The 140,863-nt window shown below is 55.1% G+C and overlaps 1 protein-coding gene across 3 annotated transcripts; it reads left to right on the top strand.

Moving 5' to 3' along the window:
• The first annotated feature begins 39,541 nt into the window (after window positions 1-39,541).
• PHF21B (PHD finger protein 21B) lies at window positions 39,542-126,841 on the top strand. Of its 3 annotated transcripts, XM_028115715.2 has the most exons (14): window positions 39,542-39,595; window positions 40,503-40,568; window positions 105,622-105,714; window positions 108,196-108,550; window positions 109,345-109,362; window positions 110,647-110,879; window positions 118,430-118,481; window positions 119,680-119,756; window positions 120,220-120,274; window positions 120,995-121,017; window positions 123,112-123,270; window positions 124,715-124,790; window positions 125,129-125,232; window positions 126,623-126,841. In XM_028115715.2, exons 1-14 carry the CDS (start codon window positions 39,542-39,544, stop codon window positions 126,839-126,841), a joined length of 1,584 nt encoding a protein of 527 aa, XP_027971516.1. The 3 variants fall into 3 exon arrangements, with proteins under 3 accessions (XP_027971516.1, XP_027971517.1, XP_027971518.1); XM_028115716.2 differs by lacking the exon at window positions 109,345-109,362 and having other exon boundaries at window positions 108,196-108,546; window positions 110,739-110,879; XM_028115717.1 differs by lacking the exons at window positions 39,542-39,595; window positions 109,345-109,362 and adding an exon at window positions 40,300-40,317 and having other exon boundaries at window positions 108,196-108,546; window positions 110,739-110,879.
• Window positions 126,842-140,863: the final 14,022 nt, after the last annotated feature.

Here is a 140,863-nt window from a genome sequence, read left to right as displayed (position 1 = left end):
AATGGATACACACAGAACGGGAGTTAAGGACACTGGTGATGCTCTCTGGTCAGAGTGAGGACCCTGAGGCTGATGATTGCTAGTATTTACTTAGCTCTTACAGTGTGTCAGGCATGCTCCAGGTGCCTTCCGGGGTTCACTCAGTTAGTCTGATTAATGACGACCCCATGATCTCCGTATCTGCTCCTATCCCCCTTCTGTTGACCAGGAAGCTGAAGGTCAGGGATCATTTCTGCTAGTAAGTGGCTGAGTCGTATTAGAATGTGTGTGTGTGTGTGTGTGTGTGTGTGTGTGCATGACAGAGAGCCTTCACCATTTCTTGATTTCCATCATTTCTTGATTTCCGTTTCTTGATTTCCTTCCCCTCTAAAGCTGCAGTCTCCACAATGTAATTGATGGAAAAATGAATTTATTTCTTTTGGATTTACGGGTTTGATCAATAAAGGACTCCGGATCTTCTTAGGTTCTTTTGACTTTCATATTGCTGTACTTTGCTTCAGAGTTATTGGATTCATAACAAAACAAAACAAAACAAAAAACACCCCACCAAATCCAGCCATAGAGATTCAAGATCTGATTTGGCAGAGACTTGGGAGAGCATCTTGCCCAGTGCCTCCCTCACTTGCAGCTTGGGGAACCTGGGGAGGCCAACGGGAAGGAGGGGAGGTGGCAAGGCCACCCCGTGGCCCAGCCAGAGCCAGAACCCCCCCGGCAGCTCTTCTGTGACCTCCCCGGGGGATCCCCCACTGTCCCTCTTGCACCCCTCACCACTGACCCACCCCGCCTGTGTAGAAACTGCTGTCTGGTCCATTGCTGATGACGCCTAAATTTATCCTAAATCCATCCCTGTCACTCAGACCTCTCCATGCATTCATGCGAGAGACCCTCATGAGGGCTCCAGCCCCCCACAACAGTGATTCCCCACCCAAAAGTGCCCCCTCATCCTGTGGCCCCCATGTGACCTGATTGCCCTTGATGGACACCCCAGCATCACACTCCACACTTCTCTCTCCCCCCTTCTTCCCCTCCTCTGCCCTCCCCACCACGTCCTCCATCCAGCAGCATCTGCTTCTCCCTGGTTCTCTTGAGTCCATCCACCTCTCTAAGCTGGGAGAGTTCCTCAAGCCTCACTATATACAGGTCCCCACCTTTGTGAGGCGCTCCCCAGCCCACCCTCTCCACTAGGCTGGGGTTTCAGGCCCATCCTCCGGGCTGTCTCTGTCCCTGCGCCTGGCCGGGGTCCTGGGGATGACATGAGATACAGAGAGAGATTTTTAGAACCCTTGACTCCCCCCCCGCCGCCCCTGCCACGCCCCCCCCGGGACTTGGCACCCACGTGGATGGGGGAGAAGAGGAGGCGGGGCCACTCGGGTGCGGGTCTCTGACTCTGAGAACCAGGTGGGCGGGTGGCACCGCCATTCTTGGGTGCAGGACTCTTTTACAAGGACAAATTCCATCTGGACACCTGGATTTTGAAGGTCTGGGAGCACTCCAGTGTGAAATTTTCTGTTGACCGTTGGCATAGCATTCGGGTCCTTTCAAATCTTAGATTCAAAAGTCTCTGGTGGTGTTAGACTTAAAGAACCAGGAGATGATAGAACTTTATATGCAGTCGATGATAAAATCTTCATGTAATTCCAAAGAACTCTAAATATACTCAAAACAACATGGATGAATCTCCCAGAAATTATGTCAAGTGAAAAAACCAGGCGCAAACGAGTCTGGACTGTATTATGTCATTGATGTAAAGTTCCCAGAACAGGCAAAGTAATCTTTTTTTTTTTTTTCTTAAGTAAGCTCCACGCCCAGCGTGGAACCCAACACAGGGCTTGATCTCATGACCCCGAGATCATGACCTGAGCCAAGATCAAGAGCGGGAGGCTTAACCGCCTGAGCCACCCAGGTGCCCCCAGCAAACTAATCTTTAGGGATAGAAATCAGAGCAGTGGTTGCCTCTGCAGGAGTGGTGGGGTGAGGGGATTGAAGAGGCAGCAGGGAAAATTTTCTGGAGTGCCAGGAATGTTCTAGATCTTTATTGATCACGTGGGTACACACACCTGTCAAAACTCAGAGACCTGTTCTCTTACGGTCTGTGTCTTTCACTGCATGTTGATAACTTGTATTTAAAAGATAAAGAAGAACAGCTCCAAGGACACCCCCTTCCCTCTGTGTAAACATGTCCCATGAAGGGGAACCCAGTGCCTGCTTCGTAAGACACAGCCTGGGGACAGCAGGAGGACCCCTCTGGTATGTTCCCAAGGGGGCCTGGCCGGCTTCTCCTTTGCTGCCACCACCCATCCAGTCTTCCAGGGGCTGGTGACCCAGGGCTGCGGGGTGGCCGAGGGACTAACACTGTGATGGACAGGTGACCGGGCCTCGGGGTGGGGGGAGTGAAGCTCTCATGTAGGACTCTCGCTGTCAACAGCTTGCACTATTTATAGGTTGCTGATGTCTTCCGTGCGGTGATTCATCCCTTCTACTTAAATCTGTCAGTATCTTTAGAACACAAAGCAGGGCATTAAAAAACGCTCTGCAAATGGGGAGAGAAGGTGGGCTGACAGGCCTGGTGTTTACAACCCAGACCAGGAACCAGCAGTTCAGAGTCCTGGAGTTTCTAAGTTGGAAGTTCAGGGACTGCTGAGCTTCCCCCGCAAAACACACACACAACTGTGCACACACACACACACACACACACACACATACACACACACACGCTGACCTGTATTCTTGCTCTGGAAGGACCACGCACAGGAAGGCATATTTGGTGGCTCTCTTCAGCAATCACAGGCTTTTTCTTTGGAGGGTAGGTGTGGTTTGGGGAACAACCAAAAACATGTAGAGGAGAAAAGCCTCGGCATGTAAAGCAGTGTCCACAGTGTGACAACAGATGGACACACCCGAGATGACCCCCCCCCCCGCGGGCTCGTCTGTGTAATTCCCTCTCCTTGGGTGTTGCAGGCCCTGTGTCTTGCTTCTCACCAACAGAACGTGGCAGTGGTGACAGGAGTCAGTCCTGTGATCGGGTGACGTCATTTGGCGTTTACATCTGTTTACAGCAGACTCCGTTTTAACAGATGGCAGCAAGAGACCCCGACTTTGAGGGATAGCGATGTGCAGGGGGCCTGTGTTCAGAACTGCAGGGGCCTCTGGGAGCTCAGAGCGGCCCCCCAGCTGACACCCAGCAAGGAGGCCGATCCCTAGTCCTGTAAGTACAAGGCACAAAACAAGCCTGGAAGAGGACCACGGCCTCCCATGAGACCCCAGCCCAGTGGATAGGCTGATGGAGGCCGGTGAGGCCTGAGCAGAGGGCAGCTGGGCCTTGGGAGCCGTGAGACTAAGTCGGGTGTTATTCCTGCTGAGTTTGTGGGGCTTCGCTACACAGCAAGAGAAAGCTGGTGTGAGTGCGTTGCCGCGTTATACCAGGGGGAACTGATACTCCTCTCCAAGTCTCTATGCATGGAGACTCCTGGAGGACACACAGGGAGCTAGTAAGAGTGTCCTGCCCTGAGCGTGGACTGGCGACAGCCGGGGCTGTCCCTATACCTCTCCTCGATCTGCGGTTTCAAAACATATAAATGTTGAACCCTACTCAGAAGGTGAGTAGCTGGTGACAGTGGCGGCTAGCAGTTACTGAGGACTATTTCAGGCACCATGTACGAAATACTCAGTTAACCCTTACCACCACCCCCCCAGGAGGTAGGGGCTGCTATCCCTTGCATTGGACAGACAAGGAAACTGAGGCCCATACACTTCCATACTCAGTGTGCTTGGGCTCACGGAAACACCCCCCCCCCCCCGCCTTCTGCCAGAGCTGGGATGCGGGCGAGCATGCTGGGCTCCTGACCTGAGCCCTTCCCTGCTTGGCCCCCATCGGCCGGGTCTCACGGGGCAGCGAAGCTGGAGGTGCCCAGAAAGCCGCTCTTGCTCCCGGGAGGGCAGGAGTCGCTCCGGACACTGGGGACATGTGGTGGCGGGAGCCTCACCTGCCACGCCGTGGGTGCTGGCTAACCCCCCATCAGAGCTCTACAGACTCCAAACATTATAACCTGCAGTTAACGCCCAGCAGTCACACCGGGAGGAGGCTCCTTTACGTTCTGGACACTTCCTTGCTTTGACCTTTGTAACTGACATTCTATGCCTTAGCACCTACTCCTGTCCGCTTCTCTCATTCCCGAGTCTCCTTTGTTGAAAATTCCAATGGAAACACCTCCTTTGATTTAAAAAAAATGTTCTTTAAAAGGACTTTACGCATCCCATGAAGATGGAGACATTTCTAACCTTGTTATTTTACACATAGGAGTTGGGTTTCTTCAGCAGGTTCTTGAGTTTCTATATGTCATCATATTATTTTTGGAAGGCCATATGCAAGGATTGTCTCATAGGAACCATTTCTGATCTCAGGGTGTTTTTCTTTGCTTAATAAAAACCACGGTTTATAAATCAGGCATATGAAGATGGCATTTCCCTCAGCTTCCAGGGTGATGCCATGATAAAATCCCCAGCTTAGGTCTTTATGCTTTTTCTTTTCTTTTTTTTTGGTCTGATTTTCCTGAGGAGACAGCTCTCCAAACAACATCTTTAGGAGATAGGAGACCTGTGTTCCTGCTAGTAGTACTCTTGTGCCCAGATGCCCTTGCAGAAATTTCCATTGTTTTATGTGTCTCCCAACAGCGAAGTATCCTTCTTACATCGTCCCTGCCCCCACCTATGTGGTTTTCATTTTATTCCTCTCTCTCTCCCTTCCCCTTTCTCTGGTGGGGTGTCTCGAATAATGTTTACAAGGGCGGCAGAGCAGAGGGGTCCACACCAAAATTTCACTCCTGTGTTTGCCACTCTCTCGTTAACTGTGTGTCCTTGGGTAGTTACTAAACCTCTCTGATGCTTAGGTTCCTCACTATCAATGGGATCACCTCTACATCTGCATAGCATTGCTGGGATAGATGAAATCTTTTTTTTTATAAAGATTTTATTTATTGGGGCGCCTGGGTGGCTCAGTCGTTAAGCGTCTGCCTTTGGCTCAGGTCATAATCCCAGGGTGCTGGGATCGAGCCCTGCATCGGGCTCCCCGCTTGGCGGGAAGCCTGCTTCTCCCTCTCCCACTGCCCCTGCTTGTGTTCCCTGTCTCGTTGTGTCTCTTTGTTAAATAAATAAATAAATAAATAAATAAATAAAACCTTTTAATTAAAGATTTTATTTATTTATTTGAGGAGATTTTATTTATTTATTTGAGAGAGAGACAGTGAGTATGCAAGCAGGTGGAGGGGAGGGAGAGGCAGAGGAGAGAGAGACTCTGCTCTGAACACGGAGCCTGAAGCAGGGCTCGATCCCTGACATCATGACCTGAGCCAAAATCAAGAGTCAGATGCTTAACTGACTGAGCCACCCAGGTGCCCCTGGAATAAAGTCTTTACACAAGACGGCCACTATGACGATTGTTGTGAATAGTCCTGAACCAGCCCTTGGCACAGTGAGACTAGACTTCAGGTGAGCCTCCTCCATTGGATTGTCAGTGTGGCCAGTATGTTACCACGAGTCATTCTATGTGACCTGAACAGGTGGGTCTGGCCAGGTGCACACCAGCCCTGAGGTTGAACCCTTGTAGGCTTGGATAGCCCAGAATCCTTCCTTCTGTGTTGATACCTGTGCATCTACCAATGGCTAGGGTCTGCTGAAGAAAATCCCAGGTGTTCAAACCGTTTCAAGTTTCCCGTGACTAGCTGCAAAGGTGCAGGCTGAAAGGGTTTGCAGAGAAAATATCGCTGGTCCTTTCCCATCTTGCTTATGTGTTTAAGGTACGGTGGAAAATTGAGGACGAGCTGGGAAATGTGTAAGTGCACACGCAGATCCCCCCGCGTGCTCCACATGTAACTCTGAGTGACTTCGGGCAAAGAGGTCGGGAACGAGTCAATATGGGTGCGACTCCAGGCTCCTGGCTGGGTGATGGCTTCCCCGTGCGTGTGTGGGTAGACTACGTGGCTTTCCTGGCTCACAGGGACGGCCTTCTTGCCATAGCCCTGACACCCAGGGATGGTCCCTGGGCCTGGAAGTGTGTTCTGTGACCTGCCTCCCTGACCATGGTGGGCTGGTCCACAGGGTGACTGCTCACCCCAGTTACCTGCCTTCTCTCCAGGGTTAGGAGGATTACGTGGTCACCACTGTCCCTCCCTTCCCAGTCCCCCGTGGATACAGGAAGGTGGGGGCCCCCCACCGAGCTGTGATGTCTGACCTGGGCCTTAAAGGCAGGTAGGGGGGTTGTCTGGGCAGAAGAAGGGGAGGGTAAAGAATGAGCACCATGGAACACTGGGGAGAAAGTGCAGAGACCTGGCAAATTAGGGGCAGCTGGGGAAAGCCAGGAGGCATATTCGGGGGCCAAGAGGTTGGAGAAGGCCCAAAAGCCAGACTCAACTCAGGGCCCTTGCTGGTGGGCTCAGCATAGGGTGGGGTCTGACATCCCCCGAGACCAGCAGCCTCTCATCCAGCCACTGACCGACGCCCTTTGCACCCTGAGCAACGGAGCAGCTCGAGTGGACCACAGGTCTGGATTCAGGAGGCCCCCCGCCCCCCACCGCACACCTGCCTCTCCAGCGTCCAGAAAGTTGCAGTCAGCTCTATGTCTCCCTGCATTTTACACTGAATGTGCGTCCTTTGCTCTCCCTTTGTATGTCTCTCTTGGGGAGCCGGCAAAGCAGAGGCCCCTGGGGTGTTTTTATTTCCTGGAAGCCGAGAAAACTAATGTGTGCTATGTACTTTAGTGAGTGATCGTCAGAAAACCCATAAGTGTGTTATTTAAAAACCAATTTCATTCCTTTTAAACATGGCAAAGTCACTGGTCTGAATTCATGGACTCTAGCATCTGAGGTTTGGTGTGGCAGATAGGTCATAGGGAAAGAAAGGAAAGGAAAGGCAAAATGCCATTTGGCTATCGAGACCTACAGGGAGACACCTGGTGGGTAGGGGGGAGCTCTGAGGGATTCCAGGGTTAGCTTCAAGTTAAGGAACCATTTCCGATTTTACCCTTTGAGCACAGCCTCCCACTGGACCAGAGCCGTGTGGTGGGGCGTACGGGCTCCAGAGTTCCCTGGGAATTACTGCAGGAGCCCCGTCTACACATTCCCAACCCAGTAAATGCTCCCCGGGCCTCCTCTAATGCTTACTCCATGGTGGGGAGGGGGCCAGGATGGAGTCTGGGTCACAGCCAGGCGCAGAAAGTGATCTGGACTTGCAGGATCTTTGAATCCTGGACTCAGAAGTCAGAGCCTGTCCTGTCTCACGCCCACTTGCAAGCCAGCCCCCTGCAGGGCCTTAGGTGCCTGCAAGACTTGGAGCCAGCCTTATCCCTCCCCAGGGACACTCTGAGCACACTTCTCCCCTGGTACGCCTGGCGGTCCACCACCCTGACCGCGAGAGTCTAGGATCTCCCTCTCCTGGGATCCCAGAGCCTCCCCCTGCATACCCCACAGCCTCAATGTCTTCTGTGCTGAGCTCCCAAACCCCAAACTTCATTCTCAATTGCCTATGGGCCTTTTCTGCCTTTTGCTCAGAACTACTCTCCCCATCTTCTCATATTTCAAATCACAATTTAAATGACACTTCCATGGGGAGCCCCTCCGTGATCCCTGGACGATAGTGAGCCCCCGCCCCACCTCTGGCCAGGGTTACAGAGCCTGGCCTCCAGCGGTCCACACTGGCCACAGTTGGTGTGGCCAACTGAGCCACAGGTGGGTGATGACAAGGAGGCACAGGCCATACCCGAGTGCTGAGAAGGATGGGCAGCCCCTTCCCGGAGGCCTCAAAGGTGGCCCGAGGAGGTGGCTATGGGAGCTGGTGCCTGAAGAGTGACTCTGAGTCAAGCAAATAGGAGAGAAAGAGAATGTTAGAGGCAGAGGGCATGGGGCGAGCAGACAGTAGGCAAGGGGTCTCTCGATTTAGGGGCTGACTTCAGGGTGCCTGGTGGGGAGCAGAGGGAGATGACAGAGGGCTGGGTGGGCCTGATGGGACCAGGGTTCATTCAATAAGCCGTCATGGAGAGCCTTTGACACACCAGGCTCCTGCCCGGGTTAGCCTCGACTGCCGAGGGTGTGGGTGGGGGCAGAGGGCAGACAGCATCCCTGCAGAGTGATGCGCATCGGGGGAGGGGAGACAGGCCGGCTGGCACAGGGTGCTGGGGACACCTCCCCCCGGAGGCTGGAGGATGAGCTGGCGCCCAGAAACCTGGAGACAGTCCTGCTAGAGACAGGATGGGCTGCATGTGGGGGCTGGGGAGGAGTCAGGGCCCTGGCCATCTGGGGCTTTGCCTTAAGAAACCAGGCCAGGACGGCCTGGGGAGGGGCAGTTTGGAGGGAGTGCACTGGGACTGGGACGCGAGCCCGAGGTGCCTGCTGGGGAGGGCTGGCCAGAGGAGGTGGTCGATGGCCGTGCATGGAGCTTAGGGACAGTTCGGGGCTGCTGGGTGTCAGAGCCATGGTGAAGCCACAGGCTGGCCCGGCTGGCAGAGAGGAGAGGCTCAGGCCGGGCCGGCAGAGGGAGCCCCAGCCGTGGGGCCAAGCAGGGGGGCCAGGGAGGCTGGGGCCCCAAAGCCGGGAGAGCAATGGGGACCAGGGCCTCAGCGGCCCTGAAAACACCCTCTTTGTCTTCCACAATGTCACGGTTCCTGGATCTTCCCCAACTTTCCCTCAATACATTCCTGGACAGGAAGGGATTTTTGTAGGGTGGCTGGAGACCCATACATACGAGGGGACGGCAGTAATAACTAATTATGTCTGCTCCTGGCACTGTCCTAGCTGCTTTCCCCCCGACAGCCTCCCAGAGGCAGGCAGTGCAAATGTGCTCGTTGGACCATTCTACAGATGACGAAACCGAGTCATCGAGAAGCTGGGGGGCTGTCCCGAAGCCACATAGCAGGCCTTGGTGGAGGCAGGGCCGGAACACAGAGGCAAGGTCTCCTGAGCCCACACAGTGCCGAGGTCCGGAATGAACAAGCCCCTCCTGAGAAGAGGCCGGGGTGGGGGTGCAGGCGGGGCCGCACCAGCTCGTGCTGGGAGCGCACCGCCAGAGCTCCAAGCCTGTCATCTCAGGGTGCCAGGCCACAGGCGACATGTGGGCTTGCCACCTGTGCACCTTGTGGACAGAGGGTTTCACGGCGCCTGAGACCCACGGCTGTGCTGCAGGGAGGAGACTCCGAACACGGGAGCCTTGGGAGGAAGGCGCTGGCTCAGCCTGTACGTTCACACCTCGGGGGAGAGCAGTATCTTCGAATGGGGTCTCTTCCCACTTACAGTTCCCCCGCGATCCTAACCTGCAGGAAGCCTCTGGGCTGTTTTCCCCTCGCACTGGACCCCGCCCCTGCAAACCCAGAAACTCGTTCCTTCCGCGTGAAGAAAAATGGCACCTAATTAAGATTAGATGTGCTTTTGCCATTCTTTGAAACTTATTTCCCTCTGCAAGTTAATAATCTTGATCAATCACCCCTTTCAGGGCAAATAATTCGCTCTGGGAGACAGTGGCAGTTTGAATTGTACCTGATTTACCTTAAATGGCTTTGAACTTTTAAAATGTCCCCCCTTAACTGTGGAGTTGAAATAGCTCAGAATCCTTATAATGATTGTAATTCCAGCTGTTGTTTGGTTAGTGCCAGTGACGTTCTGGACTTTTCACATCCATCCTGTCGGCTTCCCAGAAAACCTCTGTAAGCCAGGAATTATGAGAGAGAGAGAGAGAGATCTTCATTAGGGAAGTATATCTCAGAGAGGTTAAATAACTTACTCAAGTTCACCCAGCCGGCCAGATCTGACCTAAGATTTGAATCAGGCCTGTCTGCCCACGCTTCCTTCACTGCCCACGGAGGCCCTGATTCAAGGATATGGGAGCCAGGGAAGACTTTAATCTTGTCCCCCCACCCCTCTGGCTTTGTGGGTGAGCACACCCACCCTCCGAAGGGAGATGGGGACTGTTGCAGAGTTCTAGGAAGGGAAGTGAGGGTTCATTTCCCTCCCAAGCTGTGCAGGATGACTGAGGGGATGGGAATATCTGTGCTTGGAGGGTGGAGGCAGAGAGGAGGGAGGCTGGGGTCAGGCTAGACCCAGATGGACCAGAGACCCATGTGCAGGGGGTGGCAAGGAAAAGGAGCGTGCCTGGAAGGGGTCAGGTTGCTGCCAGGCTCAGAGCAGCAGAAAGAGCAGGCTGGCGGGGGCCACCAGGTACTGTCCCAACTCTTCTGCCCCTGTACCGCTCCCCTTCCAGGTTCCTGCTGGTTTCACTTGCCTTGATGTTACAGGTGCTTGTAGCCCGAGGGTGAGCGTGAGCCTGGGGACTTTGAGGGACTGCTAGTGTCCGGTGTGGCTGGAGTGACTGGTGAGGCCAGCAGGGGAGGGCGTGAGCTCACAGAAGTTCTCCATCCTGGGGCTGATGAGTCTGAGCTGGGGAGGCATTATGTGCAAATCTGTGGCCTCGCGCTGAATGAGCTGGAGGAGGCAAAGGCTGGGGGGCAGCAGGGCCAAAGGAGTTCCTGAGGTGAGAGAAGTATTGCAGGTAGCAACCGACACCTGAAGAGCCATTTTGGAGTGGGACCTGGGGACAGATTGTCCGTGGGGGTGAGAGCCAGCTCAGGGATGGTCCCAGACTTCTGACCAACATGGGTGCTAGGCCATTCACCCAGGTCCAGATGCAAGAGGAGGAGGGGGCTTGGGGAGAAGCAGGGAATTCCGTTTGCTTCACTCGGGGGTGGTCCCCGCAGACTGATACCTAGAGAGTTCAGGAGAGAGAGTTCTCTGCCTTAAAGATATGGTAGCAAATGGTCATTTCCCTCCCCCAATTCAGGCAAAATCCTAACAGCCAAGCATCATAACACTGAGAGCAGTATTAAAAAGATTAAATAAATAGGGGCGCCTGGGTGACTCAGTCCGTTGAGCATCTGACTCCTGCTTTTGGCTCAGGTCATGATCTCAGGGTCGTGAGGTCGAGCCCTCCGTCCAGCTCCGCACTCAGCTTGGAGTCTACTTCAGATTCTCTCTCTCTCTCCCTCTGCCCCTCCCCTCCACTCGCACAGTCTGTCTTCCAAATAAATAAATAAATAAATAAATAAATAAATAAACAAATAAATAATACAATCTTAAAAAATAAATAAATAAAAGATTAAATATATCAATGTATTTAAAACATTTATAGGTTAAAATATTTATTTAGAAGTATTTATATTTAACATATCATACGTTTTATCTTAATACATATTATAAGTATGTAAATATTAATATTAAAAATTAAAAATTAAAATAAGATATTAAAAAACAAAAACTATATTTTTTATCGTTTTATTTTTATTTTTTAAAGATTTTATTTATTTATATGAGAGAGAGAGAATGAGAGACAGAGAGCACGAGAGGGAAGAGGGTCAGTCAGAGGGAGAAGCAGACTCCCCGCTGAGCAGGGAGCCCGATGTGGGACTCGATCCCGGGACTCCAGCATCATGACCTGAGCCGAAGGCAGTCGCTCAACCAACAGAGCCACCCGGGTGCCCAAAAAAACAATATATTTTTGTAAAGATTTTATTTATTTATTTGAGAGAGAGAGAGCACACAAGTGGGGAGGAGGGGCAGAAGCGGAGGGGAGACAAAGTGGGGGTGAAGGGGGGAGGAGGTGTGGTGCCAGAGGCAGAGGTTGAGCACTGGCAGCCACTGGAGGCGGGAAGAGACAAGGAAGGACCCTCCCCCACCCCCCAGAGCCTTCAGAGGGAGCGCCACCCTGGGGTGCCCCGGCCAGACGGCACAGCTGGCAGGGTCAGTCCCAGGCATTAGGGGATGTGGAGGGGAATGCTAAGAAATGCAGGGCCTCCCGAGGCAGGGTCCCCATTTGCCGGAAGGCTCTAAGGGCGGTACTGACTCTGGGCCTCCATTCCCTCACCTGTCAGCTGGGACTAATAATACCCACCAGGCTGTGTCGCTGCGCAGGGCAGCTAAGGTTCTGAAAGCCAAAGAAGCCCACCAGTGCTCAGGAACGCTCTCAACAGGAGGTGTTCTTACAGAATTTGAAACACCGTACTCAAGCAGTACTCAAATAAAAAAAATAATAACAAGTAATAAATCAGGCCTAGGATTAAACAAATAGCGTCAGATTAGGCAGAGTAGTGCCAATACAAGACTCCGTCAGAACACCTCCTGTTGAGAGGTGTTTTGTTTTGTCTCTCTTCTGTGTCCCTTCTAAGGGCTCTGTGTCATTGCATCTAGGGCCCCCTCAGCTAATCTCATCTTGAGATCATTAACTTAGTTACATCTGCAAAGACCCTTTGCAAATAAGGTCACATTCACAGGCTCTGAGGGTTAAGATGTGGGCCTACCTTTTGGGGGGCCACCATTCAACCCCCTGCAGGTGGCCAGGCTGCGGAGGGAAGAGCCAAGGGTAAAGCACAGCCCTTGCTGGGTGTCAATTGCGGTGTAGTGGCGGGGGGTGCGGGGGGGACCTGGTCCAGGGCAACCTGGAATGCAAGTCCAAAGGTGGCAGGAGAAGAGCTGGGAGCTCACCACCAGGAGCTCGCCTACTTTCCAAAGATACAAAGTATCTTGCATCAATTAGCAAGGGGGAAACTCCGGGGCGGAGTTTCAGTTTGTACACACAAAGGGATGTGAACATCGATTCTGGAAAATCACTGGGACCACACAGAGTAAAAAAAAAAAAAAAAGCAAGCCAAGTCAACGGCTCTTCTGATACGCACGGACACGTAGCAGAAAGTGGAAAAATAACAATCTCTTTCCTAGAATCCTAAAATTGTCTTTCTTTAGTTTTGCTGGGGATTGCACCAAATTTCCTCGAAGCTCTTTCCTGGAGTTTTCATGGCAGGATGGGGGTGGCTTTGTTCACTGCTGGAAGAAAGTGATGGGGGACAGCGTGAGCCCTCTGGAGTCCGGAGCCCTGGACAGAGCCAGCAAGGAGGCTGTCAGCACCGTCTCTGCAAGTGGTGGTCTCTCAGCCCTCCTGGGGGACTTGGGACCACCTGATTGCCACTGTCTGTGGTGGCAAGTGCCATAGGAGAGCAGGATCACTGAAGCACATGAGGGACACCCTGGGGCTCAGCCCAGCTGGTGTGGACAAAGGGGCAGCACCCCCTCGCTGAGTAAGTCCCTCACCCACCCTAGGCAGCCCCCCCAGGCCTGTCCTTCTGATAGGAATCGAGTGGGCCCCTCGGAAGCAGGCTTCGGGGGTGCTGCCAGGGGCCTGTTTCCTGGGCTCACCCGCCTTCTCCATGCCTGGGCTCGCCCACCCGCTCACTAGCTGGAAAAGATCTAGATGCTTGGAGCATGCAGGCTGCATGGGAACCTGGCAGGGAGTTTCCAATTGCCCTGACCTCTTGGGACAGGACACCCCACTCCCACCCAAGCCCCTTTGAGCCCACGTCTGGGGTCAACCAGTTGTCTGGGCAGAGGGGGCTTCTTTTGGAAGAAGCAGAACAGAGTGGCCCTGGGCCCTATGTCCCTTTAGATCCCAGCCCCAGAGTCCATCCCGGCCCTAGGCTGGCAAAAGGTCTAGGGATTCTGGGAGGGAATGGTCAAGCCATTCTCCCTCAAGGGGAGCGTGGGCCATAGAGTCACAAATCTCCCAGGGCAGGGTGCTCTGTCCCCCCCTGAACTTCCGTGGAGTCTTAGAGCAGACCCCGCCCCCCGTCCCCCTGCAGCTGCTCTCTGTGCTTCCAAGGCTTCCATCCTTCCTCCATTCCTGTCCCGTGGGGGCAGACAGGGCAGGTTCCATGCTGAAGTCCCCCGTCCTTGCTGAGGGCATCAGCTCTGGGACCCTGGCTGGAAAATCTCATCAACCTTTAGCGGGAGCTCCGGTGCTGGGGCACACCCCGTCAGCACCTTGGATGGTCCCAGAGAGGGCTCCCCCGCCCCTTGTTTGCCCTGGTCTGTGAAGGAAGGCACAAGCCAGAATGAGCAGGGAAGGAGGACCCTGTTGTCCCTGTGACATGCTGCCCCACCAGTAACAGCCCCCTAACTCTGTGCTTTATCGGGAGCCATCACCTCCATCATCTCCAACCCCTCCACCACCTGCGGTCAGGGGAGCTGGATGCGAAGAGAGTTGGGGGCCCCGAGACACTGGACCCACTGCAAGCCATCCAGACCAAGTCCAGCTCAGAGGAGCAAGGGGACACCAGCGGAAGGGACCAGAGCCCCCAGTGACGTGGGGAGGAGTCCAAACAGGCTCAGAGTTGTGCAGGAAGGAAGGTGGGGTGAGGAGGGTGAGAAAGAGAGTCCCCCGAGTCCGCGCGTGCTCACACTTACATGCTCTGTCCGCTCCTTCGTTTGCTCCTTCACCCTTGTGCTCAAGGACCACCGAGCCCCTCTGCGGCGCCAGGCCCTGTGTCAAGGACGCTGCCCCGTGCAGGAGCCCTCTGGATGGTGGGGGTACCGGTGATGGTGTGAGTGCATGTCTCTGAGGTGGGCCATGGAGGGGGTGACCAATGCCATACCCGGAGCAGTGACATTCCAGCCGTGTTTTGGAGGATGGACTGAGAGCCATCACCAATCTCCCCCCAAGTGCTTGGGTCCCCTCGGAGCTCTCTCTCACCCCAATGCCAATGACATTCACCATCTGCTTCACAATCCAGCACCGAGAGCCACAGCATCCTGCCATGGGCCGCCTCCCAGCCAAGCCAGGACTCCCCTCTGCGGGGCCCTGCGGCATTGCTTGCTACGAGTCCCCGGGCCCCAGTGGATGGCTAGCTCGGTGAATGTGTCCCCTGAGGAATTGGCTCCTCATCTGGGACTCGGAACGGCCTGCACTTGGCTTAACGCTCTGCTGTCACTGCCTTGACATCCTTCATCGTTTTTGAACAAGGGGCCTGCATTTTCATTTTTCCCTGAGCCCTGCAACTTACGTATCCCGTTCTGGCCCAGCCGTTACCCCTTACCTCCAACAAAGACACCCACAGATGCACTTCAGAGTTCCTCAGACATAATTTTAGTTAATATTTCATTGTATTTTCTGGCCTAGCCACTCACTGGCATTATGACTGCCCCTGGGAATAGAGTTTCTGGCAACAAAGAATGTCCTTGTAAGATGTTCTTTTTATTAAGAGAGGCGATATTGTCAATGAAGAGTCAAACATGGGCACCGGATGAATTTGGGAGTGATTATTCCCATTAAGAAGAAGCTCTCATTTTTAGGAAATGATTCCTTATGGCATTCCTTTAAATAGCCTGCTTCCCCGATGCATTTTTAATGTGCTTCAACATATTAGAAATTATTTACATGCTGTCTTCTCGCATCTGTCCCCTCAGCCCCTGTGTGCCGAGCCCCCACCTGGAGGGATCGCATTCTGGAAATGTGGGCCTTCCCGGAGGAGTGTCACCTGGGGAGGGGTCACCCGCCTTGCCGTGAGCAAGAGGGGCAGTGGGGCTGGAGCCCAGGGTAGTGCCCCACTGCCCAGGGAGTGGGGCATGTTTTCCCCTAGCAGGCCGATGGAGCCTGCCCAGCAGGAAGCCGTACGAGTGGGAGCGCCAGGGATGGATGTGGACCCTGGGAGGAGGTCATGTGGTGTGGCCTGGGTTGCCAGAGGGATGTGTCAGGAGAGGTTCTGTTGGTGGCGGGGAGCAAGGGCCTTTGTGCTCATCTGAGGGGCAAGGCCATCCGGGCTGTGGGGGACAGGGGAGTGTCACCCCCAGAGCCAGGGTCCAGGGAGATCATTGGCTGCAGCCTGAAGACAGATCAGGGCCCCCCCAGCCTGGGGTTGCTGGCCGGCGGTGATGACCTGGAGAGCAGTGTGTGACCCGTATGGGGCGGAGGAGCTGGGCGTCAGGGATGCGGACCACTCTGAGAATCACCTCCGAGGAGGCCCCACACAGGCGACCGAGGCCCGGAACTCGGGGGCGAGGCAGGTGGAGTTGAGGACGATCAAGCATTGCCTTACTCGGGCCAAAGCTGGAGCAAAGGCATGAGCGTGGGTGTGACTGCATGACACATCGACCCCGTGGGGACACGAGGGCCTGGCACAGGGTGACGACTCAGGGCTTATTCTGCTGGGAGTTCCTGGTGTGGGGGAGGGAGAGAAGGGAAGTCCGGAGAGGAGGGAAACCGGCCAAGGGACTCGGGCCGACCCTGGTCCAGTGTGACCTCATCTGGACTTGCTTGCAGCTGCAAAGCCTGCTTTTAAATAAGTGCCAGTCTCAGGCTCTGGGTGCCCGGGCAGGTTTGAGGGACACTAGTCCACCCAGTGTGGGGGTTAAACCCCGGAGGCAGGGGCCTCGATCTGTCCTTCTTTGAAACTGCTCTGCAAGAAAGACCTGCTGATGACCAAACCCCCAGAGGGTCCTGGGGACAAGACCTGTGGAACCGAAGGGAGACCACACGTGCTGCCCCTTGCATTCATATCCCAGGACTGGGGCAAGAGGGAGAGGCATCACAGACCCAAATGGGCCTCGGCCAGAGACCGCTCTTGGGGAGAAACCGTGTCCCCAGTGTCACAGAGAACCTCACTTCAGGGCCACAAGCCAGGAGGAACACTTCAGTGGGTCAGGACAGTGTACATTTTATTTCTGGTTGGGTGATGCTCTTTCCTCCAGCCAGAGTTCTGTGCGACCAGAGCTGCCCAGATGCCGGGGGACAAGAGAAGTCGCTACTTCTCTTCACCTGGGTCAGCAGAACCGTGTCTGGGTCATCAGGGACTCTGAAGGGCCAGAGCATCACTACTCTCCATAGTCGTGGGGAACACTTAGGGTGGGTGCTGTTTCTTCTCTTTTCCACTCAAAAATGCTGACTCTGTGTCTACACTGGGCCAGCTGAGTGTGTCCCTCCCTTGTCTGCTCCCAAGCTCCATTTCCCCATTTAGCCAGATGTGGAGAGAAATCAGCATTGGCCTGTGGGGGTGGGGTGGGGACAGCACGTGGGTTTGGGGGAAATAAGGTCCGGTCTCGGAAAGCAAGGGAGGTGTGGCCGTGGCCAAAGGGAGGGGTGATGCTGCCTCTCTGCCGGGGGCCAGGACCCCCCTCATTTTACAGGTGAGGAGCCTGAGCTGGGTCCAAGGCAAGGAGGGTCTCTAATGTCACTCAGCAAGGTGGGTGCAGGCACCGGAGAGAGCCTCTATGTCCCCAGCCACATCCCAGGGTGGACAGTGTGTGCGGCCTTGAGGCGGCAGAAGCCAGACGTGGTTCCACCCTGCACCTCTTCCCTGCCGGGGCCTTGGTAAATGCACAGCATTCTGACCTGGAAAGTGGGAGGGGGGGCAGGTTCCCCTCATGTCACTCCACGTGAGAACCAAGCCACGAGGCTCCTGGGCAGTATTGCGCGTTCCAGACCCACACCCGCACGGGCCTCCCGCAGGGGCCGGCTCGCGGCCTGGCCCACCTGGATGGAACACGGGGACCCGCCGCTTCGCCCGCTAGAAGCCACCGAACTAGAGAGGACAGGAAGAGCAGATGCAGACGTCTGTTCCCAAGGGAGACGTGTCTCCCTGGCAGACTGGAGCGTTCTCTTCTGCTTTCATTCCGTGCCAGGTCACAGAGACCCAGGCAGAGCCGCCAGTGAGTGGCTGATATGACGAGGCCCCCACGGCCAACAAGGAAAATAGCATCTAAGTGCTGCCCAAGATCAAGCCTATGTTGGAGGGCCTGGAGCAGGGGCTGGTGTGCACCTGTTCGAAGTGTTCTTTGGGGCAACCTCAGACCCGACTTGGGTACACTGAGACCACGGAAGGACCTGGTGGCTTGATGTGTCAGGACTGTTTGGGAAATTTGCAGACTGTGGGCAGGAGAGCCAGCTTTCCAGAGCAAATGCCTTTCCTTCTGTGGGCCGAGAAAGAACACTGGGAGGCGCCCGTCCCTGTTCCCGTGTGATCCTGGGCAGGTGGGGGACCCCGCTCCCCAGGCGCCAAGTGAGAACCACCAAGCCTGCTCAGGAGAGAGGGTTGGTAAGGATAAAGGCCTTCCTAACGCCAGGGAACACAGAGCGTTTTCAGGTCGGGGATTCGGGAACGCCCGGCCCACTGCTGCTCATTGCTGTCCTCCTGCCTATAGCCCCAGCCCCTCCCTCAGCTCACCTGCAGAGAGCGCCAGCATCCCGGGGTCTCAACGCCCTTAGCAGGAAGAGGGGAAAGAAAATTCCTGATCCCCCCACCTCACAGAGGTACGGAGCCCTTCTAGAGAAGGGAAGCTGCTGCTGTCCCAGGGCCTCTTGCATCCAGGCACTTATTGCAACCCCCACTACGGTTTATGGGTGGGAGGGGCAGGAACGGTCATCCTCTTCGGAGGTGGAGGTGGTCAGCTGGCCAGGTCCGGGGAACAGTCCAGTCTCAGGGCAACCCAGAGGATGTCTGCCACCTTATGCGTGCCCTCCCCGCCCTCGCTCCCCCCACCCCTGCCTCCTTGCCCTGCTGCCCTCCCTCCTCGGCCTCTTTCCTTCCCCCTTCCACGCGTGTATTTGGAATTATACTGTGCCGACCTATGAAAGGAGTCAAGGTGGCCTTTAACAAAACAAATATAACGTAACTGCTAAACCGGAAGGAAGAAGTCAGGTGTCTCCGGGAGAGGGCAGGTGAGCGATGCTGCCTTCTCTTGTGAAGGACCTCGAGAGGCATGGCTAGTGGTCTCTGGGCACGGGCTGTGTCTACACCCGGGAAGCCAGGTCCCAGGGCGGATCTGCCGAAGGGGCTGCACGGGGTCGAGTTCCAGGGCTGGGAGACTCTCAGGCACCCGGTCCACCCTTCTATTTCCACATGGGGAAGCTGAGTCCCGCGGGCAGGCGGCGACACTGAGAGAGCATGATTTCTTGGGGTGGGGGGTGGCGTCCACGGGGGTCTGCTCTGGTGCCAACTACAGTGTTACGTCTAGAGAACACAGTGTCAAGTCACGGTTAGGGGGTGTGGGTGTATGCACGGCTGTTCACGGGGATGAGCTCTCTCGGCCCCTCTCCGGGCTGGAGTTCCGATCTCATCCATGCTCCGCTTCCCACCAGCATCCAGGTAGCCTCAGGTTTGCCGTCGGCAAACCACACCTAACTCATATCTCAGTGGGGAGTCGGGGTTTTCCTGTAAAACACAAGTAATGCTTCCTCTGTCTCTTCCTTGGGCTTGTTTTGTGAACTAAATGAGAAGGGAGCAGGTCTTAAAGTGTGGAGGTGCCCCCGGGGGAGAAGGCACCACCAGGAGCACCTGCCTTGAGGTCCGGCTGCCCTTTCCCTGTGGATCAGGTACGGGTGGGAACACCTTGGTGATTCGGTGCTGCTTTGCAGACCTTCAACCCCGGGATTCATCTTGCGCTTCTCCCTCTTCATACGGGCCTCTCCGCGGGAGCCCATGAGCGCAAGCACCACCTGCCGCCTCCCGGCGCTGGCGCTCCCCTCGGCTAAGCGTGGAACACACGGACTTCCACGTCGCGGGTCTCTTCTCTTGTCTGGATGCGCGTGGTCACGTGTCCAGTATCATACGGAGAGTCTTAAGCACAAGAAAGGACTTTATTTTTTTTAAAGATTTTATTTATTTATTTGAGAGAGAGAGAATGAGAGACAGAGAGCACGAGAGGGAAGAGGGTCAGAGGGAGAAGCAGACTCCCCGCTGAGCGGGGAGCCCGACGCGGGACTCGATCCCCGGACTCCAGGATCATGACCTGAGCCGAAGGCAGTCGCTTAACCAGCTGAGCCACGCAGGCGCCCAAGAAAGGACTTTAAATAACTTAAGAACGACCAAACATCTTTGCTCTCATTTCTTTTAACAAACAAAAGTTCCTCCCTCTCTGCTAAATATAGTGCAGCCTATATCCACTCCTGTTCATCTTGAGTCAGGCCCAAAAAAACAATCCTGTAATATGATGAAATGTGGCATCTTGTACTCTGGGCTACTCCTCAGATTTTGAGCACAAACCTCAGAGTTTGGCTCCACTGTGGATAAACGCCCGCGAGGTAGGACCCAAGCATCAGGAGAGCCCCTCCTCCTGAAAAAGACCTGCCTCACCCCCGCCTGTGGTGGGGACCCAGGTGTCCTCAAAGTCCTCGGAACCATTTTTTCTTTATCTGAGATGAACTTGGAAGTCTCTTTTAGCTTTGAGAGCTCATTGGACTAAATTGGCAGGATCTGTCTCCATGTGTAGAGTCAGGAGGTTGTGTGTGTGTGTGCGTGTGTGTGTGTGTGTGTGCGTGTGCGTGCGTGTGCGTGTGCATGTGCACACACATGCTCTACCAGGGGACCGGGAGTGGAGTCCCTGTTGCTCCGGACACAGTGGATGGTTCCCTTGGGCTTGGAGGCAGGAAGCTTCAGGCAGGGGACTCAGAGAGCAGGGAGCCGACAGAGAGGGCAGGCTCCACACCCCCCGCTGTGCTTCTTCTCAGAGAGCTCCCTGCACTCAACACCGGACCAGCATTTACTGAATGCCTACTGTATACCTGGGATACTTGCTTAGTACCCCTGCCCGAAGGACTTGACGAGCCCCCGTGGAAGACCACGGAGCAGAGAAGATCTGGCATGGGCGCAGTGTGGCTGGGCCCCGGGGTAGATTGCTCCGGCAGAATGTGGCTCACACGTCCAGGTGGCCTGGTGACGCAGTTCGGGTCCATCACCCTTGGTCACCCCAACAAGGGAAAATAAACTGCTTATATCCCATGGGCCTCATGCTCTTCTCAGGTGTATTTTTACCCCTCAGCCTCTATTTATAACTGCCAGGTGCTAGTTCTGCGCCCAGAGCTGCAAACACGCCCACACCTAGTGCCCCTCCACTCTCCACTCACCCATCCCCCTCCTACAGGGTTGAGAGGGTCCTCAGCGGCAGGGACCTGGGCTGAGCTCCTGACAGATGCGGGCGGGATGCCGTCCTTGAGGCCCGGGAGCTTTCTGTACTGGGACAGACAAACAGACACGCAGCCAGATGTTGGGGGCACAAGGCAGGGAAAGCAAACCCAACCGCCCCGGCTTGGGGGGGGGGCGGGGCCCAGGAAGCCGCCCTGGGGTGAGGGGGCTTAGGAGGGCTTTTCTCATATTGGAGAAGTCGGAATACCCTTGGAGGAGTCCTCTGACCGCCTGTGCTCTGTGCCTCAGTTTCCCTATCCAAAATTGGGTGGAGCCATCAGCTTGGGCTGCCCCAAACAACAGCACTTTATCTTCTCTCAGTTCTAGAGGCCAGAGGTCCCCTCAGTGTGGATTTCTGGCGAGACCTCTCTTCCTGGCTGTAGACAACACCTTCTCACTGTGACCTTCCCTCTGTGTGTGCAGGGAGATAGAGGGGGGAGAGAGGGAGGGAGGGAGGGGAAAGGGAAAGAGAGAGGGAAGGAGGGAGGAAGGGAGCGAATGAGCGCTCTCTGGTGTCTCCCTCTCTCTCCTTATGAGGGCACCCGTCCTGTGGTATCAGGGCCCCAGCCTCATGACCTCATTTAGCCTTAATGACCTCCTTAAAGGCCCCCTCCAGTTACTGCCACATCAGGGGTCAGGGCTTCTACCCGTGAACGGGGTGGGGGGACACAAACATGCAGCCCACAGCACGGGGTCAGGCAGTCTTTTGCTCACAGTATCACCGGGATGATGACGTGACTCACTTCAGCAAATGCTTGTCCCAACACAGGGACACAGATAATAAATAATCAATAATCCTTCCAATTGTTATTACAAAAAAATTCAACATTGCAGAAACTGAAATATCCAGAGACAGGACTATGGAGACCTCAGGTTAGTGAAAGGGTTTTGTAAATTGTAAAACAGCATACAAACAAGGCCTGGCCCACAGGAAGGAGAGGAGTATATTTAAATAGGCGTTTGTGCAGAGAATCAAAGGTTTGGGTGGATGGGAGCAGGAAGCAGGTATCCACCAGGCTGCACTTGAGAACCACCCGCAGACCCCAGGGCCCAGGCCAGATGCCCAGGGCCTCTGCTCTCACTGCGGTAGGAGCTGTCCCAGCAGCCCCCCACCACCTCCCCACTCTACCCTGGATCTGGGTCTCACCACCTCCTGCCCCAGCCAAGACCGGTCCTCTCTTTCTTAGACCGTGTGGCCACCCATCTGGGCCCCCTGCTTCCACCCCACCCTCTCTGCCTAGCCTGAGGACCGTGTCCCTGGCACAGCCTCTGTCACTTGCAGAATCAAACCCAGGCTTGATGAATTTTAGCCTTGGTGACCTCTCTGACCTGATCCCCTACCTCCCTCCTATCCTACTCATTCACCTCCTGGGACCCTGGCCTCCCTGCGGTCCCTGCCCCAGGGCCTTTGCACAGGCTGTCCCTCCAACTGTACTGCCCTGCCCCCATTCTTTACCTGGCTGCTTTCCTCCCATCAGCTAGGCCTCTGCTCCGATGTCAGCTCTTCAAAGAGCCTCTGACCTGCAAAGCAGAAATGGCCGCTTCTGTCATCTCCTCCCGCCCCCCCCACCTTCCTAGCTGTGTTCTCCTGCATAGAGTTGGCTGTGGACTGAAATGCATTCCCCCCCAAATTTGTATGTCAAAACCGTACTGCCCGGTGTGACTGTATCTGGAGATGGGGTTTTTAGGAGGTGAGTAAGTCTAAGTGCAGTCATGAGTGTGGGCTCCTAATCGCAGAGGATTGGTGGCCTTCTAAGAGGAAGAAGGAGAGTCTCTCTCTGTGCACACACACTCAGGAATGTGAGGACCCAGTGGGAAGGTGGCTCTGCAAGCCTGGGAAACGGCTCTCACGTGAACCAAATTTTCTGGCACCTTGATCTCGAGCTGCCCAGCCTCCACTGGGAACTGAGAGAAATGAATGTCCGTGTGTATGTGCCCCGGTCTGTGGCGTTCTGTTATGGCAGCCTGAGCTCAGCACTCTCTCCACCTACTCAGGGCACCTGCTTCCACGTCCATTGTCTCTCACCCCAGACATAAGTTCTTACAGAGGGAGACTTGCTTCCCCTGGCTCACCTCATGGGAGGCACTGAACATATATATATATATATTTGGATCAAAAAATCAATTGATCAGTCAGTCAGTCAAGTATGTAGATATCACACCTGTCCATCAAGGCTAGGAGGAACGGGGGAGCAATGACCTGCAGCTTCATAGAAGGGGGCTTTGAGCCAGACCATGAACCCTGCAAACAGCCCCTCCCCCAGGTCCCCCCCAACAATGATCTGGAGTGGAGAGTGGGGCTGAGCATTCCCAGGGGGGAAAGAGCCCATCCCGCGATGGCTAGGAGGCCCGCACTGGGGTGGAGGGGCCGGGCCTGTGCCCAGGGGCTGGTGGGGACCAACCGGGGAGGGTCTGGACAGAGTAGCCCGGGGCAGCAAGGAGCTACTGGGAGCTCCAGGCAGGACTGAGGGCCCAGTGGCCGGGCTGGGTCTCTGCCGGCTCTTCTCTACGGGTGGAGGTCATGGACGCCAGCATGACAAGCCCCCCCAGGGGACTTCATCAACCTACCTGGGACCTCACAACAGGAAACCTCACCCAGCGGCTTTTCATTCCAACTTCTTGCTAAATTGGTTGATTATGAGACATTGTTCATTTTGCAACTCAAATGGTGAAGCCTCTGGCCTCGACTGATGCCCTCAGCAACCCTGGATGTGAACGCTCAGTGCATATAGCAGAGCTCCCATTGCGCTCTTGTTTACTATGAAACTCTTTTTAGGAGGAAGGTGCGGGGGACACCATGGGTTCCTGGAACAGAGGCACCAGCTAAACTGAGCCCCCTGCCCTGCCCACGGGATCTGAGATAAAGGTCGGCGGGGCTGGTTCCTTCCGGAACCCCCGAGGGAGAACCCATCCATCCCATGCCTCTAGCCTAGCGTCTGGTGTTGCTGGCAATCCCTGGCGTGCCCGCCAAACTCCACCTTGTCTCTACACGACCTTCCCGCCACGTGTGTCTATATTCCCCTCTCTCCTAAAGCCTCCAGACCCTAATCCAAGCCCCCCTCACTTCACTTGGTCACACCTGCAAAGACCCTACTTTCAAATAAGATCACATGCACAGGACCTGGGGGTTAGGACATGAGGGTATCTGGGGGACACAGCTCTACCCACCAAGTGCCAGGGGCATGGGTTTAAAGACTTCATTCTCCCAACAGCCCCCTGAGGTAAGTACTGTTATTCCCTCCCCCCCCCCACTGTGAAGTGAGGGAGACTGAGGCCCCTCAGGTGGGGGCTCTGAAGTCTGTGCTCCGACTGCTCCAGGCAAACCTGAGGTCATGCGTGGAAGCGCTTGCCTTACAGACCCCTTCCTTCTGCATCACGTTTCCTATGACCTGACATCAGGAAGGCTCAGTTGGCCAGAACTGAATTAATTCGGACGTATGGGCTCTTCTCCTTTTGGTACGAATATTTTGCTCACTTGAACTAGCCTCTGATTTTGAAAGCTGGGGATGATTGCGTTTTAAAATATTCTCTCTGAAAACTCCGTCTTTGTTTTCAGCCAGAGATACCCTGATGAAGGCTCATGGTCTTGCCTCATCACGTCTCCCTTACAAGAGAAATCGGTGCAGGAACGTCTGGCGGCCCTTCCCAGCGGTGCGTGTTGACTTCTGGGCAGACACGGCTGGTTCAGGCAGAGGCGTCAGGACACGCTGGACGTTCAGAACCACAGAGGGCCCTTCTCTGGGGCTGGTTCTCATGCGCGCAGGACCCTTTCCCGGTGAAGTGCAAGGGAGATTGGGATCCAGGGCTCCATCCTACACAGGCCCAGGTTTGTTGCTTCTTGAGCTGGTCGGGGTCAATCCCGCAGCCCCTAGGGTTCGGCGGACATGGGGGAAGTTGGATTAAGGATGCTGAGGTGAGGAGCTATTTGGCACATTTCCGCATTCTTCCCGTCTCTGGTTCTGGGTCCACCTTCCTAGCTTTGCGAGCCGGGGTGGGCAGGGGCCACAACCTTCACATCCACAAACAACAAAGCATCCACAAGATTTTGCAACATGAATCTTTTCTAGTGCGTGGTTTCCAATGGGAAATTTAACGACAAACCACAAGCTTACACAGATTTCCAATTTTCAACATATTTATTTAGCACTGAGTTGGATCCACTGGGACACAGGCACACGAATAAATACACACACAGGCACACTCACACCTGCAAGTGTACAAACTGCACCTTGCACTGGCCTTACCTAAGATGAGTGGGGCCAAGCCAGTGGTTAGCTGGATGGAACGCCCCTGACTTGATGCCAGTTCGTGACGGCATGACTCACAGAAATCACAGTCACCACGACGTCGGTGACCGCCCGCGCCGATGTGGGCACTGGGGCTGGTACTGGCGGTAGTCAGAGGGGGTGATGCACAACGCCCCTGACCCTCCGCGCGCCCCATATGCTCCACGGTTCAGCTGCCACCTTAGCGTGGATAGAACGATCCTAGAGTTCAAGGTAACCATCCATTTTTCTTTTTTTCTTTCTTTTTGCACTTTTAGGAGATGTGATATTTCAGCAGCTATCCCTGGGGGGGGAATATCCTCAGATAAGCAAAGGTTTTGAGAGTCTCTGACCGCTGTCAGGCAGATCTCCAGAACTTTCAAGTTCACACGTTTTCGCGAATCGTTACCTTTCTCATTCCTCCCTGATTTACAAACCTCGACTCACCTTCTAATTCCCCAATAAATGAGTAATGATTGCAATTAACACTAGTTCAGGGCACCTCTCATGGTTTTAATAATTGTCTTCATTTCATTGTTATAAATGTTACTAATAACTCATAACTCCTTAGCTACCATTCTTGCCGGTGACTGCCACATGGCCGTTGAAAGATTTTTACCTATGTCCTCCCCAGAGGGTGCTAAACTGGAGCTAGAAGCCTGTATTTCAGCCTCCCGGGCTGTGTTGTCCACCGGTCGCAGCAGTCAGCGCGCTGCGCCGGGTTTGCCGCGCATCCTTCGCAAGCCCAGCATGGCTGCAATGTAGCGGGTAGCTCACCGGCTTGGACCGGGGCAGTTTCGGTCAGAAACAAGGACTTACCAGCCATGCGTCCTTAGATAAGTCACTCGATGTGTGTTGGCCTCAAGTTTCTACATCTGTACAATGGGGCTAATAATACCTCCCTCATAGCGTCTTGGCGAAGGATCAAGATGATTAAAATAAGAACACATGAAAGCCCTCAGCGTAATGCCTGGCATTTAAATACGCACGCTTTCAATAAACTTGCCTATTATTATTATTACAGCTTACAGCGTCTACTGTGGTACCTGACACATGATGGGTGCCTCCTAAGTGCTCTTTCATTTGGAATCTGCACGCTCAGATGGGAAGCAGGGAGCTGGTGGTGGCGGACAGGAAGCAGGATGCTGTTCTGTTCTGCTGTTTTGGCATCCGGCTAACTAAAATGGGGAGAGAATAAAAGAGTTTTGTTTTGTTTTTTTTTCAAAGTCCTTGAAAGTTTTCCATGAACTATGGGGAAAAAATATGCTGACTATGTGCATGAATAATTGAACTCGACTTTCTATGGCTGCAAACACGGGCCACGGAAGCAAGAACTGGCAGGGTCTGAGAACAATGGAGCCCCAAGGTTGTGGCTGGCCGGCGGGCGGCTTAAACAACCGCGAGTCTGGAGTCCGAACCCCAGGTGTTAGCCGCGCTGTGCTTTCTCTACAGGATCCAGGGTGGAATCTGCTCAGCCTCTCTTAGCTTCTGGGGCTGCTGGCCATCCTAAGTGTCCCCTGCCCCTGTCACCACGTGGTGGTGGGTCCCTGTCCCATTTGCTCCACTGTGGAACCCCAACCCACCCAGGTGACAGGCTGAAGGCAGAGCTCAAACAGGGCGGGTCGCGGGAGGCCGTGGGTGGGGCCCCCAACCTTTGCATTCAGGGACTCTTCCGCTCTTGGACTCGAACTTCACTGGGTTGCAATTTTTTTTTTTTTTTTTTTTAAGAAAACAAAGCTGTGTAGAGGATTTACTACCATGTCATCGGGTGGGTCTGCTGTGTTCTGTGACTCTTGAGAGAGCAGTGGCACCCACCCCCAGTTGCTGTCACCTGCCCCACTGTCGGGGGGTGCCCACTCGGGGCGCAGCCAGGCACGTGAGCTGGGCTTTGCTGAGGTGAAGGAGCTCCCAGGCTGGCCTCGCCATGTCTCTCCAGGGCCGCATCTGAGCTGTGGCTGAAGAGCTGTAGGACACCTTTTAATAATTATTTTTAAAATAATAGCAATAGTAAAGACACCAGACATTGGACTCGGGGCCCCACCCTCCTCCAGAATGACCTCATCTTAGGTTGGGCACATCTTCAAAGACCCTATTTCCAAATCAAGCCCACATCCTGGGGTTCTGGGAAGGATGTGAATTTTGTGAGGACCTATCCAACCCCCTACAGGGAGGAAAAGGACCACAAACCTCACTTCCCCCTGCCTGCCTACCCCTGCACTGGAACTTGGCCCTTTATGGGTCACAGCGCATCCCCTAGACAAGCCTGGGGGGTGCAGGGCCTTAACACCCCAGCTTCATCATCTCCCCAACCTCCCCTCCCCCACACCCTCAACCCCACTCCACCGTCGAGTCACCCAGGCCGGAAACCGGACGCTGCCCTGGACACCCTTCTCTCCCTGTTCTCCCACCCCACCCGCCTGCCTGTGTCACCCTTACCCATCCTACCCCATGGGTTGCACTGCTTCCTTCTGTCTTGGACACCGTCCTGTTCCAGCTACCGGGGGCGGGGACCACCCCTTCATCGAGACAGCCCAGGACTGGCAGGTCCTGGCCTCAAACCTTCAAGGCCCGTCTTCTTGGCCTCTGATGCCAGGTGCTCTGCCAGGTGGCTGACTCCCAGGTGAGCCATCTGCACTTTGGGGGCCGGCTGAGCCCCGTACAAGCAGTCTCGTGTCACCAAGAACCAGGCACTCCGTTGACTCATTTTATGTCCGCACTGGCACGTAGTGCACACTTTGCAACTGTCTCCGGGACGGGTGGCCCCCCCACCGTATCGGGGGAGAAATGGACACTCAGGGCAAACAGCTGCCTGCATGCCATTCAGCCAGGGTGACAGCCAGGCTTCAGAAACCACCCCCCACCGGAGCCCACTGGCTGTCTCGCTCCCTTTACCTCTCAGAAAAGAGAGGTGTCCCCAAGGGACATCACGGGAGCACCATCATCAGCCCCTGGAGAGGCCAAAGTCCGGGGCAGATTCACGGCAGCATGGCAGGGACAGCTGAGAGCCACTGAGCTCATCCCTTGGCACTCTGGACCGAGCTTGCAGCTGTCTGATGGCCCTAGCCATCAGCATCTGCCGGGGCCACAGCCCCTCCCAGACCGGCCTCAGCCTGCCCACCCAGTTGGTGTGGGGCAACCTCATTACCCACTTGGTTTCACAGGCCCGACAGACAGAAACATTTCGGAGCCTCTTGTCTCAGTGCTCATGTCTACTCGGCTTCACCGCGCAGCCCCTCACCCCACCTGCCTCTCCTCCTGTACCACCAGAGCAAGGCCAGGTCTACACCGCCGCCCGCCCCACCCCAAGTCTGAATCCCACAGACAACAGCACAGTTGGAGCCTTTCCCCACTTCCCCGTGCCTGCCGACTGTCCTAACTGCATTTGGCTTCTGTCTCCTCACACTCTCCTGCCTTCCTTCTGTGCACTCCGAAGCTTCTACTGTGATCATCTGCAACTCTGCAGCCTCGGGAGCAGGTGTGAGGAGAACGTCCCCCAGGAGCAGTCCCTGATCAGTGATGGGCAGGGAGTTGGGGGAGAATTACTCCAGCTCTCTCCCGTTGAGTCGGACAAGTCAGAGGTGAGGTCCATATGCTTTCCCAGTTAGAGTCCTGTGGCCCACCCTGGTGACCGGCTCCCTAACTCGTTTTGTTTGGGCTTCCTTCCTTTCCTTGGGCCACTTCCCATACTTGCAGGTGCTTCCTGGGATCACCTCCCTGGATCACTGCCCAGCTAAACTCTTCCATTCAAATCCTACTCGGGGCCAGCTTCTGGCTTAGATTCAAGCTAAGCCACCACCTCTCTCCTCTCTCGGCACGCCCGTGCCCAAGCCCACCTGTGCTTTCACGCCTCTGCATCTAAATCCTCACTGACATCCACCAACTAGGTGACTTGCGAGTAACCTGCCTTGAGCCTCAGTTTCAACCAGGAAAAGTGGAGGTGACAGCAGTACCCCACCTCCTCCCCTGAGTGTCACAGGGGCCAGGAGAACGATGGCACGTGAAGCCTGCCAGCAAGAATGGGGACTCCGTCCTGCGTGCTTTCCAGTCCCTGGTTGTACCTCTCACCAGCGTGTGCCCTGAGCCCACCTGCGAGGTGGTGGGCAGGAACCTGTTACCCTCATCAGACTGGGAGCCCCTAGCAGGATCCCATGTCCCCATAGCCTGCAGCACGATGGCCAAAACGTCGTAAGACCCACACATGATGCCTAGGAGGGAAATCCCTTTTTCCCTCACTCTCTTCCCCAATTATTACGCCCCGGGATGCACTTTGGCTTCGTCCGTGGAGAGAAGAACCAGGCTCGGGGACAGATAATGAAACATAACTTTCGCGATGACTGCACAGAGAGGTCCCAGGGTCAGAGTCACTGCTTGGCCAGAAGCCTGGAAGTAAAAACATCACCAAATGTGAGAAAGAAAATCAGAGAAGCAATTCCACTCTTGCGACTCCTTGAGCCTTCCAGGCGTAAAGGTGAGAGAGAAATAAGGCTTAGCCCACAGCGTGTTCTGGAGGAATTTTACTTCTCCTTCTAAAGGGCATCCTACACATATGTGCAACACATTGACTCATTCTCAGAAGAGAATTGGACCTCTGGCTTAGAGTCTATGATGTGGGTGTAAAAGTACTAATTAGGGTGGTTCTGCTAATAATAGAAGATTTGGGACAGAAACATTTCTGGTGGTGCCGGGGCTTGGCTCCTGGGGGGGACTACCTTTGTCTCTGCGGCTCCTGCCGTGGGGGGCCAGGTGGTCCGGCTGCACCTGGGAACCCCCTGTCCTTCCCTGGCTGTTTTCTCACTTGATGTCCACATCAACCACTTTCACCAGGAGGAACCCAAACTCCGGGGGTGAAGCCAGGGGCCCACGGGCACCTGCCAAGCCTCGAGCCCACAGTTTCTGACTCCAAGGATGATCAGGTACCTATGGCCCCGCTCCCTCCTTCCCCCCAGAGAAGCTCCTACTAGGAGGGGGTGAGGGTGGTTCCCCGAGGCTGTCAGCATGGTGGCCACATCTCCCAGAAGAAAAGCTGAAGATTTCAAATGCTGGGCTCCCCCATTCCCCTGATCTGCCGCTGCCACTCCCGACCCTGGGACCCAGAGAGCCTTCCTTTGGCAGGTGTTCCTCTGGAATCGAGAGCTGCCATTTTGGGATCCGGCAGACCCGGCTTCAAATGTAGGGCTCCCCCTTGACTTACAGGCTTGGTGACTCTGGGTTGTTGATTCCCATGGTTGCACCTCGGTTCTCTCCTCTGTAAACGGGGCCGGATGTTAACACTTCCCGGGGGCTATTATGGAATCATCAATCAAAGAGCGTGTGTGGATATGCTTAGTGCTGCCCCTTGACAGTTCTCTGCAAGGGCTAATTCTCGTCTCCTCCCCTGTCCAGCAGCCACCTCGCCAGTTCGGACCCTCTCTCAGCCCAGTCCGCATCTCTGTTCCCCGTTTTAGGGCTGATCGCATGGAGGAGTGGAGACGTTCTTGGGGGCTGAGGCAGAGGATCGGAGCTGGAGGTCCGTGTGCACCGTAGGCCTAGCTAGCAGGGCCGGGCAGTGTACTCAGACATGCTGCCAAGATACTAGATCTTATGTTAGAAGAAAAAAAGGAAACATTTAAAAAGTCTTAAATAAAAAGGGCAGCAGGAAAGGTTTAGAGATGATGGAGCAGTTCATGGCCTTGACTGTGATGATGGTCTCATCCCTTACCTCCCGGCTCACCAGGTCGTGTACCTTGAGGATATACAGCTTTCTGGGGATCAGCCATCCCTCCGTAACGTGGTTTCTCTGGGTTTTGAATTCTGCCTTTGAAAACTGTACTGTTGTTCGCAGGGGAGGTAAGAAAATGTGTCGGGGAATAGAAAAACAACCCCCCAAATGGCTTTTAGACCCCGAACTTGTAATGGCATCAGGATGGAGACCCAGCTAGCAGGGGAGGTGGCCAGAGCGGTAGAACCGTCCTGGGTTTGGAATCAGACAGCCCCGAGTTTGAATCCTCACCCCAGCCCACAATGGCCAAGATCTGCGACGACTTTTTAGCTTCCCTGGGCTTCCCTTTCAAACATCGAGCAATTACATCTGCCATGCAGGGGGGCAGGCCACAAGATTGACATAAATGATGATGTGGCGAAACAGTCCAGTTAAGCCTGGGGTAGGCGCATACAGTGACGGGTGACCCATCCATGCTGGCTCCTTCTTCATCCTCTACATTTCCAAATACCCAAGGAGCCTCAGCCTTGGACCAGACCCACAGAACCTTCCCCAGCCTGGAAAGGGGCACCACCCTGCCCTGGGGGCATTCACTCAGCCTCCAGAAGTCCTGTTTGTGTTGGAAGGGATTCTGGATGGCAGAAACAAGCTGGTCTTCAGTTCATTGTCAACATATAATCCATTAACATGGAGGACTTGTCTTTCAGCTCTAGCTGACTTAGCAATAGGTATATAGCTTAGAAATGCCCTGTAAAGCAATGTAACCTTTGAGACTTCTGGGAATAACTGTATTCGAAAAAAAAAAGTCAAACTGTAGGGGTGCCTGGCTGGCTCAGTTGGTAGAGCATGTGACTCTTGATCTTGGGGTCATGGGTTCCAGCCTCGCGTTGGGAGTAGAGATTACTTTAAAATAAAATCTTTTTTAAAAAAGATTTATTCATTTGAGAGAGTGAGAGTGAGCGGGGGGAGGGGGCAGAGGGAGGAGGAGAGGAGAATCTCAAGCAGAACCTGATGACGTAGGGTTCAATCTGAGGACTCTGAGATCATGACCTGAGCCGAAACCAAGAGTCGGACGCTTAACCAACTGAGCCACCCAGGCGCCCCATGTAAAATCTTTTTTAAAAGATGCCAAACTATAGTCAACTGACGTGTGGCTGATATAAATGAAGAGAGCCAGGAGCCTAGAGCTCCAGTTCCAGCTGCCTCCTGAGCTCAAGCAAAAGCTTTCACTGAGTACAGGAAGGACTCTCATGGGTCAGAGATGGCAAGTGCCACCCAGGGACCTCGGGAGCGGGTGGCCAAAGGAGGGCCAGCCAAGGCCCTCCCCTCCGTGGCCTCAGTTCCGCCTCTCCTTCTCTGGCTGGCAGAGGTTTCCCAGAGCACATGGATGGGCATCCTGTCTCTTCCGTTTATAAATCAGGTGAAATGCATGGCTCCTGAAGAGAGGACAGGGAGGTGGGGGGGGGGGGGCGGGTAAAGGAACAGAGTCCATCCCAAATTAGCAAAACGTCCAAGCTAAACACAGCCATAGTCCCTGTGCATGCCTGCTACGTGGGACCAGATATGCAAATCGGCAGCAAGGACTAAGAACTCATAGGAGCGCAGGGACGGGCACAGGGTCCATGCTTAATAAATGCATAGGGAGTGAATGGAAACTCAGTGTTCCCCAGACCTCCATATGCGGTTGGCCATCTCAGAAAGAAATCTCCTGATAAACTGTTGTGTTGGACTGTGTTCCCAATATTCCTATGTTGGAGTCCTAACCCCAGTACCTCAGCATGGGACTTTATTTGGAAATAGGCTTTTTAGAGAAGTCACCAAGTTAAAATGATATCATGAGGGTGGCCCCTAATCCAACATGACTGGTGCTCTTATAAACGGGGGAACTTTGGACACAGGGGCACGTCCACAGGGAGCCTGTCATTTGGAAATGGAGGCAGAGATTGGGGTGATGCTAAAGATGCCAGCAGACCCCCAGAAGCTGAGAGAGGCCTGGAACGGAGTGTCCCCCACAGCCTCCGAAGGAGCCCACCCTGCCGCCCCCCTGCTCTTGGTTTCCAGCCTCCCGTCTTGAGAGAACAGATCTCTGTGGATTGAGCCCCCCAGGACGCGGTGCTTTGTAACAGCCCCGGAATGAATACACAGGGGCCCTGCAGGTGAGCGGATGCTGTCTGGTACCTGCAGGGGGTGAGAGCATCGGCGGGGGTCCAAGGTATGGAGTCTGTGCTGTGATGGGCACACACCCTGGGCTCCGGGTGACTCTGAGTGTGTCCCGTGAGTGTGTCCTTGCCTCAGTTTACCCCCTGGTAGCAGGACAGCAATAATTCCTGTCCTCCCAGGCCTGGGAACTGCTGTGTAGATGGAATCAGTTAGAGACGCAGTGGGGCCAGGGCCAGGGTGGTGATGAAGGGAAATCAATGAGTTCTCACTGACCGCCTGCACGCACCATCCCTTATGTGCAGTTCTGAAGTCCAAAACATGCTTGGTGTTACGCTGATAAGTTTGGCGCTCACCCCTGCTTGGCAGCAAACCCTGATGTGAGCTGACAGGAGGTCATTCAGTGGTTCTTGTTTCCCTTCTGGTGGGTATTTGCACATTTGGCAGTGGAAATATGGAGGTGTGTGATTACTGGGTGATGCGGTGGTCCACTGCAGATGTCCGAAGACACTTGGCACACACATCTTATGACTTCTAAAACCTGAGGGGTTCTGGGTCACTGTGGATCGGAATACACCCGGCCCTGTGCTCCCCTCTTTTCCCCAGGAGATGCAGGACTGAGGGTCTGGGAAAGGCCCGTGTGCCTGCAGGACTGTGGGGCAAGTGGAACCGGGGACCTGAGCCTGTCTGCTCATCGGAAGGGAGTCTTGGCTGGGTGTGGGTTTCCTGGGCTGCTGTAATGAGGTATCACACACTGGGGGCTTAAAGGAACAGAAGTGTATCCTTTCACAGCCCAGAAGCCAGAAGTCCTAAATCCAGATGTCAGTAGGGCTGGTCCTTCCGAAGGAGAATCCTTCCCAGGCCTCCTCTCCCCCAACTTCTGGTGGCTCTGACAATCCTTGGCGTTTCTCAACTTAGGGACTCCAATCTCTGTCTCTGTCATCACATAGCATTGTCCCCATGTGTTTCTGGGTCCCTCCTCTCCTCTTCTGAGAAGGACATCAGTCATATTGGAGTTAGACCCCACCCTGATCCAGTATGATCTCAACTTAATTGCCTAAAGTGTGTGTGATATGGGACGTCAGAGGAGAGGGTGACTCCAGGATCAGTGGAGGGTGCTGCTGTCCATGGGGCCAGTGAGCTTAGAGCGGGGCTTGGCCAGTGGAGGTGCCCAATGACATCCCAGGGGGAGATGCTCAGGGACAGCAGGCTCCAGGCTTGAGCCTGTCCGTGTTTGGCAGGTGTCTCCCAGATACACTGCGCAGGCTCTGAGCTGGTGCGCAAGCCACTGGACAGGGCCTGGCCACCCATTTGCAGGAAGCAGAGTAATAGTCTGTGACGCTGAGGTGGTCCTGTGGCTCAGCCCCACTGGAACCTGAGTGCCCTGCACCAGTGCCTCAGGCTTCGCCCCTGACCTCCGGCCACTGCTCTAGATAATGGGGCACCATGCCGGGTGAGACAGAGTGGAGTATTGGGAAGACAGCAGGCTCTGGAGCCATGAGAACTGCGGGGGAGGGAGAGGGGGGTGGTGGTGAATTCCGCCCCCATCCCTATAGCGGGCCGACCATACAGGTAGTCATCCGCGCTGGGACACACTGGAGACACACTGGAGAGTAAAAAGGACACGGTTCAATATTACCCAGGACAGTGATCATGAACGGAGCTGTCACAGGCCTCTGATGTGCGTGGATACCGCCTCCAAAACTAGGCAGCTTGCGAAGGTTCCGGAACCACTTTGAGTGTCAGTGTGCTCGTCTGGAAAGTGGGGATAGTTGTACTCCCCTCCACAGGATCACATGAAATAAAGGGTGCCTTCTGCAGAGGGCAGGGGGAAAGCTCTCAGTAAGTGGTGCCTACAGCAGGACCACTAATGAAAAGTCAAATTTGTACCCTCCCCGAGAACTCACTCACATGGGTGTGCCCTGCACCAGACATTCGAGTCCCTACCTGCTACTCCCCACGCTTCATCTCCGCGGAGGGCCGTGGTGGCCCTGCCTCCTTGTCTTCTCCTTCAGGTCAGGTATGGGCACCTCTGTCCTGGATCTTGGCCTCCGCCTCCCAGCTGCCCCCCACCTTGTCCTGCGTCCTTGGCATCACCATGCAGTAATGTCAGCGCACGGAGCTGACCGGAACTGTGCAGAAACCTAGGGCGGGTCCCCCTGCCGGCGTGCCACGTTGAAACCCATGTGGTCTGGTCCCACGATCTTTTCTGTGCTACTTCTCTCCACTGTTACAGCAGTAACTGTAAGGGTAAGAAAGGGTAAGAATTTTACCCTTGAAAGGGTAAGAATTTTAGAGGCCTCTGCCTCAGGACCTTGGCTTATGCTGCTTCCTCTGCTACAGTACCCTTCCCTGTCATTGCAGACCAATCTGTCCTCAGCCAACTTGCCCAAGATCACGCAGCCCCTAAGTGGAAGAGCCCGGGTCTCCTCTGCCTCAGTCTGTGCATCCCTCCCAGTGAAGCCAGGGCCCTCCGCATTGGTCCTTCAACCTTCAAAATTGGGGGTACCCAACCCACATCCTGGAACTCCTCTGAGGGCAATGAGATCGCAGATATGGAGAATGCTTCATGAATGGTAAAACCCAGAACAGATGCTATTTTTACCCTTTCAAAGCACTGCTCAAATGACTTCTTGACAAGCCCCTTTCCGACCACCCTTCCCAGAATTAACCCTTCCCTCCCCCACTCCCCCATTCCCCTCATTCTGTGCTATTTTTAATGCAGGGCCCCTGGGATTATCATCTCTTATGTCTGTGTTTTCTCTCTTGGACCCTCACCACACCATAGTCCCCCCAAGAGCCAGAGACCCATCTAATTGGATGTCTATCACATAGCGCCTGGTGTAGGGCCCTGTACAATGTGGATGCATATTAAATGCTTATTGAGCTACTTTTGAGGTCCTCTTTCAAGATTCACCTTGGCTTTTCATAGGAACCTTTCATGCAGGGGAGAAACTGAAGACAAGTTCTTTAGTCTAAGAACTATCACCAACATTTTCTGTTCTTTCCAGTGTACTAAGGGCTTTCTTAGATGTGATCTCATTAATCCTCACCAGAACCCTGTAGCTCTCCCCCTTCTTAGCGGGGGGTCCTTTGAAAACAGAGGCAAAACAAACCTTAAAGTCTATTTTTGGGGTGCAATCCTAGGGCAGCAAGATGAGGGGAAAGCGAGGGAAAGAAGGAAAGCAAAGTCAAGGTGATGGATTCTTGCAAAGCCTGCCACTTCACACAAAGCAGATCCAACCCAGAGCATCCAACCAGCCAAGGAAGGGAGCGATATTGATTTGCTGGCTCCTTCCTGAATCCTGTTTCTGGTTGCTTTAAGCTCATTTGATGAGGTACTAGCCAGCTCCCCTGGACTTCCAAGTTTGTGTTACTCCATCCTTTGTCGGTCATCATGGGGGCCAGAGCCACGTCCAAGGTGCAGAGCTTCACTCCAAAACCAGCAGGGGAGGCAGGGAGCAGCCAGGCCCCCATGGGTTCACAGGGTTGGACGAGGTGCCAGAGCTGCTCAGCCCCCACTGTGGCAGCCGTGTGGGAGAGACCATGCTGCAGGCTGGCCCTCACCCCTGACTGGTTAAGCCGGTGATGGACTGTGACTGGGGCTCCCCACGGAGCAAGTAGCCAAGGTCTAAGGCTACGAGGAGCTGAGTGGATCTGGGGGTACCTATGGTTGGTTGGATAATTCCCCTTCCCCTTTGACATCTGAAGAAACGGAGGCTAGGAGATATGGAGTGACTTGCCCAAGGTCATGAGGCTATTAAGGGGTGGGCTCCAGTCTCAAACTCAGGTACTCAAGCTCCAATCCAGGCCCCCTGTCCACTTGATCACAATGCAGGTGAAGGGAAATATGAACGCCGGGATGGGTTGTAGACACTGCTCACTTCTATGGCCATTATTAATAGCCCACCTTTCCAGAAACGGATTGTATTTCTCTTGGCCTCCATCCGTCCATTCATCCACCCACCCCTCATTCACCTACGCCTCTATTAAGCACCTACTTTGTTCCAGGCACACGGGACCATCCATCAACATACTGACACCGGGCTCTGCTCCCAGAGCAGACTCAGAGTTGGCTAGGGCGCCCATGGGGAAGAAAACAATCACCTTTATTATGGGACAGAATGTGCCCCATGCTAAGGGGCTCTGCATGGTGGGTCTCCCGAGGGAGGAGTGAAGAACTCATGTGTAGAAACTAGAGGAAGTTTCCCAGAAGAGGGGCTATTTGAGGTGAACACGGGAAGATGAAGAGGATTTTTAAAAAGCTAGGTTGTGACGGAAAGGGCACTCCACATGGAGGGCGCAGCATGGGCAAAGGGAGGGCAGCCAGGAGAGCAGGGCGGAGTCAGAGAACAGTGTGTCCGCAGCGACAACCCCAGACTCTGCAAGTCTGCTCGTGAGAACTTCAGCTTCAACTCCCTCACTGTCAGAGAGCGCCCCAGCCCTGGGCCTTTGTTGCTTTGCTCAGGAATTAGGTAGCTATAAAAACAACAGAGGGCCAAGCAGAAGATCATCACTGTGCCCTGAATTAATTAACAGAAACTTGCAGACAGCACTTCGAAGTCTCCACAGCAGAAAGCAGTCTCCTCCAGCCGGCATTTGCCCGAGCGCACACAGATCACGGTCGCGGACGACCCGAGAGTCCTCTCTGTTGATTTAACTACATACCTGGCCAATGAGATTATTATGAATTTTTACCAAAAAGCCAGGGACATTTCCAGAGATGACAGTAGGAGGGCTCTCACATGCCGGCTCTCCCTGGCTCTTGGACCACTGTTCCCTGCAGGGCGGTCCATTTTATCAGGCTGGTGTCCAGGCCAGCGAAAGCACTGAGGAGGGAGGATGCCATCCTGAGTTGGGCTGAACCCAGAGCGGAAGGAGCCAGAGCCTCTTCAGGATGCCCAGTGTCAGCCCTTTTGTTTTCTGTTCAGTGAACCATGCTTGTCCCTGTTTGGTGCTAGACCAAATGGATCATGACCACTTAGAACATGTGTTAGTTTTGCGTGGGGTAACAAAGCTCACAAATTAACCAGGGATCCATTACTGAGTTTTTTCTAAAGGCTGGGGCTGGGGTCAGAGATGAAAGGCCCCTGGTATCTGGGTGCCCAAGGGACAAACACGTTGAGTCACTTGTGGCAAAAGCCCAAACGGAGGCCAGAGCCACACTGGGGTCCTGACCTGAAAAAACATTCCAACAACTTCTGACAGAAGTCCCGTGTGGCGGGTGGGCACATGTCGGAATGGGGCGTCTGTGGATTGTGTGCGCCTGCGTTGTTTCTTGTGCTGTGCAGGAATATGAAGTTACAATGATTTATTGGTTTAAACGTTTCCTTTGAAAGACGACTGCACCGTCGTCCCCCGCCCCCGGCCCCCCAACGTCTTCCAAACATACCAGGATGCTATGGAGAGGGCACAAAGCATTCGGCCGATAATTGTTGAGGATGGTAACTCCACCATGGTAATATCGACTCGGAGACATTAACCTCCTGGCTGTGGGCTGGGAGTTTTGGAATACGACCTCAGCAGCTGTACTTATAACTGTTTTATGTCACATTGACCGGGCGTGTTTACGATTTTTAACAACAGCGTTAAAAAGTCCGGTGACATCTGTTGAGAGTTTAATTGTGAGTGTAAAAAAAAAAAAAAATTATTAAAGGAAGAGTCAAGAGATCAATTTTCATACTGTTTAAACAACACGGTGGCCATCAGGCGGTGGGGGAATCTTGCGACAGGACTAACGCAATCTCCCAAGGAGCCGCGCTGGTGTGCAGGGCGGCGGGAGGGGATGGCAGACAATTTAAATAAAGTAGGAGCGGGAGGCTGCCCGAGGCAGGGAAGAGCGAGTAGAGGAAGAGAGGGAGCACCGAGAGCCAGAGCAGAAAAGAAATGAAAAAAAATGAAAAATTTTTTTCCTCCCACCGGAAAGTATCTCCAACCCCGGCCTTGGGCAGCGCGGCCCATTTTCCTCGCGTCTGGCTGGGCGCGGGGGCGGAGAGGTGGAGGGGCGTCCGGCCGGAACGGTCCCGGGGCCGGCAGCCCCAAGCCGCGGGCCGGCGAGTTTGCGCCCCTCCGCACCGCCACTTTTGTTCTCGGGTCGGGGTACCGGGCCGCGGCGGGGCTGCAGTGCGCACGCGCGGGCGGGGCGGGGGCGGGGCGGGCGGCAGGCTCCGGCACCGCCCCCCGCCGCCCCGGCCCGCTCCATCCGGGCACTGCCGAATTAGCATCGTGCCGAGGCACAACTTTGCCGAGGCCCAACGAGATCCAGGCGCGCGCCGGAGAAAATATAGTCCCTGCCGGCCGGCGGCTCACGCGGGCGGCGGTGGCGGCGGGGCGGACGCGCGCGGGCTGCGCGGGGCTGCGCGGGGCTCCCGGCGCCTGGGGGCCATGCGCCGGCCAGCGCGGGCGGCCCGGGGACCCGGCGCAACTTGCCGGGCAGCCTGAGGAGTTGGAGCGGCCGCGGGCTTGGCGCCGCGGCGCCCAGCCGCCTTTCTTCCCCCTCGCCAGACGCCCCCTCCCTCTCTCCCGTTTGTCCTTGGGGGAGGGGGCTCCCGTGCCCCCTCCCTCCCCGGAGGCCCGGTCCGCCCCCGCCCGCTCCCGCCCCCGTGGAGTCGCGCAACTTCCCGGGAGCCGGGGCCAAAGTGAGCGCAAAGTGCTGCCCAAGTTGCCGGGATGGAGCTGCAGAGCCGGCCCGAGGCGCTCGCCGTGGAACTCGCGCGCCACCAGGTAGGCGACCCGGGGCCCCGGGCCAGGAGTGGGGGGGTTGGGGGGGGGCTTCAGGGACCCGAGCCCAGCGTCCCGTTCCTCGTCGTGGCAGGGTCTGCACGGCTGAAGGTGCCCGAAAAGGGCTCCTCCTCGAGCCTGCCCCGGGGCTGGGGGGAGTTTTTACGTGCCCGGCCCCCCGCCCCCGGGCTCCTCCGCCGCCCTCCTCTCTTGCAGTCTTGCACAGTTTGGGGGGGTGGGGTCCGGAGCCCGCGGGACCTGAGCCCCGCATCTTCTTTTTCTCCACGCAGGGTCTGCAGGACTGAGGGTGCCAGGAGGGGGCCCCTTCGTGATTCTGCCCCGGGGTGTTTGTGTGAGAGTGTGGAACGACCCCCACCCGGCCCCCACCCGCGTGCAACCCTGCACAGTTTGCAAAAGTAGTTTTGGCGATTGTTGCTCGGGCTAGCAGCGGCGTGGCGGCCGGAGCCCGAGCGGAATTGCGGCGTGCGCGTGTGTGTGTTGGGGAGATTAGGACGCGACTTGAATATTTATGAGCTTTGCTCGACACGGACTCGCCGTGTTTACTTGGCTCTTTGTTCCTCCCCCCTCCCCCGGCACACAGTCACACTCACACTCACTCGCACACTCACCCCTGCCTGCAAACTTGCACGGCTCGGGGCGCGCCGCCGGGTGGCCGCGGCCCCCGCCCCGCCCCGCGAGCTGCCCCGATGAGGCGGCAGCCACAGGTAAGCGGCCCCGCGCGGCACTGCCCGGCCGCCGCGCGTGCGGGACGCAGCCCGGGGAACTTGGGGCGCGCTGCGGACAGCCCGGCCCGCGGGCTGCCGGGTGGGGGGGTGCGGCCCGCGGGGCCCCGGGCGCACTCGACCCCCCGGGGCGGCCGGCCTGAGCCTGCTCCTCCGTGTTTCCGCAGAACGGCGACCTCAAGAAGCAGCTCCACGAAAGGCAGCCGCGGATCGCCGCGCTCAACGACAAACAAGTAAGCGAGCTGGAGCCTGCGCCCCCCAACTCCGCCCGCGGTGGGGAGGAGGGGTCGCCCGGCACTTTGGCAGCACCCTAAAAAGTGCCGGCCTCGGCGCCGCACGCTCAGACTCCCAAAGGAGTCTGTCTGCAGCCCTCAAAGTTACCCGCCCCCCCTTTTTCTGGAAAGAAAGAGCCGGGTTCTTGGAGGCCGAGGGGGGAGAGCAAGGCTCCCGCAGTGGCCGAAAGAGAGAAGCTGCGCTCAAAAGGCGGCGAGCAGCCCGGCGTCCATTTTGAGTTGGTGGACATGTTTTTGGAATGTGGCAATTTCTACCGGCTCGGTGTCCCCCACTTCACGGCGGTGTGAGGGTAGGGGTGGCGGGGGGCGGTATTTCGGGCCTGGACACCAAACTCCTTGGAAGCGATTTCTGGATTCCATTGCAAATCTGATTTAAAGAATCGTTCCTCTGGGCTCCCCCCTCCCCTCCACTTCTCCAGCATCACTTTTTATTCTCGGAACCTGACGCCAGCTCCCGGGGAACAAAAGAAAGGCGCCCCCAGGACCCCCCAGTTCTGCCCCAACTTTGGTCTCTGGCCTGCAGGCGTGGATTGGGACACCCGACGAGCGCCTCGCGGTGGGGGGCACGGCCACCGACCCCCCTCCCGACCCCTCCGGGGAGGAAAAGTTGTCCATTGTGACTTAGTTGCGCTGAGCTCAGCGATCGGGGTTTCAGCACCACGAACAGATGCCGCCGCCAGAGCGCGGCCGGCTGCGCGCCCCCGCCCCCTCCCTCCCCGCCGCTCGCGCCCCTCCCCCTCCGCTCCTCCCCCTGCGCGCCCCGCTCCCCGCACACGCGCTCCCGCCCCTTCCCCGCGCCGCCCGGAGCCGAGAACTTTGAGCGGCGCAGCCAATGGCGCTCCCGGGGCTCCGAGGCTGGCGGGGGCGGGGGCGCCGGCGCCCCTCCCCGCGGCCCCTCCCCTCCGCGGGCCCGCCCCCGCCCCGCCGCGCCCCCTGGCCATCGATCGCGCTTCCTTCGGAATGCCGGCCGCCGCCGTCAGCACCAAACTTGGACAGCACCGCCCCCACCCCCGCCCCCGCCGCGGCCGCCGCGGTGGCCCCCTCCGTCCTCCCCCAACTCCGGGCCGCGGATCCGATGCCCCCTCCCCGGAGGGGTTTTCGGTGGAGGGAGAGACAGGGACGAGATCGGCGGGGGTGGCGGCGACAGCGGAGCGGGAGAACTCGGAGGCCGGGTGTAAATTTCGAGTCTTTAAAGTTGAAAAGTGGTGGGAGGGGGCGTGCGGAAGAGGAGGGGGCCGGGGACTGCGGAAAGAAAGATGGCTGTCCCCGCGGGTCCGCGCCTGGTCGGGGGCGCCCGGCTGGACGGGAGGGTTGGGACGAATGCATTAACCCCTTTCTGTCGGTGCCGCGGCCCCCCCACCCCGGCCGCGCGCGCCCGCCCGGCCCGCGCCCCCGTCCAGGCGTGGAAGCTTCCATTCCCGCCGGAGGGGGGTCCGGCGCGCGGCCCCGGCGAAGTCGGGGAGTTCGCGGGGGGAGGGGACCCAGGCCCGGCATTACCATTTTGATTGCTTTGATGCCATTTTTGGAGGGGGAGGGGTTGGAAGACCCTTCGCTGAGCACAAAGATGTTTAATCGCTGTGTAGAATCAAACCAGATACTTTATTATTATTATTATTTTTTTTTTTAGAAAAAAAACCCCATCACCAAATCCGGTACAGTGTGATAGCTAAGAGGGATGCTAAGCCCTTTTTCACTGGGTAGAACGACAAGTTGTTGACTCTTATGCTCTGAGTGGAAGATTTAAGAGAGGGAGGGAGGGAGGGAGAGGGAGAGAATCCAGTAATCCGCAGCTTTTATTGCAACAATGTCTTTATGTGTGCTTCTACATGGCAATAGTTTTACTATTTGGAGTGGCTTTTCAGAGCTTGGGTTTGATCATTTCTTCTGTGTTGTAGCAACTGTTTCAAGGCTGTTTAAAATTTTATGATGATAGTAAATGAGTAGCTATTTATTATCTGTCATGCCGGAATTTCGATGAGGCTGAGAGAAACATTTGAAATTGTGTTTGGAGGCTCCCGTGCAGCTTCGGGGAAGGAGCTTTCCTACTCCAGGCTGTCTTTGCCTTTAAATTTGAACTAGGGGAAGGAAAGATGCTTGCGAATGGAATGTACCTCCATCTTTTTGTGTGTGTTGAGTGTGTGTTCAGAAAGAAAGGAAACAAGGAAAACTTTTGTTCTCTGGCCTTTTAAAAATGTTTCTCTTTTAAATGACTAAATATAACATATGGTAAGCAGCCAGCCTTGGGCCTGGCCATCGGAACTTGTGTTTGGAACTGTCTGTTGTTTTTCTTTTTCCCTTTGTGGCATTTTATATAACAAGGGCTCATAAAAGAGGGAGGGGAGGGGGCCGAGCCGTGGTGCAGCATGCTAATAAAGCTGCCTTGTCTCTCCCGAGCTCCGCGGTGAAATCTTTCAGAGGTCACCTATGAAATGAGTTGGGTAGACTTAACATTTACTCCTCTCTCCCTCCTTGGGAGAGTTTGGTGGTGATTGGCAGCTCGGCGGGGGAAAGGTCCATGAACAGGCTCTTTGGAGGTGATTCTGGGCTGCACCCAGGGTCTGGAAGAGGAGCAGCAGGGGCTCTGCTTGGTCACCTCGGAACCTGCCCGGGAGTAGCAGAAATGTGGGAGCAGGTATGAGAAGGCCAGTATTTTAGAGTTTGTTTTTGACTTAACATAAAATTAAAGGTAGTGCTCATTTATAGATTTGCTCGGGAAGAAATTCATACCATTTACACTTCCGGAGATGTGTTTTTGTGCTGCTCCTGCCTGGAATGTGGGATGTAAAGGTTAAGTTTCAATTAAAAGTGCATACGTGGATGATGAACTAGATAGTAAAGCGAACGGATGACCCCATTATCCACATCTGTTAGAAATACAATAGCAGCTGAGTAATATCTTTTGGTGCCCAGCCATCAATTTCCCATTCACACCCTTGACACTGGAATTTTTTCAGTGATTTCTAGAAACATGGACAGGTGTTTAAAGATGTTTATCAAGGACTCACAGAAGTAAATAGGTTGGTTGTCGGTCAGAAGTAGAGAGATACAAATCCTGTATAACTCTCCGGTGTGTCTCCCACCTTTGGTGGACTAGGGGATAAACAGGAAACCAGCTACCATAGGACCTCGCTGTTTGAAAACGGAGTTCATGTTTTTTCCTTTAAAAAAAAAAAAAGGAGGTGGGGGGAGTTGGTCAGAGCTGAATTTTGGCCAGGCTGCATTCCCAGGTGTGGCCGCGCCTGGCTGCCAGGTTTTGAATTCCAGTGGAGGACGGACCCCTCGTCTTTAATGACATATGATGTGTGAAGACTCCATTAGTTGCTCCAATGGTTTTACGCCATGAATTTGCAGCACATGCAGAGAGGCAGTAACATTTTTATCTGAATTGTCAAGCAACAAGCACTTCCGTGTAAATAACAGACCCATCATAAATACTGGTTTTTTGTTGTTGTTGTTTTTTACCTTCCCGCTTTGGAGTTCTCAGCACAACATTTAGGTGTCACGTGTAGTGGGCATTTCCAGACCTGAACTTCATGAAGTTCAGCTTCACCACAGAGGGAGAAGAGCCTTCTGTGGTAACTGCAGCCCGGGCTGGTGTGGCCTTGTGAGAGAGAGACCCCCCGGAGGTGAACTTGGGGACTTTTGTGCCGCTCAATCCATCGATTTGATGGACTCTGGATTCCGAGGGGCTGTCCTTAAGTGCAGCAATAAAAATATGTCTTCTTGAAAGGTATTATGTATGTGGCACGCACCCGGGCGCTGAATCATGTCTTCACTGTGATTCACTAGCCGTGGTGGACACCAGAGGGACTTCGCCTTGTAAGTATCCACCAAACGAAATTGCAGGCTGGGTTTTATTCCGAAAGCTCCCGATTGTTTGCAGTCCTTTGGTAAAAGGACATGCCATTTTCCGAGCTTTCCTTCAAGTCTGTCCCTATCCAGGAGGGTAAATTTTCACCTTCCTGGCTTTGAGTGGAAGTTGTCATGCTTCTAATAGCATCATTATGTGCTAAAGAGAAAAGTGTCCCAAAGTTCCACGTTCCATCCCCAAAGTTCCACGTTCCATCCACTAGGACAGCAACCCCCAGGCCTGGCTTGGCCCACCACCACCCTTACCCCCCAGCAGCCCATGTCCCTCCCACACTCACCTGAACCCTGTTCCTGGAGTCCCTCTTCCTCTTCCCAACCCCCTCCACCAGGAGGGCCCCTCCTCCATCACCTCTTAGTTAGAAGATTGCAGTAGCCTCCTCACTGCACCCCCTGTAAAAACAAACAAACAAAAAAACCCCACCACCAACAAAACCCAAAACAGCTTTGTTGAAGTACGATTCACCTATCCTATCATTCATCTGTTTCGAATGCACAATTAAATGGGTTTTTTGTGTATATTCACAGAGATTTGCAACTGTCACCACCGTCAATTTTAGAACATTTTCAGCCCTCAAAAAGAACGCCCCTGGCTCTCACTCGCTGCCCACCCCCGTCCAGCCCTAAGCAACCACTGATCTGCCCTCTGTCCCTAGCGAGTTGCCTATTTTGGCTTTCCTGTGAATGGAATTACACGATGTGCGCTGTTTATGACCAGCTTCTTTCACGGAGCATAACGTTTTCGAGGCTCATCCCAGTGGTAACCGGTGGTGGCCCTTCATTCCTTTTTGTGTCTGAATAATACTCCGTTGTACGGGTGGACCACAGTTTGCTTGGCTCTTCACCAGTTGATGGGCATTTGGGTTGTTTCCGTCTCTTGGCCACACGAATAACATACTGCATCTCCTCTTGCCCCTTCTGGTATGTTCTGCTTGCCCTGCTTGGTCTCCGCTTCAGGGCACTCTCTGCTTGGTTCTGCTTGGTCTCCACTCAGGGCACTCTCCATCTCCCTCCTGCACATGGCAGCGCTGTCTCTCTGGTTGCTTCCAGCAGCTTCTCTGAGGCACCCCGAGCATTTCCTTGCATCTAGAGAGTGCTGGCTATTGTCTCTCTTGGATCTTTTCCTGTCTGCTTTGTGCTAGACTGTAAGCTCTGTGAAGGGTGGTGGCTCCGTCTACTTTACCTCTGCCCCTGTATTCTCAAGGCAGTGCTTTGTAGGGACTGAATGCACATTTGTTGAGCGAGTGGATGACCTTGTCGCAAGATGGGCATGAGGATTAGCAGTGATTTACCGAACGGTCCTCGCCAAATCCCTAGCCTACAGTAGGCATGTGGTAAATGGCAGGTTCTCGTATGTTCGAAATGAGCAGACATAGAAATGAGTAAGACCCACAGCTCCCTGCCCTTGGAAACCTCACCAAAGATCAAGGCATAGATAACCATGTTTCCAGAAAATCCCAGAAAAGTGCTGGGAAAATCACACTGTGGGAACACCAGCATTGTTCCTGGCCCGGAGACTGAGGATAGCTTCCTGGAGGGCGTTGGGGTAGGGGTCCTCGAGGACACCTGGGGTTGTGGACGGGAGAAGCTGGTGGCCAAGCCCGCTAAGGGACAATGGCCTGAAGAAACCTGCAGGTGCTGTGAGCTTTGTGGCAGAAAGACCATGGGAGAGAGCAGAAGAGGGACATCAGAGAAGGCGAGCTGGGGCCAGAGCAAGGAAGGCATCACTCGCCTGGATCAAGGGCCTGGATTTTACACCATAGGCTTGGAAAGTGCTCACAGATCAAGAAGGGGCAGGAATGGTGCCGGGAGCAAGGTGGGAAGGGAGGAGAGGAAAGGAGGCCTGAACTCCCTCCCTGCTTGGCCCAGCCAGGCCAGATGAGCTCTTTAGACGTTTGTCCCCTGCCTAGGGAGGCTCTCGTACAGACAATGGGACCTGTGCATGACATGGGGGAGGAGGCTGGGAGGCTGCTGGCCCCGTAGCCCTGGGTGACCAGAACTAACAGGCTGTGAGGACAGGGGCACCACTTGGTGATCTTCTTCCTCCTACCTTCACCAGAGCTTAGAGCTGAGGGGTGGCGCTTCTAGAAACCTAGTTAGCAACTCTGGTCAGTTGGTTTAAAAAAATATAGGTGTGTGTACGTACGTATACATATACACGTATTTATCAGTTATGTCTGTATTTGCTTTTATTTTGGCTATAAAGTATATGATAAATGAAATAAGTAACACGTGTCAATATGGACCAATAAATATATATATGAAGTGCATGTAATACGTACGTAATATAAGTCAGTTAATAACTTTTCAGGATTATGTACTGAAAATGAGAGGATTTGTTTTTGAACTAAGAAAATAATTACCATTCTTCTGAAGTAAAATCTTAACTAAGGAAGACGGTGATCAATGTTCTTTTTATTATTTCTATTAACAATGAGGAGATAAAGAAGAATTCTGCTTCCAAAAGAAGTTTTTATTGTAAAAGCAACACATGCTTGCTCGGAAAAAAACTCACAGTACGAATCTGAAGGTCCGAAAACACAAGCCCCCTTCTTTCCGCCCCATCCTTGCTTGGGGATGAGAGCAGGGCATGTTCTGTGCACACACAAACACCTGTAACACGGATAAACATGCGCAGTGCAGGCACTAAGCATACCAGGTCTCAGCTTGCTTTTTACACTTGACATCCTGTTGTGCACATCTGTCTTGGGGAGAACTTGGTTGAATTCCACAAGCATTGAATGAGCATCCACCGAATACAAGTACTGAGGATATGGAGGTGATGGCGGGTGGTGTGCTGTTAGCAACAGTGACGTCTCATTTTATAAGGCTTTTTACACTTACAAAATGCTTTCACCAGTCTCTGCAAACATTTTCACATATAGCTGGGGAGACAGGTGTATCCACCGTTTCCTATCCCTTGAAGCTCAGTGAGGCGTCTGCATGAGATGTTCAACCACTGGGCTCACTTGGGCAGCAGGTGGGAGGGTGTGATCTGATGGGGTGCTTGGGGGATTGCTCCAAGGAGGTGACGCTTCCAGCTGTAGAGGAGCAGAGAGACAAATTGCACAGAGACGCATGCCTCGGCTGTCTACAGCACCATACTCTTCGACGGGTCTGTCTGTTCCATCACCTCTTTGATGCTGTCTTTTTATTTGATTGTCAGGATAATCCCATGACTTGGGGGCAGGCTGGGCAGGGGAATCTTTCCTGCTGGACAGATCAGAGAAGGGCAGCTTCCCAAGGTCAGACAGCTTGGGACCACTGAGACGGTGCCTTCTGTTGTAGCCACTGCCTCATCTCTGATGGGCCCCCCCGCATTGTAGAGTCAAACATGATGTAGCCTCAAGAGCAGAGACCCTAAAGTCACACACTGCAGTTCATATCCTAGCTCCCCACGTCTGGCTGGGTAGCCTTGGACAAGTCATTTTGCTGCCTTGAGCTTCCTATCCGTAAAGCGGGTTGTTGTAATAAGACCTATCTCAACCAGGAAGCGAAGGGGTTGATTGAAGGGAATTGTGGTCCCTGCATCTGTGACCACAGAAGACACCTGCTGAGCCCCGCCCTGCGCCTGGGGTGCCACCACCTTTGTTTGCATTGCTGCTCAGGACTCTTCCCCACGTTCTTTTCCAAGTGAGGGCGTCCTGTTGCCCCGTGGCTCGTGGTACAACCTTCTTCTCCAGCCAGTCCAAGGTTCGCTTTGATATTTAGCGTCTTAAAACAGCTGCTGACAGAGCTGTACGATTGATTTCAATTAGCTTCGAATTTTTTCAATGAGATGACTCTGATAATAACTTTGGTAATCCCACGATGCCTCATTAGAGCTGCTGGCTATGATGATTAGCCCTGTGATTTAGCAAGTTTTTCCTCCGACACCTTTGTCTGTCCTGGAAGCGAGTCACGGGCGTGCTGCCGTTTTCACATCACTTGGATGAGCCCACACTAAACACGCCGCTGCCTGGTCGCCCGCTGGAGCTGGCTGCTGGGCCCGAGCAAGCGCCTACCTTCCCTGGCCGCATGGACTCTTGCCGCCGAGCAGCGTTTTGGCACAGTGACACACAGGGGACTCGAGGAGGCCCTTACCCCAGACATGGGGGCCCTTCGGGGGGGAAGAGGCAGGTTTCCGGAGGAGGGTGCAGCATGGCTCCGCTGTTTGGAAGGTACACTGTTTAAGGAAGTAGGACTCTGGATTTGATTTCCCTACCAGAAGAGGGCCGCCAAGAAGGCTTTAACTTCTGTCTCCGAGAGGCACGTAACAAAGAGGTTAAGCGCAGGCTTTATGCCTGGAGGAGTTGGAGACCCAGTGCCATCCTGTGTCTGTCCCACGTTCAGTGGCTGAAAATGGGAATCACAGCCCCTTGCAAATCAAGTAGCAGAGGGTGGCACGCGGTAAGTGCTCAAGAAATGACATGAGAGAGGCGTTCGGAGGGTTCAACAGGACGATGCATTAAGCCCCGGGTCCTCAGCAGGTGGGACCTGGTGGTCATCTTCTGATTCTCCGTCCTCAGCCCCAGCTTTCTTGTTCGAGGCGAGCCTGAGTCAAGCCCCTCCTCGGGCTCCCTTGGACCAACCCATTCACTGTTCACATAGCCCTTTGGAGAAGGCCTGCTCCTAATTTTTATTTTATTGAGGACGGGCTGAAGCCCAGCGAGATCAAAGGGCTTGTTGACAGGACACAAGCAGTGAGTGGAGGGGCTCTGATCCAGTTCCAGGCCTCATGGTCCTCGCCCCTCCGCTGGAGTATGTGTGGGGGCAGGGGGGCGGGGGGGCGGGGACGATAGCACTTCATGCCACGAGTTAGAAAAGGGTCCAGGACATGCATTAAGATCGAAGTTAAGTGGAGTTAGCGTGTCAGAGACAAGCCCTGGTGAGTTCGAGGTAGCTGGTCCGTGATGATGAGTTGGGACCTTTACTTTGGAGTACGAGGTCATAGAACTTTGGCGGAGACCCTGGGTCTGCATCCAGTCTCTGCATAGGGCACCAAGGTGGGGAGTGGGCGGCAGGCTGGGTGCAGGGAGGGGTCTCTGCAGCATGGAAGCTGAGATTCGGACTGTCCCCAAAGCACACTCTCCTCCCCACCCGCAGGTGAAGAGCCCCTGGGTCCGTGCCCTCCACCCTCTGCTTTGCTGGCCCTACCTTGGCCCCCTCTGGCTCTGCTACTGGGATTCTTCTTGTTTTCAGTGTTTTTTCACACTGCAGTGTGGAGGCATCTTCTCATTTTGAAATGGCCTCTGTTTTCCAAAGGAACAAACATGCTTCCTTAAGATTTTTTTTTTTTTTTTTTGGTGGTTACTTATTGTTCTGTGGTAGCAGTTTCCAGAGCGCGGTGAGAAATTGCTGATCCAGCTCCGTTCTGGTTTCAGCCTCCAACTGCCAACAGCGGGCATCCTGTGCGGTCTCAGCTGGGCCGCGCTTTACTTTTTTTTCCTTTTTGCTTGGCACCTGTGTTGGTCGTGTTAAAACACAGCAGAAAGAAGTGCTTCCTCGGGGGATTTTCGGGGTTGTTTTTTGTCCAAGGCTGAATGGCTCCTCAGCCTCCAAGTACTTACAATAGGAGGGGCAGGTGGCTGGATCCTTATCTCAAAGTGGGGATAATGCTGTTTCCCAGGCCAGGTTGCCCTGAGGATTAGTGAGGATGCGCGTCCCAAGTACCTGGCGTCATTCTCAGCATGCAGCAGGGCAGTGGGGTTAGAGGGAGCAGTTCACAGAATCACTTTATCAGCCATAGTGGGCGACGCAGAAAGCTGGCAGCACCCAAAGATGTTACTGCCATGGAGAAGTGGATGGCTTTCAGTTGGGACAGAAACCCCTGCGTTGCTGTTGTGTCCACGGATTGGTGTGGCCCCTGCTGGGACTGAGTCATGAATTTGAGATTTGGTGGAAATTGAGGGTGGGTGTCCCCCCAGACTTGGCCTCACGGCTCAAAGCACAAGATGGGAGAGCCACGGGGTGGGGGAGTGTTGTGGGGCACCTCTGCCAAGCCCCCATGTCTCCCCATGAAACTGAGGCCCTGCGTGGGGGATGGGGATGGCACCCAGGGACCAGAATGGAGCCCTGGGGGACACCAGTCTTCCTGATCACACACCGCAGTTGTGCAAGAACTGCCTGTCGTTTTTGTTCAAATAGTTAAATTTCGTTCATCGGAGGGTTTTTTTGGGAAGCATCCTGGTGGGGGTTCGCTGTGTTATGTGCTGGGGTCTTGCACAGGATGTCCTCTGTGACAACAGGACCGCCAAGAATAGACCCCGGGCAACACCTGGTCGGGGGGTGGGTTTCAGAGCCATCCTTAGACTTTAAGAGCAGTTGACCCCCTGATCGGCACAAATAGGGGACCGGCAACATTGGCAGGACCCAGCACATTCCGGAATTTCCCATTTTATGAGACTTGCTGAACCAGATTGCAGCTCTCTAGGTGCAGGTAAGTTTCAAAAAGCTGTTTCAGAAAGAGTCCCTGCAGCGGTGTTTGTGACCCAGCCTGCCCGCGTGCACTCCTGCCTTCAGAGACTGACTGTGGGCTTGTGTGGGGAGAGTCACCCTCCTAAAAGGAAAGGGTGCTAAGAGATTGTAATATGAGGGGAGCAGTCATCTTTAGGGGAAATCGTGACTGCCTTTTCATCTCTTGCGTGGAAGCAGCAAAAAGTTACTTGAAACACCGGTTGGGAGTGGTCCATTGGGGTCTCCCTGGGGGGGGTGCCAGCAGGCTGCCCCTGGGTGATGCTGTAATCCAAGTGGGGAGAGGCTTTTTGCCCCACAAAAGAGAAACAGGCAGGGATGGGGCAGAGGAGAGAGAGAGAGAGGGAGATGTGTTTCTCTTTGATGTCATTCAGGCGGAAAGCCAATCTGCACATGTAAATGAACTTGAAAATGCAATTAAAATATATATACATATTAGAGACTGTGATCCAGAATTTAACGTGAGATGCAGGTTACAAAGTGACAAGCAGCATTTCCTACAATCAGTGATACCAACTCTTCTCTGTGATTAATGCGTCTCGTCTCAGTGGTAATAAACGCACCCCAGATAAATGCCAGAATTATTTCTTAAACTACCGTTTGACAGCCCCACTGAATGCAGAGTTTTCTTTGCCCACGTCGCCAGCCTCCTCCCAGCTGCCACCGCCAAGGGGACACGTGCTCAAGAAGGCCCCTCCAGGGGCTCGTCCTGGCTTGACGGGAGAGGTGACACAACCGTTGCGGGCATCATCGTGGGCAGAGATCGGAGGGGTCCTGAACGCGGCCACGGCTGCAGCACCAGCTGGTGGGCACGTCACAGGGAGGTTGCGAGGAACCACCTATGGCCTGCATCTAAAGCAGGAGCCGGGGCCTGGGGGACCTGGGGTGTTAAGCGTGGGGAGGCGGCTGGAAGGGAACGGGGTGACAGAGCTGTCTGTGACGTAAGCCCTTCCTTGAGAAGGCAGTTGTGGAGCAAAGGCCTGCGGAAGCTGGAGGAGTGAGCCTTGTGGCTCTCTGCAGGAAGAGTGTTCCATCCAGAGGTAACAGCCTGTGCAAAGACCCTGAGATGGGGTGCGCCTGGCATTTCCAGTGGAGGCCAGTGTGGTTGGGAGAGAGTGACAAGTGAATGTGAGGGAGGTCGGGGAGCTGATGGGACAGGGTGGGGTGTGGGGGCTGTCCTCTCCAGCATGTCTGACCCCTGCCCTTAAATCGTCAACTGGCTATAATGTATAAGAGGGAGCAGCCCTTCCATGGGCCAGAATTTTGAATAGAGGCTGGAAGCTACTGGATGGACAATTTTAACTCCCAAGTCTGGAGAAATTCCCTGATGAGCTGTCCCGGGATAGAACTGGTTGTTCTGAGTCCTTTGTCCACCAAACCAGCATCTAAGCAGCCAAGGGGAAGCAGCAACCAACGGCAATTGGATGGGAGGCCAGGCTCGTTCTCCCTACACTGAGATCCTGTTCAGAAATGCTAAGGCTCATCAAGGATTGTGTAACTGCCTAATTACAATCTGAGATGCGCTCACTAATGCAGAATCACAGACTTTGACCCCGTGGGCCAGTGCGTGGTCCTGCTGAGGGCCGGGCCCTCTGGAGAGACCATGCCCCGCAGTGGGGTGGGGGCAGCATGGTCTGGCGTCACCCGTCACCCGTCACCCCGTGGCCTGGGCCCCATGCAGCCTGCTCCTTTGATACTTCAGGAGAAACCAGAAAGTGCTGCATCTGTGAGATCTCGTGAGGTGTGGATGTGGGTAGTGCATGCATTAAGGCCTTTTCTAAGTGCTGCTGGCCCAGGGGGACGCCGCTGCAGCCAGATCCAAGCTGTGTCCTCCGCGGTGCGTCCTCTGATCGCCTTTCCAAGTTTCCTCCCCGAGTCCCGCTTCCTTCCTCTTCATCATCCAGGCCTAGCTGAGGCGGGCTGGTGTCCCTCCTCTGGGCCAGTGCCCCTACACAGCTCCGTTGCACTGGGTCCGTGATCTAGTAATATCCTCCATCGCCCCCAGTCACCGTCTTGCGTGGCATCCGCGGACTGAGTGCTCAGCTTCTATAACCTTCAGGTGCTAAGACACGAGCATCTGAGAGCGAGCCCTGAGAGTTGGTGGTTCTGGGCTCTAGAGACAACCCCCTCCCTGCAGCCCCTGTCAGGGGAAAGCGGTCGATCACCTGGCTGGAGGGCCGTTGAGGTTCTTCAGGAGCACTCAGCTCTCATTTAGGTAAGTAAGTGGAGCTCAAAGATATTTCTGTAAATAAAATGGGCCTGCAGCCACCCTGGCCGAAGTCGGCGCCTTGTTGAAGTTATGTTATTAACAAGTTCTGCTGAGTGGGCTCGAATGGGGACCACCGCTCTCATATTGTTGATCTAATTCTAAACACGACGGATAGGACCAAATAAGTAGCCTTTAAAGGGAGAAGAGTCTGGCAGCTTGGTTTAAAGTGTCCTTTAATGAACTTCTTTGGTACTTGTATCTTAGCAACACATTTTATTACATCCTGATGCAGCTGGACGCGCGCACAGTAACTTGTCCCCTCCCCCGCTGCCCCCGCGCCGGGCGCTCTTGGGCAACGGCGGGAAGAATGTACCGACCCGCTTTCCCAAGGCTCTGTGTGCATCTCTCCTGCTTTGTTTGGTTGGTGAAAAAGGCAGACACGGCGCCAGGAGTGGGGACCTTGCAGGCTGGCTGGAGCTGGCACAGAGGGGACCCTGGCCCAGGCCGGGAAGGTGGGCGGCCCTCCCACAGCTGGGCTGCCCGTGAGTCCAGATGCTGGCGCTGTGGGCTGCTCGTGGATGTGCTGATTCTCTCCCGGGCGCTCCCTGGGTTTGGGTATTTTTATCTGGATTTCTTTCCTGTAATGACTAATTTGGATGTGGTGGAAGTGGGGACGTTTGCAAATCTTTCATGGTAATCAGCAGCCTGTAAGCGGGGATGGAGGAGGGTTCTGGATAAAGTGGACATGGTGGGGAGGGCATTGCAGGAGCGGAAGGACGACTGGGGCGCTGGGCCTGGCTCCGCTGCTCGGAAGCCCCGGGAGCTCAGCCGGGCACTGACCTTCTCCGAGCTTAACTTTGGTGGCGGTTGCATGAGTGCCTTGGGGCAGATGACCGCAAACCGGGGGGCTCACAACGACATAAAGTCACTCTCTCCCGGTCTGGAGCCAGCAGTCTGAAATCAGGGTGTGGGCAAGGCCATGCTCCCTCCTGAGGCTCTAGAGGAGGATCCTTCCTGCCTCTTCCAGCTCCTGGGGACTCCTGGTGCTCCTGGGTTTGTGGCTGCCTCTCTCCAGTCTCTGCCTCTGGCTCCACATGGCCATTGCCCCCGTGTCTCTGTCCTCTCCTCTTCCCATGAGGACCCCAGTTGTTGGATTTAGGGCCTGCCCTAACCCGGTGTGACCTCAGCTTAACTGATCACATCTGCAAACCTCCTAGTTCCACATAAGGTCACACTCCGAGATGTTGGGTGGACGTGAGTTTGGGGGAGACCATTCAACCCAGTGCACCTGCCAGTTGAAGGTAATCACACTGAGGGTTGGGGGATCAGAATTGATGGTGGCCTCTTGATGCTATAGCCCAATGCCAGGAATGCCTTGGGCCCCCTCTGCGTTTGCCCTGAGAGAGGAGCTGCCGAAACCATGCTCCATCATGAGCAAGAGGGTGGCCGTATTTTCTCGATGTGTTACCCAGCAGTTGGTGTGAATACTGGACATCAGGACCATCCCCAGAAAACCTGGGGTGTGTCATTTATTATAGCTGGTGGCTCACCAGAAGTGAAGGGTTTGACATGAAAACCAGCCAGCTGGTGGTTTTGCCCTGATTGGTTCTCATTCAGTAGCAGGGAGAGGTGCTCTAGAACACGGTAGACAGTGAGCAGGAACGCGCGCCTGCTGGGCGGCACGGAAGCTCCCACTTGTCTTGTAGGAAGGCGGAGGGCGCTGGCTGGAGTCCAAGGCTCTCCTCCTCTGGGCTCCTACCTCCCAGGAGCTTTAGGGATTTTGTTCCAGGCACATGTCTCCACGGGCCTCAACTTTCACATCTGTGTAATGGCTGTGAGGAAGGACGCTGCCTCCAAGGCCCATGGTGGGGATGAAGTTCACTATGTGGAAGCCCATCTGTAAACTGCAAATTGCCGTGTGTTGGTTTGGGCTTGCTGTCCCGTGGCTGTGGTCGGCTCTCCTGGATGACCGGGAGGCCATATCCTCTCTGGTCTGCTCTAGAGCTGTAGTCACAGGCCGGAGGGTGGAGCCATATTGCCCTGTGACAGGCCCCCTGCTACCCGGACCGCTTCCAACGACCTTGACTCCTGCTCTCGCTCCCATCTGCCAGGCGAGGAAACCGAGGCTTGGAGGGGCAGTTACTCATCCACGGGCTTAGCTCTGGAGCTGCAGCGTGAACTCAGTTGGTCCCCGGGTGCGAGCTCAAGCACCTGCATGTCTGTGTGTCACGCTGCCTGCCAGCCATCCCAGGGGCTGGGGACGCTGCACCTGTGTGTGGCATTTGGGGTTCACACGGGTCTCCCCTGGACCTGATGCCCCGTGCTCCTCGGCATCTCAGGGAGTGGCGGGCGGAAGGGGGTTCCCGTGGGACTGAGTGAGGAACTGGAGTCCCCGCTGTGTCCCCAGGGCCCTGCTGGGTCAGGCTTTGATCTTTCTGCGTCATTCTCTGCATCTGTAAAGTGGAGATGAGAGGTCACTGTGCACTTCGCAGGGTCATTGCAAGAGCGAAATGGAAGCACGAGGGGAAATCGGGGGACTCGGAGGGCTGCGCATGGGGCTGCTGGGGCCACGTGGGTGGGCTGGAGTGTCCACTGTCTTCCCCATCCCCACCACCACCACTTATTTTGCGCCTACTGTATGCCAGCCGTCTTCCACGCCGTAGTGCCGTGTCACTCCTTGGAACAAAGCTGTGATCCCTGTTTACAGGAACAGGAAGTGACACAGGAGCCCTTCAGTAGGAGGTGTGGTGAGCGGCCCAGGGTCGGGCTCAGACGGAGCTGGGGGAGAACCCTGGAACCCTGCCATGCCTCCCTATGCAGAGGCTTCATTCCTCGTGTGCAGGTTCCACTCGACAACGATCCCTGTGCCTTCCGAGGCTTCTGGGGCTCAGCGGGGGACACGGTCAATCATCACCCTTGCTCTGCTGCTGCCCACGGTGGAGCAGGACTCGAAGGCATGGCTGGTGCGAGAGGCCGTGGGGTGGCCGTCTCCCCGGCTCCCGTGCGCCAGCTGGGGGGCTCAGGTCTGGCGGCCCCTAAGACCATGCCGAGGGGCTCCCTCCCCGGGTCAGTCCCCCAGGCCAGGGTTCGGCAGGGAGCCCTGTCGTGCTCCAGCTCCTGCCGCCTGAAGGCACAAAGAAGCGAAGAGAGAGGCCGCCATGGACCACCATTCTGCTCCTTTTATTTCACCGCCTGTTGTTACTGTACACTGCCTCGGAAGATTCTGCAGGGCTGGCGTGTGTCAGTGGCTAGTTGGTAGGTAAACAGAATCCGGAATTGTCCCCTCACAAAGCGGGTCCAGAAGGGGCTGCTCTTTCATGCTGCAATGGAAAGACCCACTGCGTTCCCCACACAGTTCCGCCTGCCCTGAGCGGCATGGGCTGTGCCCCGGGGAGGCTTGGAGCTTGTGAGGCTCTGTTGGTCAGGCCCCAGGTCTCTGCTCTTGCTCAGCACTTACCTTTTGGGGCCTCCAGCCCTTGGGCTGTGTCCCGTGTCACTCTTGCCGCCGTTCCATTGGCCAGAGCATGCCACGTGACCCCCCTTTGCCAGTGGAGAAACCCTGAGGGTACAGCACAGGGGACAGGGGTGTTGTCCCGGCCAGTTGGGCAGCTGGCCGCCAGACAGGCTCCTGCTCACGTGGCCCCTCTGCACACCTGCTTCCCAGTACCCCTGTGAGCTGCAGGGCCTAGGATAAGAGGCAGTGGGAGGGGCTGCAAGAGAGCGGCCTCTGGAGCCCGCAGACCTGGGTCCATGTCTTGCCCCTATGGAAGCCTTCCCCAGCTTGCGTCCTGTGCCCGTGCATACGTGTGCTCTCCCAGCTCCCAAATCCGGCTCGCCCGTCAGGCCAGGTGTAACCCGTGTGTCCTTCAGGCAGTGGCTCCGTGACACCCCACTGCCCTGGGCCCTGTTTTGTGCGGGCGGCTCTGGGATTACTAGGGGGCTGCTGTGGGAGGCAGGGTGGTGCACAGTGACCAGGCTAGGCTGGCCTGGCCGGCAGGGGACGCAGCTCTCTGCAGTTTGTAAAGGAATCCTTCTGCAACCCAGGGGCTGCGAGCATTTTAAGGTCTTCTTTAATTAAGTTTTTCATCTGGGGCCTACAGTAAACATCTGCCATTCCGTTGGTATTCACCTGTTCCTTCGTGTGCTCTGGCTGGGCCGTGTGACCGGCCTGTGGAGGAGGAGGTGGCTGGGGGTTGGTGTCATGGTCATCGTCCCTAAAAGTCTTCTTCCCCCCTGTAGGTGCTTGTATGGCCTTTGACACCCCTTCCTCCCCCCAATCCATCCCTCCCAGTTCTCTGGGTACTGACCACGTGGCAGAGGGCGGCCTGTGGCTGTAAACAAGACACAGCCTCCGAGGGGGAGACAGACAGCAAGAGGATGTGCTCCGTCAGCGTCTGCGTCCGCTTGTCACAGGCACTGTGCTTCAGCCTCCCGCTTACCGTGGCAGCTCCAGGAACGGAGCGCTCAGTTCTCTTTGGGAAGCATCACGATGTGATTCTCCCCATTTTGCAGATGAGGAAACTAAGGGCTAGAGAGATAAGTGACCTGCCTGAGGCCCATGGTGAGTGAGGGGCAGCGCCAGGATTCCAGAAGCATCTACTTGCCCCAGCAGGCACTCGTATCCCCATTTTACAGATGAAGAAACTGAGCCCCGAGAGGTCAGTGACTTTCCCCAGTCACCCACCTTCTAGATGGCGGTGCTCAGATTTGCACCCAGGTCTCCCCTTTCCCCAGGCTGTGTGGCTCCCAGAGACCTGGGGGTAGAAGGACGTGGCATGCAGCCCCGGACTCGAGATCACTTGGCTGGCGGGCACTCTCGCTGCCCTGTCCCCACTAGGTACACCAAGTCCCCCAGTGGCTGAGCCAAAAGGCACTTGTAGAGGGCTGACCCCTCCCACGACAACCCCTGGCTCAGTATTGTCATGCATATGCTGTTGGAGGAGGAAAGGAGGGATTTGACACGGAGGGTTTGGTTTTTCGTTCGGATCTGGGGCCCCCTGAATCGGTTCCAGTGCCTCCTGATCCCGTTCTTCCATCCCTCCATCCACCCCCTGGGGGAGACCTTTGTGACCCGTGGACCGATGGGCGATGTGGTGCTGGGGGTGGTGCTCCGTGGAATTATGAGCTAACTGCCCTCCAGGAGCTCCGTGTCACCCCAATAACAGCGGTGGAGCAGCCTGGGGCTTGGTGTGGCAGCCAGAGACGGCAGCCGTTGGTGCTCTGGGCGATCGGAGGACGGGGACACTTCTGGCTCTGGACCCTGACCCTGAACAACTCTCCATGGGTTCAACCCTCAGATCCCATCTCTGACCTGTGTAAGTCTTGTGACCTTGAGCAAGGCATTGGCCATCCTGAAGCCTCCATTCACGGCCCACGACAGAGCTCCAGAGCTCACATGGGTGCGAGTCCCTGGAGGGGCTGCTCTGCCCGGAGCGGGGCTGGGGCTGGACTGCCCTCTGCCCCTGCCGCAGGGCTGCTGGCCCGTGGGGGCCACCTGGGACTCCAGGGAACACAGTGTGGAGGCCAATGACTTGAGGAAGAAGATTCAGAAATTCTTTGATGACAAGCCTGTCGTTGTCTGACCTCAGATCACATCTTCAGCCTCATCTGCCCACACGGAGCTGTTGACCATGTCTCAGACACACAAAATATCTGTGGATTGCCCTTTTCTCTGTAGCAAGATCCTGCTCATCCCCCAAGGTCAAGATCATCTCCCCACCCTCGAGGAAGGCACCTCTGGATTCATTCATTTGGATCAGATCACAGGGGTGGTACTGAGGGTCACGGTGGTGGTGGGGGTGGTGGTGAGGATGGTGATGGCCATGCTGATACCAGGGATGGTGAGGATGGTGGTACAGGGTCCCTGGGGATGCCGAGGGTGACGTCAGGCATGATGGAGCTACTACCGCACGGGTGGGAGTGTTTTCTGAGCTACCCGACCTGTCATCACCACAAGCCCCAGTGGAGAAATCTTGTCCCCACCACACACTGCGGGAAATACTGCTGGCATCGGGGCCGGTGCGGCCTGTCTTGGCTTTGCTTCTCTGGGGCCGATCAGACTCCTCAGTAAAATCAAGACCGTGAGGGGCGTTATCTGTGTCTGACACGTTGGTGCACAACAGTGAAATTTTAATCAGTGTGTAGTGGATGCAGATGTGCCTTATAGACTGTAAACGGGATAGAAATGTTTTTGCTGTTACAGTGCGTCCCTACAGACATCATGCTGTGTGTGTGGAAAGTGGAAACAAAAAGCTTTGGAAATAGTTCCAACATGACTGAAGTCAACAGCCAAGCAACAAAGTCCCTCATGCGCCTTGTAGGCCCTCCCGGGGAACCCCCCCCCCAGAGTCAAGAACAAGATGACATAAAACATGAAACGTTGCCGTATTATTTTTAAAGACTGAGGCTCAGATAGCATTTTCCAGGGCAAGTCTATTCTGTGGTTTTGCAGTTACTTTCGGGACACCTGGTGTCACTTAGTAGGTCTCCAGGTGAGCTATCTGTCCCTCTTCTTCTTTTTTTTTTTTGAAGATTTTATTTATTTATTCATGAGAGACAGAGAGCGAGAGGCAGAGGGAGAAGCAGGCTCCCAAGGAACAGGGAGCCCAATGCAGGACTCGATCCCAGGACCCTGGGATCATGACCTGAGCTGAAGGCAGATGCTCAACCATCTGAGCCACCCAGGCGCCCTGTCTTTCCCTCTTCTGATCAAGCCTGTGGTTCTGTTGGCTGCCAGTGGGTAACGCTGAGGCTCTGGAAGGAAGTCCCAAGAATAGAAAATAATATGTGATCTTTCTTGAAAGCTACAACTTTTTAAAAAAAGATTTAGTTATTAAGTCTTCTCTACACCCAACGTGGGGCCCGAACCCACAACCCCGAGATCAAGAGTTGCACATTCCACCGACTGAGCCAGCCAGGCACCCCTTGAGAATTAAAACTTTAAATGAAAAACAACAAGATAAGCAATCCTACCACCTTACAAATTTCATTGATGGATTATGGAGAGAGATTTAAATAAAAATAAGCATACATGTCATTCACTGACATAATTGCTACTTCTCATACTTAATATAGGGTTTTTTAACTCTCGGATGACCCTTTCCTCTCCACTACAGTATTTTCAAACTTTGCAAAAACTCAGGCCCTGATTGGACCTTTGTTCAGGGTCCCCTAAATCCTGGCCCCTTGACCGTCTGTCTGCATCTGAATCTCCTGGGAACTCCATCTGCCAGCAGGTCCTCGGTGCTCCTCCATACTTGTGGAACCAGAAGGTCCACCACTAAGCCCAGAAGTGTGTGTGTGACATGCCCCTCTACAAGATTCTGGAGCCCCTGAAGTGTGAGAACCAGGCCTCTGAGTGAGGATAACCCTTCCCCTGGCCACCTGACAAATGGAAAGGTGTGGACAGCATGCTTCTTCAGTCCTTTTCCTCTTTTGTGATGCTGGTGGTGATGCTGGTGGTGGTAATGGTGATGGTGGTGATGATAGTGATGGTGGTGGTGGTGATGATGAGGATGAGGATAGTGGTGGTAGTGATGATGATGGTGGTGATGCTCGTGATGCTGGTGGTCGTGGTGATGGTGATGATAGTGATGATATAATAATGGTGGTGATGATGATGATAATTATGATCATGGTGATGACAGTGATGGTGATGATGATGGTGGTAGTGGTGGTGATGGTGGTGGAGATGACTGTGATCATGGTGATGGTGGTGCTGATGATGAAATTGATGGTGGTGATGAAGGTGGTGATGGTGGTGGTGGTAACGAAGGTGATGGTGTTGAAGGTGGTGGTGGTGATGGTGGTGATCATGGTGATGTGGTGATAGTATAGTAATTTTGCTGGTGATTCTGTAATGTGGTGGTGACAACCTGGTGATGAGAATGATGAAGATGATGATGGTGACTGTTGTGATAATGGTGATGGTGATGGTGGTGGTGGTGATGGTGGTGATAGTGATCATGGTGGTGGTGGTGATGATCATGGTGATGGTAGTGGTGGTGGTGATGGTGATGATGGTGATAATGGTGGTGATGGTGGTGGTGGTGTTGGTGGTGATGGTGATGATGGTGATGGTGGTGATGATCATAGCGATGGTAGTGGTGGTGGTGATGGTGATGACGATGGTGGTGGTAGTGAGCATGGTGGTGGTGGTGATGATCATGGTGATGGTAGCGGTGGTGATGGTGATGATGGTGATGATGGTGGTGGTGGTGATGGTGATGGTGGTGGTCGTGATCATGATGGTGGTGACGGTACAGTAACGATGAAGGTGATGGTGGTGATGGTACGGTAATGATGATGGTGATTTCTGTAATAGCGGTGATGTGGTGGTGATGAAAATGATGAAGACGATGGTGGTGACTATTCTGATAATGTTGATGAGAGTGGTGATGGGGGGTGATGGGGATTTTTGTCAAGATGATAGTGGTGATGGGTGTCCTGCCTTGCTACCGCCAGGGAAAGGTTGAGGAGATTGGGGCATGGAAGTGGGGCCCAGCCCTGGCTCCCCAGAGTACTCACCTTGCAGTCTTGAATAAGGTATGGAAACTTCCTGAACCTCAGTTTCCCTGCTTATAAAATGGAAGTAGCCATATCTTTATAAGCTATCGAAGCCTGTGCAACTATTCATGGTTTTATTATAACTAGAGGATTGCACTCAATTTTACGTAAAGGGGTAGAGGAGGAAAGAGGACTGTCGGTGAGAATGGTTTGCGATGTTAGACTGTTTTCCCTTATATTTTATGTCATTGGTATTTAGACACTTCCGCTTGCACTCACCTTTCTTAGGATGGATTTAAAACCTCTTTCCTTAAAAATTTACTTAAAAAACAAACACAGAAAGTGCAAAGGATCAATGACGCAGCCTCCGTTACCTGGCCCTTGGCGTGGTGTTGGGGAGAGGCTGGGGTCCCACATCACACACCCCAGCTCTTGTAGCTTTGTCTGCTGGCGGCCGCTCCCTTCAGTCTTCACTCCAGTCTCCCCGCGGGGCCCCTCTGCCGTGTCCTGTGCTGCCGCCGCAGGCTCTGCCCCAGTCGGGGAGCTGCCTATGCCAAGTGACTTGGACAGCTGGACTTCCTGAGAGCCACCGGCTGAGGCTGAGAGGCTCTCTTTTCCCATTTTAGGTGCCTTTGCCTTTGCTCAATCCAAATCAGATTTTGTTTTATCTACTAGAGCTTCATTTCATAATTCTGCTGGCTTTGATCTCGTCATCACAGGTTAGAAGTCTTCCCTTGCTGACTTTTCCTCTTAGCCCCAGGTGCCTCCTTCCTGACACGGGGCCTGATGCTGCTATAATACATACTCAGCCCTAATGAGCTACTTAAAAAATAAGCATTGATTTCTAGATAAAAATCACAATTAATTTTAAATGCCCTCTGTAAACCTTGTTACAAATAATTGCCAGAAACACACAAAGTCTGAAATTAATTAAAATCGACAGCCTCATTTGATGCGGAATGTGCTTCTCATTTTTTAGTTATGTCTGTGAGCCACGTGGATAGTGCTCAGGCAGAAGCAGTGGCCACGAGGTGCCGGGTGGGGGGGGGATTTGCCGGAGGAGCACCTCAGCTGCCTATCCCCAGGTCTGGGTTCACCCAGTCCCGGCTGGCGGCCCTGCCTCGTCTTTATAGTAGTTGGCTGACTTTCCATGCCTCCAGTTCCACATCTGTGAAATGGGCTTACTAATGTTGGCCTCACAGATGGCTGGTGGAAGGTGACAGCGAGCAGGTGCCTGCTCAGAGGCTATGGTCAGTGCTTAGTCTCAGCCTTCTGTCCTCCCCGCTCTCCCTGCCCCTGACCAGCCCTGGAAATTTTAACCCACACAGCAGTTGTTGGGGTCATATTGTTGGTTCATTCACTCGCTTACTTGTGCCATGAGATAAACGGAAGCTGATAAAAACACATGGCCAGGGGGCCAGCCAGGCAGAGATCCCCTCCTCTGGACGAAAACTCTGGTGCTGAGGGTGGGGAAGCGACTTGATCGAGGCCAGGCGTGAACCTTCCACGCTAGCACACTGCTGGCCTTGGGAGGCTGGCGGGGTCATTGGGCGTCGGCCATGGCCAAGGCAGAAGGAGCCACCGGGGGCCCCAGCTCTGTGATTCTCTTGCCCACCCTGCCCCCAGGGTAACATAAGCCCCTTTCTCAGCAGCGGAGGGGATGTGTAGGGGTGGGTATAGCAGCATTGCTATAGTAACAGGTGCATTTATGTTAGCTTGCGTTCACCGTCAACCTTTTGTCGGTTTCCATTCCAGAGTTCTCAGAATCACTCCAGTGTGTCCTTGAGCACAGAGCCCTGTAGCCCTTCACAGTTCCTTATTGATCCCTGGGTGGCTATTGTTTAGGGCCACAGAGGATCCAGTGCCACCTCCCCTGTCCCACTTCCTGAAGGAGCACAGGTGCAGGGCCAGGCCTACCCAGGACTGGTTCTTAGGTACTACTCTGCTGATTATAGATGCTGGGCATCTTACTTAGTGTCTCTTACCTTCTTGGTTTCCTCATCTGCAGACAGGAGAGTAACACTAACCTAGCTGTTGTTGTTTGTTCAAGTGTTTACTGGGGAGGCGGGTGGAGTTTCCCGAGCACCTGCTGTGTGCCTGACCTTGGGCAAGCGCTGGGAAAACAGACCAAGTGCATGGGGCCCCTGCCCTCTACAACAAGCTCATAGCCAGGTCTGGAGACACGTCAGGACACCCTGTCTTGGTGGGTTAAAGGGGGAACTCAGAGGTCTGAGGGGGTCCCAGCCAGGGGCCACAGGAGACAGCATCCCTTAGAGGGTAGAGGTGACAGAGGAAAGGGGCTTCACAGATCGTGCAGGCTGTTAGGACAGTGTCTTACCTCCCTTGCTCCCTCTGCTCCTGCTCACTTCCTCCCCTCCTTCTCTCCCAGCCCCTGGGTATCTCTTAGCCCTCTCTCTCCCTGCCTCTTTGGAAGCTTTGGGTCATAAGGGCCAGTTCCTCATCAGATTTCCTCTATGCCTTGGGTCCCAGAGACAAATAAATGGACCCCCCCATCCCACCCCATGTCGCTGCAGACAGCGGCTGCAGAGAAGAGAGAACAAAGCTTGGGAGTTATTTATTTATTTCTCGCTTTGCAGAAATGTTTATTTGGAAGCAGCACGGCAAGGTGGAATGGTTTGATTTGATTAGCAAGTCTAAATGTATTAGCAGCAAGACAGAAACGATATTACAATTAGTGGTAATTAGCTGTGCTGATGACTCTGGGTGACAGTGCAGGGTGACAGTTGTTGCTTCCTGGTCCCGGGTTAGACTGGGAGGGCGCTTTACCCTTGTGAAGGGACTCGGCTCCCTGGAGACACGGGACCTCGGCCCCATCGTCCGTACGTCTTGAGTCGCAGCTAATTAGTCACTTCAAAGAGCCATGTGTGCCAGGCCCACTTGCGTTGTGTAAAGTGTTTGTGGGGGGCAGTGGGCCTGACTTTTGGGGAACCGGAACCTTCCAGGCTGCTTTGCTTTGGCACCATCGGTAACAAGAGCAGCGGACTCCTTCATACCCTACTCCTCTCTCTACACGATTTTATCGTGGCCCAACCCCGTGTGCCCCATTCCCTTGGGGTTCACTGTGGGCTCTCTCCCTGAGAGCAGGGCCTGTGCAGTGTCCCAGGCTGGACCCGGGTTGCAGAAGATGCCCGTGGTTACATTTGCCAACGCGTGGTGGCGTGTGGGAACACTGGGAAGGTGCTGGGTGTAGACTTCGGAGACGCCAGGACCGTGTGCCCACATCTTGACAAGTTTACCCTCCACACCATGTTGTCAGTGACTTTGACCTTGGATGTGGGGTGAGGCAGGAGTTCCCTGACTTCCGGTGGGGGCCCCAGACCTGACAGCATCCTGCAGAAAAAAGCCAAGTGCTTCTTGTGGGGAGAGGAGAATGTTTTGGAGCTAGATGGGTGTGGGGGTTGCCCGACTTTGTGAGCGTATTGAATGCCGATGAATTGTTCACTTTAAAATAGTTATTTTTATGTTATGTGAATTTCACCTGAAGTTTCTAAAACTGCAAATTGCTAAGAGGTATATTTTGAAAACTCAAACCCTGTAAACAGAGCACATCTTAGAGGCTTTAGGGAGATAAAATTTCTGAAAACACAGAGCTGGTATTGGAGATGGTCATGGATACTGAGTTGCCTCTGGGATGGAGGGAGTGCAGGGGTGAGGAGGGGAGAGGGGCACCCCTCCCCGCCCCGCTGAGGCCCTGGGGGCCTGACGAAGACCCAGTGAGGAGGTATAATCTTTTGGGGAAGAGTGAGGAAGAGGTGAAAGAAAAGTGAGCCCATGTGCGACCATATCAAGTTTCTGCCTCTGGCTACCCTCCAGGGGCTGCAGGAAGGGGCAGGTGTGCCTCTGTCATGCGGGAGGAGGCAGCCCCATCTGCCTTGGTTGCCACCAGTGGCTCTTGTGCCCGTTAGAGACCACAGCAGCCTCCCTGGCCTCAAGGTGGACTTGGCCTCAGCAGTGGCGTCTGCCAGGCCTGCTTGGAGAGGTGGCCCCAGACGGCAACTCCTTCCCATCCCCCCTAGCCCCTACCATCAGGATGATCCTCTGGGTTGCGGATCTGTGCCAGGCCTAGAGCAGGCATGGCAGGTGCAGCAGGGTGACACAGGCATGGTCTGCCCACGGGGGCTGTTGGCCTAGAGCCGCCCAAGCCTGGGTGTTGCGGTGTCCAGGGGAGCTGGAAAGGCATACAGCTCGAGAAAATGCTTTCTGAACTTGAAGTGTGATTAGAATTTAGGGACTATTATTATCGGCGGGGGGCAGGCAGCAAGAAAGCATTGAGCTGGGGAGTGGGAACATGGGCTCTCTTATGAGGTGAGGACCCTGGGCCTGCCTCACTCGGGGGCCTCACTCAGGGGCTCTGGGCAGACCCCGCACAGCACATCAGCCTGTCCAGTCCCCTAAAGGACATGTATCTGGTCCCTCGAAATGCACCCATGGTCCAGAGCCTTTTGACAGAAGCTGGAACCCAGCACCCAGGGGTGCCGAAAAGATGCTCAGCCCTGCCCATGTCCAGGAAATAATGCCCATGAAAACCATAGAGATTGATTCTTCCTTGAGGATGCTGACGGTGCCCAGGGCCGGTGAGCACACAGACCAGCCCAACCTCCTACGCAGTCCTTGAGGGCCAGAAATTGGGGGATTTGGAAGACAATTTGAGTCGTCCAGTAAAGCTAAAGATAGATACACACATCCTATAACCAGAAGTCCTACTTCTGGATGTGTGCCTCGCGGAAAGTCTGATGCAGGTGAACCAGGACTTCAGCACATTCCTAGCAGCCCAAATGAAACAAACAGACGTGTGCTGACCCTGAATGGGTCAGTAAGTACACACATGCGCCATGGGGCAGTGAAGAGGAGGACCAGCCGGGCCACATGCAACAGCAGCGAGTCTTCGGAATGTGGAGTTGAGTCCAGAATGGATGTTGCAGAGCACTTTGGTATGAATCCCTCTATATAAAGTTCAAAAACGTGCAAAACAAAACTATCTTTTGATACATCTATTTTAATACAAAAACTGAAAATTCAGGGAGTGGTAAGTACAAAATCATTGTTACCTGTACATGGCGGGAGTGGGGAGGGCACTAGGGGTGTTTCAAAGCTAGTATTCGTTTTACTTTGTTAAGCTGGGTACTGGGTACACAGATGGTTTGTTATTCTTTTTTTTTTTTTAAAGATTTTATTTATTTGACAGAGAGAGAGACAGTGAGAGAGGGAACACAAGCACGGGGAGTGGGAGAGGGAGAAGCAGGCTTCCCGCGGAGCAGGGAGCCCGATGCGGGGCTCGATCCCAGGACCCTGGGATCATGACCTGAGCTGAAGGCAGATGCTTATCCAGGCGCCCCAGTGGTTTGTTATTCTTTAAACGATACACGTTTTATCATTTCTGGTGTGTCTTCAGCACCTAGTAATAACGCGTGTACATTTAAAAAGTGAACCTGCAGGTGTGGAGGGTCCTGCCTCATGCATGGTGAGACTATGTGCTTTAGAGCAGGCAGACAGTGGGCAGGGCTGTCCTTGGCCATACAGCCTCCAGGGACAGGGCATTTCTAGCTTCCCAGGAGCAAAGTTGTGTAACTTTTGGAAGACCGAATGGTCAAAATGGCAAAATGCCAGTTGTGTAAATTGTGAAATGTAAGTCCTAAATCAGCTTTTTTTTCTCCCCCTAAGGTGGCGTAAAGGCCACATTTTAAAAGTTTTGTTTTTAACCCAGATAAATCCTGGAAAGGCAGCGAAACCACTTAGCGCCCTCTCCTGGGCAAGGCCAGGTGGAACCCTGGTGTCCTGGGTGGTAGGACCGCGGGGCCCCTGTTGGTTCAGCACCACGGACAGCGCCAGCAGCTTTCCAGCCCGTGGGGCGTGATGAGGAACGCCTGGAGATAAGGGATTGGAATCCTGCTTCTTGCAGTTGTTAAGTTGTGTGGCCTTGGGCAAGTCTCTTAGGAGCCTGGAGGGGCTCCCTTCATCAGGGAGCATCAAGTGAGGGAAGCTACTGCCACGGCACCCAGCATGGGCTCTGTGCTCCAGAAGTGGCCATCCTGGTTAGAAAACCCTTTGTGCTGTTGAATGGGAAGGGACTGAAGGGTGGTCAAGGGGCTGGGATGGGCAGGCCAGGGCAGGAGGCGCCAGATCAGTCCTGCTGGTCGGAACCACGTGACTTGTGAGGGACTTCCCAGTCACCACCATGAGTGGTGACTCGTGTAACCAGGCTCTGCCCATGCTTCTAGGCTAGCTGGTAGGGGGTGGGGAGTGGACAGGAGCTCCACTGTGGCTCCGTGGGCACCTGCCCATCCACGACCTGCACTTCTGCTCAGGACCAGCCTCCAGGCGGCCAGAGGAGCAGTGAGGCCGGGCGGGTGCAGGCGTTACCGTGGCTTTGTCTTAGTGGTGAAGCAGGTGGAGGGAGCAGAGGGATCTCGGCCAGGAGCTTGGGCCCTTGGCGCTCAGGCCCTGGAGAGAGGGTGGCTTGGTGCATTTGGGGAGGGTAGTGAGATGGAGGTGGTGGCTTCTGGGAAGTCCTTTGCTCTGTTCTCTTTTCTCAGTGAAACGAGAAGCAAGGCCCTTAGCTGAGTGTAGGGATACAGGGTGGATGGGGGAGCAAGTGGAGGAGCGGTGTGAGCAGAGAAGAAAAGGCTCTGTGCTGGAGGAAAGGCAAAGACTGAGGGAAGATACCAGGATTCTCTCAACTTTAAATTCCAGGCCATTTGTTTCCAGCACAACAACACTCGTTTGTTAAATCACATTTCTTTTTGATTTATTTATTCAGTGATTGGGCACTGAGCAGTACTATAGGATCTAAACTTTCGGTAACAGCAAGAACGTTACACCATTAATTGGAACGAATCGGTTGGCATCTGTATCTCCATATACTACCCTGATCTTATTAAATCTAAATCACGTTCGCACTCGGCAGCTCCGACTTGAACTGTAAACCCAGCGTGGTAGAAGGATACCTGCTGTTTGAAGAGTGATCTTTCTTTCTCCTCTGATTTCTGGCTTGATTCAGCATACGCTGTACAGCATCAGGCCATGCCTGTGAGAGCCCGTGAGGCGGTGGCAGGGTCCCAGAAGCGATCTGCTGTTGGCACAGTGCATTTGTGTGGTGTGAAAACTCGCCGTAAGCTGCATGGACGTAGGACTTGGTGCTGTGGAGCACCAGCTCATTCGAATATGTGGGTTGTGTATGTGAATGTGTAAGCGTGTATCACACGTCGGGGCATGTTTATGCAGACCGTTCTGTCCTCAAGCCCGTTACGACCTCACACACCAACACTCCAGGGCCGAGAGTGGCACTGGTGTTTCACTCCTGTCTGTTGTCATAACTGCTGTGGCCCCAGCCCAAAGTTGTTAGTGGTGCCAAGCAAGGAGGAGGGTTTAGCCTAGTCCAGGGGTCTCGGGACACAGTCCCACCCCCCAGGCTGTAGACTTGGATGGCTCACCGGTGCCCAAAACATATGGAGTTAGTATTGTTTCTGTTAATTCCATGTTGTCTTTTCTTGCCTCTGCTCCTGGTTTATTCCTGCCAATCCTTTAAGAACTGACTTGGCACCTCCTCCTCCAAGAAGTTTTCCCTGACTTCACAGTGCTGGGCTCAGTCTTCCTCAGCTGGTTGCACAGTTCTTGGTGCCTCGCCAAAGCTGGGAAAACAGTAGGTGATTAATATATGTTCATTATATTTCACAATGGTCACTTTCCCCCTCTTCTCAGTCAAGCATAAGGGGATTTTTCTGTGGTATTTACTGCAAGAACTTGATAGGGTTCCTGGAGGTAAACCCACAAGAATCTGAGGGGCCGCCTTAGACTAGACTGAGCCCTTAGGAGATTTCAACTTTCGAGCTTGTCCACATTCAGTCTCCAGCGGTTCTTTGAAGTTACCTTCTAAGTGTTCTACCAGTTCCTGGCTGGTGGCTTCGGCTCACAGGTGGCTGTGATTGTGTATAGCTGCTTGTCTCCAGGCAGCCTCCTGCCTCCCTTGCTTAGCTTACCAGGTACCAGGCCTATGCCAGGGCTGAGCCTGGCAGCAAAGACCTGTCTGGGGGCAGACACGCACAGCTCTGGTGCACACTTCTCTGGGGAGAGAAAGGGCTGGAATCGAACTGGTCCCAGGACAAGGTCAGCTCCACTAGGCCCAGGCACGGAGGAGTGCTCCTTCAGTGTTTGTTGACTGACTGAGGGTCTGTGGGTGCTGGCCCTGTGCCTCGCTCTGCCAGGAGCACCCCTGAGCTGACCCTCACAGAGGAGTCTGGACTCAGCAGTTTGTGCCAAGAGAGCACCCACCAGCTTCCTCCGCGCACCCCATCCACTCGGGAAGCTGTCTCAGCCACGACTTCTGGGCTTCTTTGCCCCCACCCCCTTACCACAATGATGAAAATACACAGTCGGCCGAAATGCCCAAATCCATAACGCATTGTACATTCTCCCAAAGTTAAAAAAAAAAAAGAAAAAAGAAAAAGAGTCCCCCTTAATCATATTTTCATTAACAACATCAAAGAGATTAGCTCTGGAAAAACCAGTCTGAAATCATAGTCATCTAGGAAGAAGTGGATGAAGAACGTGAAGGAATTTGAATTTCAAAGCCAAGGCTTTATCTCTCATTAATGCTTTCTGCTGTGAGGGCTCCCCCAAGACCCAGCCGTGTCATCCATTAGGGGAGCTGGTGAATCTGTGCAAACGTGGAATCTTTGCTCACTTTAAAGGGTTCTGTGCTGGCGGTGTGGGTAGCCCACGTGACCACCCCCACTTCCACCCCAAGCCAGGGACTCGGGTGCAGAGCTCCGTGGCCTCCCTACAGGGCTCCCTTATTCTCACTTGTTTGTCCGAAGCCGTGGGCACATGTCGCCTGCCCCACTGTGCACTGAGCCGGGTGGGGTGCCAGGTCTGTGAGATGCCGCATGCCCTCAGGGGGCTCTCCACAGAGGACGGTGTCCACTGGGAGCATCTGGGCTGCGGGGTTGGGGATCCTGCCATGGAGGTCCTAGCAGGTCTCCATTCTCCAGGGGATGGAACAGCAGCGGTAGGGTAGAGCCACCGCAGGGCCAGGCCCTGTCCGGGCTGCCTGAAGTCACTGCACGTCCTGGAGTCCATCAGAGCTGTGCGGGGGCCTCCAGATGTCTGCAGGGACCCGGGGACATGGTGGGTGGATGCACGCAACTGCTTCACTTCCACCAAAGTCTACCAGGCGCAGAGTGGAAAAGTGAAGCCCGTTCCGCCCATCCTCCTGACTCTGGAGCGTCAGCCCCGGGCACACCGCCTCTGCTGCCGGCCCTGGCAGGCTCCTGAAAGGGCCTGACAGCCTGCCGAGCGGGGCTGCTTACCAGGCACGAGAGCCTTCTGTCATCGTCTGAAATGTGGCGGAAAACTCAAGGGGGCCAGAGCGATCTCGCCAGGCAAGAGGTACAGGTGGGGACATCGGGGGCCTCCCCACTGAACAGGCTTTGTCGTCACCTAGTGGTGGCGGTGGCGGGGGGGGTTGGTCACTGATGGTGACTTGCTGCGTCCAGCCATGAATGAGGAGGTGCCCTGATGTGTCTTAGAAACTCCTCTGTGTCCAGTCAGGCCCTGGGGGCAGGAAGGGGTTTCAGGACCCAGATTCAGGGGCCTCAAGTTCCAGAATGCTATTTGGATGTGTGCCAAGGCCATCATTCCTCAGAGCTGGTCTGAGGATGGGTTGCATCAGAGTGGCCAAGGGAGCTTTGGCTACACAGGTGCCCTGGCCCAGCTTTGCTCACTGAGCTCACAGCTCTGGGGGGAGTTAGAGAGTCAGGCCCGGAAGCTGCTGCTGTGGCAGGTGCAGCGAGAGATGGCTTGGCCTGCCCTGCCCTGCCCTGCCCCGGGGCGGAGGGGTAAGCCTGCAGGTGTGGCTGGGGACACGCCAGCCTTGGTGACACAATGAGTTGGCCCGAGGGGTGATTGTGCAGCCGCAGATCTGCAGGGAGCAGCGTGGGTGATGCACTAGCTGTGTGCAGAGGGGATGAGCAGCGTCTCCCCCACCCCCCGCCCAGCCCCACCCTCACCTGACACAGGTGTGCCTTTGGCATTACGGCTCTGGTTGATCAGCATCAGCCCTGTGGCTTTGTAGGATGGATCTGGAATTGCTGGAGTCTATCCTACAAAAACGGGATTCCCCTGGCCTTCCCAGCAGAGCAGGTTGCGTGGTCAGCCCAGCTAGAAGGTCTGGGGCAACACCACGGAGTCACATTGCCCATGGGCTTGGACAGGGGAGGGTCAGGACTTGCCAGCACATTTGCCACCTCAGGATGTTGTAATCTTTCTGGAAGTAGGCATACTGGGCTAGGAGGCAGGGATGTCTTCCCAGCTCTCTGATGAGCTAGCTGTGTGGCCTTGGGCTGGCCTCACAGCCTCTCCGGTGTCCCCACGTAGCAAACACTGGGGTGGGGCTGTGGTCTCTGGGCCTTTCCAGAGCTCACCGCCTGCTGTTTCATGAGAGGGTGGTGCTGTCCGAGGGCGTGAGGACAACAGAGTAGTGGCCCTGAAGGCTTTGAGAGTTTCAGTCTCTGCTCCAGCACTTAGTAGCTGGGTGTACTTGGGCCGGTTACTTAACCTCTCTGTGCCTCCCATTTCCTCCTATGTAAAATGGGGATAGTAAAACTCCTGTGGGACTATGGCAAGGACTGAGTGAGATAGTAGAAATTCTGCACTTGTGGCCATGCCTAAAATAGCAAGTCTTCAACAAAGGTTAGGCTTTGTTCTTATTAAGCACGAGCAGGGTTTTCAGCCTCTCACACCTAATCTATTATCCTCAAGCAGCTCCATTTTTCTGTTGAGCCCCAGATCCTCCTGACTCCTCAGCTCCTGCGCCTTGCCTGGCCTCTGACCAGGAGCAGGCACTGCAGGCAGTGGGGGAATGTGAGGGGCAGGGACCCCTGGTGGTTAGTAGTTGCTGGTTGCAGGGTGTCATTTGTGATGGAAACACCCTTTGTCTGGGGGATCTCCTGCTAACTGATATGAGCAGGGGCCCTGCAGCCTTGGCACCACATGGAGACCACATCACTGCCCCTGTGTCAGCGCCACGACGCGAGGGGTGGCTCTGGCCATCGAGGGTGTGTGTCCTCCGCCGCAATGGGTGAAGGGTCTCCAGGAGCTGAGCATCTTGTCGTGCTGGAAAGAAACAACAAAATCACAACAATGGGACTATGACAGAGGCCAACTCAGAGCACCCCGTGGCCACAGCTGGGACAGTTGGAGCCCCAAAACATAGTATTGGGTTAAAATCCTAAGTATAAAGTGAGCATCAACTAGTCCATACTGATAGAAATAGACAATTAAACAAAGAAGAGACAAGACTCCCACGCAGAAGAATTCCAAATAAAGTAGGAAGAAACTCCGCCCTGGAGGAGCCGGGGCAGGACACCCCCTTGGTGTGGGGCGTGCACAGGGACTCCCCTCAGAGGGCAGCGTGGACGGGGAGAGGGGGGCTTCGCGGTGGAGAAGCCTGACCGACGGGTCGCAGCCCCACGACCGCGGCCGACACCGTGCGGGTCAGTGAGGCTGAGAGCAGGTGCCCCGACGCGGCGGACTGAGGGGGTGCTGCCCCTGTGGGCTTCCTCCCAACCCCGCAACCCCGGTCCAACCCCGGAGAATGTAACTCAGCTGGGACTCCGTACTGTCTAGGCAACTTTCCTGTATATTGGAAACTATTCTGCAATTAAAAGGTTATTTTTTTTTTAATTAGAATTAAAAAGAGTATTCAGGAGCTGGCCCTTTTGCTGCTCGGGTGGTGGCCCCAGCCCCTGTCCTGCTGGTTCTTGTGCACGGCGTGTCGATGGCTGGTCCCCCCCAGCAAGGGGACGCTCCCATTGCAGGGGACTCGGTGGCCAGAAAAAGTTCCTGATTCAGCCGCACACGGCCCTCCACGGGGAATCGCATGTTCTCAGGAGGGCGCTGGGACGTGCTCGCCTCTGGGCTGAGGCTTTTCTCCTATGCGCACAAGGAACTGTCTGAATGTGCTCGGGGGAGGCAAGGGCACTGGGGCCCGGGGAGTCCGTTGAGGAGATTCTGGCGTCCCTCCCCGGCCCTTGCAGCCTGCGCCTCGCTGATTCCGAGTGGCGTCCGTCATTCGGTCGGCCTTTACCACCTTGCTGTGGTTACAGGGGGTACGTACCACCGCTCCAATGCTACAGCCTCGACGCTCACACAGAGCCTGGCAGAGCCAGCTCCTTCCTGCTGACCTCACTCAGCCTGGGCCTCCGGGACGGAATGGCCTTGGACCCCCACCTGCCTGGGGACTCCCTGCGGACAGTGGCCGGGCCCGCCCCCCGCCCCCCAATGTCTTCAGTGCCGCGTGACCCAGAGCTTCCCGCGAGGTTGGCCTCCGAGCCGGGCGTGGGGCCAGGTGGGCCTGCTGCTGCTTCTGCCCGGCCAGTCAGGTTGCGAGGCCATGGGCGAGTGAGTGCCTCTCCCTGAGGCTCGGGCTTCTCTGGGAAAGGGGCTGAAATACCAGGCTTCTGAGGTTTCTCTGAGGCCACGTGAGGGCTCCCCCTGGGAGCCAGCGGGCAGGGTCTCAGACCCGGCAAGGCCAGCAAAGGGTGACAGGGAACACTTTGGAGCCACTGCCCATGCTCAGCAGAGATGCAGCAGGGCGTGCTCGGGGCTCTGGGCCCGCTCTTCACTCACATCTCTGCGTGTGCTGGAAAGCCGGTGGCCCGGGTACACCAGCAGAGAGCGCAGGTCGGACACACGGGCTTGGACGTTTTTGCCCCTCGTTTTTCCAGAAGAGTGCTTCCTGGGCGGGCAGGTTTCCAGCACTGAGCCCTGTCCTGGCAGCTCCTGACCCCGCAGGAGGAGACAGGCACTTGTACCCTCGGTGGTGGAGGGGCACAGGGAAGCCTGGGGTGACTGGCAGGCTTTGGATGGGGTGGGGTTCGGAGGAGTTGGGTCTTTGATGCAGCTAGTGAGAGGAGAGGGCTGTCCAGGCTGAAGGGACAGGGGGACGGTTAGGAGTGGCTGTCTCTAGAATCATCGCAAGCCAACTCTTTGCCTTCCTGCATCGCTTCGTTCCACATGGAGGCACAGCCCTGCCTTCGTGATGGGTGGGTGAGCAGGCACGAGGAAGTGAGGCCTTTGGCCTTTGGAGTTTTGGATGGGGCCGCCTCCTGTGCGCGGGGGGCGGGTCGCCGTGGGGTAGATGGTCCGAGTGAAGGAAGGCCTTGGTATTCTGCTCAGGGCGCCTGTGGGTAAATGGTTGGTGCTTGTGCCCAGGCTCCTGGGATGGCTCATCTACCCACTGCCGCTGTCGGGCGGGGTGGCCCTCAGCTCCCACGGGACCGAGTTGGAGCTGAGCAGGGCTGTGGTGGAGGGGCTGCCTCCAGGAGGCTGGCTAGGGCCACATTGCTCCGGGGCCCAGCAGCCCCCTCGCCGCCCTGCTGCATCTCTGCTGAGCATGGGCAGTGGCTCCAAAGTGTTCCCTGCCACCCTTTGCTGGCCTTGCCGGGTCTGAGACCCTGCCCGCTGACTCCCAGGGCAGGCAGGGCCACTGGGCTCTTGTCTGGAGGGGGAAGGAGCCAGACATGCTGCCGGCAGCATGGCTCTGAGATGGAGAGGAGCCCCAGAGTTGGGCATGGACCGGGCCCAGGGTGCCAGGAAGGGAGTTGGGGAGGAGACTCTGTACTGCATCTTTAAGTATAGATGGGGACTTGTCAGGCCAAGACCAAGCAGGACCACAGAGAGTGGAAAAAGCCAGAAGCAGGACCTGTGGGGTGAAGAGGAGGCGGGGGGTGGCCCTGAGGTCCTGGCTGGAACAGGTGCTGAGCTCCACTGAGCCTCCTGTTTGCCTCCCCCACCCCCAGAAGGGCAGGGACACTGGCACTGGAGACCCCGGACAGAGGTGGCTACCGTGGTGAGGGTGGGGGCATGGGAGGAAGTGTGCTGTCCAGGGCTGTGGTGCCAGGCCACAGGATCCCAACGGGAGGGGATCTCGAGGGAGGAGGAGAGTGGCCAGCCTTGTGCAGATAGCTGTGAGCCTGAGGCTGGGCAGGGCCGTTGGACTGAGAGCAGCTGCTCCGGACAGTGGTGGCCCAGGTGGGGACAGACAGCAAAGCCCATCCCCAGGCTGGTGGTTCAGGTCGATGGAGTCCAAGGCTGAGACTCAGAGTGGCTGGGTCACCCACACCACAGGCAGGCAGCCCAACTGGGAGACCACAGGGCGTTAAGCTTCCCACTCACCTCCTCTCTAGCACGTGGACAGGAAGCTAAGGATCAGAGAGGTTAGGGTGCCTGCCCAGGCTCACACAGCCAAAAGCAGTGAGAGCAGGTTTGGGCCACACCCTCCACTCCGAGCACCCTCCAGCGGGGCAACTTCAAGCCTAGTGCTTGGCGCAAGTCTCCAGGAGGCCCAGGAAGCAGGTCTTTCCCGTTCAGGCTGTTGGTGACTCAGGCCTTTATTGGCTCACCCAGATAAATAAATGGAGGAGAACTGTTTCTTATCTAAAGTCACATTAGAACATTTACTGCAGGCAAGAACTTTCCCCCAAAGACCTCACCCTGGGAGGTATCTCCCTTTAAAATGTAGTTATTAATCACTGTAGCTGAAATTAGCATAATCTGTTGGTTTAAATGCAGAGCGCAGTGAGTGAGACTCTCCTCCTGTGGAGTGGGGGGCATCGTCTTACTGCTGGAGGTCGGGATGCAGAGGAACTGCCCAGGGGTCAGGCCTGAGCTCCCAAGTGGGAGGGGTCGGGTCCAGGGGTGCGGGAGCCCAGTGGGGCCTGGGGGTGAGGTAGGCCGGGAATGGGGGACCCCAAGGTAAACCGCACGAGCTCCTGCCCTCTCTCAGAGCTGGGTCAGAAGAGTGACCGGTCTGTCTAGTGTGCTCCGGGCTCTGTGTTTTGAGGACTAACAGTAAACCCCTGTCCAGGCAGAAAAGAGGCCGGGACCCAGATCGGCAGTAATAGTAACGAGCGTGTTGGTCCATTCTCATGGGTCCTCTTGTGTGGAAGGGAAGCTGGGGCTTGTGAGACCCTTTCCCCCACCACTCACAGCTGGACAGGTCCAGGGTGCCATCTGGCTCTGGAGCCGAAGCCCTTCCAAGGGTAACTTCTGAGTGCTGTCTGTCCTCCGGGCATTTCTCCAACACGAGGGATTCAGTGGTCTGTGTCCACAAAATTGGTATTTAAAAATGCCTCGTGGCCCCCTTCTCTGAAGCCTGGTGGTGTTTGCCTCATTTTCTGGCTCTGCCCCGGGGGCCAGGCCTGCAGGGGCATCAGCAGGCACCCCCCACCGGGTTTAGGTCAGGGAAAGATTCTCGGAGGTTCTTGGAGTTAAAATGAAGTCTTCGGTTCGAGTCTGAATGCTTCCTTGTGGCCTAGAAAGCACCTCCATTCTCTTCATTCTGTAGCTGAGCAGTACTTTCTACTCAGGATGATGGTGGCAATGACTGTGACAAGGGTATCGAGGGCCAGCGGAGGCTTGGCGACACCGTGTGGGTCGGGCCATCTTGGATCCTCAGGACCCAGCTCTCTGGAGAATTCCCCATAGCAGCAGCTTTCTGGGAAAAAGCAAAACAGATCTGTTGGCCCTGGAGCAGCGAGAGCCAGCTCCGTCCTCGGCGCGAGCGTGTCCTGCAGGACGGGCCAGTGTGATGCACCCACCCTCTGCTTGCCAGCCTGTGGTCTCGCTCCCTCCCCCACTGGCAGGTAGCCTGAAAACAGCCCCTGTGCCTAGGCTCCCGGGAGAGTTCCCTTCTCGATCACTCAGGACGAGGGGGCTGGCAGGCCACGGCTCACTGGCGGAGTGCCCCCTGAGGGGCACACTCAGCTGGGAGCCAAGACCTTATTCTGTTGCGAGGTGAGAGCCGGGGTGAACCCCCGTGCCCCCAGACAGCTCAGGGTTTTCCTCTTGTGAAGCGTCTGCTTCAGGGTTGCCGAGAACCAAATGAGAATGGACGAGCTGATGTTTGTGGCCGTCAGACACATCACAGCCCTGGGGGGTCATGAGTAGTTTTATAGTCCTCACCTAGGTGCTTGGAACAAAGGAGCAGTGCTAGTGAGGTGTTCCTGGGAGGCCGGTGTCCTCCGGCCACATGGAGAGTAGGGGAGGGCTTCCTCTGTCCCCCACTCCCACCACTGTTCTGGGAGGAACAGACGGCCCTTCGCCCATTCATGTTCCATCAACATCAGGTGTCCCCTGCGAGTAAGACACAGAGCCCGTGATCCAGCTTGAACTGGGTTCCCCAGAGAAGCAGAACCAATAGGATGGAGGTTTTAATGTATGCATGTATATATATTGTATGTTTATGTTATGTATTTACATGTATTGAGTACACATATGTATATAAACATGTATATGCATCCATACACACAAGTGTGTGTGTACAAGAGATTTGTATTGGCTCATGCACTTCAGGAGGCTGAGAAGTCCCAAGATCTGCAGTTTGCAGAGTGGAGGCCCGGGAGAGCCAATGGTACAAGTTCTAGCCCCAAAGCCAGCAGGCACGGGACCCTAGAAAGGCCACCGTTTCATCCTGAGTTGGAAGGCAGGGTAAGACCATTGTCTCAGCTTCCGGTCAGGCAAGGAGCAATTGCTTCTTATCAGCCTTCTCGTTGTATTCAGGCCTTCAGTAGATTGGATGAGGCCCACCCTCATCAGAGAGGGCCGTCTGCCTGACTGAGTCTGCCGACCCGAAGGTTCAAGTCACCCAGAAACACCCTCCCAGCCACACCCAGAATAATGCCAGGTCGAATGTCTGGGCACCCTGCGTGCCCATCTAGCTGACACAGAAGATGAACCACCACCTGGCTCCCCTGGAGACCAGACCTGCAGGGGAATCAGCAGCTCCATGCAGCGTGGGCACATTTCCTAATCCGGGGCCAGGAAGCATGGAGGAGCCAGAAGTGATGCCCACTGGCCGAGGAAGGATGGGGGCAGACATGGGAAGGCCTTGGGCCTGGAGACACAGGAGGGCCGACCGTCTGCATGTTGCAGAGCTGCATTGTGCCAGTGAATGTCTAATTTTGGGGGCAGTGAGGATAAAAAAAGATGTCTCGACGTTATCTTTTAAAGCCAACAATTGACAGCGAACTTAGGTAGCCGCGGTCTCTGCAGGACCAGGTTAACTCTAAATAAACAGCAGGAAATGGAAAAATACATCCGGGAAGGGGGTCCCTTGGCTCTTCTGTGAAGATTCGGGCTCTCCCTGCCCTGGGGAGGCACTGGCTTCCCTGCATCGATGCCCACACAGCGTCCCCCCAACAGACCTCCTCCAGCCCTGGGCCACCGCCCTGCACGCCTCTCATTACCCGCCCACCGCCCTCTTGGCCAGAGCCTGCTGCAACCAGGTGTTCCAGATGCTGCTGAGTGAGCGAGCACTTTGCCGGAGGACTTGGGGGGCTTGCACTCCCCTAGACCAGAGTCAGAGGGGGAGAGAGGGCTCGGGCGGGAGTAAAGGCGCAGAGGCGCCAGGGGGCCCAGGAATTGGGAGAAGTGCAGTAGATGAAGCAGGAAGCCCAAGGTAGGAGCACGAAAAGATGGATCAGGACAAAATGCCGTCATTCGTAGAAGACTTCAGTGACCCAGCACAGACCCTCGAGAGACTTTTGGTGCCTTGTCCTAAAGTGGGAGCATATAGTCAGGGATCATAGCACATTCAAAGCTATGATGGGATCAGAACAGGCATTAAAAAGGGGAACTGCCACAGACCCAGCAAGAACCACTGGAAATCAAGTATATGACAGTGCGATTCAATAATCAACAGGAGGGAGGAGCGATCCCTCAAAAAGTGGAATAAAATGATAAATGGATGGGAATGGATAAGAGAAATTAAGGAAACCGGAGGACTTCTATCTGACCACAGTGCATTCCAGATAAAATGGGAGTTTGACAGAAGAAGGTCAAAGAAATACAAACATTCTCCATCATTAAAGGGCACCTTTCCAGCTCTCAGAGTTCTTAGCACAAAGTAGGGATCCTCACGGTAGCACAACACCACAAGATTCCAGAACATACGGTTTGAACCCAGGGAGCCGGACTGCGGGGTCACAGAGAGGATCAGAGTGGCCCCTGGGGCCAGAAGCAGCCGGGCAGCTTGCTCAAATGCCGAGGGGCCATGATCTCCAAGCTAGAACTCTGCGAAAGATAGGTCAGGGCCTGGCATGTTGCCTTTTTCAGTAAACTCCCGAGGTGCGGTGCTCCACCAAAATCAAGGAATTAAACCCAGAAAAATGGGATCTAAGTACAGGAGAGGGGCCCAGTAGCCTCGAGAGAAACCCATTTACGTTGGAGCAGGAGATGGAAGCTTCCAGAAAAAGAAAAAAAAAAAGAATTAACACCTGGTTGGTTGTACAGAAAAAGGACTTATAATTCAATCAGGGAATTCTGGAAAAATGAGCAAGAGGATCATAGGAAGCCAAACGAATGAAGCATCGGAGCAGAGAGAAGCAGCAGTTCTGTGGGAAGGCTGACTATTGATTAGGGAAGTGCATTATTTAAATACAAATAAAATGAATTTGGAAACCGTCCTGGAGGAGCGGCCTAAAACATGGGACCTCTTGCACCAGCCCTTCCCGGACTAACCGCCGACTGGGTGAACCTGTTCTTGTACCTTCATAAAGTTTTTCGTGCACAGAATCAGGGAGAAGAAACTTTCCAAAGACAGTTAATCCCTGTAAGGTACACAGTCCAGTGCTTGACCCATGAAAGGGCTGTGTTCTCAACCTGGCATGGGGAAATGTCCCTCTGCAGAAGGTCAAGGGCCAGGCCAGGTGGTGGCCATGGCCAATAGGAAGCATCCTCAGTGGTGGGCATGTAGGGTTGCAGGGAGCAAGGGCGGAAGGTCATGTGGACGGGGTGGTGGTGATCTCAGAGAGGAGGGGCGTGCTCAGGAAGCCGTGGCTGTGGGACCACCGTGGGAGCAATGGCGGAAGGAGGGTACGGGCTGACACTCTAGAATGCCCCAAAGCGTGTGGGATGCTGCTCTCCCAGAGCCCTTCTCCTGCCCCAGCTTTTAGTGATGCCGGGTGAGGGAGATCAGGGGACCTGGAGGGACCACTTATCCCTTCCCTCTGCCTGTTTCCAGTTTTCAGGGGGGCCAGTGGATTCCAGCAATGGGAACCCCTGCCCCAGGTGGGCACAGCCGTGGTCCTGGGGGGAAAGCTCCCCATGGGCCTCTGTGTTCCCGGACCAGTGCTGGGAGGTCCCCTGAGGTCTCCACCCCCCCTCATTCTCGGGGGCAGTGGCTGCCTCGTGGAGAAAGCCCAGCAATTCTGAGTGCCATAATGTGTGATAAATCCCAATATTTCTGCCATTAAACAATAGCGTCACGAGGGCTGAATTGCCACCTGCAATGAGTAAATTAAATATTGACGATTTCATTGACTGTTAGATTTAATTTGGAGCCATCTTGCTGCGGCCGTAATGGGGCTGGAGATGACTTACTATTTAATCCCGGCTGTCATCCCCATTAAGAGCTGAGTGATGAGGAAAGGATATACTCGTCCGGGTGAGCAAGTCCGGGCACTCAGACCTCTGCCCGGTAAATCTGGAGCCTGAGTGGCGGGGGCCCAACCCCAGCAGCCGTACCTCCTCCCCCAGGTAGGATTGAGAAACCCTGTCTTCTTCCCTGGAGACCTGCCTTCACTTTGTTTCCCGGGATCTCCCACTGGAGGCCGGTCTGTGGGGACTGGGAGCCTTGGCTTCGTGCCCTGAGGGCTGAGATGCTCAGCACCCTTCCTTGCGGGCTGATGGCTGGGCTCCGTGGGGTCGGAGGGGATGCCGAGCCCCAAGCAGCACGATGCCTGTCCGGCACGGGCAGGGCTGATCACATAGTTACCATGTGACTGCGCGAACTTTGGTCACTCTCCTTGGCTGCGATGTTAACAAGTAGAGCTGAGTGCTGACCGCAGGGGCCACGCTCCGTTCTGAGCACCGTTCCTGGATCAGCCCACTTAATGGTCACAAGCAGTGACCTGTGAGTATCGTTGTGATCACTCAGATGCAGAACTGAAGCCCACAGAGGTTTAGGGACCTCCCTGAGGTCAAGGTCACACAGGAGTGGTGACCGGGATTCTGAGCCCATGGCCAGTGCTCCTGACCTGGGACTGTCACCTTTGCCCACTCGGGCCTGCCCCCCGCTGGATCGCTGGGCGGTGACCGCACCGTGGTCGCTCTGGGCTTGGCTTGCCTGTGGCTGCTGGGCTGGTAGCTCCATCATGCCCGCCCCACAGCACTGCTGTCCCCATTTGCCCCCCGTCTCACACCTCCTTGCCTTGGGACTTCCCTTCTTCTCCCTGCAGGGAGAGCCCTGTGCCATCTGTCAAGATCTGCCCCATTCTTCAGAGCCAAATTGCACGATGTGGATACTTCCTTCTCAGTTACTCTGTAGACCTGCGTTACTCAAGGGAGGCCAGATGGATGTTCGCAGAGAAGCAGGGGGGCATGGGGTGGAAGATGGTAAAGTCGAGGCAGGTCTTCACACAGAAATCCGTCCCCTGTGGCTCAGGTTGGCTGCGTTGGCACAAGGCGGTCCTGGCCACAGAAGCTGGGCTGGGGGAGGGGCAGATGGCCGCCCTGTGCCTTCCCGATGCGGGCACCGCGACGAGAGAGAATTCAGGAAGGGGCTCAGACAAAAGTCGCCTAGTGTGTCTGAGATAAAGATGTGTGGGCCCAGAGGAGGGAGGGAGCCATGTGTCCTGGTGGCCATGGATTCCTCCAGGGTGCTGGAAAGTATTGGACAAGCACTGGGTGCTTGCAAAAGTATTTTCTGAGTGGATTTGAAAAAAAAAAAAAAAGGAACTGTAGCTGCTCAATGCACTCGGGGGGCCTCCCCCAGCTCAGGACCCCGCTGCAGTGGGCTGTGACCCATACACATGGACCTCTTCATGGGCCGAGGAGTGCTGGGGGTCACACCCCACGGCAGTGGGGTCCTGAGCTGGAGGAGGTTCCCTGACAGCTGGAGGACTCAGCCTGACCCCCGTGAGGGCGTGCAGGATGCAGAGAGGGAGGCTTCAGGGGGCCGCCCCAGCTGATGGGAGAGGGGGAACCTTCACACACAGCCTTGGTTCCAAATCAAACAGGGCTCACAGCTGCGGGCCCCAAACCCACACACCTGAAAGCTGCAGGTCTCAGGAGGAGGGATGGGGCCCTCCTGGTGGGAGGGGTCTCCATGTTAACAGGGAGCCCCCTCTTGGCTCCCTACCATAAGCGGTAGAAGAGGAAACACTCAGAGACGTTGGCTGTGTTAAAAGATCCATGCCGGGGCTGGGATGATGTCACGAACAGAGAGACTAATTAATGAATTAGAACAGGAAAAATAAAATGAAAGAGTACATGGGGGATGAGAAGTGATCACAGCAGGAAAGCCCTATGGAGCCTGTGACCTGTTGGGTTCGTGCGAGACTGAGGGATAATGGGGGGATGTGCTCACGGGAGCTGCAAAGACCTTTGGGATGGTTGCAGGTTACGTTTCCAGTTTGACGTTCCGAATGGGTTGAACTGCTTCAAACGTAACAAGCGGGGAAGCCACACTCAGACTGGCAAGTGCCTTCTGTCCCAGGTGCAGGATCAGGTCCTCTAGAGCGTCTCTGCCCTGGCCGGGGTCTTCCGTGTCCGCATGGAAGGTGCAGTGGAGAACTTCTCCTCTGGCTCCAGTGTGCTGGGAGCAGGGAAGAGGCAGCTCAGGGCTGAGCCAGGCCCACCCACCCCCTGCTCTCCCTGGGCTGCAGTAGAAGAAACCCCAGGAGCTCTGGAATGGGAGGAGCTACGTCAGTAGGGTTGAGCACCCACTGCTCAACTTTTATGTGGGCTGACTAAGGAGGGCCCCTCGTGGAATGAACAAATGAGTGACTTGGGCCGAGGGAGGCAGAGAGGGATCCCAGCAGAGGGCACAGCACAGGTGACTCTGAGTCCACCCTCCAGAGAGGTGGCCGCATCTTCCCCATCTTGTTGCTGAGACCTGGAGGGCTCTGCTCCCCCTGGGACCATCAGCCCTCCATGGAGCCCTAAGATCCGGGTGTGTCCAGGCCACCCCACCTGGTGCATGCCCACGGCTGCCTGCTGAGGTTGAGATAGCAGGGACTGGTTACCCTCCATCCTGCCGTCTGTATTTGGGGGGAGCCTCCTCAGGAGCTAGGAGATGAGGGGATCCCAGGACCCCCCATTGCTGCCTGTCTCCCCAACTCAAGCCCGCCCAGAGGCCCAGGGGCAGGGGCAGGAAGGCAAGCCCCAGGCCGCTGGCTGCTGGCCTGGGGACTGCCATATTCACTCACGGAGCCATAGAACTCTGTCTCCCTACTCAGGGGCGGAAGGAGCTCAGATTCAAGGCTTGTGTCTGCCTGGGAAGCCCCCAGACCTCATGTCATTCGGCCAGAGTTAAGTTGCCCCATTTCACAGAGGACCTGGAGGGACCCGAGTCAGAAACAGCGTAAAATAGGGAGGAGCCTGGCTGGCTCAGTCAGTAGAACATGTGACTCTTGATCTCTGGGTCATGAGTTCAGACCCCATGTTGGGGGTGGAGAGTGCTTAAAAATTGTAAAATAATTTCCACGTGAACCAGAGCTTAATAAAACCCAGTGTTTCTACAGCACCCCAGGGCCGGAGGGCTTTCCCTCCTTATGTTATGTAAGCGTCATCACCAGCAATTTACAAGAAATTAAAGCAGGAGAGGGGAGGGGAGTGGGCTGATATTAACCACCACCTAGACCTGCAGTGGGCCCCTCATGCATGAGTCTCCTGTGATCCTGCGAGGTGATGGTCTCTCACCCCAGGCGACGGAGGAGACTGAGGCTCAGGCGGACCTCTGACCAAGTGAGTGCCACGCCAGAGCCCTGCTCTCTGCCTGACTGCGGAGCCTCGACACCCCCTTTTCCCCACGTCCCTCCTCCCATGTCCATGGCTCTATTTTTTCATTTTAGAGCACGCCTGTGGGGTGGGCTGTACAAGGCATTTGTCGTTTCCGGCGTCGTTCGCTCACTCATCAGGAGCTCAGTCTTTCTCCTGGGCGGGCTCTAAGGGCGCTCTCCGCAAGCACACGTGCCCATTCAAGGTCCTACTGTTCTGTGTCCCCCGGCTCTGGATGGCGGAACCAGCGTGTGCCAGCTGAGCCCAGCCCAGAGCCCGGTGTCCCGGTGTCCCGTCAGCTTGCTGGTTGGTGGGCGGGGTTTGGCAGGGCGTCTGTCTGATGTGACGGTCAGTGCACTTCCCGGCTCTGCTGTTGACTGCCTTTGAGTCCCCAGCTTGTCCCTGTCCAAGTGTGCTATTGGTGGCCCAGCTTTGGTCAGGGCCTTTAAGTGACGGGGGAGGAAGAACAGGAGGAAGTGGACGTGAGAGGCACATGGCAGGTGGGCTGGAGTTGCGGCCCTCCCAGCATGAGCGTCCAGCCCCGAGGAGCCCGAGCCTCACGCCACCAAGCCTGGAAATGAGATGCGTACGGGAGTGAAGCTTGTTTCCTCCCTCACCTTCTCTTGAAGGGATGTGGTCTTCAGTTTCTGCGCAGAGTACATTTAACTGCCTGGGGACGCCTGGGGGGCTCAGCCTGTTGAGCGTCCGACTCTTGGTTTCAGCTCAGGTCATGATCTCAGGGTCCTGAAATCGAGCCCCACATTGGGCTCTGTGCTCAGCAGAGAATCTGCTGGAGACTCTCCCTCTCCCTCTCCCTCTGCACCTCCCCCCTCCCAGCTTGTGTGTGTTCTCTCTCTCTCTCAAATAAATACATCTTAAAAAAAATTTTTTTTTTAAGTCTTAACAGCCTAATTATGCAAGGGGTAGGTGAGAGCTGCCCGATGCCGCAGAAGGACAACCGTCCCTCCACAGTGTACAAGCCATCCCCCAACCCGTGGGTCCCACTTGAGTCTAACCAGTGGGTGGCGCTATAATTCCCATTTCGCAGATGAGAAACTGAGGCTCACGGGGCTCGGCATGCCACGGATGGTGAATGGTGGGTAAGGAGGCAGAGGACTGGCAGCTGGGTGAAGCCGAGTTTCCTGACTCCAAGCCCAGTGCTCTTTCTTCTCTCAGGTTCAAGTGTACCATCTTCTGGAGCTGTCAAGGCCAAAGGGCCGAAGACATTTTCTTGAGCACCTACTGTGCGCTGGGCTCTGAGGGTTTTGCATCCACGTGAGATGGAGCTGGCCCCCCAGGTGCTGAGATGTGGGCTGGAATGCACAGGGCAGATGTCCTTGGCGCCCGGGAGCCTTCTCGGAGCAGGTGTGCGGCCGGGCTGGATGCAGACCCCAGTGCTGAGCCTCTTACCGCCCCAGATGGCCAGTGCCACCTGTGTCCCTGCACATGGGGACCGAACCCTGTCACCTGATTGAATGTTAGGTTTCCAAAGAAGGGGGCTTGGAGTGGGCACAGTGATCACATGGTGCATGCCAGGGACTGCAGACAGCCCGGGGTGGGCGTGGGAGGGGGCGTGGGGGGGCTGCTGCAGGAACACGGGAGCTGGCTGCGTCCCGGAGAGGAAATGGAGGCACACACCAGCCTCTGCTGGGGAGCCAGGCCTCCTGACCTCTAGTGGCGCCTTTCCCAGAGCCCCACACACTTCCTCTTAGCCTCCAAGTCCTGAACCTCCCCGAATACATCCCCAGGTGCTTACACAGACCTGGTCCTGCGTGAAACAAAACGGGAGCGTACGTCTGTCTGTCCTGCCAGGAGCCCGGGCTTAATCTGTCCCAGGGATTCTCATGCTACTGTTGCAGTCAACCCAGGTATACTTCTGGGTAGAGGTGCCCCCCACCCCCTCACTGTGCACTGCTGGGGGCCAGACACAGGGACCTGTCTGGTTCAGCCCCGGTGTCCAGGCTTCCGGGCAGAGAGCATGCTGGGATGGAGGTCTGCAGGCAGGATTGCACCTGTGGGGGAAGGAGAGGTGGAGGGATGGGGTGGGTGTGAGGGCCCAGCTGCTGCGTGGCCAGGGCCTCACTGAACAGAAACTTGCTCCGGATCTTTCCTCTGGCTTTGGCAGACCTGGGCTGTGGCTCCTGGGCCCCCTGCCCCACCCCTTTTAGGGGCCTCTGCCTCGGGCTTGTATCCTAAGGTTCTCAGATTCTTCCTCCTTCTCTGACTCAGACCCATCATGCTGGACCTTGGGGATCAGCCACTGCAGCCCCACTCCCACCGTGCAAATGGGGAAACTGAGGTCCAGCTGGGCCAAAGGGGGTTTGCTGGACCTGAACCAGGCCCCTGCACACCCACCTCCTGGGTGTTCTCCAGAGATGTACTCTGACTTCCTGGGATGCGTGGGTGGCCCTGCCCTCCATGTGGCTTCCCTGCGTCCTTTGGGTCTCAGCTCAGCAGCCAGGCCTTGCTCAAGCTGCAGGTGCCCTGTTGTGACCCTGAGCCTTTGCCCTTCGTTCTCTGGGCCCTGTGCCTCTTAGAATAGTCTAGAGCATGCACAGTCTCTGTGGCCAGGCTGCCTGGTTCTGACCGACTTCCTCCACCTCCCGGCTTGGGCAGGTCATTTAAGTGTAATGGGGAATCAGCCATGCCCATCAGCGTGGCCAGTGTGCCTGGTATTCTGGTAGCTGTTCTCTTGCCCCTGGGGTCTGTGTTTCAGGATACTGGGGCTTAGGGTGCCCCCCCAAGGTCCTGCCATGGCTCAGGAAGCCCACAGGGTCCATCTGCTGCCCATCAAATACTGCCTGGGGGCCTAACTGTGTTCCCCACCCCCATGGCCAGGTTTGAAATGATCCAGGCCCTGGGTTGGCTGCCCCTTTCCTGAGTCCAGCTGGGAAAAGGGGGATGTGCCCTCAGGCATTGCTGGCACAGGTGCAGGTCCTGGGCCTGATGCCCCAGACTTGCTGTGCCCTAGCCTTCCAAGGGCACCCCCTCCTAGCCAGGCTTTGCCCCTGCTGTGCCCTCGTTCCTGGTCCAGCTCACTCACCTCCTCTGGGAAGGCGACATGCTCCCTCTGCCCCCACAGACTGAGGGCGGATGGGTCTGTACCCCACTGAACTATGAGCCCCTGGAGGATGGGAGCTGCTTCTGATTCACCCCAGCTTCCGTGAGCCTGGAACAAAATGCACCCAGGGTGGGGGAGTGGGACAGAGAGGGCCCGCTTATTCTCGGCCGTGGAGGTGAGACCAGAGCTGAGGGACTGGAAGTGCAGGAGCAGGGGCTGCCTTACCCACTCCCGGGCCCTCGGCACATGCCCTGTGCTGCGCAGCCCCCGGGAGGTGGGGGAGGCCTGGCGGTGAGGGCCCGGGTGGGGCTGGAAGCTGGGTGACCTTGGGCAAGTCACTCAACCCTCTGAACCTTGGTTTCCTTGCGTGAAAGGAGCAGTACTTGTGAGCACTCGGGGTTCCTGAAGGATGAAGTCCAGTCGGGGCTGCGTGACCCACAGCAGGGGTGGCACATACTGGGAACGGAATGTTGTCATCGTTCTCTAATCTCGCTACTTATTCAACAACTATTTGTTGAACCTTTAAAACTTGAACAAGCTGGAATGTTTCAAAGTTGGTATATTAATTAGAAATTAAATTCCATGACATGACAATAAGTTGGCCACCGCCTGTGCTTCGCAGGCCGGGTTGGGGTGCCCCTGCCCCCAACCCCATGCTTGCCCCCTTCTGCCCACCGTAGACCTCGAGTCCCCCTCTGTCCCAAACCCTGGGGGAGGCCGCACTGGTTAGTCCAGCCTGGCTGGAGCTAGCGAGCTAGAGGGGGAGATCCCGGTGTGGGGCGGGGGGAGACCGGAGACCCCAAGGCAAGGAAGCCTCCATGGGTCTGCCGCTGCCACTGCTGAACCAGCTCCTCCACGGGGGTCCCGGGCTGCTCTGTGCCCCCTAGCCCTGAGGCTGTGCGTGGGGGCCCATCTGTCCTTGCCCAGATCTCCTGCCCAATCCTCTCCCTCCTTGAACACTGCTTAGTCCTCATTTTACTCTCAGCACTTTGGGGGACTCCGGGGCACCCCACTTCTGCACCAGGGACAGGCTTGGGTGCACTCAGGGGTCTCTGGCCAAGGGGAACCCTCCCTTTCCCCCTGGGGCCCTCAGTGAGGACCGACGGGATGGGCTCCCTCTGTCCACACGGTGTGTCCTGGCCCCCAGGTGTGTGCAGGAACGGTGTGACAGAAGGTTCCGGCCTCACTCCAGAGAGCCGAGCCCTGGCACCCCAGCCTCGTCCACACCGTCTTCAGGCAGCGCACTGACCTGGGCCGCACCTTGGCCGCCTCCCTCCTCCTGGTGGTCCCACATAACGTGTGACCCGAAAACCTGAAATTAAAATATCCCTCCATCCTGTTGGGCTCTGCCGCTCAGCCCGGCCTCATTATTCGTGCTATTCACTGAGGATGCAGCGCTAGACTACACGCCTCTGAAGTCACACGGCAGGCAGGCGGATGAGAAATGTTAATGCCGAGGATTAGAACTGTGGCCGGGGCAGATGTGTGCAGGCTCCGTGCAAGGCTCACGGTGCAATTCGGGGCTGGGCTTTGGATTTCGGGTGTGGAAATAATTAAGTTGACCGGAGGGTGAGGAGCAAGCCTGCCCAGATCGGGCCCCCTTGCCAAGAGCAGGGGTGGAGGATTTCCTACTGATCTGAACACTCCGTGCCTGGCAGGGGTCCGTGGTGTTTTAAGCACATCTACCTTTTACCTTAACCGTTCCCTTTGACACATGGGGAAGCTGAGGCTCAGGGGCAGTGGCTTACCCACCATCCCTACTCTGTAACCCTGGCTGTCAGTTTCTTGAGGACAGGGACTTCGTCTTCTTCATATCTTTGTCCCCACCGCCTAACTCTGGGCTTGCTGGGTTTCTGTGACTCAAGTCAGTCTCCCGCTTAAACCCTCCCGGAGCCCCAGGTCTCCGTGGCTTCTTGCTCATGTCACATGTGTCCCCAACCCCCAGCCCCGCCTCCAGTGGTATGACCTGTAGCCCATCTTGCATCCCTGAGCTGTACCGTGACGGCCCTGCTCACATCCCCCCCCAAGTCTCTGTCTGCCTCCCCAGTCTCCCCAGCCTCAGCCCCCGCTGCATCCCAGTGAGTCCCCTGGCCCTGTCATCTGCTAGTCTCCTGGACATCCCTCTGTGTCCCCACTGTGAAATGCTGCCCCAGTGTCTCCATCACCTTCCCCTCTGGGCCCCACCGAGTTCTGTGCGCCAGCCCCATCTGAGCCGCTTGGAGGTCTGGGGTAAGGCGGGACGCCCCCGTGGGTCAGGGCCCGGCCTGTGGGTCCGCTCGCTGCAGGGGCCCCGTGCGCCCAGCCCAGAGCCACCGTGGGGTCGGAGGGAAGCCCCCTGTCTGTGCAGCTTCAGGTGCTTCCCGTGCTGATCAGAGATGTGGGATCAGAAGTCTTCAAAGCTCCGTCGGTAATCAGTGAGGCCAGTGTGTGTTTTATCTATGTGGACGGCTCCTAGAGATTCCCTCTGACCTGTTCCTGATCCTGTCTGCAGGGCGCGGGTTCCCTCCTGGAGACGGCACCTTGCTTTTTAGGCCCTCACTGACGTAACTACAAACATCGATTCCAGTCCAAACGCAGCTATGAAGCCTCCAAAATGGGGTTTAGGGGGTCCTGCACCCCAGCTGCCCCCCTCTTCCTTGCTCTCTGGGGGTTTGGAGCTGCAGTCCTTGCCCTGTTTTAGACATACAGCTTTCTCCTTTGAAGCATAATTTACATACATTGAAATTCAGATCTTAATTGTACCGCGTGACGAGTTTTGACAGTGGCGCAAACCCGAGTAACTCACACCCCCATCAAGATCCAGAACATTCCCAGCACCTCAGAAAGCTCCCTGGTGCACCTGCCTGCTGAGATCCCCCCCCACCCGCCTTCTGATTGCCCTCACCTGATGCGTCTGCCCGTTCCTGAGCATCATGCCCGTTCAGTAAGTGGCCTCCTGTCTTGCTCTGTTCACTCAGCACTGTTGTTGAGCCCCCTTCACGCTACAGGTGTACCTGCTGTTGACTCCTGGGTGTGGCCGAGTGACAGCCCATGGTGTGGATCTGCCGCCACCGGTTTGCCCATTCCCTAATTGACGGACATGTGAGTTGGTCCCACGTTCTGGCAATTATGAATAAAGCTGCTCCGAACAGTTGTGTGCACGTCGTTCTGAAGACACATTTTCATTTCTCGTGTCCGTACCTAGGAGTGAAATTGCCAGCACCTAGGGCACAGGTGTGTTTAATTTCGTAAGAAATCACCAAACTCTTTCCCAGGGCTGTCGCCCCATCTCCCACCCCCCGGCTGCTCTGGCACGCTCAGCTGACTTCCCGGCCCCCGTGCGTTGGTGCCTCGGTCCTTGGCAGCCTTGCCCCTCTGTGCACCTGTGCTCAGACCGGGTGCCCACCCCTGGTGCGGATGTTCCCCTCCCTGCACATCCTTCCTGCCTGGAACTTCGTCTTTCAAGGTTCCCTTGTATCCACCACTTGTCTCTAGTCCCATGGAAAAGTATGGTTTTTATTCTGAGTGTGTCTTCTTGTTACTATGGAGCAAAAGGTCGTTCATGCTTTTGCTTCCACTTCCATGTTAGAAGTGGACATCCACAGCTTTTGTCTTGAACTGGAACAATCCCATAGAACAGCTCTATCCACTAGAAGTGTAATGGGAGCCACGTGTGTGCTCTCATATCTTCTAGAAGCCTAGTAACCAGGATAACCAAAACATTATTATTTTGACATGTAGCTAATTTTTTCAAATATCAATGAGATGTTTTACCTTTTTCATACTAAGCCTTTGAAATCCCATGGGTATCTTACACTGACAGCGAATCTCAGGTGACACGGGCCACATTTCACCTGCTCACTAGCAGCAGGTGGCTGGCGGTTGGTCCAGCACTCAGAGGTGGCTTTGGAGCTGTGGAGAGCTGAGTCCAGATCCCAGCTCTGCCTCTGACTCACTGTGTGATTTGAACAAGCCACTCTGCCTCTGCGTGCCTTGGTTTCCTCATCTGTGAAATGGGACTCATCTCTAGATTGTGGTGGACAAGACGTGCTGGTAGAGCTTCTCCCTGACGTTGCTCTTCTCTTGGGGCTTACTTCTTGGCAGGATGTCTCAGGGAGCTGGGGTGGAAGGGTTGTGCGGGGAGAAGGGACCATCTGAGTATTGAGAAGCGGGGTGCCATGCCCTGGAGCATGGTTGGCACAGCGGAGGCCTCTGCAGGGAGCAGCCTCGAACCGGGTTGGCTGCTAGCACCTTCCCTGTCCCCAAAGCCCAGCAACGCCACTGCCCCTGGCGGGGACTCTGCCGGGAGGAGCCCTCGGGGGACAGGGTGGGGGTGACGAAGTGGGCCACTACCGTCCCGGCGGAGACTCTGGCCCGTGCATCCCAGCAGTGAAGACGGTAGCACGCTTCTTCACTCCTGAGAGGTGTTCTCCCCTATATTTAGCCTATAAGGATTTTTCCCCCTCCCTTAGTACATTTAACTCAAAATCTAAAACTTACCTTCAACCCATTATTCATTTCCAGCCAGAAGTGCTGTTTCTTCTAAAACTACCACAGCAGAGAGAACAGAATGTTGAGCGTCTCCCGAGGGCAGCGGGCCATGGTCACACCGTCACCACGCACCACACCCCACGTCACTGGGTCCAGCTCAGAGCAGGCTCTGCTTGAGGCCTGGGCGTCCTTGACAGGGGAGGAGACGGAGCAGGGCCACACCTTCTAGAGCGGAGCACCACTGATCCTTCACTGCCCCCTGAAGCCCATATCATCATCCCCGTTTTGTAGAGCAGCTGAGGCTCCCATTGTTTGGGTGGCCTCCCCAAAGTCACAGCTGCCTGAGGCCGTGTTGTCCTCCCCCTCGTGGTAGCTCCCCTGTTTTCAGGGATCTTAGCGTCTGGGTATGTATCACATGCTTCTCTTTGGACCGTCCGAGCAGACCAGTGTGGACCGGTTAAGTGTCCCTGTTTTACAAATGAGAAAACTCGAGGCCCAGGGAGTTTGCGTGAGTTGTGCAGGGGTTATGGCCCGTCGGTGGCGGGGCTGGGATTTGAGTCCAAGTCTCTGGGCCACTTTCCTGCAGCTCCGGACGAGTCACCCGGGAGCTTGGGGGTGGAGGCAGGGGCAGGAGTGACAGCCGGACTGGTCACCACGACTCCTTGGAACCATCACTGGCAGCTTACACGTGTGGACATTTGGTCGGCCTGGCAGTTTTGGAGAAGCATAAGGCTGCGTGGCTCCCAGGCTGTGTTCTCCCCAGGACTCACGAGGTGAGGATGACAGCCCGCGGTGGCAACGTGAGCCAGCCCAGCGGTGATACCCTGGGGCCCCAGGTTTGGGCAGGGGAGAACGACCTGCAGTCCCTGAGCAAGGACCACGGCTACTCGCAGCCCCGACAGGACAGCTGCTCTTTCCTTATTGGGGAAGCAGTCCCAGGAAAGGAGTCTGATGGGTCTGCTGGGTCACGTGCCTGCCTTCTAGACCAAAACTAATCCCCAGGTAATCCAGGGCTGTGATTGGCCAGGTTGAGTCGTGTGTCCCAGCCCACCACCTACCCAGTGAGTTCATGGGGGGCCGGGTGAGCTTCCTTCTGCAGCGTGGGCTGTGGGTAGCGTCACCCACTGTCATTGAGTGAGGGTGAAGAAGGGCTGATGGCCTGGCATGGGAACCGGGAAGGGCATTCCAGGCAGGGGGCATAGCGTGTGTGTGCATGTGCGCGTGTGCCAACACTCGTGCATGCTAGGGCGTGGAAGCTTGAAGAGCGTGTCTCCGAGTCCGCTGGCCCAATCTCCTACTGTTCTCTCTTCCTATACTTCCTGTGGAGTGGGCTGGGGGGTGGGACTTGCAGACCTCCATTCCGGGGGACACTGGCAGAGCCTGGCCAGGGTGCATCCAGGAGGGGCATGCATTTCAGAGGAAAGGACCCCAAAAGTCTGCTCAACCATTCACCCAGGGGTGAAGGGAGGAGTCCTGTAAGAAAGCTGGTTGACAAGAACTCTTCTGGCACAGCGTCAAGTTCTGGGGCCTCGGTTTTCTCCTCTGTAAAACGGGCCGTCCTCTGTGCCTCACAGAGCGGTCGGAGGAGTAGCTGAGACAGTGCGTATAAAACACCCGGCGTGGTGCCCGGCAGGCGGTGGGTGAACAGTAAACCTACTTATGGTGCTGTCGGACTAGTGCAGGAGTCAGACTGCCGTGTAGAGACTGGACGCGTTTGCTATTGGTTCCCTTCTCTTTCTCTTTCAGGGCTGTCAGAATTATTTCTTCCAGGACTCAGTTTCCCTACTTGTAAAACGGGAAGTGTAGTGAGATTCTATGAGGTCATACCCGTTGAACATCAGCCTGGCCGCTTAAGACACTCAGCAACTGTTGGTTCCTGTTCTCTCTCTCTCTCTTTTTTAAAGATTTTATTTATTTTGAGATAGAGAGTGAGAGAGAGCACACAAGCAGGGAGGGGGCAGAGGGAGAGAGGGATCTTAAGCAGGCTCCACACTCAGTGTGGAGCCCACGTGGGACTCGATATCACGACCCTGAGATCATGACCTGAGCCAAAATCAGGTCATGAATCTCTTAACTGATTGCGCCACGCAGGCGCCCCCGTTGGTTTGTGTTTACATATAAGAAGAGGCTCTTGCCTGAGGCATCTGCCCCTACGAAGTCTCAAAGCTGTTGCCAGCCCTCCATCCTGTGGGATGTGAAGGTTAGATGTCTGTGTGGCACAGAAGTGCCTGGAGATGGCTTTGGCCCCTTCCTGTTGCCTGCAGCCTTGCAGGAGACGCCCGGGCTCCCGAGAAAAGTCCTTTGGGCTGAACGGTACCCGGAGGGAAAGGTGTAAGGGAGCCTCGGCCCCAGCTGAGCTTGCTGAGAGGCGGGACAACCATGCTGAGTCTCTCTCTGCGTGGCCCTGTGCCTGGGGCCCCCTGACAAACCCACCCCCATCCCCTAAGCCGATGGATCATCCTGGGGAGGTGGGGAGGCCAGAGAGGGGTTCTGGGTGGGCTGTAGCCAGCCTTCCTCCTCCTGCGTGCTCGCCCTTACCTGCGGTGGGTCTCGGCGAGGCTGGGGGCAGTCCCCAGACGTGACCTGGTAGAGCCCGCTCAGCGTACAGTGGGTCTGGCATCCAGAAACCTGCCCGGGAAAGAGGATCACATGGGGGGTTTCTTTCCTGCCAAATGAGCGTGCTGACCCAGGGCTGGCCTTGCGATGGAGCTGCAGGGGCCGTGGTGGCACCTGGCACGTGGAATGCTCTGTGGCCAGGCCGTCACTGCTCCCACCACATGTCCTGCCCGAGGCTGGGCTCATCAATGTCAAGTTCAGAAGATATCTTCTAGCGCTCTGCCTGACCATCTCCCCTAGATGCTGATGACCCCATCCTAGAGATGGGGAAACTGAGTCAGGAGGTGAGGCAATGGTCTCGAGTCACTCTGAGGTGGAGGCAGCACCAGGATTGTTTCCATTCGGCACGAGAGATCCTGGGACCCCTCCCGTCCCACCCCACGGGGCCCCATGCTAGAATCCCCACCATGGCTGTCCCCTCCCCGGCCCCCAAGTATGGCCACCAAGTGTCACAGTCCCACTCTGTCCTGCTCTGGACAGCCTGGTGCTGGGATGTACCTCTGAGGGGGAAGGGGTTTGGCTTGTGCCTTTATTAAGCACCTCCTGTGTGCACTGTGTTCCTCTGTCTTCCCCAGTACCCCTGTGTGTCTGAGATGGCCATGCTGAGCCCTTGGGGGACACTGAGCTCCTCTCTCTGTGTGTCCTCCCTCCCTCCCCCCGCCCCGGCCACAGCCTGGTCTCATCCTGCAAGACAGGGTCAGGAGGAAGAGAGGGAGGGGTAGGGACAGGGTGGTGGGGGGACTGTGAACTTGAAGCCTGAGGGCCAGGCTCCCCTCCCCGGGTCCACGCCAGGTCCTCTCCCAACCATCTCTCACCAGCTGCCACCTGGGGCAGGTCACTTCACCCCCTACATTTTTGTCATCTGTATATCCATCGGGGTCCTGATACTCATCTCCCAGAATTGTGATGCACAGAGGTGCTGTATCAACGTCAACCCCCATGCCCTCCCTTCCCTGTGGGCAGGAGCCTCCCATCCACCTCCGTCTGTGCTGGCTGAGTGGGGGCTGAGTGGGCACCGAGTGGGGACAGGCTCACTGGCTGGCATCTCCAGTCATGAGTTCACATCCTAGTCTAGCACCTGCTTAGAGCCTGGTCTAGCACCTGCTTAGAACCCCACAGACTGGGTGGGAACCTTGCCTTGTTTCCACCTGTCCACACGGGATGCTGCTTCCCCAGCTAGAACCCTTGTGGAAATGCATGGCCCTGCTTTGAGGGGGACTCAGGAGCCCCTGGGTTGCTGAAAGTTTCTGTATCTTGGTCTGGATGGTGGTTACTTGGGCGTAGACTTGGTCACAATCCATGGAGTTGCGTGCTGAGCTCTGCACCATTCACTGCAGTAAGTAGACTGTGTCTCTGTTTTGCACATTGGGGCCCCCTTTTGGAAGCCAAGAGTGTCTGGGTCACTGCCCAGGGCGGGCTCATTCTCCGAGGGGTGGAGGAGCGCTAACCCGGGCTCCATGCAGATGGGCGTCCCCTAAATGAGATTCCGGGCTGTCGGAGGTGGCGGGATGAGGAGGCTGAGGCCAGCGGGAGCGTGCGTCCGCCAGTCACGTGGGAAATTATTATCTTCCCGAGGCCTGCAGGCCGGTGGGGAGAGAATACTCCCCATTGGAAGCACACCCCCATCGATTGCATTCGGTGGTCACTGTGATTTGTTTGAAGACGGCCTCCGGATCCGAGGGCCCAGGTAGCTGCTCCCAGGCCTCCTGCCGAGGAGCAGACACAAACGCTCCACGTCCCAGAAAGCAGGGGGCCTGAGGCCAGGGGGACAGGTGGTCTGTGGGGACCAAGGCCCGGGAAGGGCAGGCACCAACCATTCCATGTTTCCCTCTGGCCCAGGGCCCTTGTCCGCCCCCTCCCCACCCCCCACCGCCCGGCTTCCCTGCTGTATGTTCTCCATCACAGCAGGGTCCGGGGGACTGATGAGAGGAAGGAAAAGTAGCCCGGGCTCTTCCCCACGGCCGCAAGGCTCCAGCTGCTGTCCCTGGGCCCTCTTTACCACAGGCCTCACCAGGTCCTCTCCAGGGCTGCGAGGCCACATCTTCACGGGGGCCGGGCTCCTCCCTGAGGGGACCCCTGCAGCGTGTGTGGAGGGCAGCCAGCTCTCGGGCCTTCTAGCCAGGGGCTTCCGTTCCAGCAGCCCCCTTCAGGGAACGGGGCCACCCGACGGGCCAGGCAGGTGGTCCTGGGCCGGGGTCCTGGCTGGCTTCTGTGCTTCTGAGTCCGGTGCTCTCTCAGAAATGGCACTTCTTTCCCAGTTTTGTGGGTGTGACGCGGCTGCTTTAGCTGGTCCCACGGACAGCCCCAGCCGCAGCGCAGGCACGGCTTCCCAAGGCTGTCCGCTGTGAGGAAGGTTCCAGCATGCCCTCGCCCCCGCACCTGCCTGTGGTTGCCAGGGACTCGTGGCCGGCTTTTTTTGGCTTACCCTCAAGATCACAGCCCCCAATCCTCAGTCCACGATGCCATTTAGAGTGTATATTTCCTGCTAAATAGCATAAAATTACACCCTTTCAAGTTAATGCAACCACTTTGCAACACGGGCTGCTGAGAGGGGGTTTTAAATGTCAGCGCCGAGTAGCCCCTTGTGTTTTCTGGGGCTTTCCGATTAAGAACGGCCTCCCCTGAAAGGACCTCTGCATTGGTTAAGTGGCCCTGGGCAGCCTGCCTCGGCTGGCCTGCTCGGTCAGGGTCACCGGGACCCAGTACGGCCCCCCATGGCGCACTCAGTAAATGGGTCTGCCCGGAGGTGCATTGTGTGCAGCAACCCCGGGTCTGAGCTTCAGAAAACGTCTCCCTGTGGGGTTTGGAGAAGCTGGTATCGGAAGAGCGTTCTTGTTGTTAAGACCCAGCATTAGTCTCCTGAGAGCTCCCTTGGGCATAGCGCCCGTCTCCCTGGAGCTGTCATGCACTAGGGACCGACCACCTCCCAGACCCCAGGAGAGAGCAGGATGCCCAGGGCAGGGTCGGCAGGTGTGGGTGCCCCTGGGCAAGAACCTCACAACACAGCCAGTCCTGGGGGGAGAGCTAAACAGGCCTCTGCAGAACTCAGGAGTTCTGCCCGTTTAGGGAAGCGGGCAGCCAGCAATCCATCATGTCAGAAGAGTTAAGAACCACCTACAGCCTCTTGTCTGCCCCAGAGGGCTCTGCCATGGCTCACAGTCCACACCTTACCACCTGGCCTCAGGTCTGACCTCCGCACAAAAGCCCGCTTCCTCCCTGGCTACACCATCCAAGAGCCTACAAAGACCGATGGCTCCCCGTCACCCACAAGGGGATGGCCAAGCTCCTGGATGTGGCATTCAGGGCCCTGCCTGACCTTCTACTCCTCCTTCACTACCCACCTTTGGCTTTGTGGTCCAGTCCCTCATGCTTAGAGCCCCTCGATGCCCCTGTTTCTGGTGCCCTCACCCCTCCTACCACCCACCTGTCTCTCCTAATTACCATGCACTTACCTGGCTGCCCACTTGAATATTCTGGTCCATCCTTCAAGGCCCAGCTCAGACACCACCTCCTGCAGGAAGGCTTCCCACTTCCTCTCTGTACAGAGCCCTCTCTGCCTCCTTTTATGCTTTTTTTTTAATTACAGATACACGAAGGGAACTTTAAGAAATCTCCATATGGTCTTTGCCCAAATGAATAAACAGGCATTTTGTCACATTTGCTCTGATCGTTTTGTGAAGAGGTAAAACATGCAGAAGAAGTAGGTGTCCTCCACGCCCCCTTCCCCCATCCCTCCTCTCCCTTCCCTTCCCCCCCCCAAGCGCAGCCACAATCATAAATCGGTTTTGCGTGTTTATTAGACATCAGCAAACCACAGCCGGGCGGTGCTTGCTAGATGTGAATGGTGTCAGGTGGCGTGTAGCACTTGTGGGTGTTACTCGGGGCTCGTCCCCAGGCTCTGTGGTGACACGTGGACGTCTGGCTTATCACTCTGGCTGCTGGGAGCCGGAGAATGTTCTCTCCATCGTAAGGACATGATAGCTGACCCATCCCCTGCCGATGGACAGTTCGTTTTCCCCGAGGCAGGTGCAGTCTTGCAGCCACTCCCATCTGTGTCCCTGGCACGCGTGGCCCTGGGGTACGTGCCCGGAAGGGGACCTGCAGACCTGGGCATGCGTGTCTTCGCTTCATCGGGCAACCCCCTGGCCCCTCTCTCTCTTCCTTCTTGCCTCGGTTGGTCCTTGATGCAGATTTGTGAATGGAGGAGCCCTTGGAATGATTCACACCTCCTCCCCTCCCCTCAGGTCCTTTGAGCAGGGAGGGCGGTTCCCGCTTCCCCTGCTTCGACAGGAGGTGAGAGGGACACTTGTCAGGACCCAGGCCAGCAGGGGAATGAAATTTGCATGCAGGTTGGCTGGCCCCGACTGGGGACCGTGGCTCTGGGCGGGTGCCCAGTCACAGGGGTAGACGCAGACCCGAACCCCCAGTGGCCCCCGATGGTCCTGCGTGGACGAGCTTGGGGTCAGCGGGAGCCGGCTTGGGGGCAGCGGGCTGGGCGGGTGGTCGTGGCCGGGCCGAGCGGGAGCTCGCCGGCCGCACGCGGAGCTACCCGAGTCCTTCCCCGCAGCGGCAAAGGCGGCAGGCAGATTTCATCGGTGAGTAATAAACTGGTTTCGCACAACAGCAGAAGTGGTGCTTCTGTTATATTAATATTTATTGGCACTTCTCGACGTTGGAGCTGCCTTGTTATGTTTGCCCCGCTTCTTGGCCATTCTCTGAAGATGGGAAGAAAATCACAGCCGGAGAAGCCACACAACCACGCGGCTTACGTGGAGGGACGGGAGGCCAGGCCACCTTCTCAGGGGCTGTTGGGTGGCTCTGGAGGCCCCGGGGCGGCTGCCCCACTTTGTCACCCAGCTGGGGGCAGGTGGGGAGCCACATGGGGGGCAGGAAGCAGGAGGCCCAGCTCCGGTCAGCTCCGCACTTTCCCAGCTGCTGGAGAGGCCTGAGAAACAGGAACGTGCCCTTCCCTGCTGTCCTCAAAGCTGTGCTCGGCACTCCGGACCAGCAGAGAGGGTCCCAGACCCGTGTCCCCTCCTGGACAGCGCCCTCCCAGACGAGGTAAGCGGAGGTCACAGGGGACGTGCCCGGATACAGGCAGGCGGGCTCCAGGGCAGCTCCTTCTTCTGGGTCTGCAGTGCTGACCAGAGCCCAGCCACCACGGGGCGCAGGGCTGTGGAGGGGGCCCCATCCGGACCCCGGCTCTGCCGCTCACTGACCCGGGTGCCCAGCGAACCGCAGCCCCACTGGTCCCGTTCCCCCCTTCGGAACACATAGGGTCAAATAAGGAGAGGGACAGTCACGCACTTTAGACGTGTCTCTCTGTGATGTAGCCTCCTTCCGAGAGGCCACTGCTCCTGTGATGAATTCCGAGGTCCTTAAGGGTCAGCCTGTGACCCGGCCTCGTCTTGTTCCCCTCTACAGGGTCACTTTCTGTTCTGGTCACTGACCGTACCGTGGGCACCCAGGCCCGCCACCCGACCAGTACTCATGCTGGCTGTCTGTCCCCCTCCCTGCCCATTCTGTCCCTGAAGTGGCCTGGGGGAGGGGCTCACTGTGACCCCATGCCCACCGCCCCCTGCACCATTCCTGCGTCAAGGGAGAGGAAAGAGGAGGGGTCTGGACACTGAGTTCCACTGACTTGCCGCCTGTCCTGGGGGCCGTGGCGCGCGTGGGAGAGGCAGACGGCCCCCGAGGCCCTGCGAGCTGGCGGCACTGAACTCTCCATCAGTTCTGGTGCTTTTGTGATGCTGGCCGTAGCTGCCGGTCTCCCTCCCGGCTGTCCGCAGGCCAGGCGCTGCTGGGGGTTCGTGAGGAAAGCACAGGTGGACACCTGTCCATGGATGGTGCCCGGATGTGGTGCCCGGATGTGGTAGAAGATGTGACGGTTGTTCTTCCCATTGTTGAGCGTTCGAGGCTGACCTGTGGGGTCAGGTGGGCTGGAGCCTGGCTCGAGGTGCTGCAAGGGAGATGCCCTCTCCCATCCTGGAGGTGGGCCAGCCCCCACCGCTGGGTTTCTGTCTGCATCAGGAACGCATTGACATGGCCTGGACGGGGCCACCTCAGAAACCCCCTTGGTCCCACTGAGAGGGCAGCTCTGTGAGGTCTGGAGTCGTTCTGGGTGCAGGAACCAGAACCAAGGCCCGGAGGTCAGGGAGCAGGTTTGCACGTGTGTGGAGAGCGGGCTCAGTTCTGCCGCCCGTGTTTGCAGGGGTGAAGGAAGGGTGCCCGGGTTGGACACTGGAGGCCTGAGACCCTCCTTGTTTGATGACAGACATCACACACCTTCACCAGGCTCCTGCTCGGGCCAGGACCTGGGCTGGCGACTCTGGGAGCTGCAAGTCCCGCAGGGGAGCAGAGAGGTGCAAGCCGGTTCTGATCCATCAGGTCAGGGGCTGGGATGGGAGCAGCCGTTGTGAGGCCGGGCCCACCACCCAGTTCCCCGGGGCCAAGCAGCTTGCCGGCCAGCTACCCAGTGGGTGCTCCGGGACGTTTGCTGAGCAACCGAGGGAACCAAGGGGGTCCCCGTGGGGGTGGGGCATCCGGTGCTGCCCAGAGGTCCAGGGAGGCCACGGCAGGGGGGTCTTGGCCACAGTTGCGGGACCCGCCACAAGGCAGTTTGAAAGCACCTCCACCCAGCAGGGGCGTGGCCCCATGGCTCACCCCGGCCTCGGGTTCGGGGGAGCCCAGCAGGCAGCCCTGCTTCCCTGTCTGTCTTCTGACACAGAAGGAAACACCGCTGATGGGAGCGCAGGCCGGAAGCCCGAGTCACAGTAGTGCTGGTTTCCTTTACTACTTTCTCGCACGGCTGGGCCCCCGGGTGTTGCACTCTGATGGAGGGTGGAGCCAAGTACGCACATCCCACCTCAGAGTCCGGGGATGCGGATGAGGCTTCCCCAGGTTTGCCCAACAAGAAATGGGCCACGCCAGGATTGGTACCCGGACAGGCTGATGCCACAAGTCCCGTCCCTCCCGAATTCTGGGCAGGCTGGATGGGATGGACCCTCCCCTGCCCCACCACCCAGTGCTCAGCATGCGGACCCCACGGCGCCCACTCCCTCTGCCCTCGCGTGCCCCGTGCAGCGGGATCTCTTCCTGTTGCAGATAAGGAGACTGGGCACAGAGAGCCAGGGGGCCACACGCTGCTGGTGTCAGAGGCGGTCTGTCCCCAGCACGCGGACGGGCAGCTGTGACACCTGACACCTGAGCTTCTCCGAGGCTGCCCCAGGGACTCCGCCAATGCAGGAAAAATTTGAAGTTATCTTTGACTTTTATGGCCCTTTTTCTTCCTATTAAGATGCTTAGAGCTGTAAGTGTAGTCATAAGGAGCTCATTTATCTTGGGGAAAGTGTGGCTATAAACTCTGTGGTCCTCGTGAAGGAGCCACCGAGATGATTGTCTCTGCTGGTATCGATAAATTCTGACACGGAGCAGGAAGGTCAGCCCCTGCCAGATAAAATGCCTTTTCAGCTTGTTAATTAAAGCTTTATAAGGACGTGGAAGAACGCACTCTGGGGGCAGACCTCAGAGAGAAGCAAGTAGCTGGGGCTTGGAGGGGGCCCCCCCGAAGCCTGCCTTGCACAGATGGGGAGCAGGCGGTGGCAGCAGGTGACTCGGGTGTCCTGGGATGAAACCCACCGTCCCCGGAAGCGGGAGGTCGGGGGCACCCGGCTCGGGAGCCCCATTGGCAGCAGACTCCTCCTAAAAGCCCGGGACTTCGGGCTTTGACCCGGGACCCGTCCCATCTTCGGGGCTCCTCCCGCTGCCCTGGCACAGAGGGACCCCGACACACCGTAGCACGGTCAGGCACCCCTGACCATTGGAGTCAGTGTTTTCGCTGATGGAGTCAGCAGGTGAATGCTGTTTGTTCTGTGGGCAGCCTGCAGGCGTCCAAGAACTGCCCTGTGGCACGTTGTGTCTCTTTCTTGGTAACTGAGTGTGGAGAATGAGGTCAGCGAAGCTCCCCCTGTCCTTCCCTCCCCACGCCCACCCACCCCGACCTCAGGGTCTCTGCCTCCAGCAGCTTCCATCCACCCGAGTCTCTCTGGGTCCCCGTCCTTCCCCTCCTGGACGGTAAATTCCTAAGGCACATGGACAGAAGTCCGACAACACATGAGAGAGAGCCAAGTGCCGACCAGGAATGAAGGCTTCGAGCCCACAAGGCACATGGACAGAGAGCCAGGAAAGTGCCCAGAACAGAGACAAACGCACCAAAGTGGACACCCAGAGAAACGAATGGCTGGTGCATAGGAACACCCCCAAAGTAAACACACATGGCAGCCCTCACAGCTGTATGCTGATGGGCTCAAAGACGCACGAAGACTGGACGCACATGCAGGGGGTGCACACTCCTCATCTGGAAGGGCTGCCCAGCCCCTCCCCACAGGCTGGCGGCATCCGGAGGGCTTGTATGGGGGCATCTAAGCCAGCAGGGAATTCCCAGGGAAAGTCGGTTGACGCCTGTTCTCTGGCTCCCATGGGTGTTGGGCATGTATTTCTGTGGCCCTAGGATCTTCTGGCCGGCCCCCATCTACGCAGGAATCCCTGCAGTCCGGGGACCACACAGCTTCACTCACTGGTGACATCAAGCGTCCGTGTGGGTCTCTGATGCAGAACCTGCGAAGGGACAGGCCGTCTTCCTCTCAGCCTGTGGTCTCCAGGTTGGCAGAATCCCCTGGAAGCTTGTTAATCAGATGGGGCTCCGTGCCTGCCTCCACCTGTCCCTGCCTGGGCCGGCGCAGGGATCCGATGGTGATGCTGATTGCCTGGAGGCCTGGGCCCGGGAGGGCAGAACCTTGTACACTCATCCCCTTGCAGAAGGTGGGGCAGAATCTTTTAAAATGTGGGCCTCGGGTGTGCTTGGGATGTTCTTCTAGCACTGGTCACTGAACCGTGCTGGCGAGAGACGGAAGATGGCGCGATGAATCGAGAAACCTCCTCATGAAGGGACCACGTCTGTCTTTAAATGCTACCTGCTTTGCACGTAAAGCTCTGTTCTGACAATTGTCCACAGTGGATTTCAAGTTAAATATGGAGGATTTGGCTCTGCGCAGAGAGGCAGGCAGCTGGCTTAAGGACATGAACCCACGCGGGGCAGGTGGCGAACTCGAGAGGCGGGAGGAGCCATCCCGCAATCGGGAGTAGCAGCTCTGTGGTTCGTGGACCCTCCGCTGTGTCCTCCAGGGATGGACGAAACCAGCACCAGAATCAAGATGGTGAACACATCCTTTCCCCTTCAAAGTGCCCCGTGTCTTCATCATCCCTTCCTCCCATCCCCCCATCTCCATATAACCTCTGACCTATTTCCTGGTCCTGGAGATGAGTTTGCTGTTTCTGGAATTTTATAGAAATGGCGTCATACAGTATGTCCTTCTTCTATTTTTTTAAATTTATTTTTATTTTAGTGCCTGGCTCCTTTCATTCAGCCAAATCGTTCCGAGGTGCCTCCCTGTGGTTGCGTGTTTATCAGCTGCTCCTTCCTTTTGATCGCCGAGCGATAGTCCACTGGGTGCGGACAGCGCTGGCCGTTCGGCCGTGGGCCTGTTCCCGCGCCCGGCCGTTGTGGGCAGAGCTGCGGCTGGCATTCCCAGGCGAGTCGGCTACAGCAGAGCACCCACCGACATTCACTGCTTGCCATTCTGGAGGCTGCGAGGCCCGGATCACCGCGCCGCTGTGCACGGGCGAGGGCCCTCTCTGGCTGGGGGACTTCTCGCCACGTCCTCACATGGGGTCAGGGCTCCCATGGGGTCAGGGCTCATGGTCCCTCCGGAACCTTTTTTTTACAAGATACTAATCCAATTCCATTCATAAGACTCCACACTCCTGACTTACGCACCTCCTAACACCCTCACAACGAGAGCCTGGATTTCAACATGTGATTTTTTTTTTTTTTTAAAGATTTATTAGAGTTTCAACACAGGAATTGGGGTGGGGGGACATAAGCATTTAGTCCATAGCACTAAATGTATGTTGAACTTTATGAGAAATGGCCAGGCTGTTTTGCAGTGTTCTTGTCCCATTTTATGTTCCCAAGAGCAGTGGATGAGCTGCTCTACAGGATCACCAACTCCTGATTTGGTCCGTCCTTTCAAATGCAGCCATCCAGTAGGCGGGCCCCAGTAGCACATCGTGGTTTTAATTTGCATTTCCCTAACAACTAATGCTGTTTAGCATCTTTTTTTTTTTTAAAGATTTTATTTATTTATTTGAGAGAGAGAGAGAGAGAATGAGAGATAGAGAGCACGAGAGGGAAGGGGGTCAGAGGGAGAAGCAGACTCCCCACTGAGTGGGGAGCCCGATGCGGGACTCGATCCCCGGACTCCAGGATCATGACCTGAGCCGAAGGCAGACACGTAACCAACTGAGCCACCCAGGCGCCCCTCTGTTGATGGCCTTTTGAGAGTTCTTCTATATAGTCCAGATGCCAGTCTTTTATCAGAGAGGTGACTTGCAAGTGTGTGTTCTCAGTCTGGGGCTTTTCACTCTGTTCACACTTAAGCTTCAGGAGCTTTTAAATTCTTTTGTAGTCCAGTTTGTTAATCTGTTCTTCTGTGGATCAGGTTTTGGTGTTATATCTAAGGCTCTTTTGCCTAACCAAGGGTCCCACAGATTTTTCTCCTGTGGTTTTTTCCTAGTTCTCTAGTTTTAGGCTTTACCTTTAGGTCTTGGATTCATTTTGTTGTTTATAAAAATAATTGTGCAAAGTATAGATTAATGTTGATTTTTGTTGGCTTGTAGTAGATGGGTATCAATATAAAAAAACCTTACTTGTAAAAAAGGAAGCTGAGGACTGTCTTCTGGACAATGCCATCCTGTTTCTTTCTCTGGTTTCCAAAATGTCTTGCGTGATGAAAACATACTTTTGTGGTGGTGAACTCCTGATGGAGAAAGGGAAGAGCCGAGTTTGCTGTCCCCATGACCCGACAGGTGGTGAGAGCCGCGCACCTGCTGGGTGGCCCTGGTGACCTCATCGCGGTGTCCCTGGTCCCGGCTCAGTGCCCCCTCCTGTCTTTCAGGCTTTGGGAGCCATCACTGCAGTGCCTGTCACGGGTCCTCAGGTCAGCTCCTTGCAGAGGTTGGCCGGGCAAGGAGCGGCGGTGCTACCTCAGGTAAGCAGCTCATGGTGGGCCCCGGGGGGGTCTGCCTGTTCATCCCCAGACCCTCAAGCACTGAGGTTTTAGGCCGGCACTGAGCTGGGCAAGGACCCGCTTGGGCGTGTCCCATCCCCCTCCTTCCTCGTCTGCCTGTCAGGGGAAGAGACAGACTTTCCGACAAGACCTGGTTTTTATGATGAGGAATTGCAAAGTCATTTTAGTGGGTCTGGACCACGGTTTTTTTTTTTTTTTTTTTTTTTTTTTTGTTCTTTTGTTTTTTTCTTTAATGCAATAAACGAAGCTGAACTAGAGTAGAACAGAAAATATCAAGATGCACCTTAAATGTGGTTTCTTGAATAGCTTGTTTCTGGACTGGGTCATGAGGTAATAAAGATTTTAAACCATGGGTCAAGACAGTGCGAGAAACTCTGCATAAGACGATTCATTCGGGGGAGGCAGCAAGATGCTAAGCCAGGCACCCTGTCTTCGGTCCACGGCATCCTTGACTGGGCTCCGCACTTTGGACAACTCACCTGGCCTCTTAACCCAGCGAGGCTCCCCTCCTGCAGAGGGACTGGTGCAGGTGTGTTCTTCGTGGCCGCGAGGCCGAACCAGATGGCCCAGCGCCTTTTTAGCCATGCCTGCTAGTGGTTAATCAGTGCTCAGCCTTGAGCGAGTGTTGTGTATGCAGTACCCTGGTGGCTCAGGGGTGAGGACAGTGCCTGACAGATGCCCCTCGCTCGAGGATGATAAAGGGCAGCTCTTGTCCTGGTGACAACCTTTCCTGAGTGCCCACCCGTGCTGAATCCCAACAGGCCCGGAGAAAGGAGAGAGCATAGAGGGTGGGGAAGGCCTCCGTAGGCCCCCGTGGGAGGAGGCCCGGCCTGGGTCTGTACACGTCTCGTCTCCAAGTGGCACCGGCTGAAAGTCATGAGCTCTGGGGTCCCCTGAATAGGTTTTCTCTGGGTTGGAGGCCCCCATGCTCAGAGCCCAGCCCCCGCGGTCTGGGCACGGCTCCCCCACATGCAGAGCTGGGATTACATGGTGTTGCCCGGCCACTGTGAACCAGAGTGACCAGGTGCGGCGGGGGGGGGGGGGGGGGCTGCCGACAGCACAGAACGGCTTCCCTTGACCTCGTAGCGGGGGATCCTCATTAACCACCACTCGCCCCATCTGCCCCCACCCGTCCTCTGCAGAGGCAGAGCGCAGCAGTCTCCTAGCTGGTGGCCATCTGAGGTTCCCACGTTCAGTATTGGTGTTGGTGTCAGGCTCTGATCCCGACCCCACGTACCAGGACAGAGCAGGACAAGACCATACGACTTGGTGGGTCCCCTGATGGGGGGAGGCCCTCGTGGTGGAAGGCCCACTTGGCGGGGGCAAGGAAAGGACCCTAGAATCGCTAGAATTGAGGCGGGCTCCACGGCGGACGCTGGGGAGGAGAAGACAGACATGATACCAGCTTGACTGAGGGGCACGCGGCACTGAGCTGACCTGCGCGAGGTCACAGAGCCCGGTGGGAGCCACCCTGAACCCCTCCCTCCACGAGAGTCACTGGCCAGGGTGGGGGTGCTGGGTGGGGTCAGCCAGCACGGACGCGAGGCAGGCTTCTGGAAGTCCTGAGTGCGAGTCCCGCTCCCCCAACAGTGACGGCTGGGGCGTCGTTCTTCTCCTGGGCTAAGTCCCTTCCTCTCCAGACCTCGATTTGCTCATCTGTAGAATAGGCCAAATACCTACTTCACAATGCAGTCACAGTGGGGCTCAAATAAGGTGGGGGGGGGCACGTCCTCATCTGCCTCCTCGTCCCTAAGAGGGCGGTGCTAGCGCAGGTCTCACGGGGTTGGCGTGAGGCTCATTTCTGGTGGCAGGAGTGCTGGGATGCTGGTGCCAGCCGACAGTTGGGAGGCACGCATCACTTTGTGCATTCTCCCCACCCCCAGCGCACAGACGAGGTGCGCGCCCGAGACCGCGCAGGCCCCGGAGGGGCAGGATCGGCCGCAGACGAGCCGTCCGGAGGCCTGGCCAGAGCCGCGTCCTAGCCACCTGCACCCGCCTTAACTCCCTGCATGTGGGCCTCTCAGAGGGTGACCTATGCCATCTCCGGCTTACGGCATGATGGCTTTCACAGGGAACGCAGCGGCGGCCCCCTCCAGGTCAGGAGGCCGACCGAGCGGGGGGCCAGGAGTCGCCGCAGCCCTCCCGGTCCCTGCCCCAGCGACAGCGCTCTGTGGACTTCTGACGTCAGAGGGACCTGACTGGTCCCCGTGCCGCTTTCCCACCCCTCCTTCCCTGTTCTTCACCATCTTATCTGAGTTCGGCTGGAAGGGGCTTCGGCCCAGAGTTGAGCCCCGGGGCCTCTCCACTGCTGTCCCCTCACGTCTAACATGGGAGGGCTCAGAGCCCGGCCACGTCAGTGCTCCAGTCCCCGCTGGGTTCAGGGCTGCCCCCTCCACCTGCCCGTGTGTCTGTCTGACCATGCACCTGTCCCTCCCTCCCCAGGTTAGGCCAAAGACTCTGATTCCAGACAGCCTCCCCGTCGCCCCAGGCCGGGACCGGCCACCCAAGCAGCCCCCGACCTTCCAGAAGGCCACCGTGGTCAGTATCAAGAACCCCAGCCCAGCCCTCCCCACCGCCAACAACACCGTGAGCCATGTGCCAGCACCCGGCAGCCAGCCCCAGGCCCTCGCTGAGCCCGCCACCATCGCCTCTCCCCTGAGCAGTGCCGGGGTGGCCTATGCCATCCTCACCACCGCCCCCAGCAATGCCGCCGCCATGGCCCCCAGCACTGCCGTGTCTGTGGTCAGCGACAGCGTCAAGGTCCAGCCCCTCCTCATCAGTGCCGACAAGAAGGTGGGTGTGTGCCCGCTCACGCTGGAGGCTGTTGCCTGAGCAGAGCGAGCGGTTGGCGGGAGGACCCCAGGAGCCCCTCGAATGAATGGGGTGCGAAGCGAGGCGTGAATGAGCGGTCACGTGAGTGCGTCCGCGCTGGAGAGGACGGGCTGCGCAGGAATGACCCTGCAAGCGAGCGACCCCACGGTGGGAGGGCTGGCGGTATGAGGGGAGGGGAAGGGAACGGATCAGCACGTGAATGACGCGGTGCGGATGCAGGGGCGTGCGACTGAGCGAACACATGGCTGGAGGGATTGATATCGGTGGAAAAAGAATGAGTGGTCAATGAGTGAATTACTTCCCTCTTTGGAATCATGAATTAACCAGTAAGATGCGTGGCCGGATGAATTCCCAGAAGAGGCCCGTCCTGGTGGTCGGTTTCTGGCTGGTGTAGTTGGGTGGTTGAGGACTTTGGGGGATGCCCGGTGCCGGAATGGAAAATCTGTGATTTCTTGCCTAGATTTAAAACTGAAACTGAGGTCCTCTCCCTGTCCCCCTCCGAGCTCCTTGGGGATTGGGAGGTTTGAGGCCTTTGGGACTGCAGGGCTGCGTGAAAGGTACCGCTTCATCTCTTCAGCCTCCTTTCCTCTGTGCCCAGTTTGGGGCCTGCCAGGCTGCCTCTCTCTTATCTGGGGCCAGCGTCCCTCCCAATTTCCAGCCTGAAAACTGGTGCTCCACTTTCGTGCACCTGGATTTTACTGCACATAGCGTATGTCTGGGAGTATTATGCTTCTGGGCCCTCCCACCCGTGGACGGGAGCCCCGGGGATGCTCAGTCATCACAGGATGTGCTCGGATGGGGAGACGTGTTCCTCAGGACCACACCCGGTCCCCAGGGGGTGCTTCACAGGTGTTTGTGGGATGCCTTTGTGGGATGTGTGTACCCTTTTCACTGCAAGCTCACCAGCATTCAGTACTGTCATTTTAAACACTTTTTACTCACTTAATTGGTGCAAACAGATGCTCGCTGTTGAAAGTTGAATTCCTTTGGTTATTATGAAGCTTGAATGTTTCCCCCATACTTTTCAAGAATTCTGTCTCCTTCTGTGTGACTCGTTTGAGAATGTTTTTTGCCCTGCTTTCTACTGGGGATCTTAATGTTTTTCTTCCCGTGAATATAAAGAGGGGCATTTTTTTTTTCCATCCAGAGAATCCTGGGGTTTTAAAATTGTGATACAAAGGAGAACAAAGAGCCCTCCCTTAAGCCAGCAGAAAAACAGATGCATTTTTTCTTCCTGTTTAGGAGCGTCAAATTCACAAGACAGTCACGTTCTTAGGGGGAAAAATACAAGTTCAGGTTATTCCTGGCTTGGTTGAGACCCTGGCTGTCTGCTCCCGGTGAATTCCTTCCCCTGGATCTGTGAAAGATAATGATTCTTTCCCAGTATCCCATCCAAAACATTAATAAAGTAGTTGAGCCACAGATGGAGGGGACCCCCACCCAGGGAGGGGCTGGGCTTCGTAAATTGCTTTCGGACTTCTCAGCCTCAGACCCTTCAATCAAACCAAATGGTAGCCATGAACCCCGGTGACAGCTGGCTGAAGTAGGGCCACTCTGGGCCTTGCTGAGCAGGGTCCAGAACCCACCTCCCCCTTCTCCACCCCTTCCCTGCCCAGGCCAGGTTTGAAAGCCTTGGACATAGTGCCCTGGGGGCCCAAGGGGCAGGCTGGGGAGAGGACAGGCTGGGCAGTGCACTCAGACAACCCCCTGATGAGCTCAGGTGGCAAATCTGAGCTCTCTTGACCTGTCTCCCTGCACTTGAGCTGGAGATAAAGAAACCGATGTCTTTTGAGTCTTTGCTTCCCGAATCTTCACCACCTCCCTGGAGGCGGGATCGCAAGGAAGCTGAGGCTCAGAGAGGCCAAGTGATCTCCCTGAGGCCACACAGCTGTGACATGGTAGCACAGGATTGAACCCAGGCCCTTCTGGTTCCTAAACCAGGCTCATACTCAGGCAGCCCTCACGGTGTAAGGGGCTGTCCAGAGGCGCACACCCTCGGTGCAGGCGCCCCATGGACCAGAGAGCTGGGTGCAGGCTTCCTCGTTCCTCTGTAATCCCAACTTCCAAGGCCCCTCGCCACTCTGGCCCCCCTGGCTCACCCCGCCCTCCGCAGTGGCTACCCCTCACCCCCACCCCTCTGCCACACCTTCCAGGTCATCATCATCCAGCCTCAAGTGCAGACGCAGCCTGAGAGCACGGCAGAGTCGCGGCCACCCACGGAGGAGCCATCTCAGGGAGCTCAGGCGACCAAAAAGAAGAAGGACGACCGGCCCCCGAGCCAGGAGAACCCCGAGGTAGGGTGGCTGGGCTCTGGAGGTCGCCGTAGGAGGCGGGGAGCCGCCCTGTGCAGTGGGAGCTCCTGGTGGGGGCTTGTCCCGGGAGCCTCGTCCTGGTCTACTTTGCCCACGGCGTGGTGGTGCGGGGCAGGGGTTAGCACGGATTCTAGAACCAGGGAGCCTGGCTTTGCATCGCTTGCAGCTGTTGCTCTGGCAGGGTGATGGGTAGAACCTTCCAGAAATTGCACATTAGTGCCACCCCCCCCCAACCTCCCCCTCATGGCGCCATCCTAATCCGTGACTAACACAGAACCACCTGCTCTGTGGGGGGGTGAGAGGCCAGCAGCTAAGGCAAAGTCATTCTTTGTTAACTTCTGGTCCCAGCAGGTGACCCCTCTTACGTTACTGCTTGCATCCTCTGCCATCCCGGGCCACAGTCAACACTTTGGGCCTTTTTCCACACAGCTGCCAATTCTCATTCATCCTATAAGATTCACTTCAGACATCCTCTCCTCCAGGCAGCCTTCCCTGACCACCTCACCTCGGTGGGCAGAAGAGGCCCCTTGGGGCTCCTAGAGCTTCTTAGGATTCTTTTTATCAACATGCTGTCAGTATCGAAAGAAGTCAGTCTTTCATCCATTCATTATTCATCGGACATATCTTAGAGTTGGCTCTGTGCCGAGGGTTGGGACGCCGAGCTGGGGCAGATGGAGTCCTGGCCCTAGGGGACCTCACTGCTCTTGGCACAACCACTGGGACTTCAACTTCGGCTAAAAAAATCTCAAGCGTCAGCAGAGAATTACAAATCCAGAGCTGTGGGAGGTGCAGGGAGAAGGAGAGAGCGTGTTTGCACCCAGAAGGACTGGGGAAGGCTTTGCAGAGGAGGGGCGGGATCAGCAGGGCCCCGGGGGAGCAGGTGGGGCTTCAACAGAGGGGCAGAGGCGGGGGGGTGGGGGGGTGGGATGGCGTGTGGTGCAGAGGGTGCTGCCTGGGCAGACGCATGGAAGGTGGGGAGGCACTTGGCAGGCCCAGGAGAGTCGGCTAGTCTACTTGGATCGCAGGCAGCATGGATGCCTGAGAAATTCTGAGCACGGGGTTAGAGGGACGTTGGAGCCTCATCCTGGAGGACCTGCGTGCAGGCTGCCAAGGTGGAACTTTATTCCTGGGCAGTGAGGAACCACAGAATATCTTTGGGCAGGAGAGTGACTTGATTATTGTCCTTTGAGGTGTCCAAAAAGCCTGCAGGGAGTCAGAGTCCACTACTCGCTGAGGCTGAGATGGACCCAAGTCTGGTCTGTTGCCCCGGGCCCTGTTTGTTTCAAGAGGCACTCTTGGTGCCGTGGGAGCGCCTGCTGTATGCATGGTGAGCCCCGGGCCGGCTCGCAGCCTGAGGTTCCCACACGCACCCTCTGTCCGCCTGGGGGGTTGCGTTGCACCCATTGCATCCTCGCAGGTTTTCTGGGTAGATTCTCTGTGTTCTCTCAAAGTATATCGGAGCCAGTTATTGTGCATTTATACAATTAGTATAATTACATTTAACTACATAATTAGTGTAAATACGTGTAATGACTTAAATAGAACTTGTAGTTACAACACGTCCTGGTGTAAAAATCCTTATTAAACCTTCTTTTTAAAGAGGTCTGGGAACATTGTGTGGTGCAGACGCGGGGCTTTGTGGTACCCTTCAGAACATGTTCACGAAGAGCCCAGGTTAGGAGCACTTGAGGCCAGAGCGGCAGCTGCCCCAGAAACTTCATCAGATGAGCCCGTTGGAGCCCTGGGGCGGCTGGTGACAATCGGTGGCTCCCAGGGCTGTGTGAGCAAGCCCTGAGCGCCCGCAGCTGGGAGCTCAAGCTGCCCGTGGCGGGCCAGCCTGGTGGTGGAAAGGAGCCTCCGGCTTACCAGCACCCCAGGACCACTCCAAGGCTCTGCCCGCTCTTCCCTGTTTCAAGGCTCATGGCCTTCTTTAGGACAGAACTGTGGCCTTTTCTGTGACACCCTTTATCCTGGCCTCGGGCAGCATCTGACTGAGACCGGCCACCCTGAGACCAGCATGTGCCTTGCAGGGGGGCAGCCAGAGCAAGGGTCCCAGCCCGGTATGAGCTCTGACTGCAACCCCAGGCCCAGCCACCCTCCCTGGGCAAGACTTGTGCACACAGATGCTCCTTCCCTCCGTGCCACCCCTGTTACCATGGCCCCCATTCCTGCCCCATCCCTTCCTGCCCCTGGATGGGTTCCCCCCTGCGTATTCTCCCGGCAGCTAGAAGGATCTTTCTAAAATTCAGAAATAACCGAGTCACCCCCCTTCTTGAAACCCATCAAGAGCGGCTCGGGCAGGCTTCTGATGTAGCGCTCTGCTGCAAACACACAAGAACAGCAGATAAAATGTAGGAACGTAACCGAACGAACGTGAGTTCACTTCCTGGCGAGTCAGATATGCCAGGTGGAGCGATCGCACAACGTAAACGTTATTTGCAGCAAATGAGATCACAGGGAATCGCTTCCAATGCAGTGACCCCCCAAGATGGGGTGAATGGGTACCTTTTGTTTAGGGTTAGGATGAATATTTAGATGGGGAAGCCTTGTCATCCTTCGTAGAGGTGGGCATAAGGTCGCACATGCATGTTAGGGAAACACACCTGTACGTACATTGTATGTTATGTAAACGCAGCTGAGGTTCCTCTGTGAGCAGAGATTTTAGCACTCTAATGATTTTAGTTCTGTAATGGAGTCCTGTTGCTCCATGGCCCATCTGTGCAAGCACGAGCCAAGTTTAGTTCAGACGGTCGTGGTGGTCTGGGCAGGGGCCATCCCCTGAGGGGTGGTTTTGGGTTTCATTTGCCTGAGTTAAGAGGTAAGCCTGAAAGAAGAACTTCAGGAAGAATGTAAGATGGAGGCGGAGTCAAGGTCAGGTGTTGGGGTCTAGCTGGCTACAGGAAGAGACCACAGAGATGTAGCTATGCATTGCTGTGTCCCAGAAACACAGGCAGTGAGCAGGACCGATGCCCAGGCCACCGGACTCCAGAGACAGAGTCGAGTGAGGGTGACCAGGAAGGGCATGGCTCACACGTGGCCAGAGGTCCCAGAAGTTCTCCAAGAAAGAAAGGCTCCAACCTGAGCTTGAGGCCACAGCTGCCCCCGGGGAGGGTGGAAAGGCCAGGGTGATGGCAGTCCTGCCCAAAGGGAGGGGTGAGCAGGAGGCAGGGAAAATAAAAATGCAGAATAAAGAGAAAAAGGAGTAGTATCCAAAAGGACCCTGTGGACAGAATTCTGGAATCCATGCAGCAACCCCTGCTAAGGATGGCAGTCAGAGTCAGCATCTGGAACTTGAGTTTATTCAAGAGGAAGTTAACTTTGTGGCGTACTCTAGCCACGAATGACACATAAGTACGTTTAGGATACTCAGGCAAGTATTTTTCAGAAAGGAATAACATCCACTTGAATTCAGTAAGAATAAGGAAGCAAAAAATATCATGAAAAATAAAGTAAGATCAGGTGAACACAAAAATTGTTTAAAAATCTGGGAATGAAAAACATGGTAATTGGTTGAAATTTAAAAAGGTACTAGACAGAATGAACAGGCATAATTAATGCTTTAGAATACACCAGCACAGGGGCGCCTGGGTGGGTCAGTTGGTTAAGCATCCAGCTCTTGATTTCAGCTCAGGTCATGATCTCAGGGTCATGAGATCGAGTCCCACATCAGGCTGTGCGCTGGGCATGGAGCCTGCTTAAGAGTTTCTCTTTTCCTCTTCCTCTGTTCTACCCATCCCACCAAAAAGAAAAAAAAAAGAATACACCGCCCCGGATGTAGCACAGAGATACAAAGAAGCAATAATTTATAATATATATGGAATGAAGTCAGTTCACTGGGCAGATGCTTTTGAACTGCTTCCCACCATCCTCTGCACAGAGCTGGTCCAGGACATTCAGCTCCTTCAGTGACCTTTGATAAAAGGAGGCATGGGGCATAACATCATTGCAAAGCCATCCTAAGGAAAAATAAGGAAAAGAGAAGCATTTTTTTTTTACCATAAGATAATACTCATTAGATTAAAAAAAAAATCAACACCTTACTATGAATTCAAAGAGAGAGAACAGTAAAATAGTCACCACCAAGGAAGAAGTTACAAGGCTTAGGGGAGGAGATGGCTGAGTGGCCACCATACCAGAGAGAACGAAGCATGAGCTGGAATTATTCCCGGAAATAAATCTGTAAGTGGATGAGCTCAGGGGGCCCTAGACACAGCCGAGGACAGAGGACACAGTGAGGCACAGGGGAGGCGGGAGTGAGCAAGCAAAGTACACACAATAAAAAAGGAAGAATGAGTTTTTAAATAGTCAAGAGTGACCCTGACAAAGACAAGCAAAGAGGACACAGCTGATGTGTAAGCGGAGACTTCTGGACCGGATCCCAGAATTACGGAGCCAAGTAGAGGAAGTGACATTTTGCATCACCTGCAGTGATGTGGGTTTGGCTCTACCGTATAGGCAGTTGGCTCCCATTTCTTGTCTTCAAGTGAATGTGGGCTCAGGTTATCTCCTGTGGAAGAAGGGGTGGCAGGAAGGGGGAGCTTGGTCTCCACATTGCTGGTATTTGCTCAGCCCAGTCTTTCCAGGTGGGGTCAGCGAGGCAGGTGCCAATACTGGGGGGGGGTCCCCGAGAATCCCTGCCACCATGCAGTCAACCCCGGGGCTCAGAAACAACACTAAAGCCAGGTGGCCCCAAACTGCAGCCTGGACTGCTATGGGCTGAATCTGCCAGACCCCAGAATCCCCTCTGTGGGCACGTTAACCGTTTTGTTAGTCTTACATTCGTGTGAGTGCACACCTTCCAGGATAGAATTAATGGGCCCCGCTTTTCATGGTGTGGTGGTGCTTCCTGATTTTTTGAATATGATTTGAGAAAAGTTTACTGAAACCAAAGGAGACTATGTGCGTGTTAATGGACTGTGTCCCCGGTACTGGGCACCAGGGAAAATGAACGTGTGCACCAGAGGAGAAGGGTCAATACTGACACATAACCCAGCACAGAAGCATCCAGAAGGCATCCAGGCAAAAATGATCACATCACTCTGCAGGGAAAACAGCCGGCTTCTGGCTTTTCCATGCAGGATTCGAGTCCAGAATACAGTAGAGCAATATCTACACCATCCTGAGGAAAGAAGGGAGGAGCCGACGATTTTATGTCCAGCCCAGCTGGCCTTCAAACTGAGAGGTTGCACGTAGGAGGGTTTAAATCTGCCCAAGAACTCTGGAAATGCAGCTCCGTGGGCCTGGCTCCCTGCCGCCGAGTCGGCTGAGAACATAGATACTAAGTTCTCCAACAACATCCAAAGGCTTCACCTCTAACCCTGCAGGGAGAGTGCCTGAGAAGGTGGGAGGCAGCGTGAGCTCTTGGCCAGTCTCCTCTGTAGTAGCCGAGGTTTTCAGTGACTCAATGAAGATCACAGAAAGCTGACAGATTGAGGAGGAGAACTATTTTTAACAGCGCAGGAGTAAAAAAAAAAAAAAAATGCAAAGAAACAGTGGGCAGTCACTATTTGAAATGGTGTAGAAAACCCAAGAGAATCAATTAAAAAATAAAAACAAAACTACTGCAGACAGAATCTGGCACGGCAGGGTTAATATTAATGCAAGCCATTGATAATCGTCACAGAAACGCAGAGCATCCTGCTAGAAGGCTTACAGATAACCCCTACTTACAGTAGCAACAAACAGATTAAATATCTAGGAATAGGGGCAACTGGGTGGCTCAGTCGGTTGAGCGTCCAGACTCATGATTTCATCAGGTCATGATCTCGGGGTCAAGAGATCGAGCCCTGTGTCGGCTCCGTGCTCGGCAGGGAGTCTGCTTGAGATTCTCTCTCCCTCTGCCTCTCTCTCTAGAGGTATCTCTCTCTACCTTTCTTTAAAAAAGAAAAGAAAAACCTAGGGGCACCTGGGTGGCTCAGCTGGTTGCACATCTGCCTTCAGCTCAGGTCATGATCCCAGGATCCTGGGATCGAGCCCCACATCGGGCTCCCTGCTCGGCAGTAGGTTTGCTTCCTCTGCCTCTGCCCCTCCCCCCCTGCTCACTCTTTCTCAAATGAATAAATAAAAAATCTTTAAAAAATCTAGGATAGGGGTGCCTGGGTGGCTCAGTCGTTAAGCGTCTGCCTTCAGCTCGGGTCATGATCCGAGGGTCCTGGGATCGAGCCCCGCATCGGGCTCCCTGCTCCGCGGGAAGCCTGCTTCTCCCTCTCCCACTCGCCCTGCTTGTGTTCCCTCTCTCGCTGTGTCTCTGTCAAATAAATAAATAAAATCCTAAAAAAAAAAAACTAAAAAAGAAAAATCTAGGATAAGCACACTAACAGTCGATACCCACTGGAGGGTAATTTTGAAACCCCTAAAGGCAGAAGAACAGAGAGGCGCACCGTGGTTCTGGAAAGGAAACCTTTACATCCCAGGAAATAGACCTCAGTCTCCTTCTCGGTTTCTACGTTTCAAGTGAAAACATAAGCAAGAAGAGCCAAGGAAACGCTGGAGGAACGGGATAGGAGGCACAGGAAGAGACCACAGAGACCCCTGATCATTCAGTGTATGATTAAAGGGGCTCCTTAAACCAGTGAAAAGTGGAACGATGGAATTTTCAATAGGTGGGATTGGAACAAACAAGTAGTAGCCATACGAAATAAAAGGAATCCATCCTGCACACCATCTACACCAGGGTAAATTCCAAATGGATCCAAAATTTGAATGTGAACAGTGAGGGGCTCAGTTGGTGGTGCATGGGACTCCAGGTCTCAGGGTCGTGAGTCTGAGCCCCACGTTGGGCGTGGATCCTACTTAAAAATAAGAAGAAGAATAAAATAAATGTAAAGAGTGAAATTATAGGTACTACAATCGAACACAAGCAACTTGCTTTGTAACTTGAGTCTATAGCTAAGATTCAAAAACCCAAACAATGAAAAAGAGAATACTGGTGATTTCTACTACACACAAGTTTTCTTCGTTTAAATGGCCAAAAAAAGCATCATTCCCACCTCCTGAAGTGTGAGTGGTGCACAGCCACTTCCTCCCAACTAGGACAGTGTGGACGGCGGAAAGAGAGGGGTTTTGCTGTGGAGAAGGCTGAGCCCGGCAGCGCCCCCGCCAGGTGATCGAGGGCAGCGCCCGAGTGATAAGTCACGCTGATAGCATGTACCCCGGATATGGGCAGGGCACCTCACCTCTGTAGTCTCCCGCCCCAAGCCCATAACCCAGTCTAATCATGAGAAAACCATCAGACCAGTCCCAACCGAGGGGCATCCCGCCTGACCAGCCCAAGCTCCAAATAAATGGTCAAGGTCACCAACAACAAGGGAAGCCTGAGAATCTGGCACAGCCCAGAGGAGCTAAGGAGACACAGCAACTTAATGCAGCGTGGGATCCTGGATGGGGTCCTGGGACAGAGAACGGACAGTAGGTAAAAACGAAGGAAACCCGAAACTGATAAGCCAGCCCCATCGCGGAGGTGCTCAGCCAATGTTTATTGAATCAACAAACGTGGAAGGCTGTGTTAACGCTTCTCTGTTTCCTTCCCTCAGAAAATCGCCTTCATGGTAGCTCTAGGCCTGGTCACAACGGAACACTTGGAAGGTAAGGACCTGCATGGTGGCAGGCTGGGGTGGTGGCCATGGGGTGCTGGCTGGTGGGAGGGCAGCACACATGAGTGAACCGCCTTCTGGGAGCTCTGTCCCAAGTGCCAAGGGTTGTCAGCACAAAGACCAAGAAAGCCTCCCTGCTCTCCCTGGCTCCATGGCTGTGTGCACAGAGCCCACTTTCTGATTTTGGCAAAGGAACCGCGTGGGTCCCCTGCTCCCACGTTGCACGCAGCCCAGGGGAATGGATGCTGGAGCCAGAATGCCCAGTCCTGCCACTTGCTAACCACCCAGACTTGGGCCCTCCCGGTCATGTCTGAAGGTCTGTGTTCGAGTCCCGGTCGTGCTGCTTCAAGCTGGGTGATCTTGGGCAAGCTTCCCCCACTCTGAACCTCAGTCTCCTCTTCTGTAACACACTGCACCTTGAAACTTTGCAGCGTTGTCATGAGGACTGGGATGAAAAAGCTTTCCTGATACCGTCATGACTGTTAGGATTTTTATAAATAGCGCTCCTTGTAAAAATTCTCTCCCCACCCCTGATACCCTAAATATTTATTTATTTGGACCCTGTCTTCCACAGAGGGTCTGGGGTGCCTTACGGGAAACACATGAATGATACTGCAAAGATTTAAAAGGGAAATTTGGGAGTCCAAAAGACAAGTTAGGAAAAAATGTCAAAACAGCTGTAATTCAGAGAAACAGGTCCCAGGTTCCACCTGGCAGGCAAAACAGAAGGAAGGAAAGGCGGGGCCATTCGTGTGGGGTGGTCACTGTCACTACGTGAAGCACACCACACTGGGGGCCCTTGCAGAAGGATTCGTGTTGGAGGCTTCAGGTGGGCAGAGCCTACCTGAGCGGCAGGTGGACGGGTTCCTGCGGGAGCCCTGAGCCTCACTGTGCAGCTGGGCCGGGCCAGTGCCTGGCCGACAGACATCCCACGAGAGACGTCCCCGGGTGGATGATGGCACATGGGGAACCCCGTGCTGAGAGCGGGTACCTGCCACCCTCCAGCCCGAAGCCAGCCCATCCGTCTGCCTCGGAGGGAGTGATTCGGGGGGCCACTCTGGGGCGGGGATGCTGGGCAGACGGAAGCCGTGGGGCAGGAGGGGTCGGGGACGCCCGGAGCTTGCGGAGGAAGGGTTCGGGGTTCCCAGGCCAGGAAGGATCCAGTAACGGCTGTGTCTGTGCCTCTCCAGAAATCCAGAGCAAACGCCAAGAGCGGAAGAGAAGAAGCACAGCTAATCCTGCGTACAGTGGCCTCCTGGAGACGGAGGTGAGGCCCCGCCCTCGCGCACCTGCCCTGCGGCTGCCTCCCTCCCCTGCCCCTCTGGGCATTGGCGTTCAGGGCAGGACAACAAATGGGGTCCTCCTTCCCCTCCTGAGTTCAGAGTCAGTTGAGAAACAGACGCTGGAGATCAGAATGTCATTGGCCGCCCCTGCCCTCTGCTTATACCCCCCCCCAGCCCCTGCCGGGAGAACGCGCCCGAAGGGTCCATCTTTATACCCCTCACTTCCTCCTTGATTTCCTGAGCTCGCTCAGGGGTGGAGGCCGTGCCTCCCACGGGGCAGAGCCTTTGCTGACGCACAGGCCGCTCCCCTGCCCCGCGGGTCCGTCCCTGTTGCGACCTCCGGAGCCCTGGGTGGGGAGCCTGTCCCGGGTGCGTGCTGGGCAGGAGCAGTGTCACCGAGGAGGGCTCCACGTGAGCTGCTTTTGTTTTGTTTTTGGTCCCCTGCAGAGGAAACGGCTGGCGTCCAACTATCTCAACACCCCCCTGTTCCTCACAGCGAGAGGTAGGTGCCCGCAGGCCGTGGCTGCCCTGGGGCCTGAGGCTGTCGGCGTGGGTGGCCCTCCGCTCTTGGCGTGTGTGGGGCTGGCCCGGCCCGGCCGCAGCGGGACAGAGTTGCTTTCTGGTGGATGGTGCACTCCGGCTCCCGGGCCCTCCACACCATGGCCTCCTTTGCCCCGATACCCTCTCTGGGGAGGAGGTGGGCCGGCGGAGCCTGCTGCCGTCTGACAGGTGTCAGAACCAGGGCTCCGAGCCGGGACGATGAAGAGAGGCCTGGACGTGACGGCACGTGGTAAATGCTCGTGTGTTCCCTCTGGACGGTATCATCCGCGGACTGCTCTGAGCCAGCAACTAAAAGGAAAACCATGTTTTGTGATCATTAAATGTGTGGTTTGGCATCACTTACTGGAAGGAGAGTGGGTTATGGACAAACAAAAAAACAAAAAACCGCAGTTGAAAATAAGTCACTCTGAGAGGTCCCTGAAATGATCTCTCCCCCACTGGGCAGCCCACTGCCCACCCCATGGTGGGTCCTGGCCACGACCAGGGCAGAGACCCTTACTTCCGCTGTGCGCCGGGTGAGAACACCATGTCCCGGGCCCGTGATGCTTCCGTCCTGCCCCGGGGTGGGAACCCCTGCCCCACCGGGCCTCGTGGCCTCCGGTCCTGATTGGTGTTCCTCAACTCCCACTAACATGTTCTCCGCCCTTCCTCCCTGTGCCAGCCAATGAGGACCCCTGCTGGAAGGTAGGTGTCCCCTCGCCGGCACACCTGGGCGGGGCGGGTGCAGGCGTGGGCGCTCCAGGCAGGGGAGAGCCGAGCGAGCGGAGGGCCTTTGGGCTCCGTGCGCGATACCAAGAGCTTGGCAACCCCAGCCAGGCCGTTGTGCAGCCAGCGTGGCAGAGTCGGGCGTCCCCACAGGGTCAGCCCACAGGCTGCTCAAACACAAGCTCTCTCCACCCACGGCTGAGGACGAAGGGACCCCGGGAGCCAAGAAGGCCCAGGTGGAGGCAGCTGATGCCGGCCAGGCTCTACCTGGCTCTGCTCGGCCCTGCTGTGTGACCCCAGGGGGAGCTGCCTCTCTCAGGGCCCCGTTGCCCGCCTCGTGAGGGTCTAGACCTAGTAAATCCCCAGGGTCTCACCCCTCAGGACTCCCCTTTCTGTGATCTTGTGAGACCCCGATTCCCCGAGCACGCAGTGTGTCCCTGCTTCCCAGGACACAAGCTGGTCGTGACCTCATGGTTTTTTTTAGGATTTTATTTACTTATTTGAGAGAGAGAGAGCACAAGCAGGGGGAGTGGTAGAGGGAGAGGGAGAAGCAGACTCAGCACTGAACGGGGAGCCCGATGCGGGGCTCGATCCCAGGACCCTGAGATCGTGACCTGAGCTGAAGTCAGTTGTTCAACCGACTGAGCCACCCAGGCGCCCCGTGACCTCCTTTTTTAAATAAGTTTTGGATCTAATTCTAGAAGAATTTGTAGCCCCTACATGCCTGTAACAGTTGGGCCACTAAGCAGCAGCAGGTGACAGGTCTAAACTCTGGTGATACCGGGCTTTTTGCCACCAGAATGGTGTAGTGTCACAGACTGGTGCTGGTGGCTTGTCCATAGACACCTGTGCCCAACCAGTGTGGACACAGGACGTGCCTGGAGCCTGAGCTCCGCTTCCGCAGACCCCAGTCCTGGAGGAGCCGTGGCTTCGAGGCAGGAGACCCCGCTGCTGGTCCTGCGTCCACCTGCAGCTTACTGAGCCATCCTGGGCGCGTGGCTCGCCTTCCCTGAGCTCCTGCACTGAAATGAGAAGTGACAGCGAATCTCTGAGGCCTCATCTCTGTCTGCTGCCCCCCTCCCCCGTCAGGGGTGGCCTGGGGTCCAGGGTCTTCGTGGCGTGGGCCGTTCCAGATGAGAGCCCTCTGGTGAAGTCAGAAGGCCCTGCTGCCATGTGGGTAGAGAACAGACGTCCCGTGCGTGGAGAAGATTTTCTAGGGGGTGGTGGAAAACCGTTCAGACTTTGCAGGTCACGGGAGGTGTGGGGTTATGAAAGGCTCCTCTCTCTGTCAGGGCTGTCCACAGTGCAGCAGGCTGGCTGGGGAGGTAGTGAGCTCCCTGTCCCCACAGCTGTGTAAGCAGAGGTTGAACCATCAAATGCGGGCGACTCTGGAAGGGACATTTGAAGTTCCTTTATCCCAGGGAAAGAGGAAGTCACCCCTTACCAGGCTCCTACATGGATTGTGTTTTGTGCGCCGTGTCCTGTTGCGTCTTCCCAGCATCCTGTGGCGCAGGTGTCACTAGCCCACGTTACAGATGTGGAAACAGAAGAGCACAGTAACCCACCCGGGATGTTGGGAGATGCCAGGTTGGACCGAGGTGTTGTCAAGAGCACTGGGGAGAACCGTGGCCGCGTACCTCCCAAGGCCATGTGCGCATGAAGGACGCACGGGAGGGAGGCTTTGTGATCACTTGCCTGCCCCCCCCCCCAGGATATTGCTCTGTGGGACATTGGGGGCCCAGGGGGACTGTTTCCTGAGCCACAGCAGGACCGCCCGCCCCGCCACCCACTCCTGGTGTCCACGTCTCAGCTGGGATGAATCAGGGTGCTGGGGCCACACCTCGCCTGACTCTGACTCGGTGGCCGTGTCCCTAGTAGAGGTGGCCCAGGTGGTGCCCTAGAGTCCATGTGACAGGCAGCTGCTCGTCCCCTGGTTCCAAGGCTTGTCCCTCTCTCTCTTGGAGCTGCTGAGAAACAGTGGGTCGCAAGCAGGTCAGGGCAGCAGCTGCCCGGGGGGCCCCCAGCTCCCTCCCAGCCCTGCTGACCTGCCTCCCGCCCTCCCTTCTCTTCCAGAGTGAGATCACCCACGCTGAGCACTGTGCTGCCTGCAAGCGAGGGGCCAACCTGCAGCCTTGCGGCACCTGCCCGGGGGCCTACCACCTCAGCTGCCTGGACCCGCCCCTCAAGACGGCGCCCAAGGGCGTATGGCGGTGCCCCAAGTGCCAGCAGAAGGTATGGGAGGCTGTGCTGCCGACTCTCTCCCTGCACCGAAAGACCCTCCCCCAGCATAGCGTCTGAGGCTGGATGGTCTGCTGGGCTGGGCCCGTGCACTGTAGGGGCTCAGCAGCACCCCCGGCCTCTGCCCACTAGAGGCCAGGAGCACCCCCATAGTGGCCTGAGATCTCAGACACTGCCCACGGAGACCCACTGGTGACGACTGAGCCGAGGTGTCCCTGTGCAGCTACCTGACCCAGTGACTCCCCCTCTGAACTCCAGACTCCCCCTGGGGAGACCAGGACTACTAGCAATGCAAACCGCAAAAACAGTGCTAGCTAACACGTTCCTTCTCCTTGCCCCCACACAAATGAAAACCTCGCAGTTTCAAAAAAACAGTAACACTCCCTTCTGGTGATGATGCGGGGGAGGCAGACACTCCGCATTGCAGAATTTTATCAAGAGCCTTAAAAATGTATATATCTTTTAAATGCAGAATCTAGGTTTGGGGAGTGTAGTCTCAAGAAAGAATCCAAATACCAATAAAGTTCTGTGCACGAAGAAGCCCCTCGCCCCATATTTATAAAGAGATACAGCTGCCTCGCAGCAGTAGGAGACAGTGAAATAAATTCCAGCATGTGCACGCAAAGCGATGTTATGTGGTCATTGAAAATGATCTTTACAAAGAGTTTGTGATTCTTCGGGGCTTGTTCTCTATGTGGAATTAAGTTTTTGAAAAAGAAAACACCAGGCTTTATAGTGGCTGTATGGTTTAGTCATTAGCCCCCTGAGAAAAGCTGCAGGTAGAATAAAAACCGTGGGAGGACATACTTCCAAATGTTAGAATCACGTGGGAAGTAGCAGTGCTTTTTTGTGAAGGATGTTTTTCTATATAATGCATGTGTGTTACTTGTAAAATCATAGGGGAATCATTTCTATTTCAGAAAACACTGATTCTCGGGGGTTCGCATCATCCCGGGGACCTAGGGAGAGGGTGGGTACAGGGGACCCTATGTCATGGTCTCCTGTGGGGGCCACCAGCCCCTGCGCTGTGACTGCCTGGGGCTCACAGCTCTCTGAGGGAAGACAGAGAGGGCACAGGATGATCTGCCTGAGTTCAGCACGATGGTGGGGCCTCCCTGGCCAACCGAAGACAAGAGCACAGTGGAGCTGCTCTCACAGGACAAGGGAAGAAGGCAGGTGGTCATTCATGGATGCATTCAGTCAAGAACTGGGGCCTCCTCCACACCAGCACCAAGGGGGGCCTTGGCAAGAAACAGTTCCTGCCCTCAAAGAGCTCTGTGAGCCAGATCGTGAGACACGGGCAACCCCACCCCATCACGGTTGAGGAACCTACTGCTCAGAGAGCCTGTGTCCGCCCCGCCCCCCGCCCAGGGTTGCACGGCCAGGCCGTGGCAGGTTCTGGCCTGTCCGCTTGCTCATCAACCCGTCTGCCCTCTAGGCCTTAAAGAAAGACGATGGCGTGCCCTGGACCGGGATGCTGGCCATTGTGCACTCCTACGTCACCCACAAGACGGGTAAGGCGGCCTCGGGGAGTGAAGAAGGGCACCTCCTCCCTTCTCTCCATCCCCACCCCCATCCTCGGGACTCACTCTGGGCCCATCTGAAGCTGTTCCCAGCCAGAGCTCTGCAAAGAGGGACCCTGGGACTGGTCCTGTGTGCAAGGCAGTTACTGTGGGGGGATGGCATTTTCAGCCCCTGTGTATGCGGCCAGGGCCAATGGCTTCTGCAGGAGGATGTAGCCAGAATGGCCTAGAGGCGTAGACCTCGGGTTCTTTTTGCTTTTCCCGCTTGCGCACGGACCAGGCTTTTTGCTCACCTTGCTTGCTTGCTTACCTGGCCTTCTCTTTGCTAGTCAAGGAAGAAGAGAAGCAGAAGCTGCTACAGAGAGGCAGCGAGCTACAGAGTGAGCACCAGCAGCTGGAGGAGAGGGACCGGCGCCTGGCCTCGGCAGTGAAGGTGCGCTGGCAGTGGGGGGCAGGAGAATGGGGGACCTTAGAGCCCCAAGATGTAAATCCAAAGCTTCACTGTCCTGTTACTGAGGCTCCAGGAGAAGACAGACTCACCAACATCACTCAGTGAGCCAGGAGGTAGAGAATGCAGCTCTGTGATCTATTCAACAAATAGTTATCAAGCAATTGAGCCTCTAGCTCCGCCCCTACCTAGCTCTCCGTCTATGGCAAAGCCCTGTCTCTGAACCTCAGTTTCTTCTTGTGTAAAGTGAACATAATGATTTCTCTTCTGTAGTGTGGTGGTAAACAAGACAATGGTGATGATGGTGATGATGGCAGTGATGGTGGTGATGGTGGTGATGATGGTGATGGTAAGAATGGAGATGATGGTGATGGTGATGGTGCGGATGGTGATGATGGCAGTGATGGTGATGGTCATGATGGTGGTGACGATAATGGTGGTGATGATGGTGATGCTGGTGGTGATGATGATGGTGATGGTGACGGTGGTGGTGGTGGTGATGGTGGTGGTGATGATGATGGCGGTGATGGTCATGATGGTAGTGATGACAGTGGTGGTGGTGGTGATGGTCATGGTGGTGGTGGTGATGATGGTGATGCTGGTGGTGATGGTGATGATGATGGTGATGGTGACGATGGTGGTGGTGGTGATGGTGGTGGTGATGATGATGGCGGTGATGGTCATGATGGTAGTGATGACAGTGGTGGTGGTGGTGATGGTCATGATGGTGGTGGTGGTGATGATGGTAAGGGCAATGCCAGGCCCTGGTGAAACTCTTTAAACATAGTATCTCATTCAATCCTCAGAATAACCCAAGAGGAGGATCTGTGATTATTCCTGTCTCAGAGTTTGGGTGCAGCATCAGGGAGTATAAGTGTTTAGTTCCCTGAGCAGCAAGTAGCTTACACTCCAGCTTGGGCCCCGTCCCGACTGCTGCCTGCCCTGCCATGATACGTATAAAGCCAACCGAAGACAAGAGCACGGCAGGCAGCAGACAGAGCAGAGAGCTGGCTGGCCATCTGCAGATCTTCTGCAGCTGCAGTGGTTGAACCAGAACTGGCTCCCAGCTTCCTCAGCAGGAGGAGAAATGACCTGATCGTTGACGCAGCGTCATGGCCGGGAGGAGGAATGTTCCACGCTCCCGCCCAGGCATGCCATTTCGAGCCCTGAACTCTAAAACAAACTTCTCCTGTGTGTCTGGCTGTAATTCCATTTTTTGCAGCTGCCCGGTTTTTGGAAGGCCCCCTCGCGCTGGTTGCCTTCAGGCCTCTGCCCGAAAGAGGCGGGGGGAGCTGTGGGTGGGCTGAGAGGGTGGCAGCCCCAGGATGCCTGCGCGGTGGGATTCTGAGACCTCGCCCCTCTCTCCCTCCGCCAGAAATGCCTAGAGCTTAAGACGAGCCTACTGGCCCGGCAGAGGGGCACCCAGTCATCCTTGGACCGCCTGCGGGCCCTCCTGAGACTGATACGGGGCGAGCAGATGCTGCAGGTCACCATGACGACCACCAGCCCCGCCCCGCTGCTGGCCGGGCCCTGGACCAAGCCCCCAGCGGCAGCCATGCGCTCTGCCCTCCAGCACCCCCAGGGGCACAACTGACCCTGCGGGACCCGCTTCACACCCACGGAAGGTTCCTGGGACCCTGCTCAGCAGACCTGAGGGTTCTGTCCGCCTTAATTCATAAACACTATGAATTTCAGACGAAAATAAAACCTGACCGAGAGAGACAGAGGAAAGAAGGGGGAAGGAACTGGGTGGAAGTCCTTTCCCTCCACATTTAGACGGGGCACCGAGGAAGCCAGGGCGGTGCCCGATGGCCGGGTGCACAGTCAGCCCCTGGCTGTTGGGGGGCTGCCCAGGCCTCCAGCTTCCAGGCACAGCTGTCTCCTCGGCCTCGTGCTGCGCCCCAGGAGAGAGAAGGACAGAGGTTGGGAGGGGAGCCGAGAACCCGAAGACCTAGCCGAGTAGTAGCGGTAGTTGGGGCGAGCAGTGGGTAGCGAATCTAGGTAGGACTCCGTGCCCTTCCCGCTCAGGGGCCCCGGGGCTTGGGGCCGGGGCGCTCCAGCGCCTTCCAGAACGCGGGCCCCTGTCTGTCAGTGTTATTAGCATTAAGAGTCACAGCTGTTGAACTTGAAAGAAACTACGAGGCGGGTCCCCCCGGGGAGGGACTCTGCAGTCTCCACCTGCCAGGGCCTCCGCGTGCCCCCGTGTCTTCAGAGTGCCCATCTGTACGCCTCTTGCCCTTTGCCGACCTTCTGGACTCATTTTGCCACCGGTGTATTTTTCTCATGGGGTTTTTGGGCAAGATGGAGCTGCAAGCATATGCAGGGGAGGCCTTTGGCGGGTTTTCCATTCGGGGTTGAATCATTCAACTTACGACTGAAGCCTGTTCTTTTCTCCTTTCGAAGAGCCGATAAAGTATTCCATTCCTCTCTTCTTGCCAGTACAGACACTTATGCCAAAAAATAACTTTACATTTTTGTATGGCGTTTTTATTGTAAGATATTTAATGTGAAGGGGGGATGCTTGCTGACTTCTTTTCCTGCTTACAGTGGTCTCTGCTGCAAGGTACGAATGCGAAAACCCCTCCTGGGGGACTGCCGAACTGGAGAGATCCAGAGGGTTCTTTCAGAAGGGGGGGGGGCGAGGGGAGGGAGGGAGAGGGGGCAGTGGCCTCGGGAGGGTTTGGCCTTCGGAGACGCAAGAGTCCCTCTTCTTGCTGTCTCCTTGCGCTCGTGAGAGCTGAGGGCGCGCTCGCGTCATAAAAGGGCTCCCGCGCCCCGGGGTGGGACGTCCACCCACCAGCTTCTCCAGTCCTGAGGGACGTAGCACAACAGGATAAGCATCCGGAAGCCAGCGGGCTCCCACCCCAGCATATCACACGGTGCCGAATTGCATTGAACACAGGTGCGCGTGTGCACACGCGGCCCCAGACACACACGCACGCAGACAGGTGCAGAGCAGGGAGGCTGGCCAGGATCCCACAGACTGCCATGGTCCCTCCTGTCATTTTCTCGACTCCGGGAGAAACTGTGCTGTACGATACAGATCTATTTTAATACACTTAACACTGGGTTGAACAAGATTTTTATATTCTTTTATTGATGAACAAAGTGAACTGTGAGACACACGTCTTCTATATTGGTTACTCTAGATGCCAATTATGCATTACCGCGTGGCTTGCGATGTAAATGTCTTCAGGTTCCTTTTTGTTGGTTTGTTTTTCTTCTTGGGTGGATTGAATTGAATTAAATTTTTAAAAAAATGTAATGGGAGGATATGGAAGGTTGGACCCGGGAGGGGTAGCTGCCGACGTGTCTTGAAGACTTAGTGTTTTGGACCAAGGAGGACCGTCCAGTGGATAGTGAGGGTAGAGAAAAAGTGTTTGTCTTAAATATGCCAATGTAGTTTTCCTTCTGTACGATGTATTAAACTCAACTGATGATTTCAAAGCCGTGTGGTTTGCTTTGCCTTCAGCAGAGAGGCCTCTGGGAGCACGAGGGGCAGGGAGGGGGAAATTGGAGAGGTGGAAAATCAGGGTCATGCCCCTGTTGGGAGGGAGGGAGGGAGGGAGGAGAGAGCTCGTGGGCACCCTCCACATGCGGATCCCCCCACCTCCACCCCGAGGTGGCAGGTGCAACTCTTGGGACCCAGTGGATGGTCAGGAGCAACAGAAACCCACCCGGCCAGGTGCTGTGCGGTGTGGACACTGCTCCCTCGCTCATTCCTGCTTCTCAGCCCATCAACAGCACCTACTTTTTCTGTTGCCCATGAGCTCCCGCAACCTACCCACCCGGGTCTTCGTCCTTGGCCTTTCAAGAGAGCATGCAAACTGGGGAGCCAGACCCCCTGCGTCCTGGCTCCAGACACTTCAGAGGCCTCCAGTCGGCCCAGTCAGGTGGGGAGCCCACCTCTGGACCACCAGATGTGGCCAAGGGTGGGATCAAATACGAAGGGATGGCCCACTGGAGCCCCAGGACTGAGGGATGCACCCAGAGACAGGGGAGGGGTGCGCGGGGCTGCGGGGCCCAGCTGGCGGGGTCTCTGACAGTCCTCTCCTGTTTCCAAGTGGGCCCAGAATCACAGAGCTTGGGTGGGGCCTAGAGTTCAAGGCGCCTCTGCCTGGCCCCCGGCTGACTCTCCTCCAGCGCCCCTCTGCCTCCTTGAGAGCCGGCCCAGTCTCAGCCCCTGGAGGCCCATGCGGAGCCCCCAACCCCTGGCCCGGAGGACTCAAGATTCCCGTCGGATTCCCATCGTCCCCAGTCTCCTAATTTCCTCCCACCCTTTTGGGTCCCTCTCCAACCGGGCTGCCCCTCTCCCCATGATTCCCCTGGAGCTGCCCAATTCAAGGTCAGTAGTGACCTCCCTGTGGCCAGATCCAGTGGGGGACACGCTGACCACGCCCTCCAGCTGAAGGACACTCCCAGGACCCCCACTCACCTGGTTGTTCCAGTCTGTCTCTTCCCTGGGTCTGTGCTCTGACCTCGCCTCTCCTCCCGAATTCCTAGACTGACCTTGTCCCACCTCCTGGTTCTCTATCTCTATGCTGCCTGTGCCCTAGCTGTTCTCTCCAGGGCTGGGCCTCTGCCCGTTGGGCATCAGGAAGCGTCCGTCTCCGCCAGGCCAGCCCTCCGGCACCTGTCCCATCTCCTGGAGATTCCATCTTCCTAATACATGGGCCAGCAGCCCAGCGAACTCACCCTCCACACCTGCTCATCGGCAGCACGCTCAGAATATAAGCAGGGGGTGGCCATGTGTCACCACCCACACCATCACCTTGGTCTCAGCCTGCCACCTCACCTGGATGACTGCAGCCGTGGCCGCAACACGTGCCCCTCCCCCATCCCGCTGCTGTCAGTTCTCAACCCAGCCGCCAGCATGACAATGCCTCTCCTAAACCCCTGCTGTTGCTGCCCATCTTGCCCAGCAGCAAGTCCTCCAAGGCCACAGTCACTGCATTCTCTGGCCCTTTGACTTCCCTTCCTGCCTCTCTCCACTTTCCTCACTCTGTTCCAACCGCAGGGCCTCCCTGCTCTACCTGGAACCCACTCAGCATGCCCCTGCCACAGGGCCTTTGCACGTGGTATATCCTTACCAGGTGTGCCCTGGTGTCTCTTGGACTGGCTTCCCCACTTGCTTGGGAATTTGACCACAGTCCCCTCAAGGTGCAGCTGTCCCCAGCCACCCTCCTTAAGATTTAGCATCTCCTCTCCTTCCTTGTTGTTTGATTCCTCAGACTTTTTTTTTTTTTAAGATTTTATTTCTTTATTTGACAGACAGACACAGCAGAGAGAGGGAACACAAGCAGGGGGAGCGGGAGAGGGAGAAGCAGGCTTCCCGCTGAGCAGGGAGCCCAATGTGGGGCTCCATCCCAGGACCCCGGGATCACGACCTGAGCCGAAGGCAGACGCCTAACGACTGAGCCACCCAGGCGCCCCTGATTCCTCAGACTGAAATAACAACTTTCCGTGACTCACCTTTTCGGTTTTGCCTGCTTCACGAAGGCAGGGAACTTGGTCAGTTTTACTCTCCAATCCCCAGCATCTACAAGAGTACCTGGAACACAGGAAGTAGGTGCTCAGTAAAGACTCACGGAATACAGGAAGGAGGCTTCGAGAGACAGAGCTGCCCGGCCTTGGGGCTGCCTCCATCCCGGCTCAGGGTCGTATCCCAGGGCTTCCTTGTTCCCAGTGCAGCTGCCAGGTCCACTTGCCCAGTGAGGGTGGGGGCAGGGGTGAGGAAGCTGAGGCTGGGGAGGGGTGGGACCCTGCAGCTGCAGAGAGGGTGAGCCCAGACTCTACCATATCTTTGTCCTCTAATCCATAGGGGGTTCCAGGACAGCCTGCCCAGCTCCCATCAAGAGACACGGGGGCCTGGGGGGCTCCAGCGCCCCAACACAGGGCAGGAGTTCCTCGCAAATCTGAATGTGCCTCCCCCCACCCCGCCCCGCGATGAGAACTCCCTCCCTCCTGGGGAAGCCCCTCCATGGATTAGCTCTGCCATTAGAAAGGGGGCCCTGGGGCGCCTGGGTGGCTCAGTCGTTAAGCATCTGCCTTCGACTCAGGTCATGGTCCCAGGGTCCTGGGATCGAGCCCCGCATCGGGCTCCCTGCTCCGCGGGAAGCCTGCTTCTCCCTCTCCCACTCCCCCTGCGTGTGTTCCCTCTCTCGCTGTCAAAAAAATAAATAAATAAAATCTTTAAAAAAAAAAAAGGAAAGAAAGGGGGCCCCAAAGTGTGTGGACACCTATAGTCCCTCCTGTCTCTCCACCACCACCACTGGTGCCTAGGTGGCCCTGTGCCCACGTGATGGAAAATGTGGGGTTCAACAGGGGTCCCCACACCTTCTGATTCCCCTGCTCCATCTGACCTGGCCCTGGAGAGCAGGGCCCACCATAGCTCTGCGGTGCCCACCAAGCAAGCTCAGGGGTGGGAGACTCCCCGGGGCTGGCCATCAGCTATGGTGATGAGGATTCACCACTTCCCAGAGGGCTCCCCCGGGGAGCACTTTGTTTCCAGAAGCTGCCATAACAAAGCACCACAGACCATGGGGTTTAAACAACAGAATGAATTCTCTGCCAGTTCGAGAAGGTCACGCAGCCAGCAGGTGGCTTCCGCCTGGGCTGTGGCCCTGTGCCCACGCTCCCAGCACCTCTGCTACTCTGCCCGCTGCACCCCGGGCACCTCTCGGGGCAGAGGTGGACCACTGCAGGCCACCCTGCCAAGCCGCATGCACGCACACTCCTGACCCAGCCACCTTGCCAGTCTGGGGCTGCGGATGGCGACCCAGGTGATGCTACACACAGGTGCAAGGGGACAGATAAAGCCAACTAAGCACTGCTGACCACACAGGCCAGCACTGAACCCAGCCCCTGTCCACCCTGTGTGTCCCCCAGTGGGGGAAGGGCACTTCTTACACTAAGCTCAGCTTTGCCCCCAACCCCAGCTCTCAGAATCCCCCGAGGCTCCCCAAACAATGCTACAGTTTCTGGGTGGTGTTGCGGGATGGGTTCTGGTGACGGCATTTCTGCATGGGGCTGGGGCTCATACCGGGGAGAAGTCTGAGACCAGAGAGTGTGAGACCACCTGCAGAGCCAAACCTCAGGCAGTTGGGTGGAAAGGGGTCTCTCCCCTGGTACAGGACCCCTGGGAGGATCTCCCACCAGGCCACGGAGGGGGCTGGCTGTGGCTGCTACTTGCACTGGCCACCTTCCATATGGTGAGGCCCCAACACCCACCCCCAAGGATCCCCGGTCTCCAGACAGAACAGAGGGACTCCCACCCACTTATAGGACAGTGCAGCTCCTAACAGGCCCATTTTGAGGTCAAGTGACAGAGATCAATTTGTTCCAGTGGCAGCAGGTGGTTCCCTGCGGTGTAAGAAAATGGGGCTGTGGAAGGAAAGCCGGGCTGCAGGAGGATGCGGGTGGCTCTGCTTCTACTCCCAGCTTCCTCCCTCACCCAGGGTTAAGTCAGCAGGAGTGGTCCTCACCGTCTCCCCAGGTGGGGCCCTGGCAGGGGCACTGCCCAGAACTGGAAGGGAAGCCTGGCCAGGAAGGGCCACCACTGGTTTATGCATCTCCTTCCAAATCCGTGTCCGGTGACTTCGTGTCAGTAGCTTGAAACCGTCCACGGCGGGAGTACTGACACTGCGGAAATGGGCAAACACTACAAATCAGGGCCTGACATTCCTAGAGAGCCAGCAGTTAAACACTTACCAGCACACTGTTGTGTGTGTGCGTGTGTGTCTGTGTGCAAAGGCGTGTGGGCACGTGGGTGCTTATGACAGAGAAACGGGAGTGTGGTGCCAAAGTACGCTCGTGTCCAAGATTGGCCAAAGGTGCTACGTTTGCAAATGCAACACTAGATTCCTTACCTAATTTCCAGACGCAAGCTAACTGTCGATTTAACAGTTGACCAGAAGTGGATGGCTCTAAATTGCACCGATTTCACAAGGAGGCTTACATAAGATAATAACACCGCTTCCTACATGGACGTAATTGAATCTGGCCAAATAACACAAAACCACAATCAGACCAGCCTTTCGGGGGGGGGATCAAAAAAATTACCCAAAATTTGGACAGAAGGCACGTCTTTAATGTCATTCTAGAGGAGAATTTCTCCAACTCGTGTGAGCATTGGCATCACCTGGGGAACTGGCTGAAACTCAGGATTGCTGGGCCCACTCCAGCTCCATGGATTCGTGAAAGGAGGGGCCACACAAGGCAGACCGTGCAGTCAGAGAGCTCCCCAGGAACCTCACTGGCACATCAGGAAAGAAGCATCTGGCTCTCGAAGCCCATGTGAGCCTGGAATACCTCGGGGCCGTCTTTCTTTTTCTTTAAACTCTTAAATGAAGCTCCAATTCAGTCTGTATGATTCTCCACCAGCCTCGGCTCACCTGCAACCCACAGGGGTGTTTGCTGCATGCCAAGTGACTGTGGGCCGGCTCCATCCAGGCAAGCCAGCACACGTTACCAACCACAGGGCTATGACCACACTTTCTCCAAAGTTCGAATCTCAGCCGCAGGGAGGGGGAGTCCTCCCAAGCTGTACCTTCCTTGGCTACTCTCATGCAGCCCTGCCCTCTTATACTTAGTGATGTTTATACTAACTTTTCAAATTATTGTGTGGTTTCTGTTTCCCTGATCGAACCCCGATACGCCTTCGATTCTGAAACCTTGCTAAATCCATTAGTTATAGCAGCTGTTTTATAGATTCTATTTGGCTTTCTGCATAAACAATTATGTCCCCTGCAGAGACGGTTTTATTCTGGTTTCCAATCTCCGTGCCTGTTATTTTTTCTTGCCTTATTTCAATAGCCAGGACCTCCAACAGAATTTGAACAAAAGCAGTGAGACGAAGAGTCCCCGTGTTTCTGATTTCAGAGAGGAGGAAGTGTCAATAGTTTGACCATGAAGTATATTATTTAGTACATAAAAGTAGTTCTTAGTTTGCATATAATATAAAAAAAAAAAATCCTGAATGATAGGAGTGTGTGGGTGGTGCCGTCAGTTAAGCATCCAGCTCTTGGTTTCAGGGCAGATGATCTCAGTCATAGGGTCGAGCCTTTTGTAGGGCTCTACACTCAGTGCGGATTCTGCAGTTTCTCTCTCCCTCTGCTCCCTACCCCCACTAAAATAAATAAATCTTCTTAAAAATCCTGAAAGATTAGATTCTGTCAAATGCTTATAACTACATTTCTTTAAAATCACGTGCGCTTTCTCCTTCATTCGGTAAATACAGTGAGTTAGAGTAATCTTCAAATGTTAAGCCAACTTTGAATTCCTTAACTAAACTCTATTGGGTCATTGTGTAGTACCCTTTCATATTGCTTTACTGGATGCACTAATATTTGCTAAGTATTTTTGTATTTGTTTATGAGGGATATGGATCTATAGATATTTTTCTTTGCAATGTCTTTGTCAGATTATGGTATTAAGCAAGTTGGAAAGTATTCTCTATTTTTTGAAAGAACATCTTTATATTTGTTAGAATTCACCAGTCAAGACATCAGGGCCAGGAGTTTTATTTGCGGAGAGGTATTTTTTGTAATTCATTTTACTATCTGCAGACTCCAAAGTGATGATTGCCTTTTCATTCTTAATTTGGAGTTTCTTTTATTTTAACGTGCCTAGCAAGGGGTTCTTGAATTTATCTTTTCAAAGTTCTTGAATTTCTCTTTTCAAAAAAGTTAACTTTTGGGGCTTCAATTCTCTCTTTTTTCTCTTTTTAAATTTTCTGTTTTATTTCTGTTATTTTATTCCTTTTACTGAATGGGTTACTTTGATATACATGTGTATCAGATTGGCTCATTAGGGTGAGAAGCACCCCCTGGACAATCAACTGTGACCATGGTTGGGGTCAAATATACATACACACACACAATACATATAATATATACACACAGTGTATATACATATATATAGTTTAAGTTAGAACATTAGTTGATTTTAGACTGTTTTTTATTTTTATTTTTAATATAAGCACTTAGATTTTCCTCCAACTACTATTTTGTTTCCCAAATGTTGATATTTTGCATTAGTCTTCAGTTCAAATTATCTTCTCCCTTCCATCATGATTTTTTTGACACATGAACTATTTAGAAGTGTGGCTCCCTTTCTTTTAAAAATTTTTTTCCTATATCTAGGTTTTCCCTAGACAGGATTTTTTTTGAAAACTTTTTTATAAACATATAATGTATTATGTTTCAGGGGTACAGGTCTGTGATTCATCGGTCTTACACAATTCACAGCGCTCACCACAGCACACGCCCTCCCCAGTGTCCATCACCCAGCCCCCCCAGCCCTCCCACCCCCTCCCCTCCAGCAACCCTCAGTTGGTTTCCTGAGATTAAGAGTCTCTTCTGGTTTGTCTCCCTCTCCGGTTTCGTCTTGTTTCATTTTTCCCTCCCTTCCCCTGTGATCCTCTGTCTTGTTTCTCAAATTCCTCATATCAGTGAGATCATGTGATACTTACCTAGCTAGGACTTTTATTACTACCTTGATTCCATTGTCATATTCATATGATTTTAATTCTTTTGAATTTACTGGAACTTATTTTGTGCCCCAGAATCTGGTCTATGTTGGTGATCACAACATGTGCACGTGAGAGGGATGTGTATTCTGTTGTTGGGTGCCGTACTGTGTAAGCATCATGTAGGTCAAGGTGATCGGTAGTGGTGCTCAGGTTATCTAACACTTCACCCACTTTTTGTTGAGCTGGTCTTTCAGCTGCTGGGACAGGGATGCCAAAATCTCCAGCTCTGAATATGGAAATGCCTGTTTATCCCTTAAATCTATTGTGGGATTTCTTCCTCCATATATCTAAAGTTCTATTATCAGATGCATTCCCACTTATGACAGCCATGTCTTCTCAATAAACTGACCATTTTGTCATTATAAAAAAGGCCATCTAGATCTAGTAATACTCTGTTTTAAAGTCTGTTTTAGGTGGGTGGGGGGGTGGGTGAAATAGGGGACGGGGATTAAAGCGTACACTTATCATGATGGGCACTGGGTAATCACTGTATTGTACACCTGAAACTAATATAACACTGTATGTTAACTATACTGTAATTAAAATAGAAATTTAATGGAAAAATGAAAAAAAAAGTAAACCAACCCACGTTTCTTAAAAAATAAAAGTAAAGTCTGTTTTATATATTAGTAATATAGATACCTTGGAGTTTTGATGATCACCGTGTGCACGGTATGTCTTTGCTTCTGTTCGCCTTCAGCCTATCTCGATAAAGTGCACACAGTTATGTCTTGCTTTCATATCCATTTTGACAATATCTGCCCTGCCTCTTAACCGTAGAGTTTAGTACATTAACGTTAGAAGATAATTACTGATAGGGTTGGATTTAGGTTTACCACTTTATTATTTTTTTCCTGTTTGTCTCTTTGTTCTCAAGTTTATCCTTTCTTGCCTTATTTTGGATTTTTGACTATTTTTTGGAATTCACTTGCAACTTATCTATTTTTAAATCTTTTTGCATCATTTTTTAGTAGCTGTTCTAGGGATACAACCGTACCTTTTTAGTTGACTTGGGATGACTTCTGTCCTACTTCCAGTGAAAGGTAGAAGCCCTGAACCCATGCAGCCCCGCTCAGCCATGGTTTGTATTATATCTACATATACCCTAAAACCTATAGGACCATTTTATAACTTTTGCCTTAAACAGCCCTGCTTATTTCTTTAAAATTAAGAGGGAAAAGTATTCCTTTATGTAATCCAGATATTTGCCATTTCCAATGATCTTGATCTTTTCCAAAATATCCAGGTTTCAATCTGTTCTCATTTCCTATCACCTTGAAGAATTTCCTTTGGCATTTTTTCTGTAGTGCAGGTCTGCCAACGAAAAGAATTGCTTAGTTTTCTTTGACCTAAAAAAAGTTTTGATTTAACCTTCAGTCTTAAATGCTTTTGGCTGACAGAGAATTCTGATTTTGATATTTTCCCCCTCCTGTGAGCAATTTAGTATTGCTCCTTTATTGTATTGGAACGAGATATTGTTGCACTGTCTTCTGGCCTTCATAGTTTCTGCTTGTAAGTCAGCTAGTCTCAATTGTTGGTCTTCTGTTTCGTTTTTTCTCTCGATGATTTCAAGATTTCCTCCTTATCTTTGGTTTTCAGAAGGCCCACTATAGTGTGCCTGTGGTAGTTTTCTTTGTAATTTATCCAGCTTGGGGTTCACTCAGATGATTGACTCTGGCTATGTCTCACCAAACTGGAAATATTTCAGCCATTAAGTTTTTAGATTTTTTTGTGCCCCACTCTCTCCTCTCCAGAACTCCAATTACACGTACGTAAAATATTCTGATATTGTCCCACAGGTCCCTGAGGCTCTGTTCATATTTTTTTTTTTTCAATCCTTTTACTCTTTATTTTTTAAGTAATCTCTACACCCAACGTGGGCCTCAAACCCACAACCCCGAGATCAAGAGTCGCGTGTTCTGCATATTGAGCCAGCCAGGTGCTCCCATTTTACTCTTTATTTTATAGACTGGGTAATTTCTATTGCGCTACATTCACCGACTCTCTTCTGTCATCTCCATTCTCCTATCAAACACAACCAGTGTTTTTATTTTGCTTTTGGGAATTTTTCCCCCCCGTAATTTCAGGCATTGTATTTGGTTTTCTAGAATTTCCCCTTTGCTTCCTACGATTTCTATGTTTATTTTTTACTGAGATTCCCTGTCTTTGCATTATTGTGAGCCTGGTCTCCGTTATATACTTGAGGGTCTGTATAACAGCCCCTGTAACATCCCTGACCGTTGCTTCTAACACCTGTATCATTTTAAGGTTGGTGTCTGCTGATTGTTTTAGAGTAGGTTGCACGTTCTTGGCTCTTCATAGAATCATTTCTCGTTGTATGCGGAACATTGTCAACATTACGTTGTAGAGGCTTTGGGTTCCGCTGGAGTCAAGCCACAGACCCTGTCCATTGGCAGCTCAAACCTCAGGTTGGGTGTTTTATCCATAGCTGGTGTCTGCCCTACAGAGGTGTGGCTCCGGGACCAGGCAGAACTTGGAGCAGAGTTTATGCACAGAATTTAGGCTCTCCTGAGCTGGCTTTCTTCTGTATGAGATTCCCCCGCTCACTCTCTGGTGACTGTTGTTGTCCCAAACTCTGTCCTCTGTTCTTCAAGCCAAAAAGAGTGTGAATTTCCCCTGGAGATAAAGCCACTCTAACACAGGTGCGAACTTCAGTCTGGCTCAGCTTAAAAGCTACATAATGGAAGCTCATCCTGTGCTATTCACTTTTCTAAGTGTGGACTTCCCTCCAGAATCTGTCCTTGTTCATCCTCCAGTGCCTTCAAGTCATTGCTCACTTCTTTGTTTATTTTTGTTCTTTTGTATTTTGTCCAGAGCTCATAATGTTGTCTGTGGAAAGGTCAAATCCTGTAGGTGCTATTCAGCCACACTGGAAACAGAACACTTACATATACAAAACATGACAGAAATAGTTAAGGACCCTTTTGTTCTTCTCCTGAGGAATCTGGTGTGTCTCCTACCTATTCACTTTTTATGTGGAGACGTCTTCTATGTATGTTGTCCAAAAAGTGTAACACCGGGGTGCCTGGCTGGTTCAGTGGGTGGAGCACACGACTCTTGATCTCGGGGTTGTGAGTTCGAGCCCCACAATGGGTGTAGAGATTTCTTTAAAAAAATAAAATCTTTTTTAAAAAGCGTAATGCCGTATAATTCGTGAGGTAGATATAGGATGGGGGACTTTTAGAACTTTGCACAAGTGAAAACACACAGTATTTATCATTCTCTGATTTTTCTTTTCCTTCTCAATGTACTATTTGGGGATCTGCCGTTGTTGAGACATACAGATCCGCTTCGTTCATTTTTACCGTTCAGTCACATGGATGTAACTCCTTTATCTGCCATTTCTTCTACTGACGGACACTCAGGCTGCACCTAATTATTTGCTCTGCTAAGAGCACCGCAGTGATGCTCTTGTACCTACCTCTTCAGTTCCTTGCCTAGACACACAACTGCTGGATCAGCTTTACCTTCACCAGCTTGCTAAACTGCTCTCCAAAGTGACCGGACTAATTTCTCTCTCTACTGGCAGTACATAAAAGTGCCCGCTCCTCAAAATATGAACAGTGGTTATCTACGGGCAGTAAAATTTCAAGTGATTTTCACCTTCTCTTTCTACACTTTCTGTCACTGAATTTTTTTTCCCCTTCTGAGCAGTGGTTGTTCTTACAACAGCAGACTTTTTGTGACCAAACCAACAGCAGAACTTGCCCTTCCTTTCCCACGCTCTCCACGTCAGGGAAGACCACCACCCTCAGCTGCCTGCGTATCTCAAGATGAGAAAGCTGGGAGGTGCCCACGACCCTCTCCTCTGTCCCCTCCCTGCTCTTGCCTGTGTCCTGTGCGCACTGCTTTCGCTCTAAATACGCTTCTTTGTGCATTTCTTTGCTTATTCACTCCCCAACTATTCTGCAAGCCCCTGAGGGCAGGAAGTGCATCCTTCTCATTTCTGTATCTGTGGGACAGGCACTGCCTGGCCCAAAGCAGGTGCTCGAAAGCACACAGGGGATTGCAGAGTGGATACCGCCTTCCGCACTGTACCAGCAAGAAAAGGCTCGAGAAATGTACCCCACTCATGCACCCACCGTGGGAGGACAAGACCCCAAGCTGAGCCTTCTAGAACTCCCCACGCTGGGCAAAATGACTGGCCCAGGACCCCACAGCTGTGCATCTCAGCTGGTGGCAGAAGTGAGGTGCCCGGTCCTGGCTCCCCCCAGTGATGGCAGCCTGGCTCTCTCCGGGGCAGACCAGCCACTTGCTTTGCCACTGACCTTCGTGTTCTGGACGGGATTCAATAAATTCATTGTGGATATCAGCTACAAGTTCTGGGCAGCCTGCCTAATCTCTGGAGTCACTTAAAATCTTTGTCGTTTCTGCACAAGTGAATGTTTGAACAATTTATTCCACACATCCTGTCAACAGAGACACCCTGGAGTCCTCATTTCCACATCACATTTCATTGTTTGACGCTGAAATGCACCACGCGTGCTTGCCACACATTAGCGCCGTAATCGCTCTCCTTTGCTGTGGAAATGATAGGGAAATGGTGCTTTGATACAAGGAAGGGTGACAAGGCCACGCCGTGCTGAAGCTGGGATTCCACAATTATCGTTCGTGAAAGGGAGACGGTTATCAAAGCAGCCACAGGAAAACGTCTTGGGGCCACCTCTCGGAGTCAGGAAATTTGAGACATACATTTCACAGCCGTGCGTCCCACCGTAAACCCTTCTGCATAATGCACGAGATTTGATTTAATGTCGTTGTTAATTCTGCTGCTCACAGCGGTGCACTCTTAAGGGACCCATCGTTTTTATTTCAGGTTTTTTTTTTTTTTCTTTTTCCTGGCAACAGAACTCTTGAGGCTTTTCTGGGCTTGTGCTGAATTGTGGGAGCACAGACCCCCTCCCAGGGGCAGGGGTGCAGACAGCAGGTGGCTTGTCCAGAGGCTGTGGCCGGGTCTCAGCTCTCCGTGCGGGGCTGTGGCGGGGTCAGAGCTGGAGGGCTGCGTTTGACAAAAGGAAAAAGGAAGGAAAGAGCAAGCCTTTGTGGCAGAAGAGGAAATAAATG

The sequence above is a fragment of the Eumetopias jubatus genome, unplaced genomic scaffold, assembly GCF_037043125.1.
Source record: "Eumetopias jubatus isolate StellerSeaLion01/CBP00866 unplaced genomic scaffold, mEumJub1_p1.0 scaffold_8, whole genome shotgun sequence".
Classification (NCBI taxonomy): Eukaryota; Metazoa; Chordata; class Mammalia; order Carnivora; family Otariidae; genus Eumetopias; species Eumetopias jubatus.
Note: the sequence above shows the minus strand (reverse complement) of the source record. Positions and strands in the feature narration are given on the sequence as shown.

Coding starts and splice junctions, on each gene's coding strand:
- PHF21B (XM_028115715.2), top strand. CDS start 39,542: ATGGAGCTGCAGAGCCGGCCCGAGGCGCTCGCCGTGGAACTCGCGCGC. Junction 105,715..108,195: donor GAGCGGCGGTGCTACCTCAG/GTAAGCAGCTCA, acceptor CTCCCTCCCCAG/GTTAGGCCAAAGACTCTGAT. Junction 110,880..118,429: donor CGAGCCAGGAGAACCCCGAG/GTAGGGTGGCTG, acceptor TCCTTCCCTCAG/AAAATCGCCTTCATGGTAGC.